General features: G+C 41.1%; 3 protein-coding genes across 4 annotated transcripts in view; all 3 read left to right on the forward strand.

The window, feature by feature from the left end:
* Window positions 1-1,096: 1,096 nt before the first annotated feature.
* LOC124133848 (guanine nucleotide-binding protein G(i) subunit alpha) lies at window positions 1,097-87,359 on the forward strand. Its single transcript, XM_046498429.2, has 9 exons — window positions 1,097-1,459; window positions 23,390-23,432; window positions 61,274-61,415; window positions 79,130-79,287; window positions 80,567-80,695; window positions 81,338-81,467; window positions 82,703-82,856; window positions 84,106-84,302; window positions 84,932-87,359. Exons 1-8 carry the CDS (start codon window positions 1,342-1,344, stop codon window positions 84,294-84,296), a joined length of 1,065 nt encoding a protein of 354 aa, XP_046354385.2. The 5' UTR covers window positions 1,097-1,341; the 3' UTR covers window positions 84,297-84,302; window positions 84,932-87,359.
* An 8,896-nt stretch (window positions 87,360-96,255) lies between these two features.
* On the forward strand, window positions 96,256-112,249 carry LOC124133846 (protein SSUH2 homolog). Its single transcript, XM_048397011.1, has 10 exons — window positions 96,256-96,340; window positions 97,108-97,220; window positions 98,120-98,189; window positions 100,812-100,944; window positions 102,141-102,329; window positions 105,816-105,994; window positions 107,072-107,164; window positions 109,209-109,311; window positions 110,696-110,800; window positions 112,002-112,249. The coding sequence occupies exons 2-10, from the start codon at window positions 97,130-97,132 to the stop codon at window positions 112,146-112,148; spliced, it is 1,110 nt and encodes a 369-aa protein (XP_048252968.1). The 5' UTR covers window positions 96,256-96,340; window positions 97,108-97,129; the 3' UTR covers window positions 112,149-112,249.
* A 9,496-nt stretch (window positions 112,250-121,745) lies between these two features.
* Window positions 121,746-144,179, forward strand: part of LOC124133844 (protein SSUH2 homolog) — a 25,590-nt gene continuing 3,156 nt past the window's right edge. Inside the window, exons 1-12 of one of the 2 annotated variants that reach the window (XM_048397012.1) lie at window positions 121,749-121,870; window positions 129,584-129,635; window positions 131,651-131,689; window positions 132,504-132,665; window positions 133,714-133,780; window positions 135,848-135,977; window positions 137,825-138,010; window positions 138,857-139,026; window positions 140,286-140,378; window positions 141,925-142,027; window positions 142,682-142,786; window positions 144,034-144,179. The exon at window positions 144,034-144,179 is cut by the window's right edge and continues 3,156 nt beyond it. In XM_048397012.1, coding sequence (XP_048252969.1) covers window positions 121,865-121,870; window positions 129,584-129,635; window positions 131,651-131,689; window positions 132,504-132,665; window positions 133,714-133,780; window positions 135,848-135,977; window positions 137,825-138,010; window positions 138,857-139,026; window positions 140,286-140,378; window positions 141,925-142,027; window positions 142,682-142,786; window positions 144,034-144,179 — 1,259 coding nt within the window. In that variant the 5' untranslated portion in view covers window positions 121,749-121,864. Of the gene's footprint in view, window positions 121,875-129,583; window positions 129,636-131,650; window positions 131,690-132,503; window positions 132,666-133,713; window positions 133,781-135,847; window positions 135,978-137,824; window positions 138,011-138,856; window positions 139,027-140,285; window positions 140,379-141,924; window positions 142,028-142,681; window positions 142,787-144,033 lie in introns of both variants that reach the window. The other variant, XM_048397013.1, reaches the window with a different exon arrangement.

Raw genomic sequence — 144,179 nt, forward strand, 5'->3', positions numbered from 1 at the left:
AGTACCCGAGGAGTCCTTTAGGGAAATATTTTTAATTAACCCCTTTCATAACTGTATTTAGGGGGCTGTATGTTAGACAAGTCTAGCCCTATGCAACATCACAATTATTTAAGTTTCACTGTGATGCGGCCAAGACATGGGAGGCTACTCTTCGAGGGCTGTTTGGTGGTGGTATGTGAATACTCTATAAAACTGTTGGATGGATTTTTTGGAAATACTTTTTAAAGTAAATAAGCATTTTTTTAAGTGTCGTTTAAACAAATATTTCCGCTATAAATCGTTTCAAACAAACTTCCTGTTTTGAAATCTTATTTTTTACATCACGGAAGCACTTGTCATCAGTTTCATGTTCAATACGTAAAAAAAAAAAAAATTGACGCCAGTATAAAACACAATCATTCATAATGTAGGCCAGTCATCGCATCTCGTGACGATGAGCAATCTCCACGGCAAAGGCATCCTGAATGACATAAACTGGCGTGTGCGATATTTATGGATAATTAGATTCCACGTGTGTATTGGGTCCGAATTCTTGTGACTAATTTGTTATTTGCCTGTCAAAACGTGCTCTTAGTCAATCACATTAATTGCGAACTATGAGGGCGACTGTAATAACGAATGAGAAAATAATATTTTGCCATGCAAGAAAACCCATTAAGCTTTCGTAATAACATCTAAAATGTAAATGTTGTAAAATATCTTACGCTATGGATTATTACTGTATTTATTATTATCATCCATGTTCGACAGTGAAGGATTAATAATTTATCATTGTATTTTTCCCATTTGAAAATAACTGCGTTGTAATTAAACAATGCTGCATTTTATTTATATTTTACATTTGATCAGAGGTATTGTAATAATTTGAAATGGTATTTTTGTGTGAATTATTTGCCGAATTAAAATGTTGCATAATCATAAATGAAATAGCAAAGTTAAAATACCAATATAAGATAAGATTATCTATTAAATTATAGGAATGTGCCTAGCGTAACCATGAAAAGAACAGCCCTACATACCACCCGCCTTTTACATCCAGTACGGTATTCCGTTTCCGCAGTTGATTTCCCGTCAAAGTTAGCTGCGATAGCAGGTGCCCGTTCATCCGGGTCACTCGTTCAAATCGGAATCAGTCGCTCGGCTCGTAAATAGGGACTCAATACACAGCGTCTTCGGATGTGGATTCGTCAGTGATTTTAGTGATTTAGAGGGGTGTGAGTCTCTGTGGGATTAATGTATCCACTCAGTAATTTCAGGACTTCATTCTGATTCTTTTGGATTATAATTTGTGTGTTATTTTGGAATATATCGGCCGATTGTAAGGACCACCAAACAGAAAACATGGGGTGTGTTACCAGTCAAGAAGACAAAGCCGCGATTGAGAGATCGAAAATGATCGACAAAACTCTCAGAGCTGATGGCGAAAAGGCAGCGAGAGAAGTTAAACTTCTTTTGTTAGGTAAGAATGAATTAAGTATATCATAATGACCCGGTCTTGTCGGCGAGACGATAAGCCACCATAAAGTGAAGCCGGCATTTTGTCTCCTTGATGCTTACACAGGCGGTGCTTGAAGCCAGTTGTCATTTTCTTTTTCTCTTTGTAATCGTTAATCAACAAACCAACTGCTTTTTTATACCGATACAATAGCAGATTTGTGAATGTTATAAATGCTTTGAATAAAGAATCAATAGGAATGATTAAAATAGGTTTGTATTTGAAAAAAATGACTTGTCACTGATTCTGGCCTTAAAATTTAAATGTTCTGATGATGTCGTGATATTTATTTAATAATTTCATTCTTTTCAACACATTGGCAGTGTCCAGTTGTGTGTAAACACCGTGTATTCCAGTTTGAAAATAGAACCCTATGAGTCATTGGTCCAGGGTACATCATCTGGTATGCATGGGTACGGATTTAGGTCATGGTTTAAATTTTCCGATGGATTGAAAACAAACGTGTGACCAAAGTAAAGGTCAGAACACTTTTAAAATAATGTTTCCCTCTGAGGAAATTATTCAGACATTTCAATACATGAATAGGTGATACTTGTACTAATAGTTATGAATGAACCTGTTGGTCATTGCGGTTGGTTGTTGAAGATGGCCTGTTTTTTATGTGTTGGCCTGAATAGTTTGAATGAAATGTATATCATTATGACTCATTGAATTATATTAATTATACTCTGATCTACGAAAACAAGACCTTTTACAATATCCTCAACAATGTCGTATTCCTATTCTGTGTCTTTATTTTTGAGGTACATGGGGTCTACAGACATGATGTTGATAATACTTATTATTGAGTTTATGTCAGTACTTTACATATGTTTTGTTAAAATAGAGGGAACAATGCATTATCTTGCACGTTATTGTACATTAAAGCACAGGACTTTTTTAGTGAAATTCATGCATATTCATATATCAAACAACCCTTTGGCTTCGAAGGGTGGTTTGGTCTGTGAAAAGTTTAAGTAGGATGGTAAAATTTAGGTCAGACGTTTTGTCACATTAGATCCTTGTTTTAAATTATGGCCTGCAGTTAATTTACATATTGAATTATTTGTCACAATATGCTGCATTTTTTTAAAATGAGTTTTAAATGAATTTTTAAATTGTTTTATATGTACATCTAAATATGTATTGAGAGTGCTCCGGTAAAACAGTCCCCATTTGGAAGTGTTGTATCCAACTCCTGAGACCTAGGGTGTACCTGGGTAGTAAAATTCGACTCGTAGTAATTCTGCTTGATATTTGGGCGGCAAACTTTTCTTTTTTTCAATGTCACACCACATAGTCAGAAAGCTTTCCATGTTTATGTGAGTAACAGCAGCGTTGAGTGAGTGAGGGGTTGAACGCCGCTTTTAATAGTATTCCAGTTATATCACGGCGTGTCAGCTTAATGTAGGAGGAAAGCCGGAAGTGATGCAGGTCTCAGACGTTTACCACATTTGTGAAACCGACGAGCACGGGTATGGTGCTGACAAACTTAGAAATATAATCGGGGCAAACTAGGATTCGAACCCACGATCATGGGGGTTCTGGTTAGCCCAAGGGACGCAACTCTGCACAGCGAATGACTGGGCCACCTGTGCCCCCCACCTCCATGTTTATGTATTTAAGAACTGTGCTGTGATGATTTTGAACTTTCATCATCTTCATATTGTGGAAACATTTTTTATCAAATCTGTGGATAAGAACTTATTCAATTTCTGCAATCCACACTTGTTTCCCTGTTTGAAATGTAAAATATCACTTTTAATTACAACACTTCTAGTTAGTCTTCAAACAGATAATGAAGGAAGCCCTTCCCCATTGGGTTACTAGAAAATGATCAGTGATAATCACCTTTCAGTCAGCGTTTATGGTTCATGGTTCTTTAGCTTTCTCATTAACATTATCAACATATCTATGCAAAGAATGTTGTTTTGTGTGTAAATATTGCTCAATGGAGATAAAAACACACTTGATACACAAAATACTTGACATGAAATGGGAATTTGACATTTTGTTCTGGATTATGAAGGGATTTGTTTAGACTTGCTCCGAGGGCCAATATTGGGCCTCAAGTCTGCAGCAAAAATTCCAAATTGGAGTTAAACATTTTCCAAATATTGCTGTTACAGTTATAGTGATGTTATGTTGTTTGTTTGTTTTTTAATACCGCACTCATCAATATTCCAGCAGTGAGTGAATAATTTAACATGGACCAGACAATCCAGTGATTAACATCACGCGTATCGATCCATGCAATTGGGATACAAATGACATGCATCAACCAAGACAGCAAGCCTGACCCCCGATCCTGTTAGTCGCCTTTAACCACAAGCAAAGTTGCCTTTTACGGAAGACCTAATGTTATGTCTTTGTAGAGGTAACTTGTACTATAATTACGGATACAAAGCCACTCTTTTAAAGAGTTATGAGAGATGATGCTAAATGTTAAGCAAGTGCTTCAGGAAATATGGATTTATTTTGAGAATTAATTTAAATATGAAAGCTAATACAGTTCAAGTATTGTTTATTCATATAGATCCCCAGTAATTCCTATGTACCTGATACACACTGCAAACATGGTGTCTAGACTGTTGGCAGGCTTTAACTTAACCCTTATGACAACCCTTATCTCTACCCTGAAGCTCTCCCATGAGACTACTTGAGGCCACCTGGAGGATTGTATTTGGGGCGGTCGGGTAGCCTAGTGGTTAAAGCGTTCGCTCGTCACGCTGATGACCCGGGTTCGATTCCCGACATGATTTCAATGTGTGAAGCCCATTTCTGGTGTTCCCCGCCGTGATATTGCTGGAATATTGCTAAAAGCGGCGTAAAACTATACTCACTCATTCAATACTGACATATGACCAGAGCCATGTTCCACATAGCTATCTGGGTTCGAATCCCGATTCGCTCCAATTATGTTTCTAGGTTCGTCAGCACCATACCCGTGCTCGTGGGTTTCAACGAAGTGGTAAACGTCTGTGACCTGCATCACTTCCGGCTTTCCTCCCACATTAAGCTGACACGCCGTGATATAACTGGATTGTATTTAGTATTTATTCTTCTATTCTTATTATTTCTTTTAAATTTACAATCCAGGATGGCATGCTAATCATAATCAGGACGTTGTACCATTAAGCTTTTGGGGGTTTATTCAGCAATGTTCAAGACTGGTATTTAAATCTTTAATGATCTTTATTTCAACTTCGCTAATGATAAGCTTCGTTATCCAGGATTACCTATAGCTAGGATAATGATGGCAAATACACTAACAGCTGTACTAACATTCTTCTGTGTGTGTCGGCAAGGATGGAGAGGTGGGCCCTGTTACATGAAGCAATCTTAACACAACGGTTGTCATAAGCCTGTGTTAAAGTATGGGAGTTATGATCATCTTAGCGCTAAGATAGCTATGTGGAGTGAGTGAGTGAGTTGGGTTTTACGCCGCTTTTAACAGTATTCCAGTTATATCGTGGCGTGTCACCTTAATGTGTGAGGAAAGCCCGAAGTGATGCAGGTCTCAGACGTTTACCACTTCGGTGAAACCCACGAGCACGGGTATGGTGCTGACAAACCTAGAAACATAATAGGGGCGAGTTATGATCATCTTAGCGCTAAGATGGCTATGTGGAACATGGCTCTGGTCATATGTCAGTATTGAGTGAGTGAGTGAGTATGGTTTTACGCCGCTTTTAGCAATATTCCAGCAATATCACGGCGGGGGACACCAGAAATGGGCTTCACACATTGTACCCATGTCGGGAATCGAACCCAGGTCTTCACTGTGATGAGCGAATGCTTTAACCTCTAGGCTACCCAACCGCCCTTTATGTCAGTATTGAAGTGTAGGAGGAAGTTAGAGCAGAAATTGCATTGAATTCTGTTCAAAGAACTGTCTAATGTTTCATAGTTTATTTTTGAAACAGACTGTTGTGTGAGGATACAGCATATATCAATAAGTATTCAATGTAACTAGCTGCCAATGTAACCAGAACAGGATAAACCCACAGAGAATCCTATTTCTCAGAACTATAGTGTCACCAGTTTTGATGAAGAGGGTTTTGATTAGGGGTTGATGTAAATGTTGGATTCAGATGAATCAGGATTCCAACAGCATTAAATTAACACTATGTTTCTGGCCTGTGTAGTGATATTTTCAGAGAGCTAGATTTTGTTATTCCCCACACTGTTCAAAATTAAGCATGGAAGTCATGGGGTCATTGTCATAGCATAGATCTTAAAAAATATAGTTCCATGTTGTGTTGGGTCCCTAGATGCATGTATGATAAGGGACCACCTCAAAGACTCCGTTTAATTTCTAACACTTCCACAAAGTCAGTCGATCGTGTTCCTTAGGGCAAGCACCTGTTTCTCGCTACAAGCCTCAGTGTTAATTTCTTATACTGCAGTGAAAGAGGTTTCCATTTGTATCTGGGCGAGAAGTTGATGCAGTCTGCAGGTGTAAGGTTTCCTTGACTTGACAAAGTTTTATTGTCTGCCTATTTCGTGTCATCTTTTTTCGAGAGAGAACGGACTGTGGTGAGAACATGAAGCTGTTTCGCTGTGTCATAGCCCTGAAACAGTGGTGTCTAGGTTAAGATGTAGGAGCTTAGACTGTTGAACCACTTAAAGTGAACTAGGTTTCAGGTGAAATGTGGGGCGATCTAGTAGCCTAGTGGTTAAAGCGTTTGCTCGTCACGCCGAAGACCTGGGTTCGATTCCAAATATGGGTATATTGTGTGGAGCCCATTTCTGGTGTCCCCCGCCGTGATATTCCTGGAATATTGCTAAAAGCAGTGTAATTTAACCATACCCACTCACTCAGTTGAAATGTGTACAAGATATAAACGTTAGATATAAAAATGTATCGATACATCGATAGACCAGTGAAGATCCGGGTTGGAATTGGCCTTCTACAACCCATGATTGTTGTAAGAGGTTACTAACGGAACCAGGTGGTCAGGATCATTGACTTGGTTGATGCATGTCAACGTATCCCAATCACATAGATCTTTGCTCATCATGTCAATCACTGGATTGTCTGGTCAAGTTTTGATTATTTACAGACTACTGTCATATAGTTGGAATATTGCTGAGTGAGGCGTTAAACCAAAAAGAAACAAACAATTTTGTCACCTGATTTTACATGATTATTCTGTCTGCATTGTTTGTGCGAACCCAGAGGAACTGGCAAGCAAACCATACACCAACAACGCGATATATGATGGCGTTCCCAGCATCATCCCCACGCGGTTTAACTGGTTGATGCCAGTTCATGGTGGCGCCCCCACTCTGATATACAGTAAACTACGGTTATAACGAACTCAAAGGGACTACTAATTTTAGTTCGTTATAACCGTAGTTCGTTAGCATATATACAGCATAACTACAAATAGTCAGGACCAAAAAATAAGTTCGTTATATCCGTCAGTTCGCTATAAGCGTGTTCGTTATAACCGTAGTTTACTGTATCTGTAGAATTACCAAAGGCCTTAAAATTACTTTTTCCATGTATCTTTTCATTTCTTTGATAGGCATTTAGAAGAGTACTAAGTAAGATAGGATTATGGATGAACGACTTCTTTATTACAATTAAGAGCGATGCATGATAACGGTGTTAGAACCTACTCCAAAACATCCTTCTTAATATAATAAAGAAGTTGTTCATCCATAAATCCTACCCTTACTTATCTTTTCATTGTGGGGCAATTCTTTTGTGATCATTTTTGTCTTGCCTCTTTGTATTTATTCTGACTGTCAGTATCTAATAAACCCCTGTGACCTAGTCATCTAACATTGATAGCCCGAGTACAGAGAAGGAGTAGAGGCGTCTTTCTTCTGAAGACAAAGCCAAATCTAATCCATTATGGATCCCTGAATAAGGGCAATCTGTGATATTGTACTTCGTGAATAGACATCGATCAGTGCATGACGGGCAGACATGATTAATTAAAGCTCCCAAGGGAGGACAACTCTGTGCTTGAACAAGGCCTATTGATAACCTGATGATATTCCCGGATAGCTGTAGGTTCTGTTCAGCCATCTTCCTGAGGCAAGGGAGTTATCTGACTGCAACAGTCCAGTTTCCACCCTTGCCGAACTAGACTGGAATTATGGAGTTACATTTTGGCTGGACTAATGAGTCTATGCTTAGTCCAATCAAAATTGCATAACGAAATCGACATCCAGTTTGTAATCAACATGGATTTTAACGTGCAGATTTCGATCGTGTTCAGAAATTCCAGCCAAGGGTGGAAACTGGACTTTTATAGTCAGTTAACTCCCTTGCCTCAGGAAGATGTCCCGGGTAGAATAGGTCTTCAGTGACCGATTTCTTGCCATAAAAGGCAACTATGCTTGTCGTAAGAGGCAACTAACAGTACTGGTTGGTCAGGCTCTCTGGCTTCGTTGATGTGTGTCATTGTATCCCAATTGCATAGAGCAATGCTTATGATGTCAATCACTGGATTGTCATATAGCTGGAATAGTGCTGAGTGCAGCATTAAACAAACAAACAAACAAACAAATAAACAAACACGTGTTCAATGGAGGGTAGCATATGCTGACAGTTAATATATTTACAAACCGGAATAAAAAATGGATATGACGTCTAATAAAGTACTGTATTCGACATAATAAGCGCTCAGAGCGCTCTCAAAATTAGCAAAAAGGGGGCTCTTATTAGAATGTAGTTTTGGTCAGAAAAAAACAGAGCTGAAAGATCGGTAATATTGTGGTTATGCTGATAGCCTAATATGATACAAAAGAGAAGTATGTGCGTATTTTACACGACATATATATTTTCCAGAATTTAAATGCCCATAATTAATGATGCATATAACACACGAGTGAGTATTATGCACAAATAAATAAGTCTTGTGTACACTGATTATTCGGAAGGGGTGCTAATTGGGATTGTTCACCAGTCAGTATATTAGCAAATATTGCCTTGGGCGCTTAATAGAGCAGGGCGCTTATTACGTCGAATACGGTATTTTGATTTTGGTTTTCTTTGTTTAAAAGAATACTGTTTTGGGTTGTGTTTGTTTGATGGAACACGATTACTCCTCTAGGGTATGTGTGGACCAGTCGTTTACTGTGCCGCACTTCACAGTGCAGAGTTGCATCCCTTGGGCACACCAGAAACCTATCATCTTGGGTTCAAATCTGTTTGACTCAGTTGTTCCTGTGCTCATTGGTTTCACCGAAATGGTAAACGTTTAAGACCAGCATCACATTGGAGATAAAGTTGCTGTGTCTTCAATGTAGTTCTAGGTTACCTGTAGATTTAAACGCTAAATCGGAGGTGGAACTTAATGTGTAGCATGAGGTTTCAAATGTTAAATTTAGCGCTGTTAAATCTACAGGTTTATTTCCATTGTAGTAACCGCAACTCTGCATTTGGTAATATATGTTTGTAGATATGATTATTTAAATATTCCTACTGACAATGAATGAAAAAGATACTATTTGATGAATATTAGCTTCGGCGGTGTGCGGCCATCAAATCAGCTGTTTCAGTCAGAGGGTGTTTATTATGATTTGACATACTGTGATTGACCAATCAGAAGAGTAATTTCCAAATTCATGGTAGAATTGGGCTTTCCCTCCCACATCAAACTGACATACTATGATATAACTGGAATAATGTTCCACTCACTCACTGACGCTCTATTTGACATCTTTCGATTTAGGGGCGGTCGGGTAGCCTAGTGGTTAAAGCTTTCGCTCGTCACGCCGAAGACCCGGGTTTGATTCCCGACTTGGGTACAATGTGTTAAGCCCATTTCTGGTGTCCCCCGCCGTGATATTGCTGGAATATTGCTAAAAGCGGCATAAAACCATACTCACTCACTCACTCTTTCGATTTATGGGGTGGTGGGGTAGAGTGTTAAAGTGTTAGCTTCTCATGCCAAAGGCCCTGGGTCGATTTCCCAAATGAATTCATTTCTGATGTCCCTTGCCAGTATATTGCTGGAATTATCCCCCAAGTCTCAGAACCCATGAAGATTCCGGGGTAGAATAGGTCATCGACAACCCAAGCTTGCCGTAAAAGGCAACTATGCTTGTCGTAAAAGGCGACTAATGGGATTGGGTGGTCAGGCTCGTTGACTTGGTTGATGCATGTCATTGGTCCCAATTGCATGGATCGATGCTCATGATGTCAATCACTGGATTGTCTGGTCCAGACTCAATTATTTACAGACCACCGTCATATAGCTGGAATTTTGCTGAGTGCAGCGTTAAACAACAAACCAACCAACCCAAGCCTCAGCCTCAGCAAAGTGGCAAAATATTGGACGTATCTTTTCAAAATGTTTTATAGTTACATGTGGTCGTATTTCTCCAAAATGATGAAAGGTTTACATGGAGCATCATCACACAGGAGGTTCAAAGATAGTTTTGAATTATGATTAGTTGCTTTTGAAAGTCAAGGTCATTGTCAATTAAATCCACGACCCAACAGCCTATTTCCACAGTAACCAGAGAGTTTATGTGGGACATCTCGTGGTTCTCTTCCTGCCACTAAAGGTCAAGGTCACCAGATTTCCAAATGTCAGTCCGAAGTCACAAGAACATCTCTTGAAATTGGAAGTATTGATGTGTAGAAAACTGATTGTGATTGGAATGACTGATCGATCAATCATATGTTCAGTGATGATTGCCATTATCATGATTTCTTGGACTGTAACCATGGTAACAGCTTTGAAGGGTTTTCAAGCTCCATTAGAATGAAGCAATAATTTGTGCTTCGTATGAAATGAAGTTGCATTATTTTAATTAAAAGGCTTTGAGCAAGTTCATGTCTAAATGTAAATAAATATTTATTGAAGCATCAGAGACCAAGATAAGGTGCGTATCTGCGTGAAATACGCATCAAAACGTATCAAAAACGCTGATGGAAGATATTGTAGCGTATCAAATACGCAAAGGAAATCACTGAAACGCTCTAGATATGTTTTGAATGTGTAATGATAGTCATCCATAAAAATATGTGCGTAACGCTGCAGGACCTTACATGCCTTATCCTATTTTGTCCAGCCTGTAATATTGAAATCAGAATGGTTTTCACATTCTGAAAAAGATAATAGATCGTTTGCAATCAACACTGAACACGCCTAACGAACACAGCCTAATTTATTGTAACACTGTTGTTGATTAGTCGCGCTAGTAATGAGTGTCCAATGAAATTATTCGTAATGTATAATGATGAAGTTAGTTACCCGACAAACAAACATGGTGTTTCGGCAGTCACATGGATAAAACCTAGCTGGTCAGACTAAAATATCGGCCTTCCTAAGCATTGGCAAAAGTTCTTACACAACTACGCAGGTAGTAAAATCTCTTATTGAGGAAATGATCGGACTTTGTTTCGAATCTGAGGTGATTATTAGCCATATACTGAACGAACTTATTACTGCTGCCATCTCTCGCCAAGCATCGAAAAAACATGATGGGAATAAACTGTCAAAGACAACTATGGCCGAATGGAAAGCTAAGTATCCGTGGCTAAATTTCAGCAGTGTTGATAGTGAGATGCGACTGTGTTGTACGGCGTGTCAGGGTGCCAAAATCTACACTTTTGCTTACAAATGTCTGGGCTTCTGAGGGCACAACAAACATACAGATTTCTGGTATTATCAGACATGACGACACTTCTGAACATAAACGTGCATCGTCAAAGATTGAGAGAGATTTGGGAGCAGATTTATTAAATGACCCAGATGTAAATGTTGATAGTGGGGGTATCTGCTCCAGTGCTGACAACATTTTGTTTAACACTATATTATGCAGCAAAGTCTGAATGCCCATCTGAACAAGTGAATGGATTATTGTTGTTGCAGAAAATGAATGGATTGGATGTAAAATTTCAGAGCTCCAGATAAGATTTTGGTGTCTGGGGTAAAATACTCACTGTTACCCAATGATTCAAATGCTGTGTGTAATGTAGGTTTTACATACCGTAAATCACATGACAAATGGATTTCTGTACTTCTGTAATAGTCCTAAATACCTGCTTTATTATATCATCATGTATTAATTGAGGGTCTCCCTCTACGAGTCTCCATACAGGCATACACATTCTGACTTAATGGTTAATTACCTGTCTGATTACCTACCTTATTACCGTGACTACTGGTCTCTCAAATACATGTAAATATATTAGTGATTTACAGTATGTAAAACCTAAATTACACACAGCATTTGAATCATTGGGTAACAGTACCCAGATATTCAGAAGATTATGAGTGGGTAACCAAAAATTTGAATGCCCACTTACATTGTGTAATACGCACCAAAAAAAATCCCATGAGTATTTTACCCCAGACACCAAAATCTTATCTGGAGCTCTGAAGCATGAATTGCAAGCATAAATATTTATTTAGATTTATTTTAAACTGAGATTTGCTGTGCAGAGTTGCGTCCCTTGGGCACGCCAGAAACCTATGATTGTGGGTTCGAATCCCGGTTCGCCTCGATTATGTTTCTAGGTTTGTCAGCATCATACCCGTGCTCGTGTGTTTCACCGAAGTAGTAAACGTCTGAGACCTGCATCACTTTGGGCTTTCCCCCAAAATTAAGCTGACACGCCGTGACTTGAATACTGTTAAAAGTGTCGTTAAACTCACTCACTCACTCACTATAATGATAACATATAGCAAAACCCTTAAGAATGGCAAATTTCTACTAGTTTTATGATACCTAACTACTGGGCAGTTTGGCAAGGACTGCAGGACTAGTGCCTATTTCTAACGCTGGGTCATGATGACGCCTGGTTCTCGGTAGTTGAACGATATCTGCATGCCGCTTTTTTCTTGTCCCATCCATACTAGTCTTGATTACACCCACCATTGGCAACCCCCATCACATTTGCTGAAGGGCGGCCGGGTAGCCTAGTGGTTAAAGCGTTCGCTCGTCACGCCTAAGACCCTGGTTCGATTCCCGACATGGGTACAATGTGTGAAGCCCATTTGTGGTGTCCCCCGCCGTGATATTGCTGGAATATTGCTAAAAGCGGCGTAAAACCATACTCACTCACTCACATTTGCTGAAATGTGTAAGATATTCAATGTGTTGTAACTTGATAAGACATACCACCCACCACAGAGCCAATGTGTCAGGTTTTAGGCCACAGGGTGTTTTAACAATAAGCAAGATGTAACTTTTCATTTAGGAGATAAACTTACTGTGTTTTTATATTTGAGGACGTCCCACTGTAGAGTTGATGCCCCATTTTTTAATTTGGAACCGAGCACTTTCATTTTTTTATGAATCGATATGTAGACTATTGATGTATTCACACACACATTTTTTGTGTGAAAGACTTAATATATTTGAAAGGTTTGGTTGGTTGGTTGGTTTGTTGTTTAATGCCGCACTCAGCACTATTCCAGCTATATGACGGCGGTCTGTAAATAATCGGGTCTGGACCAGACAGTCCCGTGATTGATATCATGAGCATCAATCCTCGCAATGTGGGATCGATGACATGCATCAGCCAAGTCAGCGAGCCTGACCACTCGATCCCGTCAGTCGCCTTTTACGACAAGCATAGTCGCGTTTTACGGCAAGCATGGGTTGCTGAAGATCTATTCTACCCCAGATCTCCACGGGTATTTGAAAGTGGTTTCCATAGCAAAAAGGAAACCTTTTTAATCATTTAGAATCAAACAATCAAGTGTGCTTAGTTTAGAATCTCAGATAAATGCTTGATCACCATGATCACTGATTGGGTACCGAGGACATATTCTGACCTGGCAAGGGCTTATGGGTAGCCTAGTGGTTAAAGCGTTAGCTCGTCACACTGAAGACCAGGGTTCGATTCCTGACATGGGTACAATGTGTGAAGCCCATTTCTGGTGTCCCTTGCCGTGATATTGCTGGACTATTGCTAAAAGCGGCATAAAACCATACTCACTCTCTCTGACCTGGCAATTTGGTTGTTGCTGTGGGATGATAAATGTATATATTCCTCTTATCACTTAAGTAAAGTGCTGAAGTCAAAGATTTGCTTCAAAGATTTTCTCTGAATCTGGAGGTGTTTTTTTTTCTGTCCATATCTTTAATGTTTTGGAAACTATGGCACAATTTTATCAGGTAGAGTTCAGTAATCATCATCTTCAACCACCATATGACATCATGCAGTTTATAATATATATCCCAAAATACACCTTATCTGCTGTCCAGCTTTGTTGCTAGGCAACACTTTGAATATCATTCAAACTTTAATTTGTATCAGACAGCTAGCTGGCAGCGAATGTCACGTTGCCATGACAACTGAGTGGAGTTCAAGCTCCTGATCACAATCTTAATAATTTTAGCAGAGTTAAATCCTGTTTACTGTGTCTAAAATGGATCCAGAGGTCAAGGTCAGTGACTTTGCTGATACAGCTGATTGCGTGTCATTGTGCCCCAGATGGCACCGATTGGTTCCTTTTCAGTTACTGGTTATTTGGCAGAGACTCGATTCTTTTTGAGAGACAGACATAATTTTTTTTATGCTTTATACAAAATTCTTGTCTCTCTTGTCCAGCTTCTGAAATCAATTATCACATGTCACTTGCAAAATGTTTGTTTATTTCATTGCTAGGTTGTGTGTATCATGCATTAGTAAACGTTCAAAATGGCGCTTCGGTTTTGGTAGAGTTGAGTTTGATAGTTTGGTTAGTTGTTTTACGCCGCACTCAGCAATATTCCAGCTATATGACGGATGTCTGTAAAATAATAGAGTCTGGACCAGACAATCCACTGATTGATATCATGAGCATCGATCCATGTAATTTGGATGGATGACATGCATCAACCAAGTCAGTGAGCCAGACCACCCAGATCCCGTTACTCGCCTTTTACGACAAGCATAGTCGCCTTTTATGGCAAGCATGGGTTGCTGAAGACCAATTCTACCCCGAAATCTTCACGGGTCTGTTAAGATACAAGTAAAGTTGAGTTGTGTCCCTAAGTTACTAATGTTCGCATTTCTTTCTGACTATACATGCATTCCTTCTGACCTCTATAGGTTTGAATAAAGATAAAACTCTAGTCAACTTCAGTGTATGCATGATTAGATCATTTTACACGTGTATGTAAATACATTTTACTATTCCCAATAGGACATTTTGTAACTTACTCTTGAGACTTAAAGCGGGTACCCAGGTAGGGTCGGGTAATAGGGGGTCGAGTGGAAGTAAATTGGGACTCGTCCCAGCCCTAACCTGAGCCCCTGAGCCCCTGAGCCCCTTGTAAGGATTCAAATAAAGTAGAGTTGTGTAGCTGAACCCTAGGTTAAGGTACAGAGGGCATAGCCCCACCTCTGTACAGAAGGGAGGTCGGGTAGCCTAGTGGTTAAAGCGTTGGCTCGTCACGCCGAAGAACCGGGTTCGATTCCCGACATGGGTACAATGTGTGAAGCCCATTTCTGGTGTCCCCCGCCGTGATATTGCTGGAATATTGCTAAAAGCGGCGTAAAACCATACTCACTCACTCTGTACAGAAAGTGGCCTTTCACAATGCGCATAGTCAGACTTAAATAGAAATAGCGAGATTTGAATTGTCACACTCTTACACTCGAGATAAGTGTTCAGTTCCAAAGATATGGATTTATGGATCCCTTGTGTGGGAAAGCCCAGAAATAATTAAGGGTTCAAGTCTCATATATCTTGTATTTAGTGTCAATGACATTGTCCGGGTCAGCACCTGTGAAATAGGCCAGTCGGATTATTCCAGTAAAAGTATTTTCACTTGCTCCTTGAAATATATTTTCAACTCACAAAAGAAAAGGGGCGATCGGGTAGCCTAGTGGTTAAAGTGTTCGCTCGTCACGCCAAAGACCCGGGTTCGATTCCCGACATGGGTACAATGTGTGTCCCCCGCCGTGATATTGCTGGAATATTGCTAAAAGCGGCGTAAAACCATACTCACTCACTCACTCACTCACTCACTCACTCACTCACTCACAAAAGAAAACAAATGTTTCAAGACCACAAGACTGTAATTTTCTTCATTTTGAAGATGAAGCTATTTTAACAGCTTTAAAAAAAAGAAGAAATATTTTACAAATATATTTATGAAAGTGATGTCCACTAAACCACGACCTGGTATGCCCTATGGACCTCACCTTTGGTATCAGGCTGACATTGTAGCCGCTAGCGTTTTAATAACTGCAGAAAAGTAAGAAGAAAAATCTTTGTCTCATGTCTGAATATTTCCTGAATGCTAAGAATTGTTATTGATTGTTGAGATTTCAAAGCTGAGGAATGACATACCGATCAACAGTTGTTCAAGGAAGTGAGAAGACAATGTGAGGATTGTGTGCTTCAAAGTGTTCCAGTTTCAGGCATTTGATGTATTTTGTTACCTTAGACCTGTTCTCCGTGGTTTCTTCTAGCAGATATTTTTTATGATGATGGAAAGGGTTTTGTTGCTTTTATTTATTCTAAACATGCCTGGGGGATTCCTGGGCTGGATAGGAACATGTTGGGTGTCTCTGTTTTGAGTGTCTGGGGCAGAGTGGGTCTCCAGTATATGTTGGGTGTCTCTGTTTTGAGTGTCTGGGGCAGAGTGGGTCTCCAGTATATGTTGAGTGTCTCTGTTTTGAGTGTCTGGGGCAGAGTGGGTCTCCAGTATATGTTGAGTGTCTGGTATAGAGTAGGTCTCCAGTATATGTTGAGTGTCTGGTATAGAGTAGGTCTCCAGTATATGTTGAGTGTCTGGTATAGAGTAGGTCTCCAGTATATGTTGAGTGTCTCTGTTTTGAGTGTCTGGGGCAGAGTGGGTCTCCAGTATATGTTGAGTGTCTGGTATAGAGTAGGTCTCCAGTATATGTTGAGTGTCTGGTATAGAGTGGGTCTCCAGTATATGTTGAGTGTCTCTGTTTTGAGTGTCTGGGGCAGAGTGGGTCTCCAGTACATGTTGAGTGTCTCTGTTTTGAGTGTCTGGGGCAGAGTGGGTCTCCAGTATATGTTGAGTGTCTCTGTTTTGAGTGTCTGGGGCAGAGTGGGTCTCCAGTATATGTTGAGTGTCTGGTATAGAGTAGGTCTCCAGTATATGTTGAGTGTCTGGTATAGAGTAGGTCTCCAGTATATGTTGAGTGTCTGGTATAGAGTAGGTCTCCAGTATATGTTGAGTGTCTGGTATAGAGTAGGTCTCCAGTCCATGTTGAGTGTCTGGTATAGAGTAGGTCTCCAGTATATGTTGAGTGTCTCTGTGTTGAGTGTCTGGGGCAGAGTGGGTCTCCAGTATATGTTGAGTGTCTCTGTTTTGAGTGTCTGGGGCAGAGTGGGTCTCCAGTATATGTTGAGTGTCTGGTATAGAGTAGGTCTCCAGTATATGTTGAGTGTCTCTGTTTTGAGTGTCTGGGGCAGAGTGGGTCTCCAGTATATGTTGAGTGTCTCTGTTTTGAGTGTCTGGGGCAGAGTGGGTCTCCAGTATATGTTGAGTGTCTGGTATAGAGTAGGTCTCCAGTATATGTTGAGTGTCTGGTATAGAGTAGGTCTCCAGTATATGTTGAGTGTCTCTGTGTTGAGTGTCTGGGGCAGAGTGAGTCTCCAGTACATGTTGAGTGTCTGGTATAGAGTAGGTCTCCAGTATATGTTGAGTGTCTGGTATAGAGTAGGTCTCCAGTATATGTTGAGTGTCTCTGTGTTGAGTGTCTGGGGCAGAGTGGGTCTCCAGTATATGTTGAGTGTCTCTGTTTTGAGTGTCTGGGGCAGAGTGGGTCTCCAGTATATGTTGAGTGTCTGGTATAGAGTGAGTCTCCAGTATATGTTGAGTGTCTGGTATAGAGTAGGTCTCCAGTATATGTTGAGTGTCTGGTATAGAGTAGGTCTCCAGTATATGTTGAGTGTCTCTGTTTTGAGTGTCTGGGGCAGAGTGGGTCTCCAGTATATGTTGAGTGTCTCTGTGTTGAGTGTCTGGGGCAGAGTGGGTCTCCAGTATATGTTGAGTGTCTGGTATAGAGTGAGTCTCCAGTATATGTTGAGTGTCTGGTATAGAGTAGGTCTCCAGTATATGTTGAGTGTCTGGTATAGAGTGGGTCTTCAGTATATGTTGGGTGTCTGGTATAGAGTGGGTCTTCAGTATATGTTGGGTGTCTGGTATAGAGTGGGTCTTCAGTACATGTTGAGTGTCTGGTATAGAGTGGGTCTCCAGTATATGTTGAGTGTCTGGTATAGAGTGGGTCTCCAGTATATGTTGGGTGTCTGGTATAGAGTGGGTCTTCAGTACATGTTGAGTGTCTGGTATAGAGTGAGTCTCCAGTACATGTTGAGTGTCTGGTATAGAGTAGGTCTTCAGTACATGTTGGGTGTCTGGTATAGAGTGGGTCTCCAGTATATGTTGAGTGTCTCTGTGTTGAGTGTCTGGGGCAGAGTGGGTCTCCAGTCCATGTTGCTTGTCTCTGTGTTGAGTGTCTGGTACATAATGGGTCTTCAGTATATGTTGGGTGTCTGGTATAGAGTGGGTCTCCAGTATATGTTGAGTGTCTCTGTGTTGAGTGTCTGGTACATAATGGGTCTTCAGTATATGTTGGGTGTCTGGTATAGAGTGGGTCTCCAGTATATGTTGAGTGTCTCTGTGTTGAGTGTCTGGTACATAATGGGTCTTCAGTATATGTTGGGTGTCTGGTATAGAGTGGGTCTTCAGTATATGTTGGGTGTCTGGTATAGAGTGGGTCTCCAGTATATGTTGGGTGTCTGGTATAGAGTGGGTCTTCAGTATATGTTGAGTGTCTGGTATAGAGTGGGTCTTCAGTATATGTTGGGTGTCTGGTATAGAGTGGGTCTCCAGTATATGTTGAGTGTCTCTGTGTTGAGTGTCTGGTATAGAGTGGGTCTTCAGTATATGTTGGGTGTCTGGTATAGAGTGGGTCTTCAGTACATGTTGAGTGTCTGGTATAGAGTGGGTCTTCAGTACATGTTGAGTGTCTGGTATAGAGTGGGTCTCCAGTATATGTTGGGTGTCTGGTATAGAGTGGGTCTCCAGTATATGTTGAGTGTCTCTGTGTTGAGTGTCTGGGGCAGAGTGGGTCTTCAGTATATGTTGGGTGTCTGGTATAGAGTGGGTCTTCAGTACATGTTGAGTGTCTGGTATAGAGTGGGTCTCCAGTATATGTTGGGTGTCTGGTATAGAGTAGGTCTCCAGTATATGTTGAGTGTCTCTGTGTTGAGTGTCTGGGGCAGAGTGGGTCTTCAGTATATGTTGGGTGTCTGGTATAGAGTGGGTCTTCAGTACATGTTGAGTGTCTGGTATAGAGTGGGTCTTCAGTACATGTTGAGTGTCTGGTATAGAGTGGGTCTCCAGTATATGTTGGGTGTCTGGTATAGAGTGGGTCTCCAGTATATGTTGAGTGTCTCTGTGTTGAGTGTCTGGGGCAGAGTGGGTCTTCAGTATATGTTGGGTGTCTGGTATAGAGTGGGTCTTCAGTACATGTTGAGTGTCTGGTATAGAGTGGGTCTTCAGTATATGTTGGGTGTCTGGTATAGAGTGGGTCTCCAGTCCATGTTGGGTGTCTGGTATAGAGTGGGTCTCCAGTATATGTTGAGTGTCTCTGTGTTGAGTGTCTGGGGCAGAGTGGGTCTCCAGTACATGTTGAGTGTCTCTGTGTTGAGTGTCTGGGGCAGAGTGGGTCTCCAGTCCATGTTGCTTGTCTCTGTGTTGAGTGTCTCTGTGTTGAGTGTCTGGTACAGAGTGGGTCTCCAGTCCATGTTGCTTGTCTCTGTGTTGAGTGTCTCTGTGTTGAGTGTCCGGGGCAGGGTAGGTTCAGTAACATATGCTTGCCCTCCTGTGGGTATTTCAGCGCAGAATAGCTCCCAGTACTCCATGCCTGCCTTCTTGTGAATTTTTCAAGGCAGAACAGGTCATCATATTAACGTTGAAATCAGGTTGGAATGATGTGTCACTGAGCTTTTTGTGTTCCATTGTACCACGACAGCACAGATGTTTGATGCTATCTCCCATCAGGTGGACTGATCCCAATATCATTCATATGTACATTGTGTGGCGGTAATATTGCTGAGTATGGTGAAAAACAACTTGATGCTATCTTCCATCAGGTTGACTGATCCCAACGTCATTCATATGTACATTGTGTGGCGGTAATATTGCTGAGTATGGTGAAAAACAACTTGATGCTATCTCCCATCAGGTGGACTGATCCCAACGTCATTCATATGTACATTGTGTGGCGGTAATATTGCTGAGTATGGTGAAAAACAACTTGATGCTATCTCCCATCAGGTGGACTGATCCCAACGTCATTCATATGTACATTGTGTGGCAGTAATATTGCTGAGTATGGTGAAAAACAACTTGATGCTATCTCCCATCAGGTGGACTGATCCCAACGTCATTCATATGTACATTGTGTGGCGGTAATATTGCTGAGTATGGTGAAAAACAACTTGATGCTATCTTCCATCAGGTTGACTGATCCCAACGTCATTCATATGTACATTGTGTGGCAGTAATATTGCTGAGTATGGTGAAAAACAACTTGATGCTATCTTCCATCAGGTTGACTGATCCCAACGTCATTCATATGTACATTGTGTGGCAGTAATATTGCTGAGTATGGTGAAAAACAACTTGATGCTATCTTCCATCAGGTTGACTGATCCCAACGTCATTCATATGTACATTGTGTGGCAGTAATATTGCTGAGTATGGTGAAAAACAACTTGATGCTATCTTCCATCAGGTTGACTGATCCCATCGTCATTCATATGTACATTGTGTGGCGGTAATATTGCTGAGTATGGTGAAAAACAACTTGATGCTATCTCCCATCAGGTGGACTGATCCCAACGTCATTCATATGTACATTGTGTGGCGGTAATATTGCTGAGTATGGTGAAAAACAACTTGATGCTATCTTCCATCAGGTTGACTGATCCCAACGTCATTCATATGTACATTGTGTGGCGGTAATATTGCTGAGTATGGTGAAAAACAACTTGATGCTATCTTCCATCAGGTGGACTGATCCCAACGTCATTCATATGTACATTGTGTGGCGGTAATATTGCTGAGTATGGTGAAAAACAACTTGATGCTATCTCCCATCAGGTGGACTGATCCCAACGTCATTCATATGTACATTGTGTGGCGGTAATATTGCTGAGTATGGTGAAAAACAACTTGATGCTATCTCCCATCAGGTGGACTGATCCCAACGTCATTCATATGTACATTGTGTGGCGGTAATATTGCTGAGTATGGTGAAAAACAACTTGATGCTATCTTCCATCAGGTTGACTGATCCCAACGTCATTCATATGTACATTGTGTGGCGGTAATATTGCTGAGTATGGTGAAAAACAACTTGATGCTATCTTCCATCAGGTTGACTGATCCCAACGTCATTCATATGTACATTGTGTGGCGGTAATATTGCTGAGTATGGTGAAAAAAAACTTGATGCTATCTTCCATCAGGTTGACTGATCCCAACGTCATTCATATGTACATTGTGTGGCGGTAATATTGCTGAGTATGGTGAAAAACAACTTGATGCTATCTTCCATCAGGTTGACTGATCCCAACGTCATTCATATGTACATTGTGTGGCGGTAATATTGCTGAGTATGGTGAAAAACAACTTGATGCTATCTTCCATCAGGTTGACTGATCCCAACGTCATTCATACGTACATTGTGTGGCGGTAATATTGCTGAGTATGGTGAAAAACAACTTGATGCTATCTTCCATCAGGTTGACTGATCCCAACGTCATTCATATGTACATTGTATGGCGGTAATATTGCTGAGTATGGTGAAAAACAACTTGATGCTATCTTCCATCAGGTTGACTGATCCCAACGTCATTCATATGTACATTGTATGGCGGTAATATTGCTGAGTATGGTGAAAAACAACTTGATGCTATCTTCCATCAGGTTGACTGATCCCAACGTCATTCATATGTACATTGTGTGGCAGTAATATTGCTGAGTATGGTGAAAAACAACTTGATGCTATCTTCCATCAGGTGGACTGATCCCAACGTCATTCATATGTACATTGTATGGCGGTAATATTGCTGAGTATGGTGAAAAACAACTTGATGCTATCTTCCATCAGGTTGACTGATCCCAACGTCATTCATATGTACATTGTATGGCGGTAATATTGCTGAGTATGGTGAAAAACAACTTGATGCTATCTTCCATCAGGTTGACTGATCCCAACGTCATTCATATGTACATTGTATGGCTGTAATATTGCTGAGTATGGTGAAAAACAACTTGATGCTATCTCCCATCAGGTTGACTGATCCCATCGTCATTCATATGTACATTGTGTGGCGGTAATATTGCTGAGTATGGTGAAAAACAACTTGATGCTATCTTCCATCAGGTTGACTGATCCCATCGTCATTCATATGTACATTGTATGGCGGTAATATTGCTGAGTATGGTGAAAAACAACTTGATGCTATCTTCCATCAGGTTGACTGATCCCATCGTCATTCATATGTACATTGTATGGCGGTAATATTGCTGAGTATGGTGAAAAACAACTTGATGCTATCTCCCATCAGGTTGACTGATCCCATCGTCATTCATATGTACATCGTGTGGCGGTAATATTGCTGAGTATGGTGAAAAACAACTTGATGCTATCTTCCATCAGGTTGACTGATCCCAACGTCATTCATATGTACATTGTATGGCGGTAATATTGCTGAGTATGGTGAAAAACAACTTGATGCTATCTCCCATCAGGTTGACTGATCCCATCGTCATTCATATGTACATTGTGTGGCGGTAATATTGCTGAGTATGGTGAAAAACAACTTGATGCTATCTCCCATCAGGTTGACTGATCCCATCGTCATTCATATGTACATTGTATGGCGGTAATATTGCTGAGTATGGTGAAAAACAACTTGATGCTATCTTCCATCAGGTTGACTGATCCCATCGTCATTCATATGTACATTGTGTGGCGGTAATATTGCTGAGTATGGTGAAAAACAACTTGATGCTATCTTCCATCAGGTTGACTGATCCCAACGTCATTCATATGTACATTGTATGGCGGTAATATTGCTGAGTATGGTGAAAAACAACTTGATGCTATCTCCCATCAGGTTGACTGATCCCAACGTCATTCATACGTACATTGTGTGGCGGTACTATTGCTGAGTATGGTGAAAAACAACTTGATGCTATCTCCCATCAGGTTGACTGATCCCAACGTCATTCATATGTACATTGTGTGGCGGTAATATTGCTGAGTATGGTGAAAAACAACTTGATGCTATCTCCCATCAGGTTGACTGATCCCAACGTCATTCATACGTACATTGTGTGGCGGTAATATTGCTGAGTATGGTGAAAAACAACTTGATGCTATCTCCCATCAGGTTGACTGATCCCAACGTCATTCATACGTACATTGTGTGGCGGTAATATTGCTGAGTATGGTGAAAAACAACTTGATGCTATCTCCCATCAGGTGGACTGATCCCAACGTCATTCATATGTACATTGTGTGGCGGTAATATTGCTGAGTATGGTGAAAAACAACTTGATGCTATCTTCCATCAGGTTGACTGATCCCAACGTCATTCATATGTACATTGTGTGGCGGTAATATTGCTGAGTATGGTGAAAAACAACTTGATGCTATCTTCCATCAGGTGGACTGATCCCAACGTCATTCATATGTACATTGTGTGGCGGTAATATTGCTGAGTATGGGGAAAAACAACTTTTTCGCACTCACCTTTTGTCTCCAATGTTTAATATTTATATCTTTAAGATATTACATATTGCAGATGTGCCAATGAGCAATGGTCTCTCTCTCAAGAGACACAGGCAGACCAGGAAATATATTATGATGACAATTACGTTGTTGGGCCAGGAAGCTGTTAATGAGTAATGTGTTTGTTTCAGGTGCAGGTGAATCAGGGAAAAGTACCATCGTGAAACAGATGAAGTAAGTGCTTCTCATAGTCATGTTATTCATCATGTTCAAGGAAATAACCCGCGTATTCCATACCATCCATTGTTGTGGGGAAACTAGACTTGCACAGGTCTCTAAGGCAATAATTAGTAGTTTATATCATCATTTGTAGATTATATAAATAATAAGAACAAGTTGTCCTAAAAAAAACTGTCATCTTTACTTATCCGCTTATATAGACCTGCATACTGTAAGGAAAGAATTATTATGCATCAGGAGACTTTACATCATTCAGTACAGACTGTGAGAAAGGCTATGTGGAAACATCAGCATATTTGTGACCACATATTATGATATGCAATATGTTATTTCTCAGTGTAGAATGAACCAATTTTATTGCTTAATTTATGGATTTTCTTTTCCATATGGGTAAAGAATAAACATCCGAAATGATTCATGACTTCAAGTTGTTGAAATAATGACAGCTGCAAGTACCCTAAGGGTACCGTATTCGACGTAATAAGCGCACAGGCCGCTCCCAAAATTAGAAATAGGGGACTTTATTGGAATATATTTTTTGTGAATAAAAAGATAAATTTCATGGTTTATGCTGACAGCCTGAAATTCTTATATATACGACAGATATATTTTTCCCGAATTTAATTGACCATAATTAAGGGTGCATATAACACACAAGTGCGTATTATATGAGAATAAATAAGTCTTGTGTACATTGATCAATTGGAAGGGGTGCTAATTGGGATTGTTCACTAGTCAATATATTAGCAAATATCGCCGTGGGCGCTTATTAGAGCGGGGTGCGTATTACGTCGAATACGGTATCTGTTTTCACATGACTGTTTTTGTATGCTTCTGTGTCGTATTGTCCTAGAACAGTGTGGTTTGAAATAATATTTATTTATGCCTTGTAATGTTAATTTTGAGAAAATACATTCTTTCAGTAAACAATGTAATGTAAAACGTGGCTCGTGTGCCTTACAAGGAAAGAACATTCACTGGCTTCTACTATCACATTAAGATCAGATCTTGGTTCTCGCTACCACCAAACAAAGATCTGAGGACTCCCACATCCCAATGTCAGACCGATCTTTCAACTGACCAATCAGAGTGTCGCTTACCAGATCAGGAAATCAGATCTTAGTATGGCCCGCGTTAGAAATTGGCACTAGTCCTATAGTCCTTACCAAACTGCCCAATAGTAAAGGTATCCTAAGGACTAGTAGAATTTTGCCCATTTTAAGGGTTTTGCTATATGCTATCATTATAAGGACTAGTGGACAAAAACTGTTAGTTTCTAACCCTGATGGCAGTAGCGAGAACTAAGATCTGATTCTATTGAGATTGATGACTTATATCTATGAAATGTTTGGAGTCAACATTGATGATTGAGGCAAAGTCCTTGGAGAGTTGGGTGTACCTGATTGAAACCAGGGAGTATTGTATTGATCTTATTAGAGTAAACTCTGGCATTATCTTTCTTGATATCAAATGTACATATTTCTCATTGCACTTTAATATTGATATCTCAACAAAGTGCCTCAAGGCGATATTTTTCCCAGCATGACAAAATACACACCCTACATTAAAATGTAAAATATGTTAAAAAGACACACAAAGATGATGGTATACTGAATAAAAAAAGAAAGGGAACAGATTTTTAATAACACGTTTGATATTCTTACCAGAATACCAGAAATTATTGAGAAATAAGATACCCTAACAAAGTTTCAAGGTAATATATTCCATAACATGACAGACCGCCTCTGTGGTCTAGTGGTAGAGCATCCGCCCGGAGAGCTGAAGGTCCGGGGTTCGATACCCGGCCGCGTCATACCAAAAGACGTTAAAAGATGGTACTTGTTGTTACCCTGTCTGGCGTTCGGCATTAAGGGGCTAAAACAAGGACTGGTCGGCTCGGAGTCAGGATACTGTGTCTGAGTGGGGTATTCATGTTAAACTGCGACATGGTATCTCAGTGAGCTAGCACTATAAATCGGCATCAGTCCAAGTCCAACTAGTACAAGCAGCCACATAAACACACACACGTACATGCACGTCGCTATATAAGTGCAAAAATCTTGGACGCGACGTTAAACCCCATTTCACCTCACCTGTAATCTGAAATTATTTGGCAAAGCAGTGAACCCACCAGATAAAAAAGACTTCACTCTGTTTTGTTGACAAGAAAACACATTTCTGATCACAACAGCAAATAATTGTCTCTTTGGTCAGTGAATATGGCTGGCTCCAGAGACCAATTACTGTGAGTCTGATGAGCTGGATCTCAGATTTATCGTGCCTGGGGACCAATATAATTGGAGACGTTAGTTTTTTCAAGAATTTGTGACACCGACCCCGGGCAATCTGAAGCAATGTGTTTCTTTGCTAAATTACTTCAGCATATTTTCTTGTCAGTTTATGAAGTTCTAAAACAAGTAGTTACGTATTGTTCAGATCGCCTGTTGTTGAATCCTTATGAAGATGTTTATGTGAAAACTTTGGAATTGTAAGTGCAAATTATTTGACGATCTGTTCATTGAACTTGTTCATCATTTTCTCTGTTTTTGTCCAGTTAAGTTGTGTGAAGTACATTTCTCACTGGTTTCACATTTTTTGTCCAGAGGAAGTTTTGTTTAAACCTAAGTGACTCTTATTACCTAGTTTTGTTTGTTGTTTAACGCCGTACTCAGCAATATTCTGGCTACATGACAGCGGTCTGTAAATAATCGAGTCTAGACCAGACAATTAAGTGTTCTACATCATGAGCATTGATCCACACAATTGGGATACGATGACATGCATCAACCGAGTCAGCAATTCTGTAAGTCGGCTCTTACGACAAGCATGGGTTGCTGAAGACCTATTCACAGGTGTTAATTTCCTAGTGCTCTCATAGATCTCAGAACATCTCATTATAGGTCACATCAGTATGACCTTTCATGAACTTTGAACGACCAATGAAATGACTTACTTTAAGTCGACATTAGCCAATCGCAAAGCAGCTTTCTTGAGCTTATGGGCACTAGTTTCAAAATGGCAACATCCATTCCATACTTTGAAAATATATTAGTTCAATAATGAAACCTGAATAAAAAAGGAAATTCTGGAATGTCTACTAGATGTCCGAGATCGTACGGCAGTACTTCCCATGGGCTATGCAAAGTCTCTTGCATTCAAATGAATATCCCATTGAAGCGTTACATAGACAACAGTTTTGACTGAATCAGCCATACAGTCTGTAACTGTTGTTCAGAATACCTCAGGCTGACCTGTCCTAGGAAATCATATTCCGACTGTCACTTTCCTGATCTGGTAAGTGAAACTCTGATTGGTCTGTTTAAAGATCGGTCTGACATTGGGATGTGGGAGTCCTCAGATCTTTGTTTAGTGGTAGCCAGAACCAAGATCTGATCTTAATGTGATTGTTTAAGCCAGTGAATGTTCTTTCCTTGTAAGGCACCCAAGCCACGTGTTACATTACATTGTTTAATGAAAGAATGTATTTTCTCAAAATTAACATTACAAGGCATAAATAAATATTATTTCAAACCACATTGTTCTAGGACAATACGACATATAAGCATACAAAAACAGTCATGTTAAAACAGATACCGTATTCGACGTAATAAGCGCCCACAGCGATATTTGCTAATATATTGACATACTGGAAATACTATTGAAATTCTGGAATGTCTAATAGATGGCAGAGATCGTATGGCAGTACTTCCCATTGGCTACGCAAAGTCTTCCATTTCAAATGTTTATCCCATTGAAGCGAGAGATAGGCCATGTTTGGCATTCAGAGTCAGTTGTTACAGCCAGTAACTTTCATTTGGTATACCCTGTGTTAACCTTTTCAAGGTTGCATGATTATATAGCTCTATCGGACTTTCACTGTCGCAATCTCGTAAGTGACCTCTGATTGGTTGGATGAAAAGGTTGTTCTGACGTGACCTGTAATTGGATGTCCTCAGATCTTTGAGTAGTGGTAGCGAGCACTAGCATTTAAGTTTAATGAGATTGGCTTTTAACTGTGCGATTGGCATTGGAATTTCAAACCTTGCTGTAGCACCACAGTGATTGGTCCTTGTTGTCTGTCGCACAGTTCCTGGCGATCGGGTAGCCTAGTGGTTAAAGCGTTCGCTTGTCACGCCGAAGACCCGGGTTCAATTCCCGACATGGGTACATTGTGTGAAGCCCATTTCTGGTGTCCCCCGCCGTGATATTGCTGGAATATTGCTAAAAGCAGCGTAAAACCATACTCACTCACAGTTCCTGAACCATACTATTTTCCCTTCCACCCAATCCCTTACTGTAATACCACAGCCCTCCATAAAACAGGTATAGATTTCCACAGGTTTGGAATCTCCCTTCTCACTGGGGCTCCTTTTCAATTTGCCTGTTTGTTTTTTTTCAAAAGTATTTACAGAGACTAAACTATGGTACATGGAGAATGGGACCCGTGAAGATTCAGGGGTAGAATAGGTCTTCAGCAACCCATGCTTGCCGTAAAAGGTGACTATGCTTTTCGTAAAAGGCGACTAACGGGATCGGGTGGTCAGGCTCGCTGACTTGGTTGATACATGTCATCAATCCCAATTGCGTGGATCGATGCTTATGATGTAGAACACTGGATTGTCTGGTCTAGACTCGATTATTTACAGACCGCCATCATATAGCTGGAATTTTGCTGAGTGCGGTGTTAAACAACAAACCAACCAACCAACCAACCATGGAGAATGGGAAAATTTTAAAGTCGTACTATTTTAGCTTCACTTCTGACAAGTTTGGGTGGAACAAAGACTTGTACATCATTAGGTTGTTTCGTTAAGAATTGATAACATTGACCTTTCAAGTGTAACTGGTATCCCACCTATTGTTTCCTCGAACTGTAGAGCAAGTTTCGTGTTCCTGATTAGCCTTTATATTTACATAGAAAACCAGCCGATGTGTGTAGACCGGGGCACTGACTCACATCATCCCCGGACATAGCAGTGTTCATGCAGTTAAGGGCCACAGTTAGCATGGCAGTACCATAACCCTAACGTTAAGCGATAAGGATTTGTGGTTCCCCAGATTAAAAAACTCAGGAGTCGAAGGCGCTGCGATTCGTGCATGCCAGAAACATAATATCGTGGATTCAAATCCTGGTTCGCCTAATTATGTTTCTAGGTTTGTCAGCACCATACCCATGCTCTGGGATTTTCCAAAGTAGTAGACGTCAAAGACCTGCATCACTTCGGTCTGTCCTCCCACTTTAAGCTGACAGCTGTGATATGACTGGTTTGTTTGTTTGTTGTTTAATGCCGCACTCAGCAATATTCGAGGTATATGACAGTGGTCTGTAAATAATCAAATCTGGACCAGACAATCCAGTGATTGGCATCATGAGCATTGATCCATGCAATTGGGATCGATGACATGCATCAGTGAAGTCAAGAGAGCCTGACCCGATCCCGTTATTCGCCTCTTGCAACAAGCGTAGTCTCCTTTTAATGATATGACTGGAATACTCTTCAAAGTGGCATTTAACCAAACTCACTCACTCTCACTAAAAAAACAACTAGCAGCAGAGCCCAGGGAATCATACTCACAAGGAAATTATGAACAGGTGTTTATTTGTATTCCCCTAATAGAAAAAAAATAGTGGGAAAAATATACCCAATCACCCACTCACCTCTCCGCCCGCCCACTCACTCACTGTTGTCTTGCTAATCTGAGCGAGTGAGTGAGTGAGTGAGTTGGGTTTAACGCAGCTTTGAACAATATTCCAGTTATATCACGGCATGTCAGCTTAATATGGGAGGAAAGCCCGAAGTGATGCAGGTCTAAGACGTTTCTACTTCGGTGAAACACACGAGCACGGGTATGGTGCTGACAAACCTAGAAACATAATCGGGGCGAACCGGGAATAATCATTTACAAACTGACTGGGCCACCCGTGCCCCCTTGCTAATCTGAACTGGCGACAGTTGAGTGGGGATGTTATCAGGCTGTTCCAGAGGTGTCGGACTGTAGGAGGAGAGAGATGTCACAACCACTTCACACCAGGAAGTGTCAAGAAGGATATATAAATATACTTGTATGCTTGGTTGCTTTGGAAACAGGTTTTCACAGCATTATGTGAATGTATCTCAATTATGTTTTGTAATTATTGCTTGTCGATGTTAATAGGCCGTAAACAAGAATATAGTCATCCCAACCAAGTCAACCAACCAACAGTTAATTTTCTCCCAATTAAGTTAGATATTTGACACTCTGGACATATGGGTTTTGCAATTTTGAAATGAGTGGCGAGTGTTTTATGCTGATATCAGCAATTTTCAAACTGTGACATGAAAAGGACACTCGGTGGGGTTGTTCGTTTCAAAAACTATAATTGAAGCTAGAGGTTTGGACAGACACTTTAACCAGTAAGGTACTCCTTGAATTAAAAAAAGTAGAACTATTATTACTGTAACACGATACGGACACTCTGTTGGCTTTATTTGTTGCAAAAACTCAAATTGAATCTGAAGGTTTGGGCAGACAAACAAACACTTTAGCTTGTTGAAGTAACAATATAGAACTATTCCTTGAAGGTGTCGGAAACTTAAGAAATATAGCCAGCTCAACAGTGAAATGTTTTGTATTGATAATGGGAACAGATAAGTGTTCAGTGAACATGTCAATCTTGTTCAAGTTGAAAGTCTTGGGTTGGACGTGTAGGTAGGCTGTATTTCCATCACTTGTTCCTGCATTGTTTGGTAATTTAGGAATACCGTATTCGACGTAATAAGAGCCCAGGGCGCTCTCAAAGTTAGAAATAGAGGGCTCTTATTAGAATATTATTTTGGTGAAAAACAACAGAGTTGAAAGAACGTAAATTTCGTGGTTTATGCTGACAGCTTGAAATGTTTATATACAACAGATATATTTTTTCCAGAATTTAATTTCCCATAATTAAGAATGCATATAACATACGTATTATGAACGAATAAATAAGTCTTGTGTACATTGATCAATCGGAAGGGGTGCTAATTGGGATTGTTCACTAGCCAATACATTAGAAAATATCGCCGTGGGTGCTTATTAGAGCGGGGCGCTTATTACGTCGAATACGGTAATTGTTTTTCAGAACTAATCCCAGCTGTGTTAAGTTTTGGGGGCCTGGATAGCTGGGGTTTGCTGTTTTTGGGTGTTAACGACTCATTAAATCTTGAAGTCTTACATCAGGCTCAACAGGGTTGGATTGTTTCTGTTCCTTTTTCCTGTTGTCCTTTTGGATACGATCTAAAGTACGGTATTTCAGATTCCATCAAACCCCATTGTTTTCTGTGCAATTTGTGTTTTACTGTTATCTGTTTAAGTCCGACATGCCTTTTTTTATCTATGAAGAAGAATACTTGATCTAGCACTTCCTGTTAACAACAGGATAAGTTATTAATCTGTGATGAAATGTGACAAGAACGACTACACTCCTTGTTATGAGCAAATTTTCAGGCAATACGACAAGGAAGCCTCTCCTGACAAAGCATCCTAGTGTGGATTAATGACGTCGTGTCAAGGTGGAGTTAATGGCTAATGTTGTTAAGAATATATGTATTCTGTGGTTAATTCCTCTTTGTGGAGGGACAATGAGGTTGGCCCGTAGTGGGAGGGTTTGTCTGGCTGAAAATCTGGGTTGTGTTCCCTATTTGGGTACAGTATGCAGGGATGAGAATCTTCTGCAGATTCGTGACTTTCTGCAAATTTTAGGGACCACAAATTTGTTGAAATCTGATGGCTCCTACCTTAAACACCCCCAAATTTTGAAATTTTGACTTGTGTCCCAGTCATGATAATGCTTATGGAAATGTTAAACCACTAGCTCCCCAAAACACTCACTCACTCACTCACTCACTCACTCACTCACTCACTCACTCACTCATTATTTGGTCATCTTCCCAAGGCAAGATAATTACTGACTGCAAAAACTCCACTTTTCACCCTTGCCAAATTAGGCTGGAGTTTCTTGGCTCGATCGTCAGTGGCTATTACCTGTTATGTCCCTTCTATGTCCCTCCTATGGACCAATCAGATTTCATCTCTCATATAGCTTGCATTTGCTTCAGACAGAATAGACTCGTTAGTCCAGCCAAAATTTAACTCCATAATTCCAGCTTAGCTCGGCAAGGGTGGAAACTGGACTTTTATAGCAGTTAAATCCTTTGCTTCTGGAAGATGATATTTTGTAGCAAGGTAGGGTTGTCTGGATGTTACACTTTTTGAAGTCATCTGTTTGTTTGAATTGGTCAAAAATGTGCACCTCAATATTGATGCAATGAGGCCTTCACTTTCATAATCTCAGGGTTAGAAATAGGCACTAGTCCTATAGTCCTTGCCAAACTGCCCAGTAGTAAAGGTATCCTAAGGACTAGTAGAAATTAGCCATTTTTAAAGGTTTGGCTATATGTTATCATTATAAGGACTAGTGGACTGAAAGTGTTAGTTTCTACCGCTGATTATTATTATTATCTGGTTACTGAAAAACACTCACTTCAATTATAGACCATAAGTTTTGTTGAGAGTGAAAAATCACAAACTTCCACAAAATATTGACCTAAAACAAAACCTGAGATTTCATTAATTGTCAGTTATGATCAATGTTGCTCACAATAACCAGTGTCGAATAATGAAAAATAATTTCGATGGGCAGATGCTTCTTGTTTGTGCCTGTGTGAATCTGAGCCGGGGAAGGAGATGGAATCCCTGCCATGTGTCAATATTTAGATGAGGGGAGGCCTGAACTTACAAGGCACTGGTGTGTCTGTCCACTGTTGATAGGCTTCCAGGCCCTAACACAAACCTGGAATGTGGGAGGGGTGGGGTGGGGTGGAGGGGGGGGGGACTGAACCTCCTGGGTCAGGGCGACCCAGAACCTCGTCACCATTGTCTTTTTTTACCAAAGTCGGATCCCATTAGGACATTCGTTTGTTTGAAGCTTTGGGAGCTTGAGGGGACTCCCTATTCTTTGAAGCGTTTGTTGTTCAGTTTTAAGAGTGTGAAAGAATGTGGTGTGTTAATTTTGATAGGTAATGTTGACGTCTTAGTTTAATTTCTCAAGGCAAAAAAGTGACTCACCCTTGTTGCTTGTGTTTGTTCATTCACGTAGGTGATGACGTGTGATGCGAGTCGTTTGTTTTTAACTCAATGCAGATGTAATACCATGTGGTTTAACTTTTCCAAATGCAAGGAGTGTTTGTCAGTGTCCAAAATTAAAGGGGGTCCTAGGGTGGCTGAGGTCTGTTGCTGTAATATTCAAATCTAAGAACACCTATATTGTAAGGTTAGCTTCAAGTTTAGTTTCAATTCTGTTAATGACCTGCCATTTTCTGTGTAATGATATTGATAACAAGAAATGTTTCATGGTGTGAAAGACTTTTTGTTTTCCATTTGTATGTTTTTATGTTGTTAATATTTTATTTTGAAACACTGAAATGTTGTAAGGATGTACTGCCAGATACAGAAAGGGGCATAGAACCCATCTTCCTGAGGCAAGAGTGGTAACTGACTATAAAAGTCGAGTTTCCACCCTTGCCAAACTAGCTTTAATTTCCAGGCTCGATTGTAGCGCCACCAGTGGCTATTACGAGTTATGTCCCTCCTATTGACCAATCAGATTCCCTCACTCATATCACTTGCATTTGCTTCAAACAAAATGGCGGCACTCAGTCAAGATGATCTGATTGATAATCAAGATGTATATCGTAATAAAACTGGTCTCACCCCACGAAAAGCATCAAATCACTTGACCACCTTGATTAAAAACATGAAAAGATTTGAAAATATCTGTCGAGGACCAGTTGGTGGTACACGTTTTGCAAATCCTGCAGAAGAATGAAATCCGCAACTTAAAATCCATCTTGTTTATGAACATCTGGTTTGTTACATGATTTTGATTGAACTATGCATAGACTCATCAGTCCAGCCCAGAAATTCGGTCTAGTTCGGCAAGGGTGGAAACTGGACTTGTTTAGTCAGTCAGTTAACGCCCTTACCTAGGGAGATGCATAGAATCTCACTCATTACAAAGTAAAATACCGTAATAAGCGCCCAGGGTGCTCTCAAAATTAGAAATAGGGGGCTCTTATTAGAATATTATTTTGGTGAAAAAAAAGACTTGAAAGATAAATTTCGTGGTTTATGCTGACAGCCTGAAATGAAATAATGACAGCTGCAAGTACCCTAAGGGTACCATATTCAACGTAATAAGCGCACAGGGCGCTCCCAAAATTAGAAAAAGGGTCTTATTGGAATATATATTTTGGGAAAAAAAAGATAAATTTCGTGGTTTATGCTGACAGCCTGAAATGTTTATATACGACCGATATATTATTCCAGAATTTAATTGCCCATTATTAAGGGTGCACATAACACACGAGTGCGTATTATACGCGAATAAATAAGTCTTGTGTACATTGATCAATCGGAAGGGGTGCTAATTGGGATTGTTCACCTGTCAATATATCAGCAAATATCGCCGTGGGCGCTTATTAGAGCGTGGCGCTTATTACGTCGAATACGGTACCTTGTATTAATGTGACTCATTAAAGACTTATTACCAGTCTTTTCTACATTTTTGCAGAATTATATTTTTAATGGACAATTTTTTATCAGGAACCAGGTTGTCTTGAATCCATCTTGGATCATTATTAAATATTGGTTAAAAGTAATGTTTATTTAAGTCTGATTGTGAATAATGAAAACAAAATAAAACCTCTACCATGTTTAAGCATGTGTTTCTCAGTGTTTGAAAAGAAGAATATTGAAATTGATATTTTGACAAATGTGAAAAAATAATTTTCAAGTTATACACTTCAACACGCGAGAGAATTTTGAAAAAGTGTTAATATTTTAGATATGTTTGCTTTTCTTTTTAGCCTGAAATAAATATTTTTCTTTCTATCAAAACGTGCAGTTTTAAATACGTTGAGGTTAAGGATCCTGCTTGCAGTCACAGTTGTGTCATATGTAAGCGGTTGACCTACATCCCACAATGCCGTTCTGGTGTGTAGCATTTCCTCCTCAACTTCCTGTCGACCTGGGCAGCCATCGGTGACACGCCTCATTTTACACATCAAAGTCCACAACAGTCTACTCAGTTCTCTGAGGGCCACACAACTTGATTAACTACTTGTGTAGTTATTAACCTGTCATGACAATTAGTACATGAACTGTATAGAATTCTTTTGATACGATGTAAAAAGTAAATTTTCAATTTATTAATGTCATTTATTAATTATGAAATTAGGATGTGATGCATCAGTTGAATACAATTTCTAGTTTGCCTCATTTCCATGTTAATAAAATGAGATGGGTGAAAAATAGGAAAACTGTTCTTGCTCTCGAAGTGATTTCATGAACGTGAGCTGTGCTTTCAAAAGGGCGTGGATGAATTAGTTAATGTACCATTGCATAAGGACTTGGGACTCCGACATGAGAGTCCTTGCTCTCCAGTGTTGCAGCCTGGAGAGATTTTTATCGTGATCACCGATATGATTTCCTGTACTACATGCGCTTCTATGCATGTGCTGGAGGGAAAGCAATTAACAGTAGAGCAGTGAGTGTTTGGTCACACTGATTGGGCCCGTGGCAGAATGAATAATGTCAGCATCAGCACACATTCTCAATGGTTTCTGTGGGTTTTGCACTTTTGCTCTATTTATGGCTTTCGAGATTGAAAAGAAAATACATCTGATCATGTTGATAAGAATTGGTGATTTAGACTTGTACGGATTCACTTACGTGTTTTATGGTAGACGTGGAGGACATTTCGAAGTATGATGCTTCAGTGACAGCCATGATGTCTGATTTTGACTTGTATACATGCATATGTTCCCGTGATTTTTCAGGAATAATTGACTTGCCTTTGCATGTGTTTATGATGGGTGCAACCGATGGGGCTGGATAAAGTTCACCTTTTTTGTGGACACCTGGTATCAGCACTATTTGATAATGATTCATAAACACGTGCTTATGATATAGTCAGAATCGTACAATGGATTCTGTGTATTTGTACGCAACCAATCTTAATTAGTTGAATAATGGTCGAGCAGTTTGCGTGTTTTACCCAAGTATGCAGCTTATCTCGAGCTCTACTAAAGCCATGGGACCCGAAGATCTGGGATAGAATCCGGGGTCTTCAGCAGCCCATGCTTGCCCATCTTCCCGCGTCAAGGGTGTTAACTGACTTTATATGAAATTCCAGTTTCCACCCTTGCCGATTTGGGTTGGTATTATGGAGTTACATTTTGGCTGTACTAAAGAACAGAATCGAAATCCGGTTCGTAGACTGTCATGCAGATTTCGGTCCATTGCAGGATTTGCAAAGCATGTGCACGGCCAACTCATTGTCAAGAGATATTTTCCAAATCTTTTCATGTTTTTAATGAAGGTGCTCACGTGATTTGATGCATTTTGCGACGTAAGACTGGGCGCCGCTATTTTGTTTGAAACAAATGCAAGTGATACGACAGGTGGAATCTGATTGGTCCATAGGAGAGGCTTAGAAAGGACATAACTCATAATAGCCATTGTAGGCACTACGATTGAGCCCAGGAATTCAAGCCTAGTTCGGCAACGGGACGATGATGCTTGCCGTAAAACGGGATCGGGTGGTCAGGCTCGCTGACTTGGTTGATGCATGTCATCAATCCCAACTGCGTGGACCGATGCTCATGATGTCAATCACTTGATTGTCTGGTCCTTGATTGTCTTATTTACAATCAATCTTGGTCTCTTATATAGAAATTTATCTTCGTCATTGCATTGCATTCCTTATAGAAAATATAACAATAGTCATTATACCCCCCTAAACACTTATTCCAATCTATCTTCATTTTGTGGTTTTTGTAGTGTTCAGGCTAATACATTTGACCAGAGTCTTGAACAGGATATAATGTTTATCAACGATTATGTCCATGTTTGCTCTGTCATATAAGGGCAGACGTCAGGAGCAGACGTCGTTGCATAGAAACTTCCTTATACTTTATATGAATCACGTTTTCTGTGCATTTGAAGAAATTAGTCCCAATCTGAATAACACTTGTCAAAGATTTGATTATTTGATTACACAGTATAAAAAGGGTATGTTGTCTGTATTGCCAAGATACCAGACTTTCAGACTTTGATGTGCTTCAGAGCATCGTGTAGCCTTGCTCCTAGTCTGTACTGAAAGAAAAGTCCAAGATAGGCAAGTCTAGATATGTGGACAATACAATCTCCTATAGGGACAACTTGTTCTTATTTACATATTCTAGAAATATTGAAACAAATAATTATTTCCTTCGAGACTTGTGCAAGTCTAGGCATCGTGATATGATGAGAGGAACAAAGACATCCATTCCTTCCTAAAATGTTTCTTGTCAAATCTAATGAACCTGTAGGGATGCCACATCCCAGGGAGACAATAATTCACAGAAGGTATCACAGTAAGACCTGGTCGCCAGCAGTAATTAGTGCTGGGTGTAGCAGACACCGTATGTATATTCATGAAGTGAATTCAAAATGGAAACTGAGGACAGGGCTGTGCACAAGGAATGAGGACAGTGGCGTTGACTGACACATTCCCTCAGTCAATACTCACTGGCTCCTTCCTGCATACAACATATGTAAATACGATCTTGTCTTGATATATCCACTCAAATGTCAGGTGCACAAGTCGCCCCGCGCCTCCCTCGACTCAGGGAGGCACTGTGGTAGTGATAGCTGGAGGTCAGAAGTTGGTCTTATCATGCCAGGAACATACCACTTATAGCCTTGCTTTGAGTCTGCTCTTATGGAAAACTTATGTCAAACAGATTGATAAAAGAGTTCCAGCTGTTGTATCATGGTATTTAAGAAGTTTAGATGGCCTGACAGATCCAAGAATGCTCAGGTCTTTTCATAGGAAGCAATAAGTTTAAAAAAAATTAATTTTATGTTTTTAAGAATTTACTTTTTAATTTCTTAAAGAGTTGAACTATTAATTCTTTGAATTAGTATTACTTTTTCATTAACTAATAATTTTCCTCGGTACTTGGGTACATTAATCTTATAAGTTGTTGAGTTTTTTAGAATTTAACTGTTAAAATTTGATTAAATTTCACAAGAGATTAATGCAAGTCTACTGTGACTTCCTCTTGCATGAAGCTGACTGATCAGGATGGGAGATTATCTACCGTATCTCCCCGGGGAGTCTGTGATGGGAAGGGTCCAGTGATGCTTGTTGAAACTCACAAAGAATATGCGGAAGGTCCTGGGTTCGATCTCCGGCCGCGTCATACCAAAAGACATTAAAAGATGGTACTTGTTGTTACCCTGTCTGGCACTTGGCATTAAGGGGCTAAAACAAGGAGGTGGAGTATGGCATGGTATCTCAGTGAGCTAGCACTATAAATAGGCATCAGTCTGGACTAGTACAAGAAGACACACACACACACACACACACACACACACACACACACACACACACACGTACATGCACGTCGCTATATAAGTGCAATAATCTTGGACGCGACGTTAAACCCAATTTCACCTCACCTCACAAAGAATATGGAGAAGACAGCTGTGATGTGCAGTCGTCAGAAATTCAAAAGGGTCCTTGAGAAAATTGGCATGAAGTATTTTCATAAAGGACTTCCTAAATACTAAATTTAATTCAACCTCCTAATCATTGGGTTGACATTGCATTGTGAGATCGGAGAAAGGTATCTTCACACATTCAATGAATGTTACCGTAAGTGAATATTGGCTGCCTTCACAAGACAGTTGTGTGCATGGCCCAGTTATTGTTATAAACCCAGCATCCGTATCAAACAGGATAGAAATTCATTTATACCTCAGCATCCTGTCGCAACATTTTTCTTTAGAGGAGTATGTTTCCTCATCATCTGTTGACCGATGACAAAACAATTACCTTCTTTCAGAAAGAAAACTAACATAAATTTGGCCGAATTATAAACGAGAAGTACAAAATGCTTTTTTGGAAGATCTTTTTGTTGGTATTTTTGTTTTATCTTTTGTTTTATTGTTCTCTCATCGTACCCATCAGAGTGGATCTTTCAATCGGGGCGGTCGGGTAGCCTAGTGGTTAAAGCGTTGGCTCGTCACGCTGAAGACCCGGGTTCAAATCCCGACGTGTGAAGCCCATTTCTGATGTCCCCTGCCGTGATATTGCTGGAATATTGCTAAAGCGGTGTAAAAACAAATTCACTCACTCACAATATCAATCATTGGGTTGTCTGGTCCAGATTTGATAATTTACAGAGCTGGAATATTGCTGAGTGCGGCGTTAAACAACAAACAAAGAGACATAAATCAAACTGCTTTGTTTGTTATTCAGCCTAGTGCCTGCATAGTGACGGATAAAATGAAGGAACAGGAAATTCCTCCTGCGTGAATATATTACACAGATATGAAACTGAATGAAATTTTGTAAAAATCTGCATCTTGGAAAATGAATAAGAGCAACTGTACTTCTCCTCCATTGAAAAAAGGAATCATTTGAAAACAGATGGCCGCAGGAGGTATCTATGTCAGCAGCAATATAAGTGTGAAATAATCAAACATTTCCAGCGCTGTGTTGTGTAAGTGATAGATGTATTAATCGTGGGCTTTTTGCTTTATAAAGTAAAAAGTGGGCTCAGGTGGCCCAGTTGTCTAAGGCACTGTAATTCACTGTGCAGTTGTGTGGCCCTTGGACACGTCAAAAATTTATGTGCCCAAGCGACTCACAGCGAAACTGCACAGCGAATTGCAGTGCCTTAGACGACTCGGCCACCCAAGCCCCCTTGTTACTTTATAAAGCAAAGCAAAAAGTCAGAAGTCTGTGAGTCGTAAAAGGTGACTATGCTTGTAAGAGGCGACTTACGGAATCTGGTGGTCAGGCTTGCTGACTTGGTTGATGCATGTCATTGTATCCCTATTGCGTGGATCGATGCTCGTGATGTCAATCACTGGACTGTCTGGTCCAGACTCGATTATTTACAGACCGCCGTCATATAGCTGTAATATTGCTGAGTGTGGCGTTAAACAACAAACAAACAAACAAACAAACAGAAATCTGATCATGTGTTCAAATCCTGTCCTCCCTGATGACGTTTCTCAGTTTGTCAGCACCATACCCGAAGTGGTAGACGTCTGAGACCTGCATCACTTATGGCTCTCCTCCCACATTAATCTGACATGCTGTGATACAACTGGAATCTTAATTTCTTATACCCCAAACGGAAAAAATGATCAATAAGCCTGATAAATGAATAAAGGAAGATATAAACTTACAGACCCAATCCAGTCTAGGTTCCTCTCTTTCATGTGTCAGATTGCATGCAGTTGGTGAAAATGGCAACGGTTTCTCCTTCATGTTGACGACATGCTTCCCCCAACTCGCGTTATTTAAGAACGTGTTCGCAGAATGTGATTGTGATCTACAAGTCTGGCATCATTGATCCGCAGCACAGAACCGGCTTATTTACTCATGTTTGGACATTATGATAGAGCGTTTGTAGAAACATTAACCCTTGATAATGCTTGATCCATCATGTACATCTGTTGATAAATAGGGTGTTGGATACACTGCTGTTTTGGGGGACTCACATGGGACGTTGTTTCCATTTCCTATTTTTGTTTCAATCCTGGTTCCAAGCGCAAGTGTTTAATTCAGGTCACAGCAACTTTGACTCATTTGATACTTATTTCTTAAAATCTACTTTATCTCTTTCTAAATTTGAAACAACTGATAGGTTGGGTATTTTGAAGTCAGGAAGTAGTTCCTATATTTAGTTTAACACTGCATAATGATGTGATTGTGACTCACTTTAGAGAAACTGTAGGTGCAGTGGTAGAGCGTCTGCCCGGAGAGCGGAAGGTCCGGAGTTCGATCCCCATCCGCGTCATACGTTAAAAGATGGTACCTGTTGTTATCCTGTCTGGAGCTCGGCATCAAGGGGCTAAGTCAAAGACTGGTCGGCTCAGAGTCAGTATACTTTGTATGGGTATCTGAGTAGGGTATTCATGTTAAACTGCAGCAAGGTATCTGAGTGGGCTTTCACTATAAAATTGGCATCTGTCCGGACTCCCGCATGCACGTGCATGCAGTTTGCTTTCAAAGTGCAATAATCTTGGATGCGATGTTAAACCCATTTCTAGGGGCAGTCGGGTAGCCTAGTGGTTAAAGCGTTCGCTCCTCACGCCGATGGCCCGGGTTCGATTCCTGACATAGGTACAAGGACCCGTGAAGATCTGGGGTAGAATAGGTCTTCAGCAACCCATACTTGCTGTAAATGGCGACTATGCTTGTCGAAAGAGGCGACTCACATAATCTTGGTCAGGCTAGCTGACTTGGTTGATACATGTCATTGTATCCCAATCAATGCTCATGATGTCAATCGATCGATGCTCATGATGTCAATGACTGGATTGTCTGGTCCAAACTTGATTATTCATTGACCGCCATCATATAGCTGGAATATTGCGTTAAACAACGCTCGCTCGCACACTCACTCACTCACTCACTCACTCACTCACTCACTCACTCACTCACACACTCACCCACCCATTCACTCACTCACTCACTCACTCACTCACTCACTCACTCACTCACTCACTCACTCACTCACTCACTCACTCACTCACTCACTCACTCACTCCATGTCTTGCTGGCCCGTAAAGATCCGGGGTAGAATAGGTCTCTTCAGCAACCCATGCTTGCCGTAAATGGCGATTATGCTTGTCGTAAAGGGTGACTAACGGGATCGGGTGGTCAGGCTCGCTTACTTGGTTGATGCATGTCATCGGTCCCGATTGCGTGGATCGATGCTCATGTTGTCAATCACTGGATTGTCTGGTCCAGACTCGATTATTTACAGACCTCCGTCATATAGCTGGAATATTGCTGAGTGCGGCATTAAACAACAAACCAAACCAAAACCATGTCTTGCCTCCCCCCCCAACTACACAGGTTGTTGCCAAAATCTGGTTTCCTTCTCTGCTCTGGAATCACAAATAAAACAGGATGAGTTCTTTGTGCCTTCCAGAAACAGAAGCTGTTTTGTGTGTTTATGAGAAAACGATTGTACTCTCCAGAATTCCAGATGCTGCTACATGCCCTCTCCTAGCATGATGATAGTCGCAAGTTGATCATTTGAACGTTAGAATTCCTCTTCTTTTAAATTGGAGCATCTGCTTTGAAAGCTCTAAACATGATCGTAAACACAACAGGCCCCCAGACACATGGGCAAACTTGGAGATAACCATCGATTCATGATGGAGGGATTGACTGACTTATTTAGATGTTATTGTTTGTGTTCAGGGAATTTCATCATTTAACACCTCACCAAGGTTACCGGAGACAAATATTTCCCAAAAAGATTCAAATTTCTTTTACATAAGAATTATTGTCAAACATTTGAATAAGATAATTTGATTCATCACTTAACAGACTCTGTCGACAATTACAGTTTCAAGGGAGGTGGGTGGTCCTTGGATTTAAAAAGAAAAGAATAGAAAAATATCAGAAAAAAATAAATTTGCTCCCATCTGACAGCAAAACGTATAACAGGAAGGTGATATAATTGTATGTGGGACTTTGATGAAGACCAAGTTGACACTATGTAGACATTGTGGAGACTTGACAACCACCCCAAAACTCAGGGGAAACTCGGCCATGTGTATCATGATATATAACACCAGAGAATGACCCGTCTTAATTATAGGCCGAAACAGATTCCAATAGGCGTAAAAGATTCTCTAATTTTGAATGATAACCTATATGTGCGTCAGTTTTGCTTGTTTCAAGACACGTTCAAAATAGTCAGTGAATTCCTGTCTCAGAATCAACAGCAGCAGCAGTAGTAACGTGACGTCATCATAATGGTTTAAAATATGAAAATATAATAAAGAAGAGAATTTATGGATGTCAACTTCTTTATTATGAGGAACGCATAATTGGTGTTCCACATAATAAAAAGCTGACATCCATAGATTCTCTTCCTTATGTGTATCACTTCCAAATGCTTTTCAAAGGCTTGAAAAAAATAATGGTTTTATATATTTTTCAAAAGTGAGACTTAATCATTCTGTGAAGTATTTGATGCATATATTGAAATTACTTTGCAGCGAAATCCTTAAACCTGACTCCTACAATAACCGTATTATCTTTATTTCCAAACTGGGAAGGTAGATCTATAAGAGTGCTGATGTGTAGGTGACCTAGGTAGAATGTCTAGTGGGCAGTGGACCACCAGGGTGAGAAATCACCCAATCAGGTACCTGCCGGACATCTGTCATGGCGGGGATCAATCATCATCCCCTGTCAAGTAACTACGTCAGTGACGGCCACCTGTCAGGTGATAACGCAGGTGATATATCACCAGAGCAACTCCCACATCATCCGTTACAGCTGAAATAGTTCTCACACTTTCCTGGGTATTTGACATTTTATTTTTGCAATAAGTCTTTAAATATTCAAATGTCACTGTGTTGTGACTATCAAACCCTTGATCGTTTATTTTTGCCCCAAACAAGAAGTTTCGTTTCCCATCTGCATCATTTTCCATCCCGAGTCAGGTTTTTGTATTTTGGATCTTCAACCAGGGGCAGGTAACTCAAACCTGCCTACCCCCAAACAGACGTACAAACTACATGTGGTGCAGTATGTCTCACATGTCTGTGGAGATTGTGTGTAGGAAGATAAAATGGCCTTTTGAACTTGTTGATTGCATTTCAGATATTATTTGACTTGCATTAATCACTGCAAAAAGGGCATTTTAATACCAGAGAACTACTTTCTTGAAGATTCTGGGGTAGAATAGGTCTTCAGCAACCCATGCTTGCCGTAAAAGGCGACTATGCTTGTCATAAAAGGTGACTAACGGGATCAGGTGGTCAGGCTCGCTGACTGGTGTGATGCACGGGCATCAATCCCAATTGCGTGGGTCGATGCTCATGATATTAATCACTGGATTGTCTGGTCCAGACTCGATTATTTACACACCACCGTCATATAGCTGGAATATTGCTGAGTGCGGCGTTAAACAACAAACCAACCAACCAACTAACTTTCTTCCTCGATATGTTAGTGTCATGCAAATGAATTTGTCTTGGAAAAAAAAAGAGATAGAAAAGGAGAAAGAAATGCTGCATTGTGTCATTTTAGGTCAAAGAAAAGGCCAGAAATATGATGGTTTGGGGGAGGCCTTACCTATTCAGTTTGATTGGTTGGTTGGTTGGTTGGTTGGTTGGTTGTTTTATGCCGCACTCAGCAATATTTCAGCTTTCTGATGACGGTCTGTAAATAATCGAGTCTGGACTAAACAATCCAGTGATTAATATCATGAGCATCGATGCACGCAATTTGGATCGATGACATGCATCAACCAAGTCAGCGAGCCTTTATTAAGCATAGTCGCCTTTTACAGCAAGCATGGGTTGCTGAAGACCTACCGTATTCGACGTAATAAGCGCCCAGGGCGCTCTCAAAATTAGAAATAGGGGGCTCTTATGTTATGTTGGTGAAAAAAAACCACCAAAGTTGAAAGATAAATTTCTTGGCTTATGCTGACAGCCTGAAATGTTCATATACGACAGATATATTTTTCCAGAATTAAATTGCCAATAATTAAGGGTGCATATAACACACGAGTGCGTATTATACGCGAATAAACAAGTCTTTTGTACATCATCGTCTTTTGTGATCAATCGAAAGGGGTGCTAATTGGGATTGTTCACTAGCCAATATATTAGTAAATATCGCCGTGGGCGCTTATTAGAGCGGGCCGCTTATTACATCGAATATGGTATTCTGCCCGGATCTTTAGAGTCTGAGACATCACCAGTAGTTATCATCAAGGTTGGAGTTGTTTCCCTTTGCTGTCTGTATGAACTGATGGAATGTGGAAGGACGTGGTTAAAGGTTCCATCTCATGGACTACACAGCATCAACAGTAACGTAATATAGGAACATATTTTCTCTACTGCCTTTAAGTATTAGGGGGTTGTGAGGTAGTCTTGTGGTTATAGCGTTTACTTATCCACCGAAGACCTGGGTTCTATTCCCTACATGGGAACATTGTGTGAAGCCCAATTCTGGTGCCCCTCGCCGTGATATTGCTGGAATATGCTAAAATTGGCGTAAAACCTCACTCACTCACTCACTCACTCACTTTAAATATTAGATTCCAGTGGAAAGATTGTCGGAATGGGGAGTGGGGTTAAACTAACAACTGCATCATGCTTGGCACTCGGTATGAACAGCCTCTCGCATGCACACAGACAGAGAGTAGGTACTTGAAAATCAAATAATAAATATATTACGGCCTAATATATGAGGCCAAGTTGAATTATTTCAGGTTCAGGGCTAGAAAATGTTACGCAACAGGCATTGTCAAAAGATGTGTGCATGTGGTAACTCTAAACATGGAGCTGAATATCAATATTGTGATATTTGTGGTATGTATGTTATCAGTTTGTACTCCGTGCAAGGAATACTTTGTTGTGTTATTGACATCTATAAATCAAACAAGGAATGTTGATTGTATGTTAAAATGTTAAAAGGATTTTATCAGTAATATCCTCATTGAAAGCTGATGTTTGAATGGACTCCACGATGATCAATTGTGACAGTTTCTGTATCATCGTGCACTGTTACTCTGTCTTATTTCAATTGATACCACCTCAGTGGTCTAGTGGACAAAGTGTCAGCCTGGAGAGCGGAAGGTCGGTGGTTCGATCTCCATGCACGTCTTACTTAGAGATGTTAATAAATGGTACTTGTTGTTTCCCTGCCTGGTGCTTGCAACTTAGGGGATAAAACAAGGACTGGTCAGCTCGGTGTCCATATCCTTTGTCTGAGTGGGATATCTATGTTAAACTGTGGTATGGTATCTCGGGGGGCTAGCAGTATAAACTTAGCATTAGTCTGGACTCACACCACACCACACCACACCACGCCAAACCACTCCACATACCTCGCAACACCACGCCACACCACGCCACACCACACCACACCACACCACACCCCACCACACCACACCCATCCCACCCACCACACCACACCACACCACACCACACCACACCACACCACACCACACCACACACACCTCCCCACACCACACCACACAACCACACACCACACACATTGCTATATAAGTGCAATAATCTTGAACAAGACTTAACAACCCCATTTCACCTCGCCTCACTTGGACTGAAAAGTTTAACTATTTAAGACATTCCATGGAACACTTTAGACATGTTGTTTGCTTGTTGTCCGAGCTTATGGCGCACTAAGCTGGAGAGGAAAAACCATCAGCATGTCTTGAGATGTCATGTCATATGTTGAGAAAACACGCTGTACAGTGGAAATAGGGGTTTTGCTGACCACACAGACAGCCATGCATAGTTGGCATCCTTTACCGATGTGATGTATTCTTTCAGGTTCTCGAATACCTTTCTCGAATTAACAAACTTATTAGTGCACTTGGCTTCACAATTATTAAGGTGCGGAGTTTGTTTCACGAGCCAATGAGTCCGAAGCTTGATCTGGACTTTTGTTTCCTGTGAAGTTATAAGAGGATTTGCCATAGACGTCATCCCTTTTCCACGATTCACATTGAAATGAGTGGGAGTGATTGATTGGACAATCAATTTGTATTGATGTGAGAAAGAGTCATTGGACAAGTATGGTTGCATTGATGAAGTCTGTTTCCGTGGTTATCGTGTGATGATATAGATGGTACTGTAACCAGATCTTGAATAAAATAATTTGCAATTTAGTAGAAGCAATTCATGGTTACTATGGAAACTAAAGGTTAGGATTAGTGGTGGTGTTTGATTAGATTTGAAATAGAACTATTTTATTGCCATCTTGAAGATTACCGTTTGTGTGGGTGTTTTTTATGCATGTGCATTTAATGGGTTGCCCAAAGCCCTATGGTTATTTCTACCATTGTTCTTTGAGCGTTTTAGCTAATGAAAGCTATATAAAAAGTAATGTCTGCTTGAAATGATTGTTAATGAACAGTAGAGAAAAGATTAGTTTGAGGGTTTTTTAGAACAGATGATTTGATTTTACTTTTCCGATTCGGATATGACTGTTGGCCTTTCACATGTCTTGGTCTGACACCAGTGCGTGCAAATAGTGAAGTTCAAGGTCACTGGGGTTTCTAACATCTGGTGATTTGACATGAACCATCTATTTCTAAATGAGCTGTGTTTGATTGTGTTTGACTAGTGCTGAGAAAATATCATCAGAATTTGTTTAGCCACAATCCGAAATTAAAATACAAATTGCTCAGATATATTTTATGTACGTGACTGCACCATCATTGATGACTTAGTAATACAAAAATATCTACAAAACAGAAAAAAAAGGAAAAAAGATAAGTTTACAGTTAACTTTTGTCTATAATAAGTGTAGAGCATCTTCAAGGTCAGTGGTTCAATTCCCGGCTGCATCACACCAAAAGGTGTTAAAAGATGGCACTTGTAATCTGCCTGGCGACGAAACAAGTACAAGTTGGTTCGGAGTCGATAAGTCCCAATACATGTTACGGTTCAAGTACCAGGATTCGATTCCCGCCATGGGTACATTGTGTGAAGCCCATTTCTGGTGTCCCCCGCCGTGATATTGCTGGAATATTGCTAAAAGCGGCGTAAAACCAAACTCGCTCACTCACTCACTCACCAGGACTGGGGCGATACACCAACTGTGTGCTCCGATACGTATCATGTTACCTTGCACACGATCCGATACATTTGTACGCCATCTCTTTCATAGACAGGACAGACAAATACAGTTGGCAGTGTCAAGTATGGCGCAATGAATGAAAATACTTATATTTTCCCTTCAAACTTTCACTTCTAATTGGTGAATGTTGAGCTATACATTTTCTTTATAAAAGTGAAAGCTTTTTGGTTGACAAAAATATGTAACCACAAGACAAAAAGGTTCCAGTGATCGACCTTGTTGGTCATATATGTTTGGATCTTGTGTTTATATAAAATTTAAGGGTAAAACATCAGTCCAGATTTTCATTTGTCTCTCATCAACAGCCTATTGGCTATGTCAAACCTGATTACCCCGGGATAATTCTAGGGTGTGACCTTGTGCTTTTAGCCTCTAAATTTGAAAAAAGGCCCACATTTTCAAATACAATGGTTCATTATCCCCCCAGCATATAATGCGGGGGGGATATAGCGATCAGACAGTCTGTCTGTCCATCTGTCCGTCCGTAATCGTTTCCTTTTCCGGGGCAGAATTCCAAAACCATTCAGTGTATTTGATCGAAACTTGGCAAATCTATCAGGCACATACTGAAGTGGTGCCTTTTGATATTTTGGGATTTTTCTAATTCTTATTTTTTTTAATTTTTATGGAATGAAGTTGGACAAAGACTCAATTGGGGATGGGGTTCGTTTCCGGGGCAGAATTCGAAAACCATTCAGTGTATTTGATCGAAACTTGGCAAAGCTATCAGGCACATACTGAAGTGGTGCCTTTTGATAATTTCTTTTTTACAAGGTTTTATTTTTTACAATTTTTATGGAAAGAAGTTGGACCTAGACTCCATTGGGGAACGGGTTTGTTTCCGGGCCAGAATTCGAAAACCATTCAGTGGGTAAACAATGTATGCTTCTTAAAGAACATTCAACTGTTGACTCATTACATAGAGAATTGCACATTTACTAGTGGTTACTTTACAGACAGCTGCCGGGGGATATGTCATCTTTCTGATGACTCTTGTTTTAACATTGGGCTGGATGGGCGTACCTCACAAATTTTTAAAATTTTCACATAAAGGACCCGTGTCAGAAAACTCCTAGAGTGAACCCTCTTACTCGTAATGTCTTACTCAACAATGGTATCTAATTATTTGTGTAAAAAGTTGTCATAAAAATTTAATAATTAAAACATTAAAAAAAATCCTGTTTGTTGTGTGGAATACATGTATACAGATGCAGCCACAACACTTAGCCCCAGGTGCAATTGTGAGTAGTACATTAACAAATATCATCCTTCTGCCAAAGACGAAGACCGCCTGAACAGCATAAGACATCAAGGAAACTGATTGTTAATGACGTGAAGAAAACCTTTTAGAGAACACTGGTCCGTATGGCTTTTTGGATCCGAGGATGTGTCAGGTTTGCTAATGGATCGCTGGGTGAGATAATGTCTTCTCAATATGACTTGGGAAAAGATGATTCATGAGCAGAAAATGGATAATCTGTTATAATGTTGTGTAAACAGCCGTCCCCTGCAGGGGTGAGGGATAGGGGCGACGTATATGTGGTGATGCATGCCGCCTGGGCTATAACAACACGTAACACCCAGATTTGGGGCGTCAAATGTTACCTACCTGAATTGTGATAGGTTGAAAAAATTCTTGTTTAGATTGATAGAGGTTAGGATGGTCGGACATGAAAAGATTTGTGCCTGGCGTGAATGCCATCTTGTTATGTCATAATGTTCTTGGTTTGGAGATTATGTTCTTAAGATGGGCTCTAGTTGGCAGTAAAGTACTTGCTAATATGTTAATGGTTTGGTAGTATACTGCTAGCCCCCTGAGATACCATGCCACAGTTTAACATAGATATCATGCCACAGTTTAACAAAGATATCCCACTCAGACACAGGATATGGACACTGAGCTGACCAGTCCTTGTTTTATCCCTTCAATTGCAAGCACCAGGCAGGGAAATAACAAGTACCATGAGATATGTAGTGAGTGAGTGAGTATGGTTTTACGCCGCTTTTAGCAATATTCCAGCATTATCATGGCGGGGGACACCAGAAATGGGCTTCACACATTGTACCCATGTCGGGAATCAAACCCGGGTCTTCGGCGTGACGAACAACGCTTTAACCACTAGGCTACCCGACCGCCCCCATGAGATATGTAATACTTGATACATGTAGAGATAAAGTATGTGATATTAGATAAGAGACATGTTATAATGAGACGTATGATACCCATGGTGTACTTACTATTACAGCTGTTTTAGTCACTTTAACCACTTTCCCTAAACTTCTTTTGATCCGGTAAACTTAGTGTTTGTTGTTAAATGCTGAACTCAGCAATATTCCAGCAATGTGACAGCGGTCTGTAAACAATCAAGTCTGGACCAGAGAATCGAATGTCTGAGGCCATGAGCATCAGTCAACACAATTGGGATACGATGACATGCATCAACCAAGTCAGCAAGCCTGACCACCGGATCCCGTTGGTCACCTCTTACGACAAGCATGGGTTGCTGAAGACCAATTTTTAGTCAAGATCATCAGTGTTTTTTTTTTCCTGCATGCGTGCATGAATATGTGTATACATCATCAGCAGCTCTTGTATAAAGAGTACAATCTTCATGCCTAACAGCAAATGTTGGTAACATTCCCAAGTTGGAATAAAAGATATTCCATTTCAAGTTGTCAAAAATTTGAAGTAAATATTTTCTAGCTTTTCAAATGTAATTATCCCCCGCCGCGCGAAAGCGCGAAGCGGGGGATATAGTATTCACGACCGTCCGTCCGTACGTCCGTCCGTACGTCCCACCTGTTTGTTGCCGCGATATCTCAAGAACTAAACACTGGATTGTCTTCATATTTGGAACTATGGTGTATATACAGACTCCGCAGACACCAGTCGGTTTTGGTGACCTTGATCCCATTTTCAAGGTCACAGCAGACAAATCTGCTTTTAGAGTTGGAAAACGGTGTTGCCGCGATATCTCAAGAACTAAACACTGGATTGTCTTCATATTTGGAACTATGGTGTATATACAGACTCCGCAGACACCAGTCGGTTTTGGTGACCTTGACCCCATTTTCAAGGTCACAGCAGGCAAATCTGCTTTTGGAGTTGGAAAACGGTGTTGCCGCGATATCTCAAGAACTAAACACTGGATTGTCTTCATATTTGGAACTATAGTGTATATACAGACTCCGCAGACACCAGTCGGTTTTGGTGACCTTGATCCCATTTTCAAGGTCACAGCAGGCAAATCTGCTTTTAGAGTTGGAAAACGGTGTTGCCGCAATATCTCAAGAACTGAACACTGGATTGTCTTCATATTTGGAACTATGGTGTATATACAGACTCCGCAGACACCAGTCGGTTTTGGTGACCTTGACCCCATTTTCAAGGTCACAGCAGGCAAATCTGCTTTTGGAGTTGGAAAACGGTGTTGCCGCGATATCTCAAGAACTAAACACTGGATTGTCTTCATATTTGGAACTATAGTGTATATACAGACTCCGCAGACACCAGTCGGTTTTGGTGACCTTGATCCCATTTTCAAGGTCACAGCAGGCAAATCTGCTTTTAGAGTTGGAAAACGGTGTTGCCGTGATATCTCAAGAACTAAACCTCTCGATTGTCTTCATATTTGGAACTATGGTGTATATACAGACACCGCAGACACCAGTCGGTTTTGGTGACCTTGACCCCATTTTCAAGGTCACAGCAGGCAAATCTGCTTTTGGAGTTAGAAAACGGTGTTGCCGCGATATCTCAAGAACTAATCGCTGGATTGTCTTCATATTTGGAACTATGGTGTATATACAGACACCGCAGACACCAGTCGGTTTTGGTGACCTTGATCCCATTTTCAAGGTCACAGCAGGCAAATCTGCTTTTAGAGTTGGAAAACGGTGTTGCCGTGATATCTCAAGAACTGAACACTGGATTGTCTTCATATTTGGAACTATGGTGTATATACAGACTCCGCAGACACCAGTCGGTTTTGGTGACCTTGACCCCATTTTCAAGGTCACAGCAGGCAAATCTGCTTTTGGAGTTGGAAAACGGTGTTGCCGCGATATCTCAAGAACTAAACACTGGATTGTCTTCATATTTGGAACTATAGTGTATATACAGACTCCGCAGACACCAGTCGGTTTTGGTGACCTTGATCCCATTTTCAAGGTCACAGCAGGCAAATCTGCTTTTAGAGTTGGAAAACGGTGTTGCCGTGATATCTCAAGAACTAAACCTCTCGATTGTCTTCATATTTGGAACTATGGTGTATATACAGACACCGCAGACACCAGTCGGTTTTGGTGACCTTGACCCCATTTTCAAGGTCACAGCAGGCAAATCTGCTTTTGGAGTTAGAAAACGGTGTTGCCGCGATATCTCAAGAACTAATCGCTGGATTGTCTTCATATTTGGAACTATGGTGTATATACAGACACCGCAGACACCAGTCGGTTTTGGTGACCTTGATCCCATTTTCAAGGTCACAGCAGGCAAATCTGCTTTTAGAGTTGGAAAACGGTGTTGCCGTGATATCTCAAGAACTAAACCTCTCGATTGTCTTCATATTTGGAACTATGGTGTATATACAGACACCGCAGACACCAGTCGGTTTTGGTGACCTTGACCCCATTTTCAAGGTCACAGCAGGCAAATCTGCTTTTGGAGTTAGAAAACGGTGTTGCCACGATATCTCAAGAACTAATCGCTGGATTGTCTTCATATTTGGAACTATGGTGTATATACAGACACCGCAGACACCAGTCGGTTTTGGTGACCTTGACCCCATTTTCAAGGTCACAGCAGGCAAATCTGCTTTTGGAGTTAGAAAACGGTGTTGCCGCGATATCTCAAGAACTAAACCTCTCGATTGTCTTCATATTTGGAACTATGGTGTATATACAGACACCGCAGACACCAGTCGGTTTTGGTGACCTTGACCCCATTTTCAAGGTCACAGCAGGCAAATCTGCTTTTGGAGTTAGAAAACGGTGTTGCCGCGATATCTCAAGAACTAATCGCTGGATTGTCTTCATATTTGGAACTATAGTGTATATACAGACACCGCATACACCTGTCAGATTTGGTGACCTTGACCCCATTTTCAAGGTCACAGCAGGCAAATCTGTTTTTGGAGTTGGAAAACGGTGTTGCCACAATATCTCAAGAACTAATCGCTGGATTGTCTTCATATTTGGTACTATGGTGTATATGGCGGGGGATATTTCGTCACTCTGTGACAAATACTTGTTAAGTTTGCTATTATTGCATTGAGTATATATCCTTATAGCTAAAATGGATAGAATTATCATTAAAATGTTATCAGAAATGAGCAGGTCACTTTAACTTGATAATGCCCTCATATTGCTTGACGACGGGCCATTATCACGCCCGTTGTTGGGTGACATCATAGGATAGGGATAGGTGACGTCATGTTGAATAATGACGTCATCTGGTTTGTAAAAGTAGATCAGTGACATTCGTGTTGTTTGCAGTAAATGTTTCAAATCCTATATTGTTTCTTTTTATTTGATAACAAATTTCATCCATTTTAGCTATAATAACGGTAACGCTATTTTTCAGGGCATTATCATTTGCAGGAGCCAGAGGTCTTCTATCAATTGCCTGACGAAGGAGGGCAGTTGAAAAGACCGAGGAGCCCCTCTGCAAATGATAATGCCCTGAAAAAAAGCGTTACCCTTATATTAATATCCTTACAGATATTCGCAGTTTTGTATCCCATTTTGGGGCAGTCGGGTAGCTTAGTGGTTAAAGCGTTTGCTTGTCAAGCCGAAGACCTGGCTTCGATTCCCGACATGGGTACAATGTGTGAAGCCCATTTCTGGTGTCCCCCGCCGTGATATTGCTGGAATATTCCTAAAAGCGGTGTAAAACCTCACTCACTCACTCACTCACTCACTCACTCACTCACTCACTCACTCACTTGTACCCCATTTTGGGGGGCTTCTCCCGGACAGGCAGCTTACAATGGTTGATAAACCACGGCTTGATGTGACTATCTTAGAATGGACTTCTCAGAGGAACAGCATCCAAACACTTTCCATGTCCTGAGAGTCTAAGTGCATCTACTGCTCTAAGTGCTTTTCCAAATTAACAACCTTCGAGTCTCATTTTGAATTAATACTTCTCACGCTTACATAGTTTCATTCTGAGTTTGCTGACCCCATGAGGAATTAATAATTTGCATGTGATGTCAATATTTATAGCTTTGAAAATCTTCACTTTCGTAAATAATGTTCGAGTTGAAGCATCCTGAGTAATTAAGCGTGTATTTTGAAAGGTAGTCAGAATGCAAACGAAAACAAGACGTTTATAAACGTGCACGCCTTGATGGTTACAAAGGACAGGTTTGCAGTTCATGTGACAGCGCCCTCTTGTGAGGGAGATAAGTACTACTGAACACTGCTGTAACGAGGAGAGTACTTTGTGTCGCCAAGTCTAATATCGGAGGTAAAGCAGCATGAAGACGACCTTTGCACTGTCATGATTAAATAGCCTCGAAGTTTGCTCATTTTGTAGCCTTGCTCCAAGGCTGTACTGAATAACAATCCATGGATGTGTAATAATTCCATCCTTATAAAAGGCAAGTCTAGGTAAGCGGACAGTACAAGCCATGGCCAGTCTCTTGCAGGGACAACTAGTTCTTATTTATGTTTATCTAGAAATTATGATTTAATCCAATAATTATTGCCTTAGAGACTGTTGCAAGTCTACACATATTACAGAAAGTGTGGTCAACTGTGTCCCAGGATGAAATCTCTCATCCATCCTTCTCAGTTGACTCTGGATGGAGTCAGAGATAATAAGGGGATTAATTGTTCATAGGCTGTCAGCATGGGAATATGGTTCTGTGTTGTGTGTGGTGGCCTGTATTTATCCTTATAAGTAGCCTTGCACTTAGATACTACTGGGGAGGCCACTTGAGTTGATGTGGGGCAATTGTGTTACTGTGTTTGACCTTATTGGAGAATTTATGGGAAGATCTCAGTGGAGGAAGAAGCAGCTGGATCGGCAATGTTTTCAAGGAAAATTAAGAAAACCAAGTGATTAAAATATCTACACCCTGTCGGAACAGTATTTTCTGAGTAGTGTTAGATTTTAATCATTGTTTTGCATTTTCATGGTAGACAGCAAAAATTGGGTTAGACATTTGTATCCATACTGAGATTAGGGTCTTTGGCGTTAAACAACACTCACTCACTCACTCACTCACTCACTCACTCACTCACTCACTTACTCACCCACCCACCCACCCACTCACCCACCCACCTGCACTCCTTGTCACTGATGTAATTGTAAACTCATTTCCAACACACCACACATCAAATGCTCTCCTTAATGCATTTAGTTTTTATATTTATTCCCCTGAAGAATATTTGGTTGAGTCACACAATAGATGAGTCTGCTGAATGGAGAGCCCTGCATGAGATACGACATGTCCGGCTGCAGTGTTTCGACCACATCATGGCCACGTGGCCATGTCTGTACATGTGTGGGTGGGAGACAAGACATAAGACACTTGGTCCGTCCACACCAAGGAAGTCATCCATACAGCTTGCCTCAGGGGACATTAACTAACCACCGTATCCTACATCGAGGGATAAACTGCATAATATGTTGAGCATGTGTGTTATAAATTTCCATATCCCACTTGACCTACCTAATTGCTAATCTGGTAATTGTGTGGGAGGGAGACAAGACATAAGACACTTCGTCCACACCAAGGAAGTCATCCATACAGCTTGCCTCAGGGCGGTCGGGTAGCCTAGTGGTTAAAGCGTTCGCTCGTCACGCCGAAGACCCGGGTTCGATTCCCGACATGGGTACAATGTGTTAAGCCCATTTCTGGTGTCCCCCGCCATGATATTGCTGGAATATTGCTAAAAGCGGCGTAAAATCAAACTCACTCACTCACAGGTTGCCTCAGGGGACATTAACTAACCACCGTATGCTACATCGAGGGATAAACTGCATAATACGTTGAGCATGTGTGTTATAAATTTCCATCTCCCACTTGACCTACCTAATTGCTTATCTGCTAATTGGAGGAGCCCTATAGTTGCCAAGGCTAGACCTCTTTGTTAAATTGAATATAGGATATACATATAGATGAGATCCTTTGCTTCTCAAAGACATGCTGAGGCATGGAATACTGTATGTTTACCTCAGATCAAAAGCCTTTGACAAATAAATTAACACACTTAGTATTCTTTATTTAATGTTTCACATCAAAGGTTTGCTACAAAGTGTGTCATGGTATAACTCTACTTAATCTACATATTGAACAAAACCTGTGAACCTGTGACCAAACCTGCAGTAATCATATACGCTAACTAGTTTGGCAAGGGTGGAAACTGGACTTTTATGGTCGGTTAATGCCCTTGCGTGGGGAAGATGTGAAACTTGAAGATTGCAGAGATCCCAAGTGAGCTGTTCCCAAATGTTGGAATAGGTCCAGAATACCTCTTGCCTGTTTTTGAAAACCCATCAATATGTCAGAAACTGTATTTTTTTCTTCCGTAATGTTTAGAGTTTTCTTCCATTTGGAACCAATTGTCTGAAGCTGTTTGGACAGTTGGCATGGGCAATGGACGTGGAAGCGGTCACACAGTTGTAATATTTATGTGTGGACAGGGACTATAGGAAAAACATTCTCTGGACATTTTGAACAAAGGTTAAAAAGTACATTGCGATATTGATATTTCAACATGTTATATATTTAGTCTAAAGTGTAAAAACATCCCTTCAAAACAAGACTGAATTGGCAAAGAGGAGTGTTTTCCTGAGTAATATGTTCATCTGGTTGATGAATGATCAAGAGCAGAACAATCACAGTCTTTATCTGTCAGAGGACTTATCTTGTGTACATGAAATGTTAAGATTAGCACCCTGATCACATTTATAGGCTTGTGTTTACGTTGCTCTAACACACCACAGCCCCTAAACAGGCTCCGCACCCAACAAGTGCAGTTGGAGTGTCCTTGGAGAGATGCTATGGAGTGTGGAGATGTAAGCAGATTTGTGTTTCTAAATGTTAGGACTTCAGTTACGTCTATGATTCAAACCAAGTATATTGCATGGAAATGATATGCCAGTATAAGAAAACCATTAGCTTAGACACAAATAAAATCAGAGTTACTTGTTTGACATGGCCATTTGTCTGCTGTGCCCAGTCACTGCTGTATTTAGTTGTGTGTAAAAGGCACTTGAGTGTCGTATGTACTGCCGTCTTCCCAAACATTTCTACTTCATGGGAATCATTGAGGCAGTGGGTAGCCTGGTAGTTTAAACGTTCACTCGATCCCGACATGGGTACAATGTGTGAAGCCCATTTCTGGTGTCCCCTGCCGTGATTTTGTTGGGATATTGCTAAATATCATACTAAAATACATACATACATATCGGCATAAAACCATACTCTCACTCACTCACTCACTCACTCACTCACTCACGCACGCACGCACGCACGCACTCACTCACTCACTCACTCACTCACAATACATGGAGATGATTTTGCAACATTTTCTACAGTTCTGAAGACGTTCTGTAAGAGAAACTTATCCATATTGGAAAAAAATAATTTGACATTGGGTTTCACCTCCAAAATATTTTGTTCAGAGACATGCTAGATGTCCTGAAAAATAATTGCTGTGAAAAGTACAGAACAAATTGTTTGACTCCTTTTTACAGAAATTGTGTGTTTAGAAGCAGTGACCGAGTTGTTTCTCTCTCCCACCAAAATACTACCTACATTACCTGTACATTACCTGTACATTATCTGTACATTAAATGGTGGTCCTCCCCTTGGAAGGCTGAATGTCCTGGATGCATCCAGTACGTGTTTCTCTCCTGTGTCAGGAAATACTTCATTGACAAAAACCAGTAAGCTCGATGTAAACAGCGAATAGTTGAGATTGTGATACCACACCCTCCCTTGGACTGCTACCAGAGCTGATTAAATACATCAGAAAGGGTTAAGCCAATTAAACTGGATTGGTTAGTGTTAAACAGGCCGAGTCTCTAACATGTATGTGTTCCAAGATACAGTGCACTACAGCCAAATTAAACACCAAAGGGAGTGCACATCTTCAATTTCACTTGTTCATCCTGTAGTTTGTCACAGTACCGTATTCGCCGTAATAAGTAGCCTGGGTGATTAGAAAATTTAGGCACTTATAAAACCATATACAATGAGTTTATTTTGTTTTCAGTTTGTGGTAAAAGTTTGTTACCATGGTCAATAGGCACATTATAATACTGTATTCGACGTAATAAGCACCCCACTCTAATAAGCGCCCACAGCAATATTTGCTAATATATTGGCAAGTGAACAATCCCAATTAGCCCCCCTTCCGATTTATCAATGTACACAAGACTAATTTATTCGTGTATAATACGCACTCGTGTGTTATATGCACCCTTAATTATGGGCAATTAAATTCTTGAAAAATGTATCTGTCGTATATAAACAGTTCAGACTGTCAGCATAAACCACGAAATTTATCTTTCAACTCTGTTTTTTTCCACCAAAGTAATATTCTAATAAGAGCCCCCTATTTCTAATTTTTAGAGCGCCCTGGGCGCTTATTACGTCGAATACGGTACCTCTCGTAAAATGTTTTCTGTGAAAGAAAAAAAACATCTGTAATTTACAAGAAAAGATTCACAAACATGTTAGGTCTAAGTAAAAAATATAGATTACTTACAGATTGGTCAAAGAGTTGGTGAGGGGGTGCTTGTTGGAGCGGTATTAAATGCTGTAATAAGTTAGGAATTCTCAATCATCCCACATTTCAAATATGCCGGTGAACCAATTTTGTCAGAATACTTTGTTCTTTGATTCATAGTGCTTGCTCGCATATTTTAGCCCATGAGTCACAATTTCCTTGAATCTGTATGTTCTTATTCACATCAAAGCTTTTCTTTAAACATGGAAGACGAGAGGGAAATGAAAGTGTATGATATTGTTGAATTAAATCTTAATAACAATTTTGTTTTAGCAGGTATATTGTATGAACACCCAATGCCATTAAGAAAGTGGTCATATGTAACAAATGTTATACTTGGGATAACACTTTCTTGGTAAAGTACAAATTCTCAGAACTTTTTTGGGTTGAGTACGAGAATCTGTACTGTACCAAGAAAGTATTATCCCAAATATAACATTTGTTAGGTATATTGTACTTTACATATTGGTCTGACAAACAAAATGTATGACTTTTTTTTATCAAATCTCAAAAACAAATTATTTCTTTTCGACATATATATTCATTATGCTCCAAAAGTAGACTTGTCAATCAGATTGTTTGAAATTCTATCAAATGTTCACAACTCATTTATCTTTCACAAATTCACAACGGTATCCAGTTTCTGACACTTGTTTTTGTAATTCCCTGTCGTTAGCAGTGTAAATTGAACACTTTATTGAACTGGAGCTGATGTTGAAGTGAAAGGCGATACTGCCTTGCTTGCCATTCCGCATCCTGATTAACCCACCACATGTCTGCCCCACTGTCACATGTCAAACAGCAGAGCTCTCCTGGAACTAGTATTTACTGGCTACTGATGTTAGAAATAGTAGTTTGGAAACATTTACCAGCCACAGAGGTTAGAACTAGTTATTAGGAAACGTTTACTGGCCAATGAGGTCAGATTAAGTGGTTAGGAAATATTTTCCAGCCACAGATTAGAAATAGTGGTTAGGGAACATTTTCAAGCCACTGAGATTAGAACTAGTGGTTAGGAAATATTTACCAGCCACTGAGATTAGAACTAGTGGTTAGGAAACATTTACCAGCAACAGAGATTAGAACTAGTGGTTAGGAAACATTTTCAAGCCACAGAGATTGGAACTAGTGGTTTGGAAACATTTACCAGCCACATAGGTTAGTACTAGTTATTAGGAAACGTTTACTGGCCAATGAGGTTAGATTAAGTGGTTAGGAAACATTTTCAAGCCACTTAGATTAGAAGGTTAGGAGACATTTTCAAGCAACTGAGGTTAGAACTAGTGGTTTGGAAACATTTACCAGCCACAGAGGTTAGAACTATGTGCCTACACGAACACCCAACTTGAATGTGTTCTATCTCTTAACCTAATTGTTCTTGTAAACTTATAAAAACTATCCGTATGAGAAAACAATTTAGAAATGCACATTTTGTGGCATGTTCTCTGTCCAAGTGTTGTCACACAGTTCACCAGCCCGTGAAGATCCGGGGTAGAATAAGTCTTCAGCGACCCATGCTTGCTGTAAAAGGCGACTAACGGGATCGGGTGGTCAGGCTTGCTGACTTGGTTGATGCATGTCATCGTAATTGCGTGGATCGATGTTCATAATGTCAATTACTAGATTGTCTGGTCTAGACTCAAACAAACATGCTCATGATGTCAATCGACCGATGCTCATGATGTTAATCACTGGATTGTCTGGTCCAGATTTAATTATTTACAAACAGCCATCATATAGCTGGAATATGGCTGAGTGCAGCATTAAACAACAAACCAACAATCAAACACACAGTTCACTTCTGGACTGTCCTTTCTAAAAATACTTTCATTGATTTCCTGTTTGAAATGGACAATTTAGTTTCCAAATGCTAAAATTGGTATGATCCTGTTCTAAAACCTCTAACATGTTGTCACTAGTGACCTTAAGGTCAAAGTAACATCCGTGACAGTACTGATGTGTTCTGTAATTTTCTTGTCATATACACCGATAATAAAGAACAATTGTGGTGTCGTCTATCATAACAGAATAATGATGGTAATTGAATTCACATTGACGATGATGTAGTTGATGATGAGCGTTATGAGGGTCATAAGTGTTGATGGTGGCTGTTTTAGTGTGGAACTGAATGGTGATGTTATTGTGATGAATTATAATGAGATGGCGTATGTATTTTCTGCTGCTGCTGATGGTGATGATGATAACGAATATGTTCTGTTGATAGAGTTGCTCCTGCTGCTGTTGATGATGATGATGATAGTGATGATGATGATAGTGATAATGATGATAGTGGTTGTGAGCATTGTGGTGATGATGAGAGTGGCGACGGTGATGATGATGATGATGGTGACGATGATGGTGATGATGATGGTGACGATGATAGTGATGATGATGATAGTGTTGATAGTGGTTGTGAGCATTGTGGTGATGATGAGAGTGGCGACGGTGATGATGATGGTGACGATGATAGTGATGATGATGATGATGATGATGATGGTGACGATGATAGGGAGATGTTGATAGTGTTGATAGTGGTTGTGAGCATTGTGGTGATGATGAGAGTGGCGACGGTGATGATGATGATGATGGTGACGATGATAGTGATGATGATGATGATAGTGTTGATAGTGGTTGTGAGCATTGTGGTGATGATGAGAGTGGCGACGGTGATGATGATGATGATGATGATGATGATGATGAGGGTGACGATGACAATGGTGATGGTGATTGGTGGTTTTGTGATGGTGATGTTTCATATTAATATTGATGTCCATTCGTCACCACTCACCCCTTTCCGTAACCTGCAAGAAGACTTGTCCCCCTATCGATGAATGTTATGTGCGAAAATACAACAAACCAATCAGAATGCTCGTATGATTTCAAGTTCTTCGTCAAAGAATCCCTCAGAAATAATTTTTGATTTTACATATGTCTTGCATCTAAAAAAATATACCCAAGACACAGTTAAATGTGTTCAATCATACCGAATAATTTCGCATGTCCCGATGTGCTTTAAATTGTATCTGAAACATATATAATATATGGGGAAAGATGTGTGAACCATTACGCAACGAGTTGACAAATGTTTTAGGTATGCCCGTTTGCGCTAAGACGGAGCCAGGTCGCAAAAATGGCCATGAGAGGGGCACGAGTCGCTATTCGGCTTGTCCTGGAATAACATAAGTTGGTCACGAATGATTGATGTCCTGCTACAGTTGATAGTGTGTTGTTGATGGTGGATTGTAAAAATATCAAGAAATAGTGGTGACAGAGATGCTTTAATAACATTATCGTAATATACAAAAGTATAATAATAAAATGGGAGCAATGAATTCTTACCTGACTTTTCTTTACATTTCAGAATTATACATGAAAAGGGGTACTCACAAGAAGAATGTTTGCAGTACAAGCCAGTGGTGTACAGCAACACAATTCAGTCTATGATCGCCATCATCCGCGCAATGGGTCAGCTCAAGATAGACTTCGGACACCCAGACCGGGCGGTGAGTGTGGTACTATTGATGTAACGTGTTTTGTTTGTTTGTTTGTTTAACGCCGCACTCAGCAATATTCCAGCTATATGATGGCAGTCTGTAAATAATTAAGTCTGGACCAGACAATCCAGTGATTTAATTTGTGAACATCGATCGACGCAATTGGGGTAGGATGACATGCGAGTCTGACCATCCGATTGCATAAGTCGCCTCTTTCGACAAGATAGTCACCTTTTACGGCAAGCATGGGTTGCTGAAGACTTCTACTCAGGATTTTTACAGGTATTGAAACCAGTAAACACTTGATGTATTTATGGGACTATAAATCCTACAATTTCTGTTGTGTGGTATCCAACTGGAATGAGTCCAACTTGCTCTGCAGACTTGCGACCGTCAGTCCGGTCATGTTCTGCAGATCATGGGTTCCAGTCCAAGATTATTACATAATTATTAAATATTGTAAACTTTTGTGTGTCACCAAAGCGGTATACAAGAAAGACTCCAGGTTTCAATTGATCTTCAGCAATCCATGCTTGTTGTAAACGGCGACTAATAGGATTGGATGGTCAGAGTCGACTTAGTTTTATTACGCATCATCGTTTACCGATAGCATGGATTGTTGCTCACAATATCAGTCACTGGATTTTCTAGTTTAAAATTAATCATGGAAGTCAAAGGGTCTTTGTCATGACCCAAAAGTGAAGCACTATGCGCTCTTTTTTTAAAAGCAATAAAAATATTTTGTTTTAGGAAATACAAATATTCTAATTCTGAGTAATAGCAAGCACGATTGACATATCTGTATTATCTAGATAAACTAAAATACCACTCTACTGGGGCCCTGTTCCACAAAGGCAGTACGACTGTGATGTCTCCCATTGCATAACACAGTATAACAACATTCGTAGAATTACGATTGCTTAATGAAACGGGGCCCTGGACTCAATTTTGAAGACGTCCTCCGTGGTCAAGTGATGGAGTGTCTGCCCAGAGAGTAGAAGATTGGGGGTTCGATCGCCGACCGCTTCATACAAGAGATGTTGAATGATGTTACTTGTTGTTACCATGCCTTGAACTTGGCATTAAGAGGCTAAAACAAGGACTGGTCGGCTCGGAGTCAGTATACTGTGTCTGAGTGAGGTATTCATGTTAAACTGTGGCATGGTATCTCACTCGCTAGCACTATAAAAGTGGCTTTAGGCCGGACTAGTACAAGCAGCCATGCACACTCCATTTCACCTCAATTTTAAAGACCCCTGTCTGTTTTACCTGAAATCTTGCCTATTATGTCATGTAGCCTGCATGTGTTTAGACCTTAACAATCAAGTATTGTCTGTTTGTGTACCTGTAAAAGATTATAGTAAGATGACGTCACCATTCTAATCCGAGGTTAAGGTCAGGGGTTGGGATGTTGACATTTCCATGTGTCGAAGGTTTACTCGTGGCCCGTGGCACCGATCCACAGCTGATCTGGTTTACCTTACGCAGAGAGTGCCTGGAGAGTGCCTCGGCCCCAAGGGTTATACCTAATCCCTCTCTAATCCAGGCTGTGCTTGTGGTGTCAAGGCAAGCGGCGGTCACGTCACGGTTTCAGCGCACTTTTCCTCAGCTCATCTGTGCACACACGCACATGTTTTCCAACTTGGTTGTCACAAATCCTAAGTCATCGTATATGTTAAATATGCCCTTCGGTGGGTTTTCTCTGTTGACTTATTTTGTGTTTCTCTCAAATGTTTGATGATGATATTGTTCACCAAAACATGTTTGGTTACCATAGTAACTTAAATGCAACTATGCACAGTACATTCTATTCATCTGTAAGATACATGTGCAGATTTGGTTCTAGCTGTCTATTGCTTGACGTATGGAGTGATTGAAATGGAGAGGATTGAAACTTTTAATGAACAGCTTGGTTGTTGTTTTGATGTCTTTCTCCTGTGTGTATTGTCCCCAGTACCTCATGTTTTTCTCCCTGTGGAGATCTCAGGACAGAAAGGTTCCAGTGTGTTTGTGGGGGGGGGGGGGGTTGTATTCATAGACACCTTTCTTCAATCTTCAACATATTTTACAGAATAAAACAGTTGTTAAATTATAGTTATGAAATATAATAAAAAGAAGCCCAGAGACTTTCTTCATTTTCAGATACTGATATTGCACTAATCTAGACTTGCCAGACAATATAGCCTTGCATGGGCTGTATTGGATATATTTGTATACTGCAGTAATCTAGACTTGCCAGACAATATAGCCTTGCATAGGCTGTATTGGATATATTTGTATACTGCAGTAATCTAGACTTGTCGGACAATATAGACTTGCATGGGCTGTATTGGATATATTTATATACTGCAGTAATCTAGACTTGCCAGACAATATAGCCTTGCATGGGCTGTATTGGATATATTTGTATACTGCAGTAATCTAGACTTGCCAGACAATATAGCCTTGCATGGGCTGTATTGGATATATTTGTATACTGCAGTAATCTAGACTTGCCAGACAATATAGCCTTGCATGGGCTGTATTGGATATATTTGTATACTGCAGTAATCTAGACTTGCCAGACAATATAGACTTGCATGGGCTGTATTGGATATATTTATATACTGCAGAAATCTAGACTTGTCAGACAATATAGCCTTGCATGGGCTGTATTGGATATATTTGTATACTGTAGTAATCTAGACTTGTCAGACAATATAGCCTTGCAAGGGCTGTATTGGATATATTTGTATACTGCAGTAATCTAGACTTGCCAGACAATATAGACTTGCATGGGCTGTATTGGATATATTTGTTGCAGGGTCTGTATTTCAGGCTAGGGGTGGGATGATGCTGGGAGATGAGCCTATGTCAGCCTATTATGGTTGTATATCTAATATAAGTAAGTTTGGGGAGAATTACAAGTTGTTCTTATTTTCCGTTGCGTGGAGACTAATAGAGTCATGGCAGTGGCTATCTCTTGATACACAGCCACACATCACATTACTGGTCAATGCCAGGAAGTAACCACGGAAGGAAACTGTACACTTATCGTATTACCTATTCATATCTTATACATCAATATCATCTTCATCTTCAATTTCATCTGGTCAGCATTGTTCAGTTGCCATGCCAACGGAGACCATGGAGAATTTGACATTATGACACCGGCCTCAATATGTTTGTACATCAGCACTGATGACCGTGATGTCGGCTGCGGCATGAGCAGGAGGAGGCGAGAGGCGGTGTGCTGCCATCTCGTTACTTGCTCATGGGGCGATTAAGATCCTAGTTTAGAGAGCATTATCTCATGACAGGAAATTGTACCTTGTGTAATGGGAGTATTGATCACTTTCACGATACGTACATCAGGCTGATATGGAAATCAAAAGAAGGAGATTAAGAGGGCCGCAGCTTTTATGTAAATTGAGACTTGGTTGGTATTTGGGCACTGACAAATATCTTAGGAAGGAGGAGTGGTTGTGAGAGGGAAATTTCAAAATGCCTTGTTAGCAATGGTAACTTGAGGATGAGAATGAGACGAAATGGGTGCTTGTTCCTACTAGATGTTATAATTTCCCATGATCCTGTACCCAGCTTGTCTTGACCTTAGAATCAGCTCTGACCTGTTTGTTTCGTCACCATCAGCTGTTTAGGTGTAAATGTGTGTGGATCATTGCTCACAATATCAATCACTGGACTGTCTGTTACAGACTCAATTATTTACAGACCGTTGTCATTTAGCTGGAATATGGAGTGTGGGTTAAACAACAAAGAAACTAATATGTCAACAACAAAGAAACTAATATGTCAACAACAAAGAAACTAATATGTCAACAACAAAGAAACTAATATGTCAACAACAAAGAAACTAATATGTAACAACAAAGAAACTAATATGTCAACAACAAAGAAACTAATATGTCAACAACATAGAAACTAATATGTCAACAACATAGAAACTAATATGTCAACAACAAAGACACTAATATGTCAACAACAAAGACACTAATATGTCAACAACAAAGACACTAATATGTCAACAACAAAGAAACTAATATGTCAACAACAAAGAAACTAATATGTCAACAACAAAGACACTAATATGTCAACAACAAAGACACTAATATGTCAACAACAAAGAAACTAATATGTCAACAACAAAGAAACTAATACGTCAACAACAAAGACACTAATATGTCAACAACAAAGACACTAATATGTCAACAACAAAGACACTAATATGTCAACAACAAAGACACTAATATGTCAACAACAAAGAAACAACAAAGAAACTAATATGTCAACAACAAAGACACTAATATGTCAACAACAAAGACACTAATATGTCAACAACAAAGAAACAACAAAGAAACTAATATGTCAACAACAAAGACACTAATATGTCAACAACAAAGACACTAATATGTCAACAACAAAGACACTAATATGTCAACAACAAAGACACTAATATGTCAACAACAAAGACACTAATATGTCAACAACAAAGAAACTAATATGTCAACAACAAAGAAACTAATATGTCAACAACAAAGACACTAATATGTCAACAACAAAGAAACTAATATGTCAACAACAAAGAAACAACAAAGAAACTAATATGTCAACAACAAAGAAACTAATATGTCAACAACAAAGAAACTAATATGTCAACAACAAAGAAACAACAAAGAAACTAATATGTCACCAAAAAAGAAACTAATATGTAAACAACAAAGACACTAATATGTCAACAACAAAGACACTAATATGTCAACAACAAAGACACTAATATGTCAACAACAAAGAAACTAATATGTCAACAACAAAGACACTAATATGTCAACAACAAAGAAACTAATATGTCAACAACAAAGAAACAACAAAGAAACTAATATGTCAACAACAAAGAAACTAATATGTAAACAACAAAGACACTAATATGTCAACAACAAAGACACTAATATGTCAACAACAAAGAAACTAATATGTCAACAACAAAGACACTAATATGTCAACAACAAAGAAACTAATATGTCAACAACAAAGAACAACAAAGAAACAACAAAGAAACTAATATGTACAGGGATAACATGTGATGAGGAATACAGTGGAATGACTCTTCTTGCCTGAACTAGTTTCCGCCTGCCTTAAAGACACTCATAAAAATATCCATTTTGTCCAGTCATTCAACAAGATACACATGCTACTTAGCAAGAAAATACAAATATCTTTTTTGTATCGATACATGATATCGCTAAAGTTTGTTTGTATCTCTCTTTCTTTGTTGTTTAACACGACACTCAACAATATTCCAGCTATATGACGGCGGTCTGTAGATAATCAAGTCTGGACCAGACAATCCATTGATTGACATAATGAGCATCGATCCGCGCAATTGGGAAATGATGACATGCATCAACTAGATCAGTAAACATGACAAACCGATCCCGTTACTCACCTCTTACGACAAGCACAGGTTTGCTGAAAATCAATTCTAAAACTTACCTTCACTTTGAAGGCAGATCCCTCCAAGTAAAAGATGTGTCAAAATAAACGTTTACAGCCTTTCATGATCTATGGGACAGAAATTTAGTAACAGCAGTCAGCTATAGTCCATCTTGTCACAGTGGCCTGTTAATAGATGTAGATCTTCCCGAGTCAAGGGAGTTAAGTTAACCCACTATAAAAGTCCAGTTTCCACCCTTGACAAACTACGCTGGAATTTTGGAGTTACATGTTGCCTGGACTATGCATACTCTAAATCGTGCAATGAAATCAACATCTGGTTCGTAAAGTGCCGCGCAGATTTTGGTGAATTGCAGGATTTGCAAAGCATGTGTACCGTCAACAGATATTTTCTAAAAAATAATTCATGTTTTTAATCAAAGTACTCACAGGATTTGATACACTTTGCGAAGTAAGGACCGTTTTATTACAATATTGATTTTGATTATCGATTAGATCTTCTTGACTGTTCCACCATTTTGTTTGAAGCAACTTAATGCAAGTGATGTGAGAGGTGGAATCTGATTGGTCAGTAGGGACATAGAAGGGAGATAACTCATAATAGCCACTGGTAGCGCTGCGATTGAGCGCAGAAATTTCAGCGTAGTTTGGCAGGGGTGGAAACTGGACTTTTACAGTCAGTTAACTCCCTTGACTCGGGAAGATGGATGAAGCTTTGCAGGGGAAACCAGAGGGTGATAGTATGAGTCATAAACCACACAATCAATGATTTTACTCACTTGAGGTCCTGACACAATGGGACCAATGGTGTATGTTCTGTTTATGCACAGCTATCAATATTTTGACAATCAATATATGACAGCGGCTGGTAAATAATGAAGTCAGCCAGTGGTTGATGGCATGAGCATCATCTCATGCCATTTGGGTATGATTACACACAATAAGCCTGGTCACAGATTGTAACCACTCAGTTCCCATTTGTTGACTCTTAGTAGTAGTGGTGGTGGTGATGGTGATGGTGACGATGATGATGATGATGACGATGATGATGATGATGATGACGATAACGATGATGATGGGAATTATTGATGCACCAGATTCCATACTCTTTGGCATGCTCAAAGCACAACGCCATCATTACCCTAATCAGTGGATCAGTGTTCTTAAATGTCATTCTCAGCTCCTTGGGAAGTATGCAGCAACAAGCATGGGGACTGCCTGGGGACCCCGTGTTCCCTGGGTTCCCTGGTGTAAACATATGGGGATCCATATGAAAAGAGACCGCCTCCATGGTCTAGTGGTAGAGCGTCCGCCCAGAGAGAGGATGGTCCGGGGTTCGATCCCCGACCGCGTCATACCAAAAGACGTTAAAAGATGGTACTTGTTGTTACCCTGTCTGGCGCTCGGCATTAAGGGGCTAAAACAAGGACTGGACGCCTCGGAGTCAGTATACTGTGTCTGAGTGGGGTTTTCATGTTAAACTGCGGCATCTCAGTGAGCTAGCACTATAAATCGTCATCAGTCGGGACTGGTACAAGCAGCCACACAAACACACACACGTACATGCACGTCGCTATATAAGTGCAATAATCACGACGTTAAACCCCATTTCACCTCACCATATGAAAGAAAAAGTCGTTCCAATCTCCAAGAGAAGCCAACATCCGGACTATATTTCACCAGTTTCTTCCTCTCCCCAGTAACCCAGTGTCGTCACATAAACCTGAAATGTTTATATACGAGAGATACATTTTTCCAGAATTTAAATGCCAATAATTAAGGGTGCATATAACACACGAGTTCGTATTATCCGCGAATAAATAAGTGTTGTGTACATTGATCAATCGGAAGGGGTGCTAATTGGTATTGTTCACTAGCCAATATATCAGCAAATATCGCCGTGGGCGCTTATTACGTCGAATACGGTATGTGATGTTTGTAGGAGCGCAAAAAAATGTTCCTGTTGACAAACCAAACCAACATATGAGGTAACATGATAGGACATTTCATGCAACAGGAAGAAAGTCGAGCTTCAAAAACAGCAGATATGACTTGAGTCCTCCTCCAGTTGTGATGCTACACTGCTCAGCTAAATAAATCACTTTGACAACTCCGTGTTTCATAAGTTTCTGGTGTTTTCCCTTAGGGTATGTGCACGGCAACCTGCTGCTCAAGGATGGTATGCACAGCAGGCAGGGTAGACCGTGGAATATTTTTATTTTATGGGGAAAAAATAATCTAGAAATGCATACAAAAGCAAGTCTAGCCAGCTCAAGCTAGCTCTATTCCACTGAAATAAGCATAGGGAATTTATTTTTTTTAGAGTCAAAAAGGATATTGTGTAATATAAGATTTCAGAGACTAAATGTTAGTCTAGGGGCCGGGCTGTTATGACAGCAGTATGCTGATTATGTGAACTGTTGGCATGAACGGGTCGTACACGTGAGGAAGTGGTTATATCATTGATCTACTTTGATGGGTCAGAAATATTTTGTAACATTGGACCATATTACTTCTTTGAGAGGGATTTAGAAGTTGGAGTACTAAGTAAGGATAAGATATATGGATCAACAACATCTTTATTATAATTAGGAGCGACGTTTCGGTGTAGGTTCTCACACTGTTAGACCCGTTAAGCCGACAGTCTCGCACTGCGACTCCGACACACCTAATTTGCAATGATTTGCTGAAATCACTCATTAATCAGTCTCGTTAATCCGACACGGTGATCAGCGTACTCCATGGTCATCTGCCCGCGAGTACATAGCCCCGTGTTTTGATGCGAGACGAGTCGGCGAGTAGCTGCATATTTAAACGGCTGCAGAGATAAACTTTGTGTTTTGTGTTAAACTTTAGAGATTGCATGATTAGAAAACATATTCCGCGAACAATGTAACACAACAATATGAATATTTCCTTTTTCCTATTACATGTTTGAATCGTTATCTATCGTGTAGTTGTCCAATTTTCGATCACGAACGTTGATAATACCTAATTTCGTTTATGCGACATACTCGTTATCCGACATAATCATAATCAACCAACAATGTCGGACTGTATACAGGTAGGAGGCAGTGTTTATACAGTTGAGTAGGTTTAAGGTACAGTAACACTGCTGGAGTGGAGAAGCTTGTTTCGTACACGGAAGGGTAAAACATATTGGCCGGTGAAACCTGTAACAAAAGGGTGAAGTCAGTAATATAAACAACAAAAGGATTAGGACTGATTGGGGTCTTTGATGAATTGATGGTACCTGGGGGGTATGTAGTAGCCTTGGTCACGGTTCCTTGATGGTTGGAGTCTTTAGATGTTCATGGCGTCTTGTAGTTTTGTGATTTTGAAGTGTTTGAGGTTGGTGGTGGGGGCTTTGACTTTCTCCCACTGGATGCTGTATCCAACATGTTTGACCCTTCTGTGTACATAACAGGCTTATCCTTACTAATTATACCTTATTATTTGGTCACTTTCATGAAAGTAGAATTACATTTTGATATCTTGGCATTTATGCCATCTTGCTTGTTGGTGGTTAACTATGTTTCTCATTGTGGGGAGAAGCGGTCGGGGGAGCCTAGTGGTTAAAGCATTCGCTCGTCATGCCGAAGACCCGGGTTCGATTCCTGACATGGGTACAATGTGTGAAACCCATTTCTGGTGTCCCCCGCCGTGATATTGCTGGAATATTGCTAAAAAAGCGTCATGAAACCATACGCACTCACTCACTCACTCATTGCGGGGCCCTGTTTCCACCGAGCAATCTTAGAGCTGCGATTATTGTAAGTCAAAGTCAAAGTATGGAAGTTACAATTGTTTTAGGGCTAAGATAACTTTGTAGATGTATGGTTCATGGTCAGATTCACAGATATTTTTAGATCAAATATGCATTTTGAGGTTTAACCTTTCATCCACACACAGGCATTGTTTGGTCATATTTTTTTACCAATAGAAATTACCGTATTCGACGTAATAAGAGCCCAGGGCGCTCTCAAAATTAGAAATAGGGGGCTCTTGTTAGAATATTATTTTGGTGAAAGAAACAGAGTTGAAAGATAAATTTCGTGGTTTATGCTGACTGCCTGAAATGTTTATGTACGATAGATATATTTTTCTAGAATTTAATTGCCCATAATTAAGGTGCATATAACACACAAGTGCGTATTGTACGCGAATAAATAAGTCTTGTGTACATTGATCAATCTGAAGGGGTGCCAATATATTAGCAAATACTGACGTGGGCGCTTATTAGAGCGGGGTGCTTATTACGTCGAATACGGTAATGTATATTTTAAGGGGCAGTGATGATAGTTGAGTTGATGTGAATACTGACAGTCTAAGGTCCTTGTTACCAGGAATTGATGGCTAAGATTCAGAAAACATGTTGTCAGGAGAACCGTACCGTTCAGAAGTGGAAGGTCGTTTTTCAAACTGGGCCAATGATGGGGGACCTTGGGACACTTCAGCAGTGGTTGGTGGTCGAGTGGGTGGGAGTTTCGGTTTCATGGTCCTTGTTCATGTCCCAAATGGTCAACAACATCATTCCCAGTCTCCTGCCTCCAACATTTTACAGCATTGTTGACACTCAGCAGTATGACAAATCTGTTGTTGCAGCATGACTGCTGGAGTTTGGACCTGACCATCCAGTGATGCAATGAGCTCAATAACTGAGTTTAATGCTAATTATGGCTGATCCATTATATGTTTAGAATTTTCTGCCAAAGATGGTACTTGTTGTTACCCTGTCTGGCGCTCGGCATTAAGGGGCTAAAACAAGGACTGGTCGGCTCGGAGTCAGTATACTGTGTCTGAGTGGGGTATTCATGTTAAACTGTGGCATGGTATTTCAGTGGGCGGGCATTATAAAATTGGCATCAGTCTGGCCTAGTACGCACACGCAGGCACGCACGCACGCACACACACACACACAGACCTAATTTTTGCATTGAGAAGAGACGTGTAACTATGAACAACCAGCCATGTTGAAGACAGCCACATTGCCGATCCAGTGTCAGGTCCAGGATGTCACATGACAGAGGTCAGTGTGGTGTTGCTTCCTGTGTTAACTGATCGACACCCAGTCTCGGCATGTGACTGATGACTGGCTGAATGATATATCACCAAGTACATGGACATAATCATCACCGGTTGTTGACGTGATGGGCTGTTCGTCACATCAGACTGGATATTGCTTCATATCAGGTCATGAAGTGAAAGCTGTAAATAACAATAATTAATGCCCGAAGTAACAGGTGCTTCTAATATATGCTGCGAGAGAGTGATATCAATGATGGCCATTTGTCCCTAATGAAATGATCATTGATCATGAGATGGTTTTTTGGCTTGTTTGTGTGGTTTTGATGCGAATGTATGAAAGTTATTGCATTTTAGCCTTTAAATACTCAGTTCATCTCAAAGATGGTGATAATCCTCGCCTTGTGGGCCTTTGGGGCAATAAATGATGGGACTGAAATATTTATTAACATGTTCATCAATTTCCTATTGTGGCCATATGTTGCACCCGACCTTTGAAGATCCGGGTTAGACTAGGTCTTCTGCAACCCATGCTTGTCGTAAAAGGTGACTTTGCTTGTTGTATGAGGCGACTAATGGGATCAGGTGGTCAGGCTCGCTGACTTGTTTGATACATGTCATTGTATCCTAATTGCATGGATCGATGCTCATGATGTCAATCACTGGATTATCTGGTCCAGACGCGATTATTTACAGACCGCCGTCATATCCGGATATTGCTGAGTGTGAAATTAAACAACAAACAAACAAACAAAATATATTGCTCCAAGGTTGGGAGAGTTGTAGGATACCATGTGTTATAAGTACTGTAACTGTTGTTTTATCTATTCTATCATTTTCAGGACTTTGTCTAATGTATATATACAATTGATAAGTGCGATTGGGCCAAACAGTATTTCTGATTACGCTCACGGAATCAAATGAAGCTGCATGTATGTTTGTGTGTAGAGAGTGTCAGTTAAATGTTTGTGAGCCCTGTATTTATTAAGATACATGGCTTCAAATCCAGTGATCGGGTAGTTTTCGTGTATGAGCCTGCTCCACTTCACCCAATCCTTCCCCTCCTGACAAGTCTAATGGCTGAGAGTACTTCTGCCCCAACATGGACCACCATCTGGGAGGAGAAGCTATAAACCAGGGCCATTTATTACCTGACAAATGTCCTTGGGTAGTAACTGTAGTTATGGTGTTTGATTGGCACTTATGGGAAGATAAGCCAAAGGATTTCACCAAGCCTCTATTAGGATGTGATGGCCTGATTGTATTGCCAAGTGTGTTGGGAGGTGGGATGTTTTTTGATGGTATTGCCCAGTGTTTGGATGTGAAATGTGGGATGTTATAGATCGTATTGTCCTGAGTATGGTCACAAGGATGTGGGTTGTTAAAGATGGTATTGTTCTGAGTATGGTAACAAGGATGTGGGATGTTATAGATGGTATTGTCCTGAGTATGGTCACAAGGATGTGGGATGTTATAGATGGTATTGTTCTGAGTATGGTGGGATGTGGGATGTTATAGATGGTATTGTCCTGAGTATGGTGGGATGTGGGATGTTATAGATCGTATTGTCCTGAGTATGGTGGGATGTGGGATGTTATAGATGGTATTGTCCTGAGTATGGTGGGATGTGGGATGTTATAGATCGTATTGTCCTGAGTATGGTCACAAGGATGTGGGTTGTTATAGATGGTATTGTTCTGAGTATGGTCACAAGGATGTGGGTTGTTATAGATGGTATTGTTCTGAGTATGGTCACAAGGATGTGGGATGTTATAGATGGTATTGTCCTGAGTATGGTCACAAGGATGTGGGATGTTACAGATGGTATTGTTCTGAGTATGGTCACAAGGATGTGGGTTGTTATAGATGGTATTGTTCTGAGTATGGTCACAAGGATGTGGGATGTTATAGATGGTATTGTCCTGAGTATGGTGGGATGTGGGATGTTATAGATGGTATTGTCCTGAGTATGGTCACAAGGATGTGGGATGTTATAGATGATATTGTCCTGAGCATAGTGGGATGTTGTAGACAGTATTGTCCTTAGCACGTTGGGATGTTATAGATGGTATTGTCCTGAGCATGATAGGATGCAGGATGTTATAGATGCTATTGTCCTTAGCATGGTGGGATGTTATATATTGTATTGTCCTAAGCATGATAGGATGTAGGATTTTATAGATGGTATTGTCCTGAACGTGGTGGAATGTTATATATTGTATTGTCCTGAACATGGTGGGATGTGGGGTGTTATAGATAGTATTGTCCTGAGCATGATGGGATGTGGAATGTTATAAATTGTATTGCCAAGTGTTTTAATTGGGATGTTATAAATTGTTTTTCACAGGTTGTTGGGATTCAGAATATGCCATGTTATAGATTTTCATGTGTGATGTGCAGTGTTATAGATAGGTGCAACATAGAGACTGCTATTAACACAACAGTTTCACACAATGGTGGATAATTGATTGAATAATTGGTCAATCGATGGATCTGGAGGGCGTCGGCGATTATCGATTGGCTCGGGAGACTAATCGATGTTCATATGTTTTTAAAATCAAGACAAAAACAGCTGATAAAGTTTCCTGGTTTGTAAATTGCAATGTAAACAAGAGACATACTTGCATGCCACAACAGGAAGTGGTACAGTGTAGAAGTGCAGTATGCACATGTCATCTTAGCTGCAGACAGTCGCTGAATAGGTCTGAATATAGGGGGGTGTTTACTTTGTGTGTTTGATGGCATTGCTCATTGCTGATTGGCTACAAGAAGGGAACTCCAACGTGATGTATACGGTATATCACCGTCTAAAAGCAACCCCCGCCTTATAAATATAAGGCAGCCCCCCTGTAAAAGCCTTCAATATCGATGCTAATTTGTATACCGAATCTATAAAGCGATTCGGAATGAAGCACATCACCAGTGCATACACTATCCCTACATTTGCAATCAAAACATGTCTGTCTTCGGCAGAAAAAAATTACATCGTATCCCTTCAGCTGGTAAACAAAACAGATGATAACAATTAAACTTGTCAAGACAAATTTGAAATTTGAGATAAAACATCACTGGACATGAGGATTTACCAATTAAAATGTATTTCCTGTTCTGATAGGCATTGTTTATTATATGAAGAGATTAAGATTACAGTGTGTATTGTTTCGTAAACTAAGCCGGAAGTAGCAATCAGCTGTACTCACGTTTTCTCGGAATCTACCAGTGATTCGGTTAAAAACTAACCCCATGATATAACTTTAATATTCTCACTCACTTCTCCGAGTTTGATTTTGGCATAACTTGTTCTGCCCTATGCTGGCACTCTATATTTGGATTGCACAATAAGATATTGTTGTTTAAGTGATTTAAAGAGGTTGCATACAAAAAACAAAAAAATCAAGAAATGGGTATATTTGGTATCATTTTGTAGGAAAATATGTCCTGAATCAAATTACGCAATAAAAAAACCAAGTCACCACGCCATTATTTGAATAAGTGGCGCCATCTAGAGGCACCGTGACTGCAATTGGCTGCCATGTTGATAATGTGCATCGTCTGCCTCTGGTCAAGTAGGGGGCACGGGTGGCCGAGTCGTCTGAGGCGCCGCGATTCGCTGTGCAGAGTTGCGTCCCTTGGGCACACCAGAAACCTATGATTGTGGGTTCGAATCCCGGTTCGCCCCAATTATTTTTCTAGGTTTGTCAGCACCATACCTGTGCTCATGGGTTTCACCGATGTGGTAAACGTCTGAGACCTGCATCACTTCGGGCTTTCCTCCCACATTAAGCTGACACACCGCGATATAACTGGAATACTGTTAAAAGCGGCGTTAAACCCAACTCACTCACTCACTGTGTACAAGTAACTCATGGCTGTCACACGACTGTATCATCTAAACATGATAAACAGAACTGTAGGTAATACGGTATATCAATATGGATATATGTATATTCACTGACCAAATGTAATTCTGTCAAATATGCCCTGTGTACAAAACCCTGTCAATTCATCTTGGGTGAACTGGGGTCTAGGAAAAAGCAGTGTACCAAATTACCATATTCACTATAATAAGTACCGTGGGCTTAAGAAAATTTACAAAGGGGGTTACTTTTCGAAACCATACACAAGTAAAATTTGATTTCACAGATCAAGTGGGAGTGAACAATCTTAGTTGAAACGTCGATGAAACTGAGACATTTTCATAAATAGTTACCAGGGAATATATATACTCCTCCTATGTTGCGACCCATGAAGATTCGGGATAGAATAGGTCTTCAGCAACCAAGCTTGCCTTAAAAGGCGACTATGCTTGTTGTAAGAGGCGACTAACGGGATCGGGTGGTCAGGCTGGCTGACTTGGTTGATGCATGTCATCGTATCCCATTTGCGTGGATTGATGCTCATGATGTCAATCACTAGTGTCTGGTCAAGATTGGATTATTTACTAACCGCCGTCATATAGCTGGAATATTGCTGAGTGTGGCGTAAAACTACAAACCAACCGACCTCCTATGTTGCTGCCTGGTTTCTGTAAAACATTTGTAAAATCACGGACTGTGATGTAGTTTCCGTCTTAGTAGCGGGTGCTTATAAAGAGTGCTTACACCTTGGTCTAGAAGTCAATCGGGCATTGGAGCAGGGTGCTTAATATGGCAACTACGGTACATCAAGCTTTGACATCAAATAATACCTGGTATGTTTCCTATAAGCTGTCCCATGCTTGAATGGCCATGGTATAACAATATGTATACTCACTGGGTGATACGTACAGTCGTGACACATGTGACAGAGAAATATTCTGTGTTATAAATATGTTAATTATGTGTCATATCCAGATAATTATAGTGTCAATTCTGTTGATCTGAGTGTCAACAACTATTGGTGTAGAATTCACTTTCCCATGACAGTCTTACTAAGGATGCACTCGTCTTACTAATGATATTTGAAAATATATAATCAATATGATATCTGTTTTGGATATTAAGGAGGCCCTGGGGTCATTGAGGTCTTTTGCAAATTTTGAATTTAGGTACCCCTAAATCTTTTCATGATTAATTTGGGACACTAGATATGATAATTAATGAACTATCCATTGGTAGACACCATTGGTCTTATCTAACTAGTCCGCAGCTCATTTTGGACCTGTGGCTGATATAGAATAACTAGATTTTGGGAGAAAACAACTAAAGCCTCAAGATTTTCTCGAGTCTTGGGGGGCGGTCGGGTAGTGGTTAAAGCGTTCGCTCGTCACGCTGAAGACCCAGGTTCAATTCCTGACATGGGTACAATGTGTGAAGCCCGTTTCTGGTGTCCCCCGCCGTGATATTGCTGGAATATTGCTAAAAGTGGCATAAAACACTCACTCACTCACTCACTCACTCACTCACTCACTCACTCACTCACTCACTCACTCACTCACTCACTCACTCACTCACTCACTCTACAATACAATACATCGATTTACAACTCCTGTGGTAATACATACAATACAATATTTTTCAAGTTATATTTTGTAAAAAACATTTGAATTCTAACAAACTGTTCAAGAACCAGCAAATACCGTTTCTCTAGTATTTTCTGTTTGGCTACAAATAGCATAATATTCACAGTGCCCTCTAGCCTATATTGTTCTGCCCTTCAACATCCCGCCCTCACTCTCTGAAATTTAAAAACAAATGATTCAGGGTTGTGTTTCACCTGCTAAAAGAAAGAATGTCACCTATGATATAAATGTACTGCATTGGGATACGTGTCGTATCACGGCCCACCGTATCATTACACCTCTAGTAGGGGGATGAGATCGTCAGTCACCATTACATTTGGAAATTGGGATGTGTGCAAAATTCTACAGCAGGTTTCTCAGTGAACAAGGATATGAATTGCCTGACCCTGAGGAATAAATAAGTAAACAAATAAGTAAATGAATGATTAAACGTGTTATTACTTCCTTTTGAGAAAAGGAATGCGATGATTCATCTTGCACAATAACTAAAAATTCATTGGCTCTATCCTCTATTTTTATCCTGTTATCAGTGAAATACAACACACCTCTACTAAGCCATAACACTGGTTGTCATTGATCATAACTATGACTACAGGCATTGGGAAATGTGTAATTCCGTTTTGGGGATTTGTACTGACATTGGCTGCAGACCTTGGGCCAAGTATCAGAGCAGGTGTAGATAAATCCTCCACGTGTGAATAGATTTTTGTAAATTTCCAAACTCATCCTCTGAAAATGCTATAAAAGATTGAACTGAGCTGCAGAGTGTATGTTGTACAAGCCTGGAATCTTGTCGTGAGAAGCAACTAACGGGATCGGGTGGTCAGGCTCCCTGTTTGATGCATGTCATCGTATCCGAATTGCGGAGAGCAATGGTCATGATGTCAGTCACTGGATTGTTTGGTCCATACTCGATTATTTACAGACGCCGTCATATAGCTGGAATATTGCTGAATGCGGCGTTAAACAAACAAACAAACAAACTTCACAAGCCTGAAATTGTCTCCCCATTTGCAGGGCTGAAGCAAACTAATTTCGGGGGGCGGTCGGGTGGCCTAGTGGTTAAAGAGTTCACTCGTCACGCCGAAGACCCGGGTTCGATTTCTGATATGGGAACAATGTGTGAAGCTCATTTCTGGTGTCCCGCCGTGATATTGCTGGAATATTGCTAAAAGCGGCGTAAAACCACACTCACCACCACCACTTACAGACTGTGATAATATCGCTGATGGAAGCATTAACATTACGTTTGGGCAGAATGGTTCCCTTGTGTTGCATACCTTTACTCCCTCCTCCATCTCTCTGTCAGTGACCGGTCTGTCTTACCCGACTCACTCGCAGCTTGATGGACTGTAGCTGTGATAATGGTCCATGGGGACAAGTAAAAAATGCATAGTTTTTTGTGTAACAATGCAAACCTTTTCACAACTGGCATTTATCCCTAAATGTATTATATATGTGTGGGCAAATTGAAAATGCATTGTTCAGATTATCATGTTTGGCCTTTTGGGGATTCGGCGTTATGATTGCTCCCCAGGAACTTAATTATGCTGGTTGTAAGAGGTGACTGGAACGGGTTGATTCTAACATCAATCACTGGATTTTCTGGCCCAGACTTGATGATTTACAGACTGCCATCATATGGCTGGAATATTACTGAGTAGGGCGTTGAAGAACAAAAAATATCAACACGTATATTTGTGCAACTATTGAAATTGTTTGATAAGTTCCATTTTGTATATTTCAGGAGGATGCACGCCAGTTTTTCTCGCTGTCTGGTAACGCTGATGAAGGGGAGCTGTCAGCGGAGGTGGCCACGCTGATGAAGCGACTCTGGAAGGACCTTGGCGTACAAGAGTGTTTCAGTCGGTCTCGCGAGTACCAGCTCAATGACTCGGCCGAATAGTGAGTAATAATTGATATTTACATCGAAGCTTTTGACACAATCTGATTAAAACATGATGCACTGAGTAGTGAATACATGAGAATGTTTAGAGAAGTGTAGACTTAATAAAGGTATGTTGAAGGTACAGTAAGTGATATCAGAATAAACAAACTGTTTACACTGTTTTGAAATTTATGTAAAATTTGCTGGACTTGTATTTTTTGTTTACCGTAGCTATGCTAATAATTCAAAATATCAAGAATATGTTCTTGAATATTTTTAAAAATATTATTAAAAATATTATTAAAAATATTATTTAAAAATATATTTCTACAATGAAAATTATATCTCATCATTAAACATATATTAATGGTATTGTTATATTTTGTTTTCATATGAAAATTCAATAGTTTCAGTGGTATAAGGGAAAGTCTTTGCTGTGATGACAGAAGGGAGATAACTCTTAAAAATATAAATGGCTATGATCAAGGATGTATGGATCCAGTTGTGAGAGGCTTACCCTTTGTCTTTGACGTGTACTAATCATGTTATCGTATTAAGAATATAACTGAATCATTTGGTGACATGTTTTCAACAAAAATAACAAATATTTGGCTCACAAATTGTTTCTCAGATTAATTTTTTTTTACTTATCCTGCACTACTCCTTTATGCATCCTTAAAAAATATAAACATTTTACTAAATTTGCAAAAATATATTCATCCGTTTACACTGTGTTAAAACCAAGCAATGTTCACGTTTGTATGGATGCGTTGATGTTTGTTTTACCCAACTTGTGTGCACACCTTAGGTCACAGGGGTTGTACATTTTAGGCACAGTTAATTCCTTGTTCACATAAATAGAGGATATTATATGAGTTCTCATGTCATACTGTGTTTACGACACGAGTGTCTAAATTCTGGTATTTCCTGAGTGATCGTATGAGAAATACCGGAATTTAGGCATGAGTGTCGTAAACATATTATGACATGAACACGAATATAATGTTCTATTTTTTACCAAAGAAGATGTCTACATACAGAGACGTGTTTAGTGTTTACGTACCGCAAGTCGCAACTGCAGCGAATCACAATTTGTCGAATTACGTCAGCTATGACGTCATTCCAACCTCACGTCACAATAAGATTCGGATGACGTGAACAATGCCACCCGGACGATGGAAACAATACAGTGTTGTCTCGTGACGTGATATGTCCGTAGGGCACGTATGATTTTTATAATCCCCAATATGTTTGCCCTCGTAGGTAAAAAAATAATATTGACATGATGTATTTCAGCTACTTGAATGCACTGGACCGCATCTCCAACCCCGGCTACATCCCAACAGAGCAGGATGTGCTGAGAACAAGGGTTAAGACAACTGGCATCGTAGAGACACACTTCACATTTAAAGATTTACATTTCAAGTGAGTTAAGATGACAAAAATAACAGAATAACAAAAAAAATAAGAAAATCTGTAATTGTGTAAAATGTTTTTGCTTTTTTTGACTAATGCAGATAATATAGGTTTGTCATTTGATACCATGGCTGTTATTTTAAAATTCAAAACAAATTGTTGTTTTTCTAATTTGTACATGGTCAAAGGGAGATAATTCAGCAGTGATGTTTTCCAAGTTCTATGTCAGTTTACATAATGCAAGACATATTCTGATATTTGAGGCAGTTTTCCATTAAGAATATTCTGTATTTGGGGAAAATCAAAGTCAAATTATTTGATATCCTCCCTTAGATAGAAGTTTTGATATGGGTCTCACACACACACACACACACACACACACACACACACACACAGAGAGACAGAGTGTGGCACTGGACAACAAACAAACTAAACTACAAACAAACAAATGACCACCTTGAGTAAGAAAGTATTGTCCAAACTAGTGTATGTGTATCATTGAGGTTTTGCTCGTATATTAATTTGTCTCGTGTTGTCTTCCCCATCACTATACTGCTGAGGAATTTCAACTCGCGGACTCGCTGTATTCAGGGTGGATGGGTTGTTTTTTTGTTGATTTCTTTGCTGAACTGTTTCCGTGTGTTGGTACAGAATGTTTGACGTTGGTGGCCAGCGGTCTGAGAGGAAAAAGTGGATCCACTGTTTTGAAGGTGTGACGGCCATCATCTTCATTGTAGCCATGAGTGAATATGACCTCACTCTCGCCGAAGATCAGGAGATGGTGCGTATGATAAAATAGACAGACACAGGTTCTTCAGATACACTTGTATTCAAAATCCATCTGCCATCACAATACATCTCCTGCACCCACACAGGTTGTCACTCAACTGCCTGCCTAGAGCAAACCAAGATGGCCGCCGTAAAGTCATTCTCAAATCATAGACAGCAGTTTCGTATTCGAGGGGAAGTTTCGTATCCACACATAAACAGAGTAGCCATGACAGACAGTAACAACAGCAGTTATAAGTAGGGCTGGCTATCATAGAGATTGATAATTGCAAACTAAATATCGATCAGTTATAAATAAATACCGGAGAAGTAACTTTGAGCAAATGTACAGAAAAGTCCGAAAGAGGTCAACACACTTCATGCCACTGGTGAGAGGTGACACATTTATGCATGGATTACTTCGTGGACAATAAAGTCATAACAAAAACAGTTCTTTTCCGTATTTGGCAAATGACATGATTGATAATAACAAGTCTGTTTGGGGAAATTTAAACTTTATTTCATCACAATTGTATATGCGGGATCATATCGATAATCGTTAATATTTCTTCCCATCGATGATAATTCCGATTATCAATCTTTTGGGCCAGCCCTAGTAACGGGGCCAGATGGAATCCAGTCACCAAGCGTTCCACATGCAGAGTCTGTGATCCTAACTGTACTTTACTTTAAAATTCTTAAAGTTCTGTTAAAAAATGATACTTCACTTTTTGCTTCATGTGTCGTGTTTATGTGTACAAGAATTTTAGGCGGTTACATGAGATTAATATTTGAATCAAACAAATGTATTTATTACAAAATGGTAAGAAAGGATTTACCATATTCGACGTAATAAGCGCCCCGCTCTAATAAGCGCCCACGGCTACATTTGCTAAGATATTGGCTAGTGAACAATCCCAATTAGCACCCCTTCCAATTGATCAATGTACGCAAGACTTATTTATCCGTGTATAATACGCAAAAATGTATATGTCGTGTATACGACGCACAGACTTTTCTTTTGTTTCATTTCAGGCTATCAGTATAAATCACGAAATGTACGATCTTTCAACTCTTTTTTTTTTTCAGCAAAGTTTTATTCTAATAAGAGCCCCCTATTTCTAATTTTGAGAGCACCCTGGGCGCTTATTCCGTCGAATACGGTAATTATAAATGTACTGAAGGCTGGTGGCCTCCTCAGTATGGAAATAAAGAAATGAGATTAATGTGTGATCCATGTGTCCACAGAACCGTATGATGGAGAGTATGAAGCTGTTCGACTCCATCTGCAACAACAAGTGGTTCACAGACACCTCAATCATCCTCTTCCTCAACAAGAAGGATCTGTTTGAGGAGAAGATCAAGAAGTCGGCCCTCACGATCTGCTTCCCGGAGTTTACAGGTAACAGCTCATCCATGTTATCTCAGTAGGCTTAGTGAGTGCTTGAGTGGGGTTTTACGCCGCTTTTAGCAATATTCCAGCAATATCACGACGGGGGACACCAGAAATGGGCATCACACACTGTACCCATGTCGGGAATCGAACCCGGGTCTTCGGCATGACGAGCGAACGCTTTAACCACTAGGCTACCCGACCGCCCCTCAGTAGGCTTAGCACTATCAACCAGCATTAGTCTGGACTGGTACAAGCAGCCTCACACATGCATAATCTTAACTCCCACATTATACCCCATTTCACTTCACCTTTAGGAGAGGGACCGCCTCCGTGGTCTAGTGGTAGAGTTTCCGCACGCGGAAGGTCCGGGGTTTGATCCCCAGCTGCGTCATACCAAAAGACGTTAAAAGATGGTACTTGTTGGTACCCTGTCTGGTGCTCGGCATTAAGGGGATAAAACAAGGTCTGGTCGGCTCGGAGTCAGTATACTGTGTCTGAGTGGGATATTCATGTTAAACTGCGGCATGGTATCTCAGTGAGCTAGCACTATAAATCGGCATCAGTCCGGACTAGTACAAGCAGCCACACACACACACACGTGCATGCACGTCGCTATATAAGTGCAATAATCTTGGACGCGACGTTAAACCCCATTTCACCTCACCTCACCTTTAAGAGGGGGCACAGGTGGCCCAGCCGTCTAAGGCGCCGTGATTCGCTTTGCAGAGTTGCGTCCCTTGGGCACGCCAGAAACCTATGATTGTGGGTTGGAATCCCAGTTCGCCCCGATTATGTTTCTAGGTTTGTCACGACCATACCCGTGCTCGTGGGTTTCACCAAAGTGGTAAACGTCTGAGACCTTCATCACTTCGGGCTTTCCTCCCACATTAAGCTGACACGCCGATATAACTGGAAAACTGTTAAAAGCAGTGTTAAACCCAACTCACTCACTCACCTTTAAGAAAAAGGGGTTGTTTTTTTGTCTTGAAAGAGTGACTTATAGCAATCCAAGACTGCCACCAGAATCGTTGGTCCTGAATCAGGAGGACAATGAAGTACATTAATAATGCTCATGGGATTGGGCATTAGACTGAATGAAATTTCTGTTGTTTTTTGTTTCCCACAATGGTAGCCAATTCCCCCTGCAAAGCCTTATTGGGTTTCTGGAGACTGGCCTGACCTTAACCTTGACTGGTCTGACCTTGACCGGTCTGACCTTGACCTTGACTGGTCTGACCTTGACCTTGTGTTGCAGGCTCCAACACCTACGAGGAAGCAGCAGCGTACATCCAGCTCCAGTTTGAGAACCTCAACAAGCGCAAGGACACGAAGGAGATCTACACTCACTTCACCTGTGCCACCGACACGAACAATGTACAGTTTGTCTTTGACGCCGTCACGGACGTCATCATCAAGAACAACCTCAAAGATTGTGGTCTCTTCTAAGCTAAAGTGAGTTTCAGTATTTCATGATTCTGCTGCACATACAGGTTGGAATTTTTGCATTTCACCAGATTTGTGTGGCATACGTAATCCAGAGGCTAGAGAGTTAGCTGACTATGAAAGTCCTTTTGCCACCCTTGCCGAACTAGACTGGAATTCTGGAGTTACATTTTGGCTGCAAGAACGAGTCTATGCAAAGTCAATCCAAACTGGTGTCAACTTGGTGTCAACAGATATTTTGCAAATTGTTTCATCTTTTTAATCAAGGTGTTCAAGTGATTTGATGCACTTTGAGGGGTAAGATCCATTTTATTACAATATGGATCTAAATTATCAATCATATCATCTTGGCTGGGTGCTGCCATTTTGTTTGGAGCAGACGCAAGTGATATAAGAGATGGAATCTGATTGGTCAATAGGGACATAGAAGGGAGATAACTCATAATAGCTTAAATACCCAAATGTCAAGAAACAGGTGGGTAAACGAAAATTGAATACCCTCTAAATCTTGTGGATACCCAATCAAAATGAAACCCCTGGGTTAAATACCCAAATTACCAAACACTTATCTCTAGCTCTGCACTCCATCAATTTTATGTAACAAAACACGTGACAATTATTCTTTTCTTTTTTTTCAGACTCACGTGTTTGTGCGTCACTTGTGTGAGCTGTTGTCAACTTGGTGTTGAAATCTACACGTGCGTTCATGTGTGACCGATGCCTCTAGCTGCCACCAGGGGTCACTGTGTTAGTGGATTGTGACGCTCGTTAACTCTGTCATCGTTTGTCTGCATGAACACTGTCACGTCTGCGCCAACTTGGGAAACACAACATGTTGGAAGACACTACAGAACAAGCTCATGGGAACTTGTCCGAACAATTCAACATCTTGTACAAATATCGTCATTTTGTTTGATTGCCGAACTGTATGGACTTCACGAACACAACTGTTACTGGTTTGTGTTGAGGTGTGACCACACTACACGATAACAGTTTGGTAAAATCATGGCACACAGATCTGTCGTCACGGCAACATATTTATCTTTAATTTTCCTTCACCTTGAATACTGTGCATGAACATTGGTATATATGGCCAGAATTAGCTGATCCGTACTCTTCTGATACAGCATGTACGCAACACTTGCTATACTGTTGTCATTCACACTATGGAAAATCCTTCTCGAAGCTATCACCTACATGTACATCTTTGAGGTTTCTTCGGGGATAACTTTGTTTTCTATTTGATATTTTAATTTTGTGTGAATGTTTTCCGACTTTGTGAAAGTTTGTTTTACTGATAGGGATGGTTTTATTGTGTGTTTCGATCTTTGGTATGATCAGTTCAAGAAATTAATCTTTGAATGAAATAGCAGAGAATGATTATTTAAGAGGTCTGTTCGTCATTGTTCTATAAAAAATATATCTCTTGTTTCAGGAGACATTTTGTGACATGTTTTGGCAGAGAAGATTTTGTATAAAAAAGCTTGTAAATGATTGTTTTGGGATTGACAGGTCTGATGTTCGTACTCTGATCTGTTGCATGGTTTTATAAGGAAATAGTGCAATCTCTGAACTATGTAGACTCACCAGTATGTACAGTATGTCTTAGTCAAAACTGGTGAGAAATTCAGCCTTCCTGTTACTGTGTGTAAACGTGAGGGTCTCGAGGGGGGGTGGGGGGGCTGGTGATTGGGGGCATTAGTGTTTTCAATAAGGAGATTAAGTTTCCCTATGAACCAGAATGTTTGATGCAAACAATTTGTAACATTAATGCCCAACATGTTCTATCAGTAAATATTGGATTCACCATGATGGCCCACCTTTGAGACCCCCAAGTTGTCACGGCAACAATTCTGTGCAATGACTTTGTCGTGTACGATGTAAGCTATATTGTGTAAGCTTGTGGCTCTGTGTATAGCATCTCCGTGTTGCTTAACAGGTGAACGTTTAGATTCAGGAGATGTTGAGGAACATGAAACACGAAGCAAGAAGTTAGCACATTTAGTCCAATTCATGAATATTCATTGAATGTTCATTGAATGGTAATTCCACAGCATTGAAGATTGACGAGTCAGTATTTTTTTGGTATGTTTGTTTAAGACATTTGATAGAAGAAGCTGACTTACCTATGACCAGGTGGATCCAGAGGAGGATGTGGGGGGGGGGGGACACAAACAGACACACACTCACAATTTTTAGACACCTGACGTGTCACCTGCACTCTCAGCCAATTAACTTCGCAATCCCACTTTTTCAAAATCCTGGATCCGCCTCAATGACCTAACTAAACCTAGGAGATTGTAGTATTGAGGAGATAATTATGCGTAATATTTGAAGCGATAATGGTAAGAAAGGACTATTTGTATTATTAAACAAATCCTGCATGAAGTAGGCAAGTGTTTCCTCGCTGATAAGTACTGATCAAATGTTTAAGAAATAGGTCTGGTTTGATGCAAACACTCCTGAGCACTAAAGCACTGGTGTAGTCATTGCCACTCAGACCTTCTCTTCTGTGAATCTAACGGGTATGCACAACTTATCGAACTTACACTGATTTTCTCAAGTTAGATTTTGTATGTGTTTGGACAGATCCTGTTGATTGGATAATTTCACTTCGATGAAATAAGCTATTAACTGTTCATGTAAATCCTATATTTTCTATTTCATCCTGTGTTGGGAGTTCGAGGGAGGAACACAGTTCCCTTCAAAATGCTCATATTCCTTTTTGGAGTTTTCTGTGTGCAAAATGTTCATTCCACGGAATCAGCACCTTTCAGAATCAAAACTAAGATCCCATCAGTCCATACCCTGCTGACAGCATCTCTGAGAATCAGAAAGATCAAGAAATGTTAGAAACAGGACAAGAGATTTGTTTTGAGTTCTGTCAGTATGAAATTTTGCAGATGATTTGAAATTCATTTGTGCATGTGTTTCAACGTGTTTACAAAGATCTGATTGTTACGATCTGCAGCAGTGTTAATCAGAGTTCATTTGGTTTCCTCTCATTAATGGGGCGGTGTGGTAGCCTAGTGGATAAAGCGCTCGCTCGTCACGCCGAAGACCGGGGTTCAATGGGTACAATGTGTGAAGCCCATTTGTGGTGTCCCCCGCCGTGATATCGTTGGAATATTGCTAAAAACGGCGTAAAACCATACTCACTCACTCACTCCTCTCATTAATACAAATCTTGCATATTTTGTTTGTGAAGTCATTCCACAATTAAATATTTGGTATGGGCAGGACCAACAGGCACAGCATATTCCAAGGTGTGTTCCGTCAGCTTGTCTAAATATGATTACCATTCACAGGGATTTTGGTTTTCGACTGGTAGTACCAAGTTTTTTAACTGTTATGTAACTGGCTCCAGATTGGATGTTTTGGAGCAAGGATGATGCAAGTTGTTCGATCTAGTTCCAAATATTGAACTAGGTCGAGCCAAAGCTTGGGAACAGGTTTTGGAAATAGGTAAAAAAATCTATGGAACTTGAATCAAGGTTCAGATATTGGAGCTAGGTATATGGCAGAAAGTTTGGTACTAGGTCAAATTAAAACTTTGGATCAAGATCAAGAGTTAAATTGTGGTAAGTCTGACATGATTGAAGTCCACATTTAACAGCTTTGAACTGAGTCCAGGGTTAAAATTATTGATTTACAGCACTGTTCATAAATATCTCCCACTTTATGACTGTTTGCAGACTGTATAACAGTGGTACTGCAGGAAAGGGGTAGAATGTTGTGAGCAGTAGTGTAGGTCCAGATTGGATGTATTGGAACTAGGTTCAGAGCTTAAGAACTAGGTCAAGGTCAAGTGATGCACCAAGGCTATTCAAGGGGTACTGGGCTTCACACTCTTCCAAATAGGGGCCAGCATAAGAGTTTGGGTGTTTGCCAATATTATCAACAAATATGCATTGAGTAGGAGTTGCATTTGATATTGTATTTACTTTTGAGAATGTAGGATTGGCGAAATCGTTATTCTGTAAATAGAATGTCCAATGCAACACAATGCATTGTTTCTAGGGCTCATCACAATACAGGCGGCTGTATCCCTATGACCTTGCGACCTTGGTGCTTCACGCATGTTGGTATTGGTATCCAATAATTTATCCCTTTGATTAGAAATCATATTCAGAAAGCTGGTCAGGCACCTCTGTCAAAGCTTTAGCGTCCAAAGACACGAAACATGATGAATTGTTACCCCCTGTAAATGTGTGTGAAGTTTAATTGATACAAATTGCTTGCTATGAAAAGATATGGTATAGCTGCAGCCTTGTCTCCTAGCAATCAACAATCAGCATGTCCCATTGTCAAGTTCTCGTCAACTGGATTCTAGATTCCGTCATGCGTTCATCTATTATTGCCCGTTTTATTATTCAAAGGGTCTGTAATAACAAATGGATTATTGCATGTGTGAAATATTATGTAATCAATTAACTTGTATTAATAAAACTTCCAACTTTTCAAAATACTATAAGCAAATAGGCATTCATCTAAGCCACATCAGGGGCGGTCTGGTAGCCTAGTGGTTTAAGCGTTCGCTCGTCACGCCGTAACCCGGGTTCGATTCCCGACATGGGTACAATGTGTGAAGCCCATTTGTGGTGTCCCCTGCCGTGATATTGCTGGAATATTGCTAAAAGCGGCGTAAAACCATACTCACTCACTCACTAAGCCACATCATCCACTTTTCCAAAACAACATTGATATAAAAACCATGAGATCATTGTCTCATTTAATATTTTGTAGTGGTCATATTCTAATGATTTCTGTCATTCTGTGTCACTGCATGGTTATACAAGTTGCTCTTCCAAGTGTACAGTTTGTAATATGTAGGAAGATGTATTTATGAGAAAGATATGTATTCTTTTTGATTCTTTACAAGAAAAGTTTTCTACCATACTGCTGGGCTGAATTGATCAGGGTTTGCCATTGCCGCTCCTACGCAAGCTGTGAGAACAATCTGCCTGTATAGGATCAGCATATATCAAATGTCCAGAATCTCCAATGCGGACGCTGTTCGAAAGTGAAATTATTTTTGATTTTCAGGAACGTTTTTGCCCCCTCATTGCCAAATGTTCCACCGATATTGTATTTTCAGTGTTTGTTATAGGTATTATTACTGGAGGGTCTTTATGAATCACCAGGATTGATAAATGTCCTCATTCAGGGCTGGTATGGTTATCAGGATGACCCTGACTCAGGATATTTATCATTTCAGGTTTTTGTAGTCAATAACGTATGCATGATTCTAAGAATTGTGGACTACAAGGTTCATTTAGATTTAAACCAAATGCTGTATACATGTTTCTGTGGCTGTTGCCCTTCAGATTCATTTTGCATGGCTGCCAGATCTCCTACTTACGTTTCTACACTTTTTAGATATTTTGTAAACATTTATGCTCTCCTGCTTTCCTGACTTTCTCCTCCTGTTCTATTTATTTCCGTCTTTGCAGTCAGTGTCTGTAATTTTACCACATTTTGTTGTTTGTATGGTATATGTAACCCGTGATGTATTGCTTGTTGATAGAGAATAAATTTTAGATACAATTCTTGTCTCTCTTCTGTTAAATGTTCAGGTTGTTTAGCACAGTGGTTAGTGCTCAAACAGGTCAGGCCAAGGCAAGGGTTTTATTCTGCATATGTTGATATTGATGTGTAATGGCCTCCAGGCAGTAGCAGGGATAGACACAGCCTCTAATCCATTAATCGGGGCGGTAAAATAGCCTTGTGGTTAAAGCGTTCGCCCGTCACGCTGAAAACCCGGGTACGATTACCGACATGGATACAATGTGTGAAGCCCATTTCTGGTGTCCCCCCGCAGTGATATTGCTGAAATATTGCTAAAAGCGGCATAAAACCATTAATCAGGACCAAGGAACTAGTCTGTGTTCACCCAAGGCGCCGCGATTCGCTGTGCAGAGTTGCGTTCCTTAGGCACGCCAGACACCGATGATTGTGGGTACGAATCCCGGTTTGCCCCGATTATGTTTCTAGGTTTGTCAGCACCATACCAGTGTGCTCGTGGGTTTCACCAAAGTGGTAAACGTCTGAGACCTTCATCACTTCGGGCTTTCCTCCCACATTAAGCTGACAAGTCGTGATATAACTGGAATACTGTTAAAAGTGGGGTTAAATCCAACTCTCTCACTCACTCACTCACTCACTCACTCACGCAACTTGGATACGATGATATTGATCAACCAAGTCAGCGAGCCTGGGCACCCGATCCGGTTAGTTGCCTCTTAAAACAAGCATAATCGCCACTTACAGCAAGCAAGCTGAAGACCTATTCTACCACGGATCTTCACTGATGACAATGTACATAAAGCATATATACTGATGTAATTGATGACCAGGGACTCATGAGAAAAATTAAATGGTCGGTTAAGACATGCTGAATGTCATTCTTTTGGAGCAAGATTCCCAATTATCCTGGCACGACATAATTGGGTAACCAAACTCATTGTTAAGCACTATCATGAAGCAGGAAATCATGTCATGGGAACATATCAGGCATTATCAGCCATATTTTGGATTATCTCTGGCAGAGAAGAAATCAGAAAATGGGAACGTGTGTGTGCTAAGTTCAAACGAGACAAAGCAAAGCCAGCATACCAAGTGCTGCCACCATTACCGAAGTTCAGAGTACAACCATCACTTCGAGCATTCACTGATGCAGGTGTAGATTTTGCTGCTCCGTTCTTGAGAGAAGGAAGGAATAAGAAGAGACAAAAAGGGTTTTTTGTGTTGGTTCACGTGTCTCAAGACCAGGGCTGTGCATCTCGAAGTTGCATATGGTCTAGATGCAGACTCGTTTTTGAATGCATTCTATCGCATGGTGAGCAGAAGAGGTCTTCTGAAGTCATGGTATCGGATAATGGTACAAAGTTTGTGGATGCAGTTAAAGAACTGAAAGAGCTCGTACAACAAATGGATCAAGATGTTGTTATGAGATCTCTTGCAAATAAAGGAGTAAAATGGTTTTTCAATCCTCCAAACACTGCTCATTTTGGGTGAATATTTGAAACCATGATTAAGGCAGCAAAGCGCGCAGTCTATGTCATCCTCAGCAAAGGTGACATCACAGATGAGGATCTTATGACAGCAGTTGGGGGAGCAGAAGGTCTCATAAATTCCAGGCCTCTCACGTACCAGTCAGCTCACCCTCAAGATGACACATCACTGACACCAAATCACTTCCTTCATGGACAAGCTGGAGGTGTATTTGCACCTGAATGTGGACACAACAGACTTCAACCCCAGAAGACGTTGGCGCAGGAACTGGTCCGCCATTTTTGGAAAAAAGATGGTTGCCAAGTCTCAACACGCGCGAAAACGTGGAACAGACCAGGTCGAGATTTGCAAGAAAAAGGGAAGACACTGGAAGCTTGGAACAACCATAAAGACTTGCCCTGGAGCTGACGGTGGATGTAAGCGTTGGTCAGACTGTGCTAACCAGATCTATAAAGAACATCAGCCCACTGGAATGGAATGACTCAGAAGAAGACTCAAAAGACCAAAGATCGGGTTTCAAGGATAAAGCATTCAAGGATCAAGACTGCAAATAACTGTGCAAAGACGATCGGGTTTCAAGGATAAATCATTCAAGGATCAAGTTTGTGCAAAGAACTTTGAAAAGACTATAGTCCATCAGGGCGGGGGAAATGGACAGAAGGACTGTGTGCAAAAATGCAACAGTAAAACAGTGCGCCAAAACGCACCCAAACGATGAAAATGTTGTGTTTCACGTGCAAGAGGCACTTAACATGTTACGCGAATGTGGTTTTGAGTTTATAGTTGTGAAAAAGTTGTCAGGTGGCAACATGTGCTTTTCGTTTAGTCACCATAAGGGAACTTAGAATAGAAACGTTGTTATTAAACAACATAGTAACAGAGTTCACATATAGAAGTGAACTTATCCACAAAAATTGGATACAAATTGTTCATTATAGAAAATAGTGAAATTAATTAGATACATTAAAAGTTTGAACTTGTTTCAATAGTTCATTGTTTTGAATTTTAGGGGTTATCATCACTCCAAAAATATTAAACGCAAAAACTCGTCGTACGTTTAACAGAACAAACGCCAATTATGGCGAAACTATGTTTCGAAAATAAATTCCAGAACACCTATGTCTAAGGTTTGGAATATGGTGCATCTAAAGGATGGTGACACTTTATTAACTGCTGAATCTGATATAGCAAATATATTAGCTTAACATTCATCCTCATCAAATTATACCCAAAAATATCAGAAAGTTAAAAAAAACTTGAAGAAAGAAAGATAGAAAAATAATTTTAATTGTGATAATGGCGAGGATTATAATAAAATCTTTTGTACTTGTGAACTGCATACTGCCTTAGGGCAAGCTCATGATATTGCTGCAGGCTCTGATCATATCCATCATCAATAACTAAAACATTTACCTGATTCATGTTCAGAGACATTGTTAACTATGTTTGATAATATCTAGACAACGGGTAATTTCCCTTCATCTTAGCGAAATGCTGTTGTAATACCAGGCCGTGATCATACTGATCCTTCTTATTACAGACCAATATCACTTACCAGCTGTGTTTGCAAGGCCACGGAAAGAATGGTAAATAACAGTCTTATATGGTACTTAGAAACGAATAATCTTATTACAAATTTTCCATTTGGTTTTAGAAAAAATAGAAGTACAGTTGACCACTTGGTTAGCCTGGAGTGAGTGAGTGAGTATGGTTTTACGCTGCTTTTAGCAATATTCAGCAATATCACGGCGGGGGACACCACAAATGGGCTTCACACATTGTACCCATGTCGGGAATCGAACCCGGGTCTTTGGCGTGACGAGCGAACGCTTTAACCACTAGGCTACCCGACCGCCCCGGTTAGACTGGGGCCTTTTGTGAAAAATGCTATCATTAGTAAACAACATGCGTATCAATATTTTTCGATTTAGAAAAAGCGTATGATACGACCTGGAAACAAGGAATTTTAAAAGAACTTTATGCCTTTGGATTGAGAGGGCGTATGCCTAATTTTGTATCTCAGTTTTTAACAGATAGACATTTCCAGGATCGTGTTGGATCCACCTGGTCTGATTTTTACGATCAAGATCAAGGTATCCGACAAGGTAGCATATTATCGGTAACTTTGTTTAGCATAAAAAATAATAGTTTATCGAAGGCTTTAAATGACTCTGTTGACGGGTCTTTGTTTGTCGATGACTTTAATGTATCATATCGAGGTAAAAATATGCACACGTACTAGAGACGGTTGCACCTTTGTCTGAATAAAATCAGGGGGAACGGGTGGCCGAGTCGTCTGAGGCGCCGCGATTCGCTGTGCAGAGTTGCGTCCCTTGGGCACGCCAGAAACCTATGATTGTGGGTTCGAATCCCGGTTCGCCCCGATTATGTTTCTAGGTTTGTCAGCACCATACTCGTGCTCGTGGGTTTCACCGAAGTGGTAAACGTCTGAGACCTACATCACTTCGGGCTTTCCTCCCACATTAAGCTGACACGCCGTGATATAACTGGAATAATGTTAAAAGCGGTGTTAAATCCAACTCACTCACTCACTCTAAATAAAAAACAATGATTGCGCAGAGCGGAAGGCTTTGAGTTTTCTAAATCTGAAACAAATTGCATTCATCTCTGTCGAAAATATAAACCTCATAGGGACCCAGAAGTACATCTGGCTGGAACTCCAATTCAAGTTGTAAAAGAAGTTAAATTTTGAGGAATAAGTTTTGATCACCATCTTACTTTCTTACCACATATTAAATATCTGAAAGCTAAATTCTGAAGGTACCAGATTTACTTAAAGTTGTTTCTAATTCCAACTGGGGAGGGGACCAGTCAACCCTCCTTCACTTATACTGATCACTTGTCCGTACCAAACTCGATTATAGCTCCATCATCTATGGTTCAGCTTGTAAAAGTAACTTTAAATTACTCGATCCAATACATCGTCAATGTCTCAGGCTTTGTCTGGCATCTTTCAGAACTCTCCCATTGACAGTCTGTACGTTGAGGCCGATGAGCCACCACTTAAACAACGCCGTATGACACTATCTATACAGTATGTCACGAAGTTACATTCCAGTGAGTCCAATCCTGCATACAATTGTGTGTTAAATCCCCTGAGAGCTTGTACAGTAAAAAGTCATCTCTTATTCCGCCTCTTCGAATACGAATTAAACCTTTTTTCTCTGCTGTTAACATTGAACTTGACGCTATATCTCCTTTCCGGTTGTTGTCTTCTCTTCCTTGGCAATTGGTAAAGCCCCACGTAGACCTGTCATTGACCAAACTAAAGAAATCAGAAACAAATCAATTACAACCAACAAGAATATAATCACTTAAGAAATCCACACGATACTTATAAATGAATATTTACAGATGGATCCAAGGATGATGGCGCTGTTGCCAGCGCCAGTCGTTGGATCCAAAACTTCGCAAGCATCGATCTACGCAGTTCTGACACGATGACATGCATAAACCAAGTCAGCGAGCCTTACGACAAGCATAGTCACCTTTTACAGCAAGCATGGGTTGCTGAAGACCTATTCTACCACGGATCTTCATGGGTGTCTTTTAACATGACGTTGAGTAAGCTATGAGCGGTACTTTGTCAGCCCAGACTTGAGTATTTGCAGGCTGCTGTTTTAGGTAATTGGAATACTGCCACATCAAAATACAATGAAAAATACACACACGTGTGCGGATAAAAGTAACTATTTTCACAAGTTTTTGTTTGAATTACAAAGAGACAAAAACTATTCAGTTTGTAAACGTGTTTTAACTTATCAGTAGCATCAAGCTATGAATCACGTGGGGCAACCTGAACGTTGTTTTTTGTGTCATAATATGTTTGTTTGTTTGGTGTTTAACGCATCACTCAGCAATATTCGAACTACATGGCGGCGGTCTGTAAATAATCGACTCTGGACCAGACAATCCAGTGATTGACATCATGAGCATCGATCCACGCAATTGAGATACGATGACATGCATCAACCAGCGAGCCTTACCACCCGATCCCGTTTGTCGCCTCTTATGACAAGCATAGTTGGCTTTTACGGCAAACATGTGTTGCTGAAGACCTATACATCCCCAGACCTTTACGAGTTCATAATATGTGAATAGGGTCCAAACAGCCCATGCAACTAACTGAGGATCGATGGGTCAACACACAGTTAGTTCAAAGGTAACTAGATTGTAGGGTGTTAGATGTGCCCCAAAAGGAGAAACATTATATTGTACAGCAACAGACGTCGAAACTGACATCCGTGAAAAGGAACGCCGAAATATACACATATGTATGTTTTATATCTGATCAACTATATTATGCACAAGTGTAATTAGCCTCATGCCCTTTACGCAAAAAAAACCGTAGTCTTATCGTGTATCAAACATGAGCGGGCCACTGTAACTTGATAATGCCCTCATATTGCTTGACGACGGGCCATTATCACGCCCGTTGTTAGGTGACGTCACGTTCAATAGTGACGTCATCTGGTTTGTTCTATGACGTTTCCATATTTGTAAAAGATGGTTAGTGACATTGGTGTCGATAAGCTGGGCCCCATCTCTAATATCAAAACTTTGACGACGCGCATAGGGAGCCGGGAACCAGCTTATGGTGTCGATTCCTTTAATTGTTTCAAAGCCGATATTGTTGTTTCTTTTTATTTGATAACAAATTCCATCCATTTTAGCTGTAATAACAGTAACGCTATTTTTCAGGGTATTATCATTTGCAAAAGCCCTCGGTCTTTCAACTGCCCTCCTTCGTCGGGAAGTTAATGGAAGACCTCGGGCTTCTGCAAATGATAATGCCCTGAAAAATAGCGTTACCCTTATAGTATTGTGATACAGCATTCATTCACTGATACACCTGACTTCGTTAGCGGAATATGCCGAGCAGACCCGAGTGTCCATCACTTTTGTTTGTGTATTGCGTCACAGTAGGTATGACGTCACAGTTCCTTGCCTAGTAACTGTGCCGGACATCTCATAACAATACAAGTCTCGACGTTGTGACGGCCGCGCAAAATGTGAGTAGGTATATTGCGTCCTATTTGAAAGTGTGTTTTACAAAAATACCGAACTTGGTACTTAATCTTTTACCCAAATTCATCGCCTGCTTATCAGCAATACCTTAGTAGTATTCGTATCAAATTTTGAGTGTGTTTGCATGGTTTGGGGGTGGATGTAGTCAAGAAACGTTATATAATCTAAAAGAAGAAGCAGCTAGAATCTACAGGCCTTCCTGTCTTCCTGAATATGCTTCATGAGCCTAATCTCTTGTAGACTAATAACAAAATAACGTACCATATACAACTAACTGAGCCAAACTAAATTCGATAAGGTAACTAACAGACCCGTGCAGATTCAGGGATAGAAAAGGTCTTCAGCAACCCATGTTTGCAGTAAAAGGTGACTATGCTTGTCGTAAAAGGCAACTAACGGGATCGGGTGGTCAGGAACGCTGACTTGGTTGATGCATGCCATCGATCCCAATTGCGTGGATCGATGCTCATGATATCAATCACTGAATTGTCTGGTCCAGACTCGATTATTTACAGACTGCCGCCATATAGCTGGAATAATGCTGAGTGCGGCGTAAACAACAAACAAACAAACCAAACCAAAGTAACTAACTCTGAAGCCGTGAATATCCAGGGTAGAATGGGAGATTTTGTTATGGCTGAGTTTACGTATGTCAAATTAATTCATCTATCGCTCAGCTTCCATGATTAGTACACGTGAGGAATGTTTTGGACACCTTCACTATTGCCTGTTTTTCACTCTGATTGTTCAGCGTGTACGATCTGTGAACGGAGATGGCCACACCTGCAGTTCAAACCCATCGCAAGAAACGCCACCCCATTGTCCCCAAGATCCAAGGCTATAGTCATGAGGAATTTGACAAACGTAGGTATTGTTACAATTTCACGTGATTCAATCTTCTTAATCCCAGTGTGCGGTAAAGTTGTAGATGGAGGTCTGTTCTTGTGGGGCAGGGCTGGCAACTGGACTTTTATAGTCAGTTGACGCCCTTGCTTCGGGAAGATGGCATTTTTCAGAATACCTTCCCCAATTTTGGTAAGGAATGTTCAAGAGTTCCTTCTTTAGTAACCGTTTCTACCCGTGTAGATCCGGGGTAGAACAGGTCTTCAGCAACCCATGTTGCCGTAAAAGACAACTATGCTTGTCATAATAGGCGACTAACGGGATCGGGTGGTCAGGCTCGCTGACGTGATTGATGCATGTCATCGATCCCAATTGCGTGGATCGATGCTCGCGATGTCAATCACTGGATTGTCTGGTCCAGACTCGATTATCTTTTAGACCGCCGTCATATAGCTGGAATATTGCTGAGTGCGCCGTTGAACAACAAACAAACAAACAAATAGTAACCGTTTCAGACGCCAGTGTTTACCGTCGGCCTAAAATTACAGAGCGTTTGGGGCTTACCCTGCACCTAAAGGCTTGAATTAAACTGAAAAAATACGTTTTATTTTAAATGTGGCACCAATGGATGTCACTGATGTGGATGTCGCACGAGTAAATTTTCGATGTTGATGTCCAATTTTCAATGTTTATGAATTGCTTTGATATTCAGTTTCGAGGTTCAATAACATGTAATCATAATTAATCAGCCGTTAAGTCAGTGATAACTATCTGTTAAATCAAACCAAATGGTTCTTTTGTTTCTGAAAGCATGATTACTCCTAACCCTCTGGATGCCGAGTTTGTAGTTCAGTGGTTAACCTTATGTTGAATAACAGGGTCCTACGTTATTTAATTAACCTTCCTTCCATTTTACACAGCAATTGTTGAGAAACATCCACCCTGTGAGATCCCGACAGCAAGACATTTCCCGGGGCTGTCGATAAAAGGGTAGGTTCGAAATCATGTGAAAACCTGCAAGAGTGAGTGAGTGAGTTGGGTTTAACGCCGCTTTTAACAGTATTCCAGTCATATCACGGCGTGTCAGCTTAATGTGGGAGGAAAGCCCGAAGTGATGCAGGTCTCAGACGTTTACCACTTCGGTGAAACCCACGAGCACGGGTATGGTGCTGACAAACCTTGAAACGTAATTGGGGCGAACCGGGATTCGAACCCACAATCATAGGTTTCTGGCGTGCCCAAGGGACGCAACTCTGCACAGCAAATCGCGGCGCCTTAGACAACTGGGCCACCCGTGCCCCCGTAAACCTGCAAGACTTGCATATACTTGCTTTTGCTGAATACGTCAACTGTATGTAAAAAACAAATTATTAAGATGATTTAATCGCAATACCGAAAAAAACACTATATAAGGCCATTACTCGGCCAATTCTGTTTAATTTTAAATGAAAATGAAAATTGAAAAATGTCGGACTCACACATATATATATATATACTACTAAATATGTTAAGGATCACGAGATTCTATCATATTTCTATTGTTAAATGACCGCCTCCGTGGTCTAGTGGTAGAGCGTCCGCCCGGAGAGCGGAAGGTCCGGGGTTCGATCCCGGGCCGCGTCATACCAAAAGACGTTAAAAGATGGTACTTGTTGTTACCCTGTCTGGCGCTCGGCATTAAGGGGCTAAAACAAGGACTGGTCGGTTCGGCTCGGAGTCAGTATACTGTGTCTGAGTGGGGTATTCATGTTAAACTGCGGCATGGTATCTCAGTGAACTATAAATCGACTAGTACAAGCAGCCACACACACACACGTGCATGCACGTCGCTATATTAGTGCAATAATCTTGGACGCGACCTTAAACCCAATTTCACCTCACCTCACCTATTGTTAAACTGTCGTGGCATGACAACTTAACCATGGTAACATGAAAGTATTAACTTGTTTTGGTAGTATAATGTGATATACGCTTGATGTATGCGGCCTCGCACCCACTGTCTTGTATTGGAAGCTGCTGAGGACATATATACTCTTCAAATAAAGTAGGGGCACTCGGAAAAAACTCAAAATGTCTACAAATGTAAGAGATCTTAGTTTCCAGTGATACTTGTATGCTGATTATGAACGAATGGGGAACACTTACAACCGGCAGTGACGTATGACTGTCGATGTTATGACCCCCAATGATCTTGATGGACGATTGGGACAAGATGGGACATTTCAAAGTTAACGTTTTTGGATGAGTAGTGCGTATTACCACCAAGAGTTGTCAAACATGCATCCGCTCGACGAGGTGATTTGAAGGTGTCTGTCTCACTCCTCTTGCAGCGCCCGGCCGAGTTCAGCCGTGGTCGGCGGTCTTTCATGTTGACGCACACGTCTCCCTATCATGACGTGCTCAGTTGGGGAAAGGTTTGGGCTCATTACTGGCCATGGCAGTGTGTGGATGGTGTGCCGATTGAGCACGGGCGTTGTCGTCCTGAAAGACAAAACGTCGACCCACACGCCAAACGGGACAATAAAGGGTGTCGGTGTGTTGTCCCGATAGTACTGTCCAACGACCCTTCCTTGCACAATATGGAATTGTGTTCATATACAGTGATGCAACCCTCACCACAATCGATAGACCGTCAAATCTGTCATGAGGTCACAGGTTGACGTTGCTTGACGTTCATGTCGACGTCGCCAGACGCAACGTGAATCGGGACTCATCTCAAAACATGACACGTGACCAACGACGAATACCCCAGCTTCGACGTTGTGTACACCATTGAGGTGAGGTGAAATGGGGTTTAACGTCGCGTCCAAGATTATTGCACTGATATAGCGACGTGCATGTACGTGTGTGTGTTTGTGTGGCTGCTTGTACTAGTCCGGACTGATGCCGATTTATAGTGCTTGCTCACTGAGATACCATGCCGCAGTTTAACATGAATACCCCACTCAGACACAGTATACTGACTCCGAGCCGACCAGTCCTTGTTTTAGCCCCTTAATGCCGAGCGCCAGACAGGGTAACAACAAGTACCATCTTTTAACGTCTTTTTAGTATGACGCGGCGGGGGATTGTACACCTTTGACGTCTGTTGACAATATGATAACTTGTAAGGGGCGGCTATAGACTATTTCTAATCGTGTGACCGTAGCTCGTACTCCAGTAGCCTGATAAAGGTTTTCAGCGTTTTGATTCGCCGTTTGAGCTCGATTTCGTAGAGCCAGATTAGGGATCACTCGATCCTGTACTGTTGTCGTTGACCTGGGACGACCTGAATGGGATCGAACGCCAACAGTTTGGGTTTGTTGGTACCTGTTCCATTGTCTGTTAATCACAGACTGCGAAACATTGAACGTATTGGCCACTGCACGCCGACTTCAGCCAGTTTCCAGCATGTCAATAGCCCGTAGACGCTCCGCAGACACCGCATCGCTAGCTCATATATATACACACACAATGAATGACATCAAGTAAATCACGACTGTATGATAAGAAAGAATCAATAACGTTAACAGAATAAATGGTCCACAATGATGACTAGACCTTCCATAAATGTGTCGAAATCAGTATTGACACCCTACGAACGTGATCTTTTGATATTTCCTCTTTTCTCAGTCTCCCCAGCTTGTTTACGGAGACGGACTGTCGTACCGCCATCATGAGCTACGCCACGAGCACCTGCTGCGTCGGCACCGACCCCGCCAGAGAGATGGACATAACGGCACTTTATCCTAAACACGTACACTACGTAAGCATAGTCCAATACTACGTGAAGCCGTTCTTAGGTTTTGTAGATTTTGCCCACTCGTATCGAGAATTTAGAAGCTTATCGACCCTGATTGACTTATTGAAAGTTCATCTGCCACGTCCCCGTTGGAGGATCTCATAGGAGTAAAAGATCTGATTTTAATGAGACTGGCCTCGGATTACACATTGTCACCGATTACAAATTTGAAACCTGAACAAAAGAACATTCTGGAATGGCTAATAGATGGCCTAGATTGTATGGATTCAGTCGTTAAACCCGTAACTATCGTTCGGAGTTAAAGTTTTCGAGGTTGCATGATTAGAAATCCCATTCCGACTGTCACTTTCGTAATCTGGTAAGCGATGCTCTGATTGCATGGTCGGATGAAAGGTCGTTCTGACGTGACCCCTAATGGGATGTCCTCAGATCTTTGTTTAGCGGTAGCGAGAACTGAGGTCTGATTTTAATGAGATTATGTTTTATACCAGACACAAACCATCAAAAAAGGGTTCTCATCTTGGACGTAACCTTCATTACAAAGAGTGCACAGCCTTTTATATCTAGGGATATTGAAAAACCTCCAGTTTCTATTTTGAGACCAATTCCGTTGCAATAACCAAAAATATCCACGTAATATCCTCACGTTCCACGTGTTTCGAAACAATTGCTTTGGTTGGATCATTCGAAAATGATTTCTTAATTTGAGCCCATGTACTAAAAAAACCCAGAAACAAATCGTTTTTAAGCCCATGAGGTGAACAGCGATGGAGCTTTATAACGACGTGCAATCCATGATCGGGTGATAATAATACGACTGGCGTCGTCTGCTAACAGAGTGAAGGGATTCCCCTGTAAATTAATGACGTCATTGGGGAAAATCCCCCTATATTCTTACCTCCATCACAGGAGAGCGACAATCTTAATTTACGACAATGGTCGTAAGACAATGAATTTACGAACGGATTAAGAACGCTTTGTGGATCGGTCGTAAATATTACTAAACTTATCTTAATTTCAATCGTAAACTCTTACGATATGTGTAAGTTACGAAGGCTTTCTGGATCGGGGCCCAGGTACCTTACGTCAAATCCTGGGCTTTAGTTGAACTCAGTTCGTGATCCGACCTTGTTACATGAACAGTTATCAGATGACCATTGGCCGGGTATAGGATTCAGAGATTGCATGATTCATTCCAGTACGATCTCATAACTTTCGGCGAGACTAGGTCGACATGCCTGCGGTTTGTGCCACACCGGGAGAAACGGCCCTTGGACGGGGCGAACCAGGGAGTGCCCCCCTCGCCGTGGGAGATTCCATGTAGCCCCATCTATATGAACACAAGGCACGAGCTGAGGAGTCCGGTGCCACATACAACTAGAGTACAGGTGAGCTATTGGAAAATTAACATGGCCTTGACTTGACCTCCGTTCTCCAACATCGCGTCTACATTGTCCACAGGGTAATTGCTGAAATACTGCTAAATTCGTCTAAAACTTTATTTCAGGACCTAAATTACAATATATATCTTGATCATCGATCAGATCGTCTTGACTGGGCGCCGACAATTTGTTTGAAGTAAAAGAGAGGTGGAATCTGATTGGTCAATAGGAGGGGCATAGAAGGGATATAACTCGTAATAGCCACTGGTGGCGTTGCGATCGAGCCCAGTTCAGCAAGGGTGGAAACTGGACTTTTAGAGTCGGTTAACTACCTTGCCTAGGGACGATGAGAGGAAATAATTTGCAAACCCTATAATGTAATCAGTGATATATACTGAATCAAATTAAAAATTTCACAATCCTAAAATTTTAACATTTTGACCAGTTGTCATTGTGGGCCCTTATTGTGTATTTAAACAGTAATGGCCACGTATTGTCTTCAGATAACACCCGTTTTTGTGTAGGTGAATCGATCAGAATCATGTGCACAGCACTATAGTGGCAAAAGTGTTTTTTCACGTGCAACTGGTCACGTGGCCATAATACCGCACGTGTTTTTAGCCATACTTGTTAGCAGTCATTAACTAAAAAAGAAAAACACAAGAAAACAAAAGTCTTAACGGCCATTTGTCATTTCACGCCTTTCAAATGTGCAACGTGAACGTGCCATCGGCATGTTGCAGACGGGAACGTCCGTAGCTGAAGTCGCAAGGACGATGGGTTGTAGTCGACGGACTGTTTATGATTTACAGACGCGTCTACAGCAAACGGGTACCACCGCTGACCCTCGGCCAGATCGACCACGTGTGACGTCACATGCAGAGGATCGTCAGATTTTCTTACGTCACCTCTGTAACCGATTTTTGACGGCTACATCAACCAGAAATGAACTGTTTAGGGGTAGGCTGAGTGCGCAAACTATTCGAAACCGTCTGAGAACTGCTCACCTTCAAGCACCGCGGCCATACTGCGGGCCGATTCTGACTCAAATACACAGACGTCAACGTCAATTGTGAGCACAGCGATACTTACGATGGACTCAGAGGAATTGGAATCAAGTCGTCTTCAGTGATGAATCCCGATTTAATCTTCGATTTGCTAATGGTAGGGCGAGGGCGTGGAGGCGCCGTCATGAACGTTACGCCAAGTGTTGTGTACAGGAAGTTGACAGATTTCGAGGCGGAAGTGTCATGGTGTGCAGTGCTTTCTGTGGCAATGCACGTTCCAGGCTTCTTGTCATCCGTGGCAACCTCAATGCTGCTGCTTACCGCGACCAGGTACTGGCACCAGAACTTCTGCCTTTTATGGCAGCACATGGACCCGGTTTGATCTTCGAACACGACAATGCCAGACCCAACACAGCAATGTTGACAAGGAATTTGTCTCCCGACCTCAATCCTATCGAACACGTCTGGGATGCTCTTGGCAGAAGTCTGCGCACTCTCCAGAACCAACCACAGAATTTGCAAGATCTTGGCACCATTTTGCAGCAAGAATGGCGTCGTCTTCCCAATCATGTGTTCACAAGCATCACAAGGTCCATGCGGAGGCGTTGTGTGGCAGTTGTCAACGCACATGGTGGCCATACACGCTACTGAACTTGTGTGCCATCAGATTCTCGTGCTTGGGACTTATGATTTAAACTGTTGATGTTATTACCGAATACCGTAGGTGCTTGGAACAAATTATGGTTACCACCGTTAATTAAAATCCTTCTTTGGACATTAATGATTAAAAATTACCTTCTCTGATACATTTGTCCGTTGTATATCATACATGGGATTACTTTTTAAAAATGTGAAGTTTTTAATTTGACTCAGTATACTTCCTATTCGATAGTACGGAGGCGCATCATCTTTCCGAGATCACTTGTATCTTGTACCGTATATTCCCGTGGTATTTCAGTTGAAAACATGGCTTGCCTTTGCATGTGTTTGTGACGGGTGCCACCTGTCGGGCGGGAAACGCGCTGTCACCTTTTCGCGAACAATGTGTATCATAACTATGTGATAGTGATATTTAAACACATGCTTGTGAAAAAGTCGAATCGTACAATGGTCTGTGCCTTCAGCTGATATTTCTTATGGTTATGTTGTTTTTTGTCGCTTTTATTTACTGATTCTGCTAAACTAGTGTCATTTAGTAAAGAAGTAAGCACATTCGAATATGTTTCTGTTTACACGATGCATGCATTGACTAGAGTGTTCGACATAGGTTTGTCGGCACTATATCCGTGCTCGTGGGTTTCACCCAACTTGTAAACGTCTAAGACCTGCATCACTTCGGGCTTTCCTCCCACATTAAGCTGACACGCCGCGATATAACTGGAATACTGTTAAAAGCGGCGTTAAATCCAACTCACTCACTCACTCATATGTATATTATACAGACACGCCAATGAGCAAGTCTAAGATGAGTCCAGAAGGGTATGAAAGGGTTATGTGTAGAATATATATCCCCGAATTAGCTGAATTTACATTCAGAAAAACGACGGCGCGCATTTCTTTCACATTCTCACGTTGGTCGTCCTTTTTTAATAGATCTTGGTCGTCTGATAACAGAGACCGCCTCCGTGGTCTAGTGGTAGAGCGTCCGCCCGGAGAGCGAAAGGTTCGGGGTTCGATCCCCGGCCGCGTCATACCAAAAGACGTTTAAAGATGGTACTTGTTGTTACCCTGTCAGGCGCTCGGCATTAAGGGGCTAAAACAAGGACTGGTCGGCTCGGAGTCAGTATACTGTGTCTGAGAGGGGTATTCATGTTAAACTGCGGCATGGTATCTCAGTGAGCTAGCACTATAAATCGGCATCAGTCCGGACTAGTACAAACAGACACACACACACGTGCATGCACGTCGCTATATAAGTGCAATAATCTTGGACGCGACGTTAAACCGCATTTCACGTCACCTCACCTGATAACAGACTTTTGATATGCAAGCGGTTTTAAGTATTCGTCACTTCCAATATGGCGGCCGTTTGTTTACGTCAACTCGATGTCTGTTGTAGCTATTCGGTCTTTGGTGTGCACATACATCTTTCCTTTGGGACAAATAGATTTTTCCAATGGTGCTGAAGTTATGGATCATCCAAGGATGAGTGTTTCCGCGAGTGGGTGAGGTTGGTTGGTTGGTTTGTTGTTTAACGCCGCACTCAGCAATATTCCAGCTTTATGACGGCGGTCTATAAATAATCGAGTCTGAACCAGACAATCCAGTGATTAGTATCATGAGCATCGATCCACGCAATTGGGATCGATGACATGCATCGACCAAGTCAGCGAGCCTGACCACCCGATCCCGTTAGTCGCCTTTTACGACAAGCATAGTCACCTTTTACGGCAAGCATGGGTTGCTGAAGACCTATTCTACCCCGGATCTTCACGGGTCGATTGGGTGAGGTCTCCCACGGACTGACACTCCTGTTTCTGTGTAGGCGTGTGACGTGTGCGCTGCCCGGGGGTCCGTGCCGTGCTCCGTGTGTGAGGGGTCGGGATACAGACGCTGCAAGAGCTGCGGGGGCCTCGGGGTGACGCTGGAGGAAGTAGAGTATGGCGAAGAGGAGGAAGTGGCCGAAGTGGCGTGTGAGTCATGCAGACGGAAGTGTATTCTTAGGTAGGTGGTTGTGATTTGTTAGCCATAGCAAGAAAGATATTAATTATCTTTTAGAGGCTGCATGGTTAATTTCCGTTGATTTCATTCGGAAATACACAAGACATTTTGTAACAGACAAAACTTAGCCTCAATTCTTGGGCACGGGTGGCCCAGTCGTCTAAAGCGCCGCGATTCGCTGTGCAGAGTTGCGTCCCTTGGGCACGCCAGAAACCTATGATTGTGGGTTCGAATCCCGGTTCGCCCCGATTAAGTTTCTAGGTTTGTCAGCACCATACCCGTGCTCGTGGGTTTCACCCAACTTGTAAACGTCCGAGATCTGCATCACTTGGGGCTTTCCTCCCACATATTAAGCTGGCACGCCGTGATATAACTGGGATACTGTAAAAAGCGGCGTTAAACCAAACTCACTCACTAGCCTCAATTCTACCATGAATGTTATACAACATGTTCCGTATTTGGTCATATCACCCCTTTGTGTATAGCAAGAATGAATACAATAAATTCCCGAAATATTCACTCGTGCATCTTAGTTATTACCGATGTTGATCCTAACATGATTTCGTCTCAGGCGCCGCACTTCGCTGAGCGGTGAATCTAGCGGTGGGTAAGCCTAGTGGTTAACGCGTTCGCTGGTCACGCAGAAGGGTCGGGTTCGAATCTTCACATGGGAACAATCCGATAAGCCCATTTCTGGTGCCCCCAAGTTCGTGTTAAGTTCCTACCCATGTACATGTCAATCAGACCATTTGCCCCAGACCCGTGAAGATTCCGGGGTAGAATAGGTCTTCAGCAACCCATGCTTGCCGTAAAAGGTGACTATGCTTGTCGTAAAAGGCGACTAACGGGATCGGGTGGTCAGGCTCGCTGACTTGGTTGATGCATGTCATCGAATCCCAATTGCGTGGATCGATGCTCATGATATCAATCACTGGATTGTCTGGTCCAGACTCGATTATTTACAGACCGCTGTCATAAAGCTGGAATATTGCTGAGTGCGGCGTTAAACAACAAACAAACAAACAAAACCTTCATATGCGCAGTTAACGTGCGTAAAACTTAACCCGTTCACTGTTGCAGATGCAAGTCATGTTACGGGAGTGGTCAAGAAACTTGCCGTACCTGCAAGGGCCACCGAGCGGTCAGAACATTCGTGGAACTAAGGGTCAATTAGTAAGTTGTACGACTGAGCGACTGAGCGTCTGTACATATCCTGGTGACTATGCCTGTCGTCATAGTGATCGGGTGGTCAGGGAAGCTGACTTAGTTAATGCATGTCATCGATCCCAATTGCGTGGATCGATGCTCATGATGTCAATCAGTGGATTGTCCGGTCCAGACTTGATTATTTACAGACCGGCGTCATATAGCTGGCATATGGCCGAGTGCGTCGTTAAACAACAAACAAACAAACACTGCCGAGGTCAAACATTACGACTTCACACCGGAAGTAGTTTCTGCCGGTCTCGATGACAAATAACACGTGCAACAGTAATTGACAAAGAGGAGCCTTTCAATGGAAATGTCAACTTTAGTAGGTGACGAGGTGAGTTTAACATGTTATTTGTCATCCAGCAGGAATGGGAGTATTTCCGGTATAAAGTGTCATTTCTCAATGTGACAGTGCATATCTATTTCATCAGGGGAATATAAAATCTCATCACTGAATACATGATAGACAATCAACATTAATTTCTCTCCAATATCATTTAAAGGTTACAAAATATATACATATATTGTATAAAGATGTTACAAAGGTCATTGTATGTAAAGGTTACAACAGGTCATTGTATAAAGATGTTACTAACGGTCTATGTATAAAAATTACAAAAAGTCCATGTATAAAGATGTTACAAAAAGTCTATGTGTAAAGATGTTACAAAAGGTCATTGTATAAAGATGTTACAAAAAGTCTATGTGTAAAGATGTTACAAAAGGTCATTGTATAAAGATGTTACAAAAGGTCATTGTATAAGGATGTTACAAAAGGTCATTGAATAAGAATGTTACAAAAGGTCTATGTATAAAGATGTTACAAAAGGTCATTGTATAAGGATGTTACAAGAAGTTGCTGTATAAAGTTGTTGCAAAAGGTCATTGTATAAAGTTGTTGCAAAAGGTCATTGTATAAAGATGTTACAAAAGGTCATTGTATAAGGATGTTACAAAAGGTCATTGAATAAGGATGTTACAAAAGGTCTATGTATAAAGATGTTACAAAAGGTCATTGTATAAGGATGTTACAAGAAGTTGCTGTATAAAGTTGTTGCAAAAGGTCATTGTATAAAGTTGTTGCAAAAGGTCATTGTATAAAGATGTTACAAAAGGTCATTGAATAAGAATGTTACAAAAGGTCTATGTATAAAGATGTTACAAAAGGTCATTGTATAAGGATGTTACAAGAAGTTGCTGTATAAAGTTGTTGCAAAAGGTCATTGTATAGAGGTTACAAAAGGTCCATGTATAAAGCTGTTACAAAAGGTCATTGTATAAAGATGTTACAAAAGGACATTGTATAAGGATGTTACAAAAGGACATTGTATAAAGAGGTTACATAAGGTCATTGTATAAAGATGTTAGAAAGGGTCTGTGTATAATTACGTGTATATTTCGTGGCTTCTTTTTTCATTTTCTAAACGATTCATCTGTTTCAAAGCTGACACACAAACAAGGTCATTGCCACGTGAAACTAGAAAATAGTTCAGTGTTACTTATCAATGTGGCAGTATTTGGTTTTGTCGACGAGATACTGACAATTAACGATTACTTTTGGCAATGAATTATGAACAGTTATAGCACTATAAATCGGCCTAAGTCTAGTAGTCTTACTAGACTAGTAAAAGCATCCACATACTCACGCGTGCATGCACGTCGCTTTTGACCTTTTTCACACTTCGCTACTTCCGGTTTGAAAGCGAGGTTTGGAGAGCAGAAGGTAAAGGCTGGATAGCACATGAAACACATGGAGATGTCAACAAGGCACGCAATCGGGACAAACTGTGACAATTTAACCACCCCGGTACAAGCCTCGTTTTCGGTCCAAGATGGCGAAAGTGTGAAAAAGGTCAGTATGAGTGCAATAATCATGGACGCGACGTTTAACCCCATTTCACCTCTGCCCCGTCCGCAGATGCGGGACTGGGGACATTTCTGTCGGGAGCTCCTGACAGGATCATTTAGATATTTACAGAATGACAAGGTGTGTGTTTCATTGCAGTCGGTGCGAGCGTGACTCCTTCATGGACAACCCGTCCCCTGTCCCTGAAGATGACATATTTATCTGTGAGGGCTCTGAGATATTCATCCAGGAAGACTTCCCTGTAAGTATCGTCAAGCTCCTCGCAGCGATAGTCGTTTGCGGAGCACTCCGTATTGGCCATGACTCAAGCTCCCAACATCTACGCATGGAGTTGAACTCCAACCGCCTGATCGTTATGTTTACAAACAAATTATGACTGTTGGCAACTGTCTCTCTTCCCAATTCCCTATTATGATAAATACACTGGACCCATCGAAACCGGGCCTTCACGTGACAATCACCATCTACCCATCTTCCCGAGGCAAGGGAGTTAACTGACTATGAAAGTCCAGTTTCCACCCTTGCCGAACTAGGCTGGAATTTCCAGGCTCGCTCGTAGCGCCACCAGTGACTATTACGAGTTATGTCTCTTCTATGTCACCTCTCATATCACTTGCATTTGCTTCAAACAAAATGGCGGCGCCCAGTCAAGACTACAATGTGCATCAAATCACGTGAGCACCTTGATTAAAAACAAGGTGTCGACGCCCGGTTGACGGTATCCTTTGCTAATCCTGGAGTCGACCGAAATCTGCACTTTGCAATCCGTGTCGTCGATTTCGTTACGCAGTTTTGATTGGGCCATGCATAGACTCGTTTGTCCAGCCAAACTATAACTCAGGAATTCCAGCCTTGTTCGGCAAGGGTGGAAACTGGACTTTTAGAGTCGGTAAACTCCCTTGCTTCGAGAAGATGCTGTCCTCTGGGCTACCTCACCTGCAGGGAGTGACCGACAGTTCAATGTTGACTATCTGTGTATATTCTAAAGACAAAAGCAAATTGAACATTGTTGGTTTTGTTGGTTTTCTTGTTGTTTAACGCCGCACTCAGCAATATTTCAGCTATATGACGGCGTTCTGTAAATAATTGAGTCTGGACCAGACAATCCAGTGATTGACATGATGAGCATCGATCCACGCAATTGGGATACGATGACATGCATCAACCAAGTCAGCGAGCCTGACCACCCGATCCCGTTAGTCGCATCCTACGACAGGCATGGGTTCCTGAAGATCTATCAAACTATATTAGCTACAATAATGTTAGGAGTTTAAAAACACCCAGAGACAACATATTGGCTTAGGTTTGGGGAATGCCACTTCAAGTCAGTACCGTAAATAACAACACCTGACCTGGAGTCAATATGCGTTTCTCTCTAATGAGGGGCGGTCGGGTAGCCTCGTGGTTAAAGCGTTTGCTCGTCACGCCGAAGACCCGGGTTCGAATCCGGACATGGGTACAATGTGTGAAACCATTTCTGGTGTCCCCCGCCGTGATATTGCTGGAATATTGCTAATAGCGGCGTAAAACCATACTCACTCACATCTCTTTTATGACATGTGACCGCTTCTCGTGAAATGACTGGCTGGAGTCTTTGTATTATATAATAATTTTGTTTGTTGCAGGTCGCCCCCATCACAACATACTCCGTGGAAGCCATGAACAAGGCGTCCATTTCTCTTGTTACCAAACATAATGACGCCTATCCTGGAGGGAAAATACTTAAACAGGTGGGCATCCATATCAAAATATCAATCACGTGTTTGGTCCAGACACGAATATTTACAGTGCGGCGTTAGACAACTAACATACAAACCACAATGTATGTCACCGCCTTCGTGGTCTAGTGGTAGAGCGTCCGCCCGGAGAGCGGAAGGTCCGGGGTTCGATCCCCGGCCGCGTCATACCAAAAGACGTTAAAAGATGGTATTTGTTGTTACCCTGTCTGGCGCTCGGCGTTAAAGGGCTAAAACAAGGACTGGTCAGCTCGGAGTCAGTATACTGTGTCTGAGTGGGGTATTCATGTTAAACTGCGGCATGGTATCTCTGTTGACTAGCACTATAAATCGGCATCAGTCCGGACTAGTACAAGCAGACACACACACACGTGCATGCACGTCGCTATATAAGTGCAATAAACCCAATTTCACCCCACCTCACCTCCAATGTATGTCTGGTGGTGCCTTGTGCGAAACAACCAATGCACTGGCTTTGTGTAATCAGATTTTTTACTCAGAATCGGAAAGTCGACCGCAGCCGAGCAGGTGAGGTGTGTAAACTACAGTAAACTACGTTTATAACGAACGCGCATATAACGAACTGACTGATATAACGAACTTACTATTTAGTCCCGACCATTTGTTGTATGTATGCTGTATATATGCTTATAACGAACTACGGTTATTACGAACTAAAATTAGTGGTCCCCTCGAGTTCGTTATAACCGTAATCTACTGTAATTAGAGAATAACCAAAGACCTACGGGGAGTTATTTATTATCTGTCCCGAGTTAATGATTTTTGTTTGTTTTGCTTGTTGTTAACGCCGCACTCAGCAATATTTCAGCTATATGACGGCGGTCGGTAAATAATCGAATCTGGACCAGACAATCCAGTGCTTGACATCATGAGCATCGATACACGCAATTGGCCCGAGTGATTGAATGGTGTTCATTCCGAACCTCTGGCTGCGCCCCTCATGGTTTATGCACCCTGCAGTGTTTTTTTATAAGGATAAACAACTCCCACTCGTCGTTTATTTCTTAAATAAACAACGACCACGAGTCATTTATTTCTTATATGAGATTTCAACAATAACCAACTCATCAGTGTTTGGACGAATATAGTGTTGTTTGTGTGATCTAGTCGTAACTTGCAGACCACGAGTCTATTTTCTAGTTGAACCAAGTCGAATATGCTTTCGTGTTTTCAGGTTCAGAGCATGTGGGTGATACCGGTGACGGAGGTTCATTACACGTGGCGGGAATTCCCCCACCGGCTGTGGGTGTACGGAAACTCGCGCAACGTGTACGCCCCCGACTACCCACAGCAATGCTGTATGGGGTGCAAGCTGATGTAGTGGGCAGGGTGGTGCGTGGGGGGAGGTAGAGAAGCTGGACATTCAGCCATTAATATCAGATGCGTGTTTGCGTTCTGCTGAAGATTCTTTATCAACCGATGCGTCGTGTGTGCTCCTTAACGCTCGAAAATACTAAGGTGCGCACACTCGCTGAAATGGAGGATATTCTACGACGCATCGGTCGATAAGGTGGGTGGAATGGGGTTTACGTCGCGTCAAGATTATTGCACTTATATAGCGACGTGCATGTACGTGTGTGTGTTTGTGTGGCTGCTTGTACTAGTCCGGACTGATGCCGATTTATAGTGCTTGCCCACTCAGATACCATGCCGCAGTTTAACATGAATACCCCACTCAGACACAGTATACTGACTCTGAGCCGACCAGTCTTTGTTTTAGCCCGTTAATGCCGAGCGCCAGAAAGGGTAACAACAAGTACCAACTTTTAACGTCTTTTGGTATGACGCGGCCGGGGATCGAACCCCGGACCTTCCGCTCTCCGGGCGGACGCTCTACCACAAGACCACGGAGGAGGTCCATCGGTCAATAAAGAATCTCCAGCAGAACGCAAACACGCATCTGATATAAATATTTTCGAGCGCGGGGTGGAATAGGTCTTCAGCAACCCTTGCTTGCCGTAAATGGCGACTGTGCTTGTAAGAGGCGACCAAAGGGATCGGGTGGTCAGGCTCGCTGACTTGGTTGATGCATGTCATCATATCCCAATTACCAAGATCGATGCCCATGATGTCAATCACTGGATTCTCCGGTCCAGACTCGATTGTTTACACACAGCCGTCATATAGCTGGAATATTGCTGAGTGCGGCGTTAAACAACAAATAAACAAACAAAACAAAGATTTTCGAGCGTTTGGCCTGCCAGCTCTTATTTATTTAATAAGATATTTATTTATTTAAGTGTACATTGTATATAAATGATCATCTTTACGGTATTGTAGATATAGTAGTACGTTTGTTATACTGTTGATAGATGAGCATCAACGATCCTTGCTACTTTTCTGTGCCTGTACTTACACTCTGTTAATGAAAGTTGTGTTTTAATAAAAATAAATAGTTTCATTCTTTTTGAATAAACCTATAGCAGAACTGAGAAACATTTTCGTTTCGTGATTAACCTGGACATTATATTCTTAATTCTGAATATCAGCACTTCAGCGACACTTGAAAATATCTGCTTTGTTTAGCTCAAAAGGCAGACATGGTATTTGACGGGATTAACAAAGTGGTCTCAAAATGCTAACAAAATCTTATAACTTCTTAGAACGTTAGAACGGGGTATGTCTTTTGTTGATTTTGCACTCTGAAATTTACACCATGTTATTAGCTCGATTATTAGGCGACCAAGCACTTGGAAAATGTCCCTAAATTCTTAGTCGTCTCAGTACCATCTTCCTGATGGCAGAGTTTCCCACAGCCTATATCAAAGTCTAGGTTTCAATAATTAAAGTGGACGTTGATAAAGGCTAGCGGACTCCTGACTTGGATATCTTGCCTCGGGAGGATGTCTCAGTGCGGACTCGTCAAGTATTTTTGTTAGCTTGTTGGTATTTTCGTGTGCACAACGCAAGCTCGCACACACAGACTCAGACTGTTGTGATACAACACACACGCACACACACTGTTGTGACAACGGACACGCGCGCGCGCACACATACACTGTTGTGAAACAATACGAACAGGCACACAATATTGTGGTACACACAACACAGAGACTCTTTGTGAAACAACACACAAACAGGCACACAATATTGTGATACACACAACACACAGACTTTGTGAAACAACACACAAACAGGCACACAAAATTGTGATACACACAACACACACACACACAGACTCTTTGTGAAACAACACACAAACAGGCACACAATATTGTGATACACACACACACACAGACTCTTTGTGAAACAACACACAAACAGGCACACAATATTGTGATACACACAACACACACACACACAGACTCTTTGTGAAACAACACACAAACAGGCACACAATATTGTGATACACACAACACACACACACAGACTCTTTGTGAAACAACACACAAACAGGCACACAATATTGTGATACACACACACACACAGACTCTTTGTGAAACAACACACAAACAGGCACACAATATTGTGATACACACAACACACACACAGACTCTTTGTGAAACAACACACAAACAGGCACACAATATTGTGATACACACAACACACACACACACAGACTCCTTGTGAAACAACACACAAACAGGCACACAATATTGTGATACACACAACACACACACACACAGACTCTTTGTGAAACAACACAACACACACACACACAGACTCTTTGTGAAACACCACACAAACAGGCACACAATATTGCGATACACACAACACACACACACAGAGACTCTTTGTGAAACAACACACAAACAGGCACACAATATTGTGATACACACACACACACAGACTCTTTGTGAAACAACACACAAACAGGCACACAATATTGTGATACACACAACACACACACACACAGACTCTTTGTGAAACAACACACAAACAGGCACACAATATTGTGATACACACAACACACACACACAGACTCTTTGTGAAACAACACACAAACAGGCACACAATATTGTGATACACACACACACACAGACTCTTTGTGAAACAACACACAAACAGGCACACAATATTGTGATACACACAACACACACACAGACTCTTTGTGAAACAACACACAAACAGGCACACAATATTGTGATACACACAACACACACACACAGACTCTTTGTGAAACAACACACAAACAGGCACACAATATTGTGATACACACAACACACACACACACACAGACTCTTTGTGAAACAACACACAAACAGGCACACAATATTGTGATACACACAACACACACACAGAGACTCTTGTGAAACAACACACAAACAGACACACAATATTGTGATACACACAACACAACACACACACAGACTCTTTGTGAAACAACACACAAACAGGCACACAATATTGTGATACACACACACACACAGACTCTTTGTGAAACAACACACAAACAGGCACACAATATTGTGATACACACAACACACACACACACAGACTCTTTGTGAAACAACACACAAACAGGCACACAATATTGTGATACACACACACACACAGACTCTTTGTGAAACAACACACAAACAGGCACACAATATTGTGATACACACAACACACACACACACACACAGACTCTTTGTGAAACAACACACAAACAGGCACACAATATTGTGATACACACAACACACACACACACACAGACTCTTTGTGAAACAACACACACACAGGCACACAATATTGTGATACACACAACACACACACACAGACTCTTTGTGAAACAACACAACACACACACACAGAGACTCTTTGTGAAACACCACACAAACAGGCACACAATATTGTGATACACACAACACACACACAGACTCTTTGTGAAACAACACACAAACAGGCACACAATATTATGATACACACAACACACACACACAGACTCTTTGTGAAACAACACACAAACAGACACACTATTGTGATACACACAACACACACACAGAGACTCTTGTGTAACAACACACAAACAGACACACAATATTGTGATACACACAACACACACACACACAGACTCTTTGTGAAACAACACACAAACAGGCACACAATATTGTGATACACACACACACAGACTCTTTGTGAAACAACACACAAACAGGCACACAATATTGTGATACACACAACACACACACACACAGACTCTTTGTGAAACAACACACAAACAGACACACTATTGTGATACACACAACACACACACAGAGACTCTTGTGAAACAACACACAAACAGGCACACAATATTGTGATACACACAACACACACACACATACTCTTTGTGAAACAACACACAAACAGACACACAATATTGTGATACACACAACACACACACACACAGACTCTTTGTGAAACAACACACAAACAGACACACAATATTGTGATACACACACACACACAGACTCTTTGTGAAACAACACACAAACAGGCACACAATATTGTGATACACACAACACACACACACAGACTCTTTGTGAAACAACACACAAACAGGCACACAATATTGTGATACACACACACACACAGACTCTTTGTGAAACAACACACAAACAGGCACACAATATTGTGATACACACAACACACACACAGACTCTTTGTGAAACAACACACAAACAGGCACACAATATTGTGATACACACAACACACACACACAGACTCTTTGTGAAACAACACACAAACAGGCACACAATATTGTGATACACACAACACACACACACACAGACTCTTTGTGAAACAACACACAAACAGGCACACAATATTGTGATACACACAACACACACACAGAGACTCTTGTGAAACAACACACAAACAGACACACAATATTGTGATACACACAACACAACACACACACAGACTCTTTGTGAAACAACACACAAACAGGCACACAATATTGTGATACACACACACACACAGACTCTTTGTGAAACAACACACAAACAGGCACACAATATTGTGATACACACAACACACACACACACAGACTCTTTGTGAAACAACACACAAACAGGCACACAATATTGTGATACACACACACACACAGACTCTTTGTGAAACAACACACAAACAGGCACACAATATTGTGATACACACACACACACAGACTCTTTGTGAAACAACACACAAACAGGCACACAATATTGTGATACACACAACACACACACACACACACAGACTCTTTGTGAAACAACACACAAACAGGCACACAATATTGTGATACACACAACACACACACACACACAGACTCTTTGTGAAACAACACACACACAGGCACACAATATTGTGATACACACAACACACACACACAGACTCTTTGTGAAACAACACAACACACACACACAGAGACTCTTTGTGAAACACCACACAAACAGGCACACAATATTGTGATACACACAACACACACACAGACTCTTTGTGAAACAACACACAAACAGGCACACAATATTATGATACACACAACACACACACACAGACTCTTTGTGAAACAACACACAAACAGACACACTATTGTGATACACACAACACACACACAGAGACTCTTGTGTAACAACACACAAACAGACACACAATATTGTGATACACACAACACACACACACACAGACTCTTTGTGAAACAACACACAAACAGGCACACAATATTGTGATACACACACACACAGACTCTTTGTGAAACAACACACAAACAGGCACACAATATTGTGATACACACAACACACACACACAGACTCTTTGTGAAACAACACACAAACAGGCACACAATATTGTGATACACACAACACACACACACAGACTCTTTGTGAAACAACACACAAACAGGCACACAATATTGTGATACACACACACACACAGACTCTTTGTGAAACAACACACAAACAGGCACACAATATTGTGATACACACAACACACACACAGAGACTCTTGTGAAACAACACACAAACAGACACACAATATTGTGATACACACAAAACACACACACACAGACTCTTTGTGAAACAACACAACACACACACACAGAGACTCTTTGTGAGTGAGTGAGTGAGTGAGTGAGTATGGCTTTACGCCGCTTTTAGCAATATTCCAGGAATATCACGGCGGGGGACACCAGAAATGGGCTTCACACAATGTACCCATGTCGGGAATCGAACCCGTGTCTTCGGCGTGACGAGCGAACGCTTTAACCACTAGGCTACCCGACCGCCCCAGAGACTCTTTGTGAAACAACACACAAACAGACACAATATTGTGATACACACAACACACACACACACACACACACACACACACAGACTCTTTGTGAAACAACACACAAACAGGCACACAATATTGTGATACACACACACACACACACACCACACACACAACACACACACTCTCTTGTGACACAACACACAAACAGGCACACAATATTGTGATACACACACACACTCTCTTGTGACACAACACACAGGCGTCATGCAGAGTTTACACAGAGAACTCTTTACGATGAAGTTTTTAGTTTAGTTTACGTGACTTGACATTATCAAAGTCGAAACGAGTTACAGGAGACCGGAGACCCGTGAAGATCCGGGGTAAAATTGCATGGATCGATGCTCGTGATATCAATCACTGGATTGTCTGGTCCAGACTCGATTATTTACAGACCGCCGCCATATAGCTGGAATATTGCTGAGTGCGACGTTTAACAACAAACAAACAAACAGGAGATAGGAGTTCGGAACAGCCATACTGTGAGACAGAGAAAACCAACTTCAGCCGTTGTGGGGACAGTGACAGTTGCTTCTGCTCGTTGAACAAGGTTTACATTAGGAAATAAACTGTAGATTTGGAACCGAAGGCGCCGTTAGAGGCGACTATGCTTGTCGTAAAAGGCGACTGCTTGTCGTAAATGGCGACTATGCTTGTCGTAAAAGGCTGCTTGCCGTAAAAGGCGACTGCTTGCCGTAAAAGGCGACTATGCTTGCCGTAAAAGGCGACTATGCTTGCCGTAAAAGGAGACTATGCTTGTCGTAAGAGGCAACTAACGGGATCGGGTAGTCAGACTCGCTGACTTGGTTGATGCATGTCATCTTATCCCAACTGCGTAGATCAATGCTCATGATGTCAATCACTAGACTGCTTGGTCCAGACTTAAATATTTACAGACCGCCGCCATGTAGTCAGAATATTGCTGAGTGCGGCGTTAAACAACAAACAACAACAAGTAATCCTGACAACCATATCACAAAGCGATTGTAATGCTACGTGAGTGAGTGAGTGAGTGAGGTTTTACGCCGCTTTTAGCAATATTCCAGCAATATCACGGCCGGGGAAATCAGAAATGGGCTTCACACATTGTACCCATGTCGGGAATCGAACCCGGGTCTTCGGCGTGACGAGCGAACGCTTTAACCACTAAACAAAACAAAAATAAAAGTCGCCAGTCGGCAAATGTTTAATTGTTATCGAAAGAATGTTGATCTCTTAATATTCTACTTTTTGATTGCAGAAATTCTGCTTATTTCTTGAATTTCTTCCGTGTCTGCAAACATAATTCTTCCTCAAACATGTTCACCCCAACGTGACAATGCTTCGGACAATGTATGTTACGGAGGTCGTGGCTATAATAGTTATGTCTGTTACGGAGGTCGTGGCTATCATAGTTCTATATGTTACGGAGGTCGTGGCTATCATAGTAATGTCTGTTACGGAGGTCGTGGCTATCATAGTTATGTCTGTTACGGAGGTCGTGGCTATCATAGTTATGTATGTTACGGAGGTCGTGGCTATCATAGTTATGTCTGTTACGGAGGTCGTGGCTATCATAGTTATATATGTTACGGAGGTCGTGGCTATCATAGTTATGTATGTCACGGAGGTCGTGGCAATCATAGTTATGTATGTCACGGAGGTCGTGGCTATCATAGTTATGTCTGTTACGGAGGTCGTGGCTATCATAGTTATGTATGTTACGGAGGTCGTGGCTATCATAGTTATGTATGTTACGGAGGTCGTGGCTATCATAGTTATGTATGTTACGGAGGTCGTGGCTATCATAGTTATGTCTGTTACGGAGGTGGTGGCTATCATAGTTATGTATGTTACGGAGGTCGTGGCTATCATAGTTATGTCTGTTACGGAGGTGGTGGCTATCATAGTAATGTATGTTACGGAGGTCGTGGCTATCATAGTTATGTCTGTTACGGAGGTCGTGGCTATCATAGTTCTATATGTTACGGAGGTCGTGGCTATCATAGTTCTATATGTTACAGAGGTCGTGGCTATCATAGTTATGTCTGTTACGGAGGTCGTGGCTATCATAGTAATGTATGTTACGGAGGTCATGGTTATAATAGTTATGTCTGTTACGGAGGTCGTGGCTATCATAGTTATGTCTGTTACGGAGGTCGTGGCTATCATAGTTATGTATGTTACGGAGGTCGTGGCTATCATAATTATGTCTGTTACGGAGGTCGTGGCTATCATAGTTCTATATGTTACGGAGGTCGTGGCTATCATAGTTCTATATGTTACAGAGGTCGTGGCTATAATAGTTATGTCTGTTACGGAGGTCGTGGCTATCATAGTTCTATATGTTACGGAGGTCGTGGCTATCATAGTAATGTCTGTTACGGAGGTCGTGGCTATCATAGTTATGTCTGTTACGGAGGTCGTGGCTATCATAGTTATGTATGTTACGGAGGTCGTGGCTATCATAGTTATGTCTGTTACGGAGGTCGTGGCTATCATAGTTCTATATGTTACGGAGGTCGTGGCTATCATAGTAATGTCTGTTACGGAGGTCGTGGCTATCATAGTTATGTCTGTTACGGAGGTCGTGGCTATCATAGTTATGTATGTTACGGAGGTCGTGGCTATCATAGTTATGTCTGTTACGGAGGTCGTGGCTATCATAGTTATATATGTTACGGAGGTCGTGGCTATCATAGTTCTATATGTTACAGAGGTCGTGGCTATCATAGTTATGTCTGTTACGGAGGTCGTGGCTATCATAGTAATGTATGTTACGGAGGTCGTGGCTATAATAGTTATGTATGTTACGGAGGTCGTAGCTATCATTGTAATGTAGTTTACGGAGGTCGTGGCTAGCATAACTATATAGGTTACGGAGGTCGTGGCTAGCACAACTATATAGGTTACGGGGTCATATATAGCTAGCACAGTTATATGTTACGGGAGTCATATGGCAAAGTGTTTTCAGCTAAAGCACAGGTGGGGACGTATTGTAGAGTGGTTGTAGGTGCAGACACCTTTGACACTGGATATGAAGTGAGTGTGTGAGTTTGATTTTATGTCGGTTTGGGCAATATCCCGGCAACATCACGGCGGGGGACACCAGAAATAGGCTTCATACATTTTACGGATATGGGGAATCGAACCCGGGCTTTCGACGTTAAGAGTGAACGCATTAACCACTATGCTACCCCAACGCTCCGTATTAAGAGATCGTTTCCGTATCTTGAGATGACGACGTTTTAATAGCGGGAACGCAGATTACAAAATCGCTTTACGTAAAGCCACATTGCAGATTTCCAGTGTTTATTAAGCAATTCCGAACATAAGTATCGACGGACCACTTCATGTTGATGGAGGGGCGGTCGGGTAGCCTTGTGGTTAAAGCGTTCGCTTGTCACGCCGAAGACCTGGGTTCGATTCCCGACATGGGTACAATGTGTGAAGCCCATTTCTGGTGTCCCCCGCCGTGATATTGCTGGAATATTGCTAAAAGCGGCGTAAAATCATTTTCACTCACTCACTCATGTTGATGGATTCCGTTTATTAATCAACGAAATATTTGTGAGTCATTGTTAACATTTCTTAAGTCCAGGCTGTGATGATAAGTGTCATTGTTTATACGCATCCATGGTTATACGTGTGCACATGCGGCCGTGCACCCCGGGCGCGTTGACAAGGAACCGCCACTCCCAACGAACAACGGCGATATCGGATTACGAAACACCGATCGTGTGCAGGTGGCGGATATAAGCTAAGCTGTTCGGGTTACCACGGGTAACGAATAACGAAGCTCTCTTGTAAATAGAAACAGGTTGATCAGCAGTTGTATCCACCATGGCGGTCAGTGAGTATCTAACAATATTTATGTGTAACTCAATTTCTTCAATATCACGTTTATATTCTGGTTGAAATCAGGACTGATGTCTCCAGCTGTGTCTAATGCGAAATCTCGCCCGCCTCGCATCGCACTTGCGTATTTCATACATGCTTTAGGGTATTGATGAAGCTGGTTATCTTAGCCTTGAAGTAACCACACATAAATAAGTACACTTACATAGACAGAATGTGTGTGTGCTGCCACAGTGTGTCGTCCGTGCGAAATCAAGTAAGACGTTGATGTTCGTATTGTTGATGTGGCAGACCCAAGAACTGTTTTACATTATTTATAAACGCGAAATTGAGAACAGTATTGATTAGCTGTGCAGCTGAGGGCCATGTCACGGGCGAGAGAGAGAATGTAGTGGTCGTAGTTGAAAGGGGGTATGTTATTATCACAGGGCGAGGGGTATGTTATTGTCATAGGGCGAGGGGTATGTTATTATCAATGGGCGAGGGGTATGTTATTGTCATAGGGCGAGGGGTATGTTATTATCATTGGAGAGAGGGGGTATGTTATTGTCATAGGAGAGGGGTATGTTATTATCACAGGGCGAGGGGTATGTAATTGTCATAGGGCGAGGGGTATGTTATTGTCATAGGAGAGAGGGTATTTCATTATCACAGGGCGACGAGTATGTTATTATCATAGGGCGAGGGGTATGATATTGTTATAGGGCGAGGGGTATGTTATTATCATAGGGCGAGAGGTATGTAATTGTCATAGGGCGAGGGGTATATTATTATCATAGGAGAGAAGGGGCATGTTATTATCATAGGTTAGAGGAGGTCTGTTATTATCATAGGAATGAGGGGCATGTTATTATTATAGGATAGAGGAGGTATGTTATTATCATAGAAGAGAAAGGGTATGTTATTATCATAGAAGAGAGGGGGTATGTTATTATTATAGAAGAGAGGGGGTATGTTATTATCATAGGAGAGAGGAGATATGTTATTATCACAGGATAGAGGGGGTATGTTATCATAGGTGAAGGGGTATGTTATTATTATAGGATAGAGGGGGTATGTTATTATCATAGGGTAGAGGGGGTATGTTATTATCATAGGATAGAGGGGGTATGTTATTGTCACAGGGCGAGGGGTATGTTATTGTCATAGGGCGAGGGGTATGTTTTTGTCATAGGAGAGAGGGTATTTTATTATCACAGGGCGACGGGTATGTTATTATCATAGGGCGAGGGGTATGTTATTGTTATAGGGCGAGGGGTGTGTTATTATCATTGGGCGAGAGGTATGTAATTGTCATAGGGCGAGGGGTATATTATTATCATAGGAGAGAAGGGGTATGTTACTATCATAGAAGAGAGGGGGTATGTTATTATCATAGGAGAGAGGGGGCATGTTATTATTATAGGATAGAGGAGGTATGTTATTATCATAGAAGAGAAAGGGTATGTTACTATCATAGAAGAGAGGGGGTATGTTATTTTATAGAAGAGAGGGGGCATGTTATTATCATAGGAGAGAGGAGATATGTTATTATCACAGGATAGAGGAGGTATATTATCATAGGATATAGGGGGTATGTTATTAGTATAGGAGAGAGGGGGTAATCATGCTATTATCACAGGTGCTTGTGTCTGTGCTATTTTTAGTGTTTCTCAAAAGTTGTGTCACAAGACTCGGCGAGTGTTATTGTGACTTCCCCAAGTTGTTAAGTTGGATCACGCTCCACTTGACGCTTATGGAAGCCAAACACATAGCCTGTCTCCAGTCCCCAGAGCATATAGTAAAAAAGGACTCACGTCTAGAATGATTTTGCAAGTCTAGATTGTCTCATTTCTTCCCTGAAATTAAGGATTATTCTGAGCTCAGTTTGGATCTGTTTTGTAGAAATATAGTTTTAAATAGATCACTTTATTCCTGAGACTAAATGTCAGTCTACCGTACACAAAGAGGGGTAACGTAACGTGCATAACCCTAGAACTGGCCTACCTGTGGCGTTATTCAAGAGGTACTTATTCAAGTTACTTCCATAAATTACTCTGCAGTTGGCCTACACGTGCGACTCCGTTATCATTTAATCAGATATTGTATATGGTTTAACAAAATCTTTCATTGCAAATGTGTCGCTTGTGACGAAAATTGTGTATACAGTTGACTACGGTTATAACGAACTCGAGGGGGCCACTAATTTGAGTTCGTAATAACCGTAGTTCGTTATAAGCATACATACAGCATTTATACAACAAATGGTCGGGAGTAGGTTCGTTATATCCGTCAGTTCGTTATAAGAGTGTTCGTTATAAACGTAGTTTACTGAAGTTGTGATATAGTTGTACAAACACAGTTGTGTGGGTGTGGGTGCCCATGCTGTGTGTATGTGCATGCTACTTTGGTTTTAGCGCTGGTCTCATAGACGCCTTATAATTGCATCATAATCTTTGATCATTCGTGACCAACTCGTGTTATTCCGGGACAAGCCGAATAGCGGATTACGGAAAGGGACGAGTGGTGACGAATGAATCTTTGATGTCGCAGAAATGACGTCATGGTGGAATTCATGACGTCACAGATTGCGATGTCATTTATGCGATGCCCGTGAACTGTTTCTTGTTATGGTAGGCCATTGATATTTAGGAGATAATTGTTTATCTCCATTCTACCATGATTAAATAAAACGCGAAATCTTTGGTGCTAGCAAATATTTTGAGTGAAACGGCATAGGTTGAGTCCAATGTTTAGAGGGGGTTGTCGATCTGAATAACGGATTCACCGACAACATCCATTAAACAAAATATGGCGCTGTATATTCTCAGGCAGTTTGTTTACTCCGAAATACTTCACTCGAACATAATAAATATGACAGGCATTGGCAGCATATATATAAGCACGGCAACTTGGAAAGCTAACATGAGGTGGGCACCCCTAAAGAAAACTAAACAAGCTTTGCAAGGCTTTCGTGCTACACCACACGTCACCATTATGACGTCATATCGATCATTGTGATGCAAACGATATGACGCCACAGTCGTATATAGAAAAGCGCCAACATTCCAAGCTCTCGCTTGTCTCCAAAACGTAAATACATTCTCGATTTATATCGTGTGTACAGCACGAAATGTATTGTCACACATCCTTTGAATATTGTAGTAACCGTATCTGTGCATTTTTAACCTGCAATTGTAGATATAATTATTTAAATATGCCTACCGACAATGACTGAAAAAGTACTATTCTATGAATATTAGCTTCGCGGTGATGCGGCCGTCAAACCAACTGTTTCAATCAGAGGGGGGTTATTGTGGTTTAATAGCCTCTGATTGACCAATCACAATCAAGTAATTTAATGGCAGAATTTTAGGTACCTCTAATTTCAGTTCAAATGCGAAAGGCCTGGTATTTAGCATAGGGGTTTAGCATAGACGTGGTAAGAGCTGACTAGAGTGGAGATTGGGTGGTCAGGATATCGTGTCCAATATTAAAAAAGATATTTGTTTGTTTTGAAATAGTCTTCTGAGTATTTGTTTCAATTAAAATTGATGCCTAGTGGGTGCGCGTCTTGTCCAATTAACATCCACGGTCAAACTGTCTAACTGTTTATCTACTGAAGACATAATTTACACATCTTCCTTAGTCAAGGGAGTTAAATGACTGTAAAATCCGGAAACATGACTTTTATAGTCAGATAACTCCCTCGCCTCGGGAAGACGTATTTAAATGGTGAAACATCAATTTTATTTTGTGTTGAAAAAGCGTCAAATTATGTTTCACAAATCGAGATATTTCATACTATTGAAGAATATCTATAAATCAATATACCAATGTCGAATTTCTCCAACGTCGCCAAAGACATAAAACAAGTCATGACGTCAAACAATAATGTGCTGTTTATAAGTAATTCATTACATTTGAGTGAGTGAGTTTGGTTTTACGCAGCTTTTAGCAATATTCCAGCAATATCACGGCTGGGGACACCAGAAACGGGCTTCACACATTGTACCCATGTCGGGAATCGAACCCGGGTCTTCAGCGTGACGGGCGAACGCTTTAACCACTAGGCTACCCGACCGCCCAATTACATTTGATAAGGCTACTACTCCATGATAACGGTGCAACACAAGTCAAATTACACTTTCACATCCAGGTGAATGCCGGAAGCTAAGGCCTAATTTACACGTTAGATAGGGCCATTCATTTCTTCCTCTTTAATGTAGAACAATGTTATCATTTCTTACGATTTGGGAAATACTTTCATCCTTTATGGTTTCATGATCGATAATTTCTTTTGGAATAGTTCGGTTCCACAAAGCAACCGTAGCGCTAAGACGATCGTAACCCCCATACTTTAACATAGACCTACGACAGTCGTAGCGCTAAGACGATTGTAACTCCAATATTTTTACATAGACCTACGACAGTTGTAGCACTAAGACGATCGTAACTCCAATACTTTAACACAGACCTACGACAGTTGTAGCGCTAAGACGATCGTAACTTCCATACTTTAACATAGACCTACGACAGTTGTAGCACCAAGACGATCGTAACTCCCATACTTTAACACAGACCTACGACAGTTGTAGCACTAAGACGATCGTAACTCCCATACTTTAACACAGACCTACGACAGTTGTAGCACTAAGACGATCGTAACTCCCATACTTTAACACAAACCTACGACAGTTGTAGCACTAAGACGATCGTAACTCCCATCCTTAACATAGACCTACGACAGCTGTAGCACTAAGACGATCGTAACTCCCATACTTTAACACAAACCTACGACAGTTGTAGCACTAAGACGATCGTAACTCCCATACTTTAACACAAACCTACGACAGTTGTAGCACTAAGACGATCGTAACTCCCATACTTTAAAACAAACCTACGACAGTTGTAGCACTAAGACGATCGTAACTCCCATACTTTAACATAGACCTACGACAATTGTAGCACGAAGACGATCGTAACTCCCATACTTTAACACAAACCTACGACAGTTGTAGCACTAAGACGATCGTAACTCCCATACTTTAACACAAACCTACGACAGTTGTAGCACTAAGACGATCGTAACTCCCATACTTTAACACAAACCTACGACAGTTGTAGCACTAAGACGATCGTAACTCCCATACTTTAACATAGACCTACGACAGTTGTAGCGCTACGATCGCCTTGTGGAACGGCGGCTTATTCACGAAACTGTCTTGGCGCTAATATTGGCGTAAAATCTTAGCTAAGGTACTGTCGTAAATGGTAGAAAAATGATATAATTTTTCAGGATATAATTTTTCAGATTGTTGTTTTTGAAATATCGAGTAACTACCGATCGACCTTCCAGTGGTTTGAAGTATTTCAGTCACAAGGAGTCCTATCGACAATTTCACAGGAGACAAACTCGAACGTAAACAGGAAGTTCACATTTATTCCAAGTCCAATGATGGTAATCTGAAACGGACTATATAAACATACGCACGTGACTCCGTTATAATGATAACAATGTAGTCTTCATAAAACATCTAATCCACACACAAAAATCATTTGGAGAAAATTCTAGATGTGCATCTTCTAAAATGACAAAATGGCGCTGCGTTTGTTTTGTCAACACTGCTCCCATGATGCATGTTACATAACACTTGCATAGCCATAGCCAGGGTACACGACATGGAGTCTGTACTAGGAAATGTATACAAGTTCTTTACACTTTAGAGAGATAGAGGGAACCATTTATTTATTTAGATAGGGTGGATTACCGAACTGCCCAAGCTATGGGGTTTTCAATTCATACCATCAAGTCTCCGAGATGATAAATAAAACATAAAAGTTAAAGGGGTGGTATCAAAAACAAAACCGGACGTAAAAGGATATTAGCTTTCATGCAGGGTGATTAGGCGTATAGTGTACAAGCTTTATGAGCAGAAGGTAACCCTGACTTGTAGTAGAGGAAAATTAAAGATACAATTAATGTTTCCTGGACTGCACAAACTATTGCTCTCCAAGAGATGGGATTTCGATACACTGCGCGTGGCGATGACCGAGCAGTTGTCCGGGGAAAATATTCCATCCTGTCTATGGGGTCACATTATCTCCGAACCATTTATAACTATCAGTCAGGGCGTCCAGAAAGTTTACCTTGATGAATCATTCCACTGACTACATGAACTCTTTGAAATTTCTTGAAATGAGCAAATATCTGCTGGTGTATACTATAAGAACTAATGCAATGATGCAGAAATAAATTATTACTGTTAGTGTTATGGCAATGTGAAATAAAAAGTGACTTCATATAATTTTCTGTCTTTTGTCGCCTATAGGCATTATTCCACTAAAGTGGACTTGTCCAGTTAGAGGTTGGGTAGCACTGATAGCAGGTGTCGCTGAAAATCACTGGTGCATGACTTTGTTTATTGTAGACTGTAGGCATTAGTGGACGCCGCCGCCACCTGGGACTGGGAGCAATACTGCCACAAACGTGCAATGCCCCTTTTCCCACGTTGAAGCATATTGAGAAAAGCTTACCTTTGTACTTACTTATCTTTTGTAAAACATAAGACATTAATACAACATATATCCCCGTGTTATGGGTTTTCGGACGCTGACAACTTTATCATAAAAAAGTCATTATCGGAGTATAAACAATTTCTGTGTGACCCCCCCCCCCCCCCCCCCCGCCGTTATAGTGCAAGTATTCATGATAGAAAACGTATGATGTCCGGAAACTTAAGATCCCATGATTGTGTTATGAATAATAATAAAAGCATGTTTGATGCTGAAAGCTCTGATCGAAAACAGGACAATCCGCCACGGTTGTCTGGCAACACGATATTTTCGAAGCATTTTAAAAAAAATCTTTGATTATATTTTGAAGAGGATGTTTCCAAGGACTACCGTTAAAAAACGCGATTTTCCGCGTTCCGCCGAGATTTGACATTATCATAATGTATACCCTACAATTAAACCGACAGCTCAGAACAAACCAAATTCAACACTTTAAATTAATAATAAAATAGTTTTCATCCTCTGTGCATTCCACTCTGTTGGCTAATCTGCCATGTGCACGAGAGCATGTTACAAATCACATCGCGGCCTCCCCGTACAAACGAATCCAAGCTCAGCACAAATCGATTTCAACACTTTCAATACAGAAGTCACCGCCAATGCAATCACCCCCGACAGCTTATCCTCTCTGTGCATTTGACCATAAAGTCTACTCACATACCAACCACCGCGCCAGGAAAAGTACCAGACGCCTCAATCGCTTACCCGTCAATATCATTGCAAGGAGAGTATGTACTCCCGCCAACAGTGTGGAGTACTAATTAAACATTCCAGTAATGTAACACGCCACTATATTTTTGTAACTTGATGATACTATTTTGCACATACAAAACAATTATAGAACAATACATAGCAATTATCCTCCTTTACCAACATATACAAAGAAACACAGTGCTCAACTTAAAACACTTCAATTTGTACATATTTAATAATTATACACAAATACATAACAATTATCTCCCTTTGCCAATATATACAAAGAAAACAAATTTGGATACACCATATATACAAATTTGTATATTTTTGTAAATGTCGTATATACAAACTTGTATATTTTTGTATATATCATCATTCCAATCTTGTATATGCTTTGGAAATATCATCATTCCAAAGCATATACAAACTTGTATAGATGGATTTTTTTTGCAGTGGCTACATGTGGCTATCGGCAGATCAACAAAAAGCACCCACAGACAATCAGGTAAAGGTAATCGTGTCATTGTTTTGCACGCTGCAACCAATGATATGGGGCTTATTGATGGATGTGTACTAGTTTTCGAGGCGAAACAGAAAACTGGTGATTTTCATATGGAAATTATAGGAGGTGATGTGTTCATAGAGTGGTTGGAACTTCAGCTATTGCCAATTTAAAACAATGTCAGTGTGATTGTCATGGATAACGCCAGTTAATATAACGTCCGGGAATCAGATACTGTCGCCCAAACCATGAGTAGTCTGAAGGCGAACATACAGGAATATATGACATTGGTCGACTTCAGACAATCTGAAACGAAAGTTCAACTCATGGAGAAAAATCGTCTGAATAAGAAACCAGTAAAGTACAAGACATATGTGCTGGCGGCACAACACGGTTACGTTGTCTTACGTACGCAAGTCAGACATTGTGAGCTCAACCCTGCTGTGCCCATCTTGGCGAAGTGTAATATTTTGAGACCCCCAACTCTGGTGACATTTGCACATGTGAGAATGCACTGGACGGTGTGAGGTCATCACCTCGGGACAGGTGTTAGGTAATTACCTCAGGTTATAGGCCGTTTCATACATGCATGACAACACACGAATATCCGTGAAGATCCGGGGTAGAACAGGGCCCACTTGCACAAAGCGATCTTAGCGACTATGCATGCTTGTCGTAAGAGGCGACTAACGGGATCGGGTGGTCAGGTTCGCTGACTTGGTTGATGCATGTCATCGTATCTCAATTGCGTGGATTGATGCCCATGATGTCAATCACCGGATTGTCTGGTCCAGACTCGATTATTTACAGACCTCATATAGCTTGAATATTGCTGAGTGCGGTGTTAAACAACAAACAAATAATAAGTTTACGACAAAAATTAAGAGAGAGCCTTTAGGATCTTACAATTAGTACAATAGCGGTCAAAAGACGTCATGGTGAGAAAAACGATTCGACAGTATTGTTCGACATTATCATTTCTGACCGGATGGATGGATGCATGCATGTATGTGTTTCATTGTTATATGCTAGGATCCAGCAAAATGAGGGGGCACGGGTGGCCAAGTCGTCTTAGGTGCCGCAATTCGCTGTGCAGAGCTGCGTCCCTTGGGCACGCCAGAAACCTGTGATTGTGGGTTCGAATCCCGGTTCGCCCCGATTACGTTTTTTTTTTTTCAGCACCATACCCGTGCTCGTGGGTTTCACCGAAGTGGTAAACGTCCGAGACCTGCATCACTTCGGGCTTTCCTCCCACATTAATACCGTTAAAAAGCGGCGTTAAACACAACTCACTCACTCATATTATGTTCCAATTCTATGACAACCTAAGAACAAATCCTATCGCTCTTTTGCTTGTATAGTCTTTTTTCAATGACATTCTGTTACTGTTTTTATAAAGCATGCCCCGGAAATGCAATCAAGTATTGCTGAAGCGCTTGAAAATGTCCAGAACTCAGATATGTTTATTACAGCAGCGTTAAACCCAACTCTTGTAGGGGCACAGGCCAGATTCTTATACTCGTGAGTTCGCCTCGATCTTGACTCTTGGTTTGGCAGCACCATACCCCTGCTTGCTGGTATCACCAACGTGGTGAACGTCTGACACTACATAAGGTTCTCGTTGTCGAATACTACTTGCCTAATATAAGGCCTGCGTCAATTTGTGCTTTGACTCGTGGGACAATCGTCTAAGCATATATGTCTCCAGCAACCTAAGCTTGTCGAAAGAGGTAACTAAATGATCGTATCCCAACTGGATGGATCGATGCTCATGATATCAACCACTGGAATGTCTGGTCCAGATTCGATTATGTACAGACCGCCATCACATAGCTAGAATGTTGTTGAGTGTGGCAATTAAACAAACAAACAAACAAACAAAGAAAACACTTCGGGTTTTCGTCCCACATTAAGCTGATACGTGATAATACTCAAATACTGCTTAAAGCGAACTCACTCACGCCCATTTATATAATCTAGAAGTTTGTTTGTTTGGTGATCGATATGTTTATTTACAGACTATGGACAACCAGGAATGCCGGGTGCGCCTCCAGAACGTAAGTGAATCACAAGCTATCAATACTGATTCTATTCCTAAAGTAGACATGACTCGTGCACGTAACCAAGTGACTAGGTGAGTACATATCTGGAAAATGCTCATGTTTAGGTTTGGCAGTTCAGGGGAACAGTGAACAGTTTACTTGATCCTATCCTTGGCCTACAAATGTTCAATCTGATCAATACATGTAATCAACAGTGTTATTTACAACATACCTTAATGGAGACAAAATCATGAAGAATCTTTTAGACGACAGAAATAAGTATGTACATCTTTAAAAAGAATTTTTTGACATTGTCATCTGAATTTTGGTCATCATATCGAATAATATTTGATATTCTGGGGGGGGGGGGGGGGGGGTGTGCTAGGATTTAAGCGAAAACATTAATTGTCCCAGAAAGTTCTTTAAAAGAATAATATCAAATGTATTTTACCTAATGTAATTACGGATTCGATTATGTGGATTTTTTATACGAAACATTTTTCCTCGTGATAGTTAACTTGAATAATAATTGAAATAATTGAAATTAATTTTATAATATATATTATTTTGATATATTATTTTAGGATTGATTTTTCAATGGTCGTGAAACAAAGTGAAATAGTTAAATTCTGTATGTGACCGAACAGTGTGATTTTCTTTTATCATTTTGAAGAATTAATCCGGACTAATTTTTCTATGATTGAATGGCAACAGGAATATCTCTGCATTGGAAAATTGTATTTATATTTGGAAGCCAAAAAGTATGTTTTGCAAAGTAGGTCTAAGTGTGTTGCTCCTATGGCCAGTTGTGCTGTGTTTGTGTTGACAGAGTGGAGCGTATGGATGGACGGTCCCCCTCCCCCCGACTGGAGACAGGGGAACCAGGTACCCGTGGACAACGAGGCAGCCGCTCCCCCCTCATTCGGACCGCCCCCCATGCAGGGGATGCCTACGTTCCAGGGTTATGAGGGCGTCGGGGGCTTTAACCAAAGTGAGTTCTACCTAGCGCAGGAATCTGATTATGTTTGCGACGTCATCGAGTCTATGACAAGAGTGCGAATGTACTAAAATCACGCAGTTGTTGAAATCAATTCCATTTCTCAATCTTTGTCACTGTTATCGTTGTCAATAAAATATTCCGACAGAGGCAATTATAATAAATGTCTTCTTTGTCCATGAACTAGTGTTATAAAACTTGTAGCTATTTTGGAATTTTAAGAAATATGTAAATAATAATCATTCTCACATGCTTGTCATGGTTGAAACTTAACTCAAAAGCTTTACTAGCCACGTTGAAGATAAAATGCCCTTTTAATGATAAAACAATGGTGAAATTGGGAAATTTGTACTGGTCTGCAGGCATTTGTACTAGCCCCGGGTTAGCGGGTTTGTGTTAAGTTCTTTTCCTGCTTGTCCGCCTGAAGCATTAACTCCAACTAACCCTTCATAAAGACATTCTTGATTGCCTGGGCTTGTCAAGAGTGAAAAATCTATCATTTAGGTCCCATTCTTAGTACACCGTTTTGGCCACTTTCACCAGTGCCTGAGGGGGCACAGGTGGCCCAGTCGTCTAAGGCGCCGCGATTCGCCGTGCAGAGTTGCGTCGCTTGGGCGCGCCAGAAACCTATGATTGTGGGTTGGAATCCCGGTTCGCCCCGATTATGTTTCTAGGTTTGTAAGCACCATACCCGTGCTCGTGAGTTTCACCGAAGTGGTAAACGTCTGAGACCTGCATCACTTCGGGCTTTCCTTCCACATTAAGCTGACACGCCGTGATATTACTGGAATACTGTTAAAAGCGGCGTTAAACCCAACTCACTCACTCACGTTAACTCCGGACAGATGGACTGTAATTCCTTTTGGCTAGTGTGTTATTTTCTTTCTTTTTTTCGTTAGTCAAAAATGTATTTGCATTTATAAACAAATATGTCGTGTTACAAAGTACATACAAGTTACATTGCTTCATATATACGCTTCGCGGAAAGTACTTTTTTGTGTGTATTGGGACTTGTACAATGTACAAATTGTATTTCTTACAGTGGCTCCTCTCCCCCCGCCGCCCCCTCCTCCACCCCCGCCAGAACCACCTCAGATGGATTTTGGCAAGTAAGTATGAAGAGACTTCCAGACATCTGGAATGTAAATTGGATATTTATCGACATTATTTTAGATATTCCCTTAAAAAATTACAAAACGATGAAATGATTAATTATGAATATTTTTGACTTTCTGAAATTAATATATTTGTTTATGCGTTACCAATATTGTGATAACTTGTGCTCTAAATAAATTTAGAACAAACAAATGAAAATAGGCCTTCTTACAATATTTTTTTCAGTAAACTAAAACTAGTGTCCAAAAGAAACGATACCATCTGTTTGCAACGACATAAAAGAAAAACTAAACAATGCAGAAGTTTAGGATTGGTGTTGTGCTTTTGAGAAATCTTTTCACAACATCTGTACAAAAATATGACAATATGACAAGCCTTTAGAGATGGGTGGGGTCGAAAAATGAACATTTCGTTGGAGCACTGATCACAGAAACAACGGGAAATGTCACACCACACGTCTCAAAGTCAAGTCAGTAGCCGGTATGTCCACCGTGAGCATCAATACATGCCAGAACACGCCTACGGACTGACGACGTCAAACGTCTGATGACGTTGGGAGTGATGCGTTGCCATTCCTCGAGGAGACATCGTTCCAAGTCCTGGACGTTGACTGGAGGCACACGGCGACGTCGGATTTGCCGATCGAGGTGGTCCCATAAGTGCTCGATGGGATTCATGTCCGGTGAACATGCGGGCCATGACAAAACCTGTACGTTGGCGTTGGCAAGGAAGTTCTGTGTCAATCTTGCTGTGTGTGGCCTTGCATTGTCATGTTCGAAAAGGAGTCCACGAGGCTGTTGCTGAATAAAGGGCACCACAACAGGCCGTAGGATGTCATCAAGATAACGCTGTGCATTCAGGTTTCCACGAATTACGACAAGCATCGTTTTGACGTCACCACATATGCCACCCCAAACCATTAACCCTCCACCTCCAAACGGCCGGACCTGTTGGATACAGTTAGGCGCCAAACGTTCACCAAATCGTCGGTATACAAGCTGCCGTCCATCGTTTCTGAAGATGAGGAATCTGCTCTCATCAGAGAACATAACACGTGCCCAGTCCCGCCGTTGCCAACGTCGAACTCGCCTGGCCCAGATCAGTCTGTTGTTCCGGTGTCGATGCGTCAGGAGCGGTCCGCGGTAGGGATGACGTGGCCGGATACCATACTGCCGTAGTCTCCTGTAGACGGTCTGTCGACTGATCCTGTGTCCCAGTGCTGTAGCCGCCGTGGACGTCGCTGTTACGGTGCGGTTCCTCAGGTGTAATACCCGGATGTAACGATCTTCACGAGGCGTGGTTACTCGTGGTCTTCCACTCCTGGGCCTGTCTGACGTCTGACCTGTCTGACGTAACCGCTGCATCAACCTGGTGATAGTGATGCGTGCGCAGCCCAACCTTCTGGCGACGTCGACGTGTGACGCTCCTTGTTGGACCATTCCAACGGCTCTCTCTCTCTCGATGGCTGTCAAACGTGGCATATCTTGTGTTCTTTTTGTTGCTGTGATATCAACGTGTCTGATCAGCCGTTTTATACAGTTTGTCTGCACGTGCAGAACATGCTAGAGAGGGAAATGTCACTTTCACGAAATTTACGTTTTTTCCCGGAAGTGATCACGTGTTCCCGGTATTTTTTATCGACTATGCTGTTTTTGGGATGTGCAATACGAATTGGCATGTTTTCATACTTGACAATTCACTTAGTAAAAAATAATTTTGAAAATAAGTTGGTATCGTTTCTTTTGGACACTAGTTTACGTTTATAACGAACACGCTTATAACGAACTGACGGATATAACGAACATATTTTTTATCCCGGCCATTTGCTGTATATATGCTTATAACGAACTAACCGTAGTTTACTGTACTTCAGCAGCAGTAATAAAATTCCTTGGACCATTTGACATTCGAGAGAGCTAAACAGCATATTTGGCCTTAGGTTTTAAACACATAGTTGTACGTCTTGAAGCAGTGATTGAAAAAAAAGTCCATACAGACAACAATGCGAGGCCCCCTGAAAGGCCGATCTCCAAGACGTAACGCTAAACTTCTACCTGTAGCCTGACGTCCATGGACGAGGAGGCCTGCCGGGACGCCATGATTCAGTACGTCAGTGAGAACTGCTGCTTTGGGTCGGCACCGGCCAAAGAAATGAAAATCAGCAACATTGCTCCAGGGCACGCTTTGCATGTACGTATAACTCAACATGACGCTACTGTCTTGAAGCGTCTCACAGCGTGGTGTGCCTGTCATGGCATAGTTGTTGTCTTTCATATTAGTACTTCTGATTTCGTTCATGTTATGTTCCGGGGGCCACGGGTGGCCCAGTCGTCTAAGGCGCCGTAATTCGCTGTGCAGAGCTGCGTCCCTTGGGCACGCCAGAAACCTGTGATTGTGGGTTCGAATCCCGGTTCGCCCCGATTACGTTTTTTTTTTTTCAGCACCATACCCGTGCTCGTGGGTTTCACCGAAGTGGTAAACGTCCGAGACCTGCATCACTTCGGGCTTTCCTCCCACATTAATACCGTTAAAAGCGGCGTTAAACACAACTCACTCACTCATATTATGTTCCAATTCTATGACAACCTAAGAACAAATCCTGTCGCTCTTTTGCTTGTATAGTCTTTTTTCAATGACATTCTGTTACTGTTTTTATAAAGCATGCCCCGGAAATGCAATCAAGTATTGCTGAAGCGCTTGAAAATGTCCAGAACTCAGATATGTTTATTACATTAACAGACCCGTGAAGATCCCTACGGAAGCCTTTTAGGGCCCTTTTTTTCTTCTTTCTTTTTTTCGATACTATCTTGAAATTTCAAGAACCTAAGATGAAATTTCAAGAAACTAAGTTGAAATTTCAAGATATTAGGTTGAAATTTCAAGATACTAAGTTGAAATTTCAAGATAATAAGATAACATCCTAAGATGTAAAAATACGTTTGAAGTGAATAATCTTGAAATTTCAAAATCTTACGGAAGCCTTTTAGGGCCATTTGTTTGTTTTTAAAAATTTCGATACTATCTTGAAATGTCAAGATGCTAAGTTGAAATTTCAAATAACTAAGTTAAAATTTCAAGATAGTATCTTGACATTTCAACTTAATAGAAAAAAGGCTTCCGTAGATCCGGGTTAGAATTAGTCTTCAGCAACCCATGATTGTCGTCAAAGGCGTCTAACGTATCGGGTGGTCTGGCTCGCTGATTTGGTTGATGCATGTCATCGTATCCCCATTGCGATCGATGCTCATGATCTCAGCCACTGGATTGTCTGGTCCAGACTCGATCATTTAGAGACCGCCGTCATATAATATAGCTTGAATATTGCGGTGTGCGATGATAAACAACAAACAACATATTACATTAACAGACACAGTTATTATATAAATTGTTGCCTTAGCAATGAAACCACAAACAGCCAAGGATTGACGTCACTGTTGGAATCTGAAAACTGAAGAACCTGACGCAGACCTTTCTAATGATACGTCAATGTCATTAAAATCAGATCTGTTCATTCGATTTTCCTCTGCGTGAAGATGTGACAAATGCCGTGTACGAGGTCGTGTCAAATGAACTCTGAACAAACACTGAATCGAATCTAAATGAAGGATGCATGGGTTCTTGAGCCAGTCAGATTCTTAAACGATCTGGCTTCATTTCTTCACCTCGATTCGAAAACTCGATCTTAAAAAAACCAAAAGGCACAAAGAAAACATATATTCCATAGAAAATATTCCCTTTTGGCTGAAGATGCGACCTCGCTCAGAAGCAACAGGGTGTATAAACATATCTATGATATTAATAGCGAAACCTTTATTATTTCCATTCGGAACTGCCCGTTCAGATACAGAAATCAGATATGCTAACCTGAATGCTTTGTACCGAGTATTAATAAGCCTCGACGCTGATTAGAAAGCTCTCCTAACGCAAACCCTATGACACATCGTATCGGGGTGAAACAAATAGAATGAACCAGAGTTCATGTAAATGTAGGCTAGATATAGTACTCATGATATTATACAATGGTCTGTATGTTGCAGTACACACTGGAGACGTACACGGAGTTCAGGTCCACGGGGTACATGTCGGAGCCCTTTAGGGGAGGCTTTGTCGACGGCCCCGAGAACGGCCCTCCTCCCCCTCCCTGGGCTATCCCCTGCAACTCTGACTCGCTGTTCCTTGACCAACAGAAGCTTATTGAGGTGCCCCATACAGCGACTATTAGGGTAAGGCGGCCAGCAGGAAGGATTGGGTGTGAAAGCTGGGACTAAGACAAGAGGGTTTGGTTGAGGACCCGACCATTGTCTGTTGGAACCTGTTGTTATAGGCATAATATTACAGTAGACTACGGTTAAAACGAACACGCTTATAACGAACTGACGGATATAACGAACTTACTTTTTGGTCCCGACTATTTGCTGTAGTTAAGCTGGATATATGCTTATAACGAACCACGGTTATAACGAACTAAAATTAGTAGTCCCTTTGAGTTCGTTATAACCGGTCACTGACACTTTTATCGGAGAAGGCAAACATTTTTATTTGTTTTTATACGACACACTTTTTAAGGACATCTGGCATGTTAAGTGAACAATTTGTTTGTCTGTTTATTTATTTTGGGTCACCTCTTCAAAACAAACATATTTCTTTGTGCCCGCAACACATTTTCCCAACACCCAGCATGTTCAGTAAACGATGTGCCGTGACATCCGCGGAAAAAATATACCTTGCAGCATTTAGTGAGAAGTGAATTTGACGTAGACCAATGTTGCTGCAGACAAACACTTTTGACAATTACTAGTATATAAGACCCGTGAGGATCCGGGGTAGAATAGGTCTTCAGCAACCCATGCTTGCCATAAAAGGCGACTATGTTTGTCGTAAGAGGCGACTAACGGGATCTGGTGTCGTATCCCAATTGCATAGATCGATGCTCACGTCAATCATTGGATTGTCTGGTCCAGACTCGATTATTTACAGACTGCCGTTATATAGCTGGAATATTGCTGAGTGCAGCGTTAAACAACAAACAAACAAAAACAGAAAACTAGTATATTATATGATATTTTCAGCCGTGCCACGCGTGTGACGCCAGGGGGTACAACCGATGCTACCGATGCCACGGGTGGGGGAACGTCAGGTGCCACACCTGCGGGGGTGACGGCGTGCGCATGGTGCACGTGCATGAACAAGGGATGCAGCCACAGCCCTGCTTCTCCTGTGGTGGCGACGGTAGACGGAGGTTTGTTCACGTCTATTGAAGATTATGTACGCATTATACATGCAACCCATTCGATGTAATCAAATGTTGTTTTTCTTACGTGCATATTTCTATTTAAATAGGGTATTAACGTTCGGGTCAGAAAAGGTCCTACGGACCTTTTGTTCATAGAACCGACTACTGAGGACTGGAATCTGTGACTTACGTCACTGCCGTGGTTGCTTGGATCATAAGTATAGGATAAAATACGCCTCCGAGGTATTGCTTGAAAATGTAAAACTGCGAGCGAGATAATAGCCCAAAGCACCGGAGCAAACCGAGGTGTGTTTTATCCAACTTATTAACCGTCTAAATGCTAGAAATACCAGAAAAAATAAGAAAACATCGACATACCTTATAGTGAAACAATGCAGTGCATCGCGGTATAAAGGTAATTCGCTCAAAGCGTGAGACAGAAAAATCACGTGCAGCATGGACCAGCTTCGAGTCATGACATGATAAACTGAACAACTTCTGATAACCTGTCCCGGTAGCTCAGTGGGATAACGGTGGGTTACAAAAGTTAACACGATATGTGAGATTGCAGGTTCGATTGATGTCATGGAATTTTTCATGTTTAAAAAAATTGGGACTTTTAACCAATCATCAAACACAATTGTGTTCTCATGAAGAGGCAAGTTTATAAGACATTATTTGTTAAACCGAGGTATTCCATTTGAAATGTATACACCAAGTCCCGGGAATTGTTGATATTGCCTACCTTGGAAGTTTACCAACAGTTAGAAGAACCTTCTGTTACTGAAGTGTGAAGTCATCAGAGGTTTATAACTAAAACGTCTCGACCACTGGTTTCAGGGCCTGATCCAGACACGATAAGTTTGTGGTCGACAATGTGTAGCTTAAATATCGCCAACTGAAGCGTAGAACGGCATGCACTTCATCACATTGTCATGAAATTGGGGCTGATGATCCTGGATACCAGACAACCTGGGCACCATCAACCACCCAACCCAAATAGCTGGTCTTGTGATGGAAGGTTTTCATTAATATACAGCATATATATTGATGAGACTTATAAAGTCACTGTGCCATGTCAGGGGCGGTCGGGTTAGTTAAAGCGTTCGCACGTCACGCAGAAGACCCGGGTTCCATTCCCCACATGGGTACAAGGTGTGAAGCCCATTTCTGGTGTCCCCCGCCGTGATATTGCTGGAATATTGCTAAAAGCGGCTTAAAACCATACGCACTCACTCACTCACATGCCATGTTCTTGTTGTCAGATGTTTGACGTGTGGCGGTCACGGACGCATCCCATGCCGGACTTGCCAAGGCTTCAGGAACCTCAAATGCTACGTCCAACTCAAAGTAACCTTGTGAGTTTAAATCACAACTTCTCTTCCAGTTTCAAATATGTTCAGTCACTTCAAGGTTAATTGCATATTTCATACTCAGTATTCACTACCCACGCGCGTTTACCCTTAGTGTAGCAGAAACATTGCCTCTCCAGCAGCCATACACTTGCAGCAAGAGCTGGCACTTGTTCTGGTACAGAGTTGCGTCCCTTGGCTGTATCATACAGGGGGCCCATATCGTGGATTCGAATGCTGGATAATGCTTCTTTGTTTGTCATCACAATGCTCGTGACCTTTACCAAAATGTCGGGGCGGTCGGGTAGCCTAGTGGGTAAGCCGAAGCCCCGGGTTCGATTCCCGACATGGGTACAATGTGTGAAGCCCATTTCTGGTGTCCCCTGTCGTGATATTGCTGGAATATTGCTAAAAGCGACGTAACACCATACTCACCCACTCACTGCCAAAGTGGTACACGTCTTGAGCCACTTTGGGCGTTCCTCCGACATATACGCTGGCACGCCATGATGTCACTCACTCCCTGCACACGTTTTGGTAGTTAATCGTATTTATCAGCCAATGGTCATCTTAACCATACGGTCAAATACAATTTGCAGTTTTGTGTGAATTAAATTTGATAACGAATAAATGTTTCTGTAAAGGATGAAAAAGTTGTTTCACGACACTCTAACCAAACAAAATACCCCATGTTTTAGTGTAATACTATTTGGCTCATCTTTACCCAGATGTTTCAGTGTAATATGTCTGTATCTAGACAACCCCCGCCCCACATGTTTCAGAGTAATATAAGTCTCTATCCAAACTCAATCATGTCTTAGTGTAATATCTATTTCAGTATCATACTCTTTGTTTCAATCTATATCCAAACAACCCCATGTTTTAGTACAACACTATCTGTTTCAATCTATATCCAAACACACCCATATTTCAGTACAACACTATCTGTTTCAATCTACATCCAAACAACCCCATGTTTCAGTACAACACTATCTGTTTCAGTATATATCCAAACAACCCCATATTTCAGTACAACACTATCTGTTTCAGTATATATCCAAACAACCCCATATTTCAGTACAACACTATCTGTTTCAATCTATATACAAACACTTCCATTTGTCAGTACAACACTATCTGTTTCAATCTATATCCAAACACCCCCATGTTTCAGTTTCAGTAGAATGGGTTTTGTTTCAACAAAGGTTGTAGCTGTAGAATGGGCTTTGTTTCAACAAAGGTTGAAGCTGTAGAATGGGCTTTGTTTCAACAAAGGTTCAAGCTGTAGAATGGGTTTTGTTTCAACAAAGGCTGAAGCGGTAGAATGGGTTTTGTTTTCAACAAAGGCTGAAGCTGTAGAATGGGTTTTGTTTCAACAAAGGCTGAAGCTGTAGAATGGGTTTTGTTTTCAACAAAGGCTGAAGCTGTAGAATGGGTTTTGTTTCAACAAAGGTTGAAGCTGTAGAATGGGTTTTGTTTCAACAAAGGCTGAAGCTGTAGAATGGGCTTTGTTTCAACAAAGGCTGAAGCTGTAGAATGGGTTTTGTTTCAGTAAAAACAACAAGGACGACTACATCCTGGAGAAAACTGACATGCCTGATGAGTTAGTGAGGGATGTGAGCGGCACTGCGATCTTCGAACAGACGCTCATGCCGGTAGGTCCATAGACACACACTGCGTTCACAATAAGTGCCGGTTTACGATGAGATGGCTAAAAGCGGGGCGTTTCTTATTCTTTGAAATCCCTTCAGAAGATGTACACGATGTCTATATAATTGATGACAAAACACAAAGAGGTTGTAAAGCTAATAATGACGAAGCCGTGGCCTCCGTTCTACCAATCTAGCTTGGAGGGGCGGTCGGGTAGCCTAGTGGTTAAAGCGTTCGCTCGTCACGCCGAAGACCCGGGTTCGATTCCCGACATGGGTACAATGTGTGAAAAACCATTTCTGGTGTCCCTCGCCGTGATATTGCTGGAATATTGCTGAAAGCGGCGTAAAACCATACTCACTCACTGTCACAAGGATTGGACTCCCATACTCTAACATTGACTTTCGATAGTCATAGCGCTAAAACCGTTATGTGGAACGGCACTCTGCATGTGTATTTTAAAGCAAAACACTCCCCAGAGCCTGGTGCACGTGCTTCATGCGCAAAGAAAACATCCCCATGCAATTGGAAATGGTCATACCCCGAATACATAGATAACATAACATTTTGTGAACACGTGGTGATAAGTGTTATAGCTATTATTGCTGACTGCGACGATCATCAACATATGTATCACTCGCTAAAACATTTCACTCTAGGTGTGGCCAATCACGTCCTACTTCGTCAGAGAAATCAACGACAGCTCCATCAGACTGGTGAACCAACACAAGGGGGCATTCCCTGGCGCCAGACAACTCATGCAGGTATATCTTCATGCAGCGTAATGTGAAGAGTGAGTGAGTGAGTTGTGTTAAACGCCGCTTTTAACAGTATTCCAGTTATATCAGGCGTGTCAGCTTAATGTGGGAGGAAAGCCCGAAGTGATGCAGGTCTCAGACGTTTACCACTTCGGTGAAACCCACGAGCACGGGAATGGTGCTGACAAACCTAGAAACATAATCGGGGCGAACCGGGATTCGAACCAACAATCATAGGTTTCTGGCGCGTCCGAAGGGACGCAACTCCGCACAGCGAATCGCGGCGCCTTAGACGAATGGGCCACCCGTGCCCCCCACTCGTGGGTGGTATTATCATATGTAAAGTAATATCTGTTTGTTGTTTTACACAGTAATAGTCCAGGTGTATTTCGGGGGGTGTAAGTAATCGAGTCTGGACCAGCGATCCATTTGACATCATGAGCTTCAATCTAAGTACTTTAGATACGATGACATGCATCAACCAAGTCAGCGAGCCTGAACACACGATCCCGTTAGTCGCCTCTTACGAGGCCTGGTAAAAAAGTTCAACAGACCAAATACACTTGCAATGAAGTACTCAAACAATGCACTACATTGACTAGATCACTTTGTTATGGCCCATAGTTGATTTTTGACCAGCCCTCTTACGAAATGCATTACAAAAGACCAATCCTAACCCGGATCTTTACCAGGGTGCAATGTACACATTTCATGTAGTTTCAGACAAAATGTCTAGATTTCTCAGGAGTGTTTGTTCATGCCAGATTTTGAAGTGGAGTGAGTGAGTGAGTATGGTTTTACGCAGCTTTTAGCAATATTCCAGCAATATCACGGCGAGGGACACCACAAATGGGCTTCACACATTGTACCCAAGTCGGGAATCGAACCCGGGTCTTCTGCGTGACGAGCGAACGCTTTAACCACTAGGCTACCCGACCGCCCATTTTGAAGTGGACTAAATGAACAATAGATAAACAGTAAATAGTAAACTTGGGTGAAATATGGCATGTCTCCCAAACTTCAGGAAATAAGAGTTCCTGGTACAGGCACAATTAACAGACTGGAAGGCTGTAGCGGGAATATTGCTGAGTTTGGCTTGAAATTCAATCACTCATTTACTCACTAACTAAAATATCAGTCCAAAAAGGTGTCCTAATACATATGACGACTTAGTCGCTATATGGCTCAAATAATACCGATGCGACGTTAAATTTTAACTCACTCACTGTATACTCATACCCTCCGTGTTTCAGCGGCAAGTGTTGAGGGGCGTCCCCGTGACGGAGGTGAACTACAACTGGAAGGATGTGACGACACGCTACTGGGTGTACGGCAACGAGAGGAAGGTGTACTCACCCGACTACCCCCAACAATGTTGCTGGGGGTGTACTATTCTCTA

Source organism: Haliotis rufescens, unplaced genomic scaffold, assembly GCF_023055435.1.
Source record: "Haliotis rufescens isolate VD_foot unplaced genomic scaffold, xgHalRufe1.0.p SCAF_16, whole genome shotgun sequence".
NCBI classification, from domain to species: domain Eukaryota; kingdom Metazoa; phylum Mollusca; class Gastropoda; order Lepetellida; family Haliotidae; genus Haliotis; species Haliotis rufescens.

Coding starts and splice junctions, on each gene's coding strand:
- LOC124133848 (XM_046498429.2), top strand. CDS start 1,342: ATGGGGTGTGTTACCAGTCAAGAAGACAAAGCCGCGATTGAGAGATCG. Junction 23,433..61,273: donor ACCATCGTGAAACAGATGAA/GTAAGTGCTTCT, acceptor TTTACATTTCAG/AATTATACATGAAAAGGGGT. Junction 82,857..84,105: donor CTGCTTCCCGGAGTTTACAG/GTAACAGCTCAT, acceptor CTTGTGTTGCAG/GCTCCAACACCTACGAGGAA.
- LOC124133846 (XM_048397011.1), top strand. CDS start 97,130: ATGGCCACACCTGCAGTTCAAACCCATCGCAAGAAACGCCACCCCATT. Junction 102,330..105,815: donor CACATACAACTAGAGTACAG/GTGAGCTATTGG, acceptor GTTTCTGTGTAG/GCGTGTGACGTGTGCGCTGC. Junction 109,312..110,695: donor TCATCCAGGAAGACTTCCCT/GTAAGTATCGTC, acceptor TGTTTGTTGCAG/GTCGCCCCCATCACAACATA.